Source organism: Muntiacus reevesi, chromosome 3, assembly GCF_963930625.1.
Source record: "Muntiacus reevesi chromosome 3, mMunRee1.1, whole genome shotgun sequence".
Taxonomy (NCBI): domain Eukaryota; kingdom Metazoa; phylum Chordata; class Mammalia; order Artiodactyla; family Cervidae; genus Muntiacus; species Muntiacus reevesi.
Window position 1 is genome coordinate 19,179,943 of NC_089251.1, and position 143,661 is coordinate 19,323,603.

At 47.0% G+C, this 143,661-nt stretch overlaps 2 protein-coding genes and 1 non-coding gene across 3 annotated transcripts; 1 reads left to right on the forward strand and 2 right to left on the reverse strand.

Moving 5' to 3' along the window:
• The first annotated feature begins 18,969 nt into the window (after window positions 1–18,969).
• ATP6V1C2 (ATPase H+ transporting V1 subunit C2) lies at window positions 18,970–75,649 on the forward strand. Its single transcript, XM_065928591.1, has 14 exons — window positions 18,970–19,313; window positions 20,336–20,490; window positions 23,011–23,078; window positions 47,689–47,774; window positions 55,635–55,729; window positions 62,238–62,329; window positions 63,402–63,500; window positions 64,074–64,142; window positions 66,297–66,389; window positions 66,506–66,599; window positions 69,063–69,200; window positions 70,036–70,133; window positions 74,871–75,003; window positions 75,262–75,649. Exons 2-14 carry the CDS (start codon window positions 20,362–20,364, stop codon window positions 75,349–75,351), a joined length of 1,284 nt encoding a protein of 427 aa, XP_065784663.1. The 5' UTR covers window positions 18,970–19,313; window positions 20,336–20,361; the 3' UTR covers window positions 75,352–75,649.
• Window positions 31,418–31,490, reverse strand: TRNAM-CAU (transfer RNA methionine (anticodon CAU)). Its single transcript has one exon. It is a non-coding gene; the product is annotated as a tRNA-Met (tRNA).
• Window positions 75,650–76,021: 372 nt separating the features above from the next.
• PDIA6 (protein disulfide isomerase family A member 6) lies at window positions 76,022–98,624 on the reverse strand. Its single transcript, XM_065928592.1, has 13 exons — window positions 98,489–98,624; window positions 93,420–93,561; window positions 89,997–90,054; window positions 89,423–89,549; window positions 87,017–87,123; window positions 84,734–84,864; window positions 84,214–84,328; window positions 83,232–83,372; window positions 82,416–82,500; window positions 82,219–82,291; window positions 77,962–78,120; window positions 77,126–77,222; window positions 76,022–76,496 (listed from the first exon to the last, which is right to left on the reverse strand). Exons 1-13 carry the CDS (start codon window positions 98,505–98,507, stop codon window positions 76,428–76,430), a joined length of 1,323 nt encoding a protein of 440 aa, XP_065784664.1. The 5' UTR covers window positions 98,508–98,624; the 3' UTR covers window positions 76,022–76,427.
• Between the last annotated feature and the right edge of the window lie 45,037 nt (window positions 98,625–143,661).

The following is a 143,661-nucleotide window of genomic DNA, read 5'->3' on the forward strand; positions in this document are numbered from 1 at the left end:
TCCAAATTTGCTGGCATATTGAGTGCAGCACTTTCACAGCATCATCTTTTAGAGTTTGAAATAGCTCAACTGGAATTCCATCACTTCCACTAGCTTTGTTCATGGTGATGCTTCCTAAGGTCCACTTGACTTAACATTCCAGGATGTCTGGTTCTAGGTGAGTGATCACACCGTAGTGTGATCTGGGTCGTGAAGATCGTTTTTGTATAGTTCTTTTGAGTGTTCTCTTAATATCTTCTGCTTCTGTTAGGTCCATACCATTTCTGTCCTTTATTGAACCCATCTTTGCATGAAATGTTCCCTCAATATCTCTAATTTTCTTGAAGAGATCTCTAGTTTTTCCCATTCTCTTATTTTTCCTCTATTTCTTTGCCTTGATCACTGAGAAAGGCTTTCTTATCTCTCCTTGCTGTTCTTTGTAACTCTGCATTCAAATGAGTATATCTTTCCTTCTCTTCTTTGCTTTTCGCTTCTCTTCTTTTCACAGCTATTTGTAAGGCCTCCTCAGACAGCCTTTTTGCTTTTTCACATTTTGTGTGTGGGGGGGTGGGGGTGGTCTTGATCCCTGTCTCCTGTACAATGTCACGAACCTCCGTCCATAGTTCATCAGGGACTCTGTCTATCAGATCTAGTCCCTTAAATCTATTTCTCACTTCCACTGTGTAATCATAAGGGATTGATTTAGGTCATACCTGAACATTCTAGTGGTTTTCCCCACTTTCTTCAATTTAAGTCTGAATTTGGCAATAAGGAGTTCATCATCTGAGCCACAGTCAGCTCCTGGTCTTGTTTTTGCTGACTATATAGAGCTTCTCCATCTTTGGCTGCGAAGAATATAATCAGTCTGATTTCGGTGTTGGCCATCTGGTGATGTCCCTGTGTAGAGTCTTCTCTTGTGTTGTTGGAAGAGGGTGTTTGCTATGACTAGTGTGTTCTCTTGGCAAAACTCTAGCCTTTGCCCTGCTTCATTCTGTACTCCAAGGCCAAATTTGTCTGTTACTCCAGGTGTTTCTTGACTTCCTACTTTTGCATTCCAGTCCCCTATAATGAAAAGGATATCTTTTTTGGGTGTTCTCAAATGTCTTGTAGGTCTTCATAGAAATGTTTAACTCCAGCTTCTTCAGCGTGACTGGTCAGGGCATAGACTTGGATTACCGTGATATTGAATGGTTTGTCTTGGAAACAAACAGAGATCATTCTCTCGTTTTTGAGATTGCATCCAAATACTGTGTTTCGGACTCTTTTGTTGACTATGATGGCTACTCCATTTCTTCTAAGGGATTCCTGCCCACAGTAGTAGATAAAATGGTCATCTAAGTTAAATTCACCTAAAATTACTTCAGAGTAAAAGTTTTTTGTTTGCTTGCCTGCTAGTCTTTTAAGAATCGGCCGATATTGAGAGTCCTCCTGCTAGGTCCGTAGAACTTCACCGTTTCTTCTGGAGCCCGCTTCCTCGTTTTCTCTCCATGAGCATTACAGGAGGCTTGTGTATAGATTTCCCAACTATCCACCAGGACCAGAACTCTTTTTTTAAAAAAATCATTTTTATTGATTTATTGATTTGTGGCTGGGCTGGGTCTTTGCTGCTGTGTGAGCTTTTCTCTAGTTGCGTTGAGCAGGGGCGAGTCTCTAGTTGTGGTGTGCAGGCTTTTTTTTCTTCATTGATTCTTCTTGTGGAACACAGGCTCTAGGGTGCAAGGGCTTCAGTAGTTGCAACCCACGAGCTTAGTTGCTCCAAGGTGTGCAGGATCTTCCCCATCAGGGGTTGAACCCGAGTCTCCCACACTGGCAGGTGGATTCTTTACCACTGGGCTACCAGGGAGGCCCAAGAACCAGAACTCTTAAAGCCTCTCACCCCTGGCCTCCCTGCTGTCACTCCTGCCCGGACTCTTAGCCCTGAGAACAACCTTTTAGAAACACCACATCAGATGATTCCCTTCTTCGTAGAACCCAGTGCACTCACATTTAAATCCCAGCTTCTCCCTGATGCCGATGTGATCCCCCACCGCCTGTCTTCAGCCTACCTCTTTCTCCCCAATGACTTGGCCACATTATTTACTTGCTTTTCTGACCTCAGGGTTTTTGCACTTGCTGTTCTCTCTGTCCAGAATGCTCTGACCTTAGCATTTTGCCACTTTGCACCATCTGGATCTCATTTGAAATGTCCCTTCCCACTCCCGGATACCTTCTCTGACCCCCAGCAGTCCCACCCCCACCTGGCTGCCTCCATCACATTTATGTGCTTTGTTGTCTCTTGTATATATTACCTGGAATGACTTTGGCTCTCAGACACTGATGAAAGTTTTTTTATCCCCTGATTCCTCCATGCTCAGTAGCATGGAAGCCCGTTGAGAACAGGAAACTTATCCATCTAACTGCTATACATATATGTAATTACACGCAACACTGAGAATAGAACAAATATAAATTTGTTGAATGAAAGAGGAAGATGTTATTCTAAGTGACTCCCAAAGATAACGCTCTTTCAGGCTCTTGCTGATAGCATGGTCTTCTTCCTGCCTGTCAGACCCCGTTTCAGAATACTGAAGTTCCTAGTGGCTGGCCACACCTTGCCCAGCCCAGGGTGCCAAGCCCACCTATTTCCCTGTTTCTCTAAATCATCTGTCAGGCTTGCCCATAACCTGCACAGGAATTTTCCATACCTTAAAAATATCATCAACAACTGGATTGGTTTTCTGTTGCTAATAGCAAATTGGGATTCCCTGGTGGCTCAGACGGTAAAGCGTCTGCCTGCAATGCCGGAGATGCTGGGTTCAATCCCTGGGTCTGGAAAATCCCCTGGAGAAGGAAATGGCAACCCGCCCAAGTATTCTTGCCTGGGAAATCTCACGAACAGAGGAACCTGGTGGGCTATAGTCCATGGGGTCACAAAGAGTCGGACACGACTGAGTGATTTCACTTTCACTTAATAGCAAATTACCACAAACGTAGTGGCTTAAAGTGAAGTGAAAGTCGCTCAGTCATGTCTGACTTTTTGCGACTCCATGGACTGTAGCCTGCCAGGCTCCTTTCCTTTGTCCATGGAATTCTCTAGGCCAGAAGACTGGAGTGGTAGCCATTCCCTTCTCCAGGGGATGTAGTGGCTTAAAACAGTATCAATATTGACCCACAGCTCTGCATGCCAGAAGACTAGTATGGCATGGCTGGTTCTCTGGCAGAAACCATGGTGTCATCCAGTCTGGCTGGTCTGGAGGCTCTGGGGAGAAAGCGGCTTCCCAGATCATTCTTTCTTTTGGCAGAATTCAGTGTTCTGTAGTTGTAGAACTGAAATCCCTTATTATTTCCTTGCTGGCTGTTAGCCAGGGGCCACTCCTAGCTCCCAGAAGCTGATCACAAGTTCTTCCCCTGTGACCGCCACCCCCCTCTCCCGCCACGAGCAACTCACAGAATAGATGCTTGTAGTCTTTCAAGCCAGCCAGAGTAGGTCTCAGACTTCCCCTCTGCATCCAACAGAGAAGGACTCCTGTGAGTGGGTGAGCCCTATCTTAAGATCAATTGATTAGTAACTTTAATTACATCTGCAAAACCTTTTTGCCATGTGATATGACATAATATCATATTTACAGAGGAGGGAATTATGCAAAGGTGAAGGACATTGGGTCATCTGGGAATTCTGCCTAACCATGTGCAGCTTGTATGGTTGTCACCATCACCATCATCGTCATCACAATCGGCATGGACAGGTTGTCTTGCCCACCCAGAGAAGAAGAGAATCCCTCCTGAGTTTCAGCAAGGATTTGAGAAACTAAATTAAGTACACATGTATTCTGCTATTGGATTGAAATGCCTTTAGGACTTACCTATAAATTTTTGTATACTTTTAATACTTTGCTCTTGATCATGTGTCCTGTAACCATAGTCACTCATATACTCATTCAGCAAATTTCTACTGAGGGATGTCCCTGGTGGTCCAGTGGTTAAGAATCCACCCGCCAGTGCAAGGGACAGGAGTTTGATGCCTGGTCTGGGAAGATTCCACATGGTGCAGGGCAAGTAAAGCCCTGCATGCTACCACAACCACTGAAACCTGCATGCTATAGAGCTCGAGCTCCTCACTCGCCACAACTAGAGGAGACCCACGCACAGCAGTGAAGACCCAGTGCAGCCAAAAAAACATGTAGCTGTTGAGTTACTACTATGTGTTCAGGCATTTGTCAGTATGTCTGCTTCAGGTGGTTGGGTTCTAGAAGGCAGATTGGAAGTGACATTGCACCTATGCAGATGCTTTGCAGATGACATTATTATATGAAAATAAGATACTACCATGTAAGTCTTTCTCTGTGGGCTGCATTGGCACACAGATTCCAGAGTCAATATTATGAGATAACGTTCAAGTTTTCTGGAATGCACACACAGTTTGCACATTGGTGCTGCCCTGCATTTTCACATGGCCTTGTGTTATGCTTTTTGTCCATTTTATATAGCTTGGGCAAGAAAGGGAGAGGAATAGACTTAATATTTTTGCTGTTAAAAAGATTTCCTTTTTAATTATGTTAAATCCACAGATGGACGATGGTGGATTATAGAATGTTTGATCATGGAAATCTGTTCCTTAGGTAAACACATAAACACTCCATGTCTGTTGAATAAATAAATGAACAACTAAATTTAAAAAGTCAAAGTTACATGTTATTAAGAAAACAACTTTCATACATGTTATCGATATAAATTTATTATTGTTTCTGCTAGTTTTTAAATTTTTTGTTTTCATTAGTATTATGTATATGGGCATTTAGCTATCTTAAATCTGAATGAGTTATTATCTACATTATGGACAAACTTAAGTTGAACTTTAGGTTAAGTAAGGCTGTGTTTTGTTTTATTGTCTGCTCTAGGTAGTGGTGGTAGGGGGTAATATAAGTTATCTTATTTCCACAAGATAATATAATCCAACCCTGAAATCTCCCCTCTGATTCTTTCCCTCTTTTTTTCCTCCCTTTATGTTCCATTCATTAGCCGTTTACTGGACCTATTTCCAGACCTCATGCGTATTAGAGATAAAAGATGCGTAGAGCAGAGTCCATGCTGAAAAGGAGTCCAGAGCAGGAGAAATTAAGCCAGGGGAGGTAGCTGCAAGTCAGACTAGAAGACTTCTTATACTTGACCGTGAAGACTCTCGGTAGGACCTGAGAACAAACCAGGTCACAGCAAGCACCCCACATCTTGCCCCAGACTGTGGGATGCTACCTCGCTGCACATTTCCCCCTTCAATCACACACTTACATTTTGTGTAAATAACACCAAATACACATGGGCATGCATTTCCAGTCTATTTAAAGGAGTTTTTTTGGAAAGTTTGATGTATTTGTTGTTGTTTAGTCACTAAGTCATGTCCATCTCTTTTGTAATCCCACAGACTGTAGCCAGCCAGGCTCCTCTGTCCATGGGATTTTTCAGGCAAGAATATTGGAGTCTGTTGCCATTTCCTTCTCCAGGGCATTTTCCCAACCCAGGGATTGAACGCGCCTCCTACATTGGCAGGTGGATTCATTACCACCAAGCCACCTGGAAAACCTGAGTTTCATGTGTAGAATCCTTTGGCTAAGAACAGATGTTTACTGAGAATGAGCACAGGCTGATTATACTACCCCAAAACTGGTGACTTCTGTGCTTGAAGGTTTATCACCATCCCCACCTTTGCAATGGGATCACTGGCTGACGAAACCACAAGCAAATTCATTTCATCTTGAAATACCCTGATCACAGCAGGCCTCATTGAATGTAATTATTTGTTGACTCAGTTGTCAGAATTAAGCAGCTAGACTATAATACTAGTCAATGTTTTCTGTTCTAAGAGCATTCAAAGTGATCCGGTTATAACAAAGGAACAAAAGCCACTGGTTTTGGAAAAAAGCAACTCACTTCACAGATGACCTGCCCGAGCTCTTCAGAGCCCTAGGGCTTCCTGCTCCATCAAAACAGAGACAGTGACAAGCAAGGGATGTGCAAAGGCCCAGTACAGTCATGAAGAGCCTCGTGCTCACAAGAGCCTCACTCACACCTGGTTTGCAACTCTGCTGTTGCATCTTGAAATTCTTAGCAATTTTTGAGCAAGAGACCCTGCATTATGGCCCAGTCCCATGTACTGGGCATGATGGGTGCATCAAAAAGGGGGCCCCAACTCATTCAGGGGGTGGGGAGACTTTCAGGAAAAGGAAGGGGCAGTGGATATTGGGAAATGCAGCCGAGAAGGTGCAGAAGAGCCAGATAGTGAACTGGTATATGTCAAGTTAAGGCAACTGGAAATTCCCCCTGAGTTAGTGGGTGTCAAACTAGATGGGTGGGGTCAGATTTGCAAAAGCAGCCTCTCAGGCTGATCTGTGAGTTACATTTGCTGGGTCCTGCTGGTAAGCAGTGATTGCCATTATCTGAGTGAGGAATGAGGAAGGCCTGCACATGGTACCACTAAGGACAATGAGAAAAATCAGCAGACCTTCATGATTGTCGTTAAGGCTAAGGGAGAGGGCAAGGTTAAGGGTGCCTCCCAGTTTCAGGGTCAGGCATGATGGTAGATAACACAAGAGCAGGTCGTGGTGGTGGGGAAGAGGGTGGAAGTTTGTGGAGATAAATAAATAAATGAGAAGATGTTCCTTCTCACCACACTCATCTATAGATTCAATGCAAAACATCAGCAGGCTTTTTTTTTTTTTTTTTTTTTTGGTAGAAATTAACAAGCTAATTCTGAAATGAGTAGCAGTGCAAAAATTATTTTCAAAACACTTTTAAAAAACCACAAAGTTAGAGACTATTTAAAGGCCTACAATAAAGTCACTATAATGAAGATGGTGTGCTTCTGAAGGAAGAATCAATAAATATATCATGGAAAAGAAGAGTCCAGAAACAAATCCCAATTTATATTGTCATCTGATTTTCATTCCCACCCAAAGTTTGTAGTTTTTATTAGGTTTCATTCTTGGTGTTCATTCTTGGTATTCTATGGGTTTGGACAAAAGTGTACAATGACATGTATTCATTGTAATAGCATTGGGTTGGCTCAAATTTTCATTTCAGTTTTCCCATTAGATGTTACAAAAATATTATCTGATACAAACTAGTTTCACTATCTTAAAAATCTTCTGTATTCTATATACTCATCCCTCTCCACTACAGTTGAATTTTTAAGAGTTATGAAGAACAAGTAGTTCCTGTGGAAGTGGATGAAATATCTCTGGGAAAGTGTATGGATAAGGCTTCTTAATCTGGAATCCAAGAGTCTAGGTGGGCCTGCAAACCCCTTGATGATATCATATGAAAAGAAATCCTATATACATGTAATATACACATTTTTTTCTGGGAGGAGAGATCAACAGAGAATCAAAGGGTTCTGTGAGCCCTCAAAAGCCATGAACCTCCAGTGTAGCTCAAGAGAGCAGTGGGTAATGAATGGAAACAATAAAAATAAAGGGAGGTCAGAGAAAAGACAGGCAGGAAGGAGCCTGAGTGACCACATAAGGTGATGGACTCATGCAAGTCCCAACAAGGGGTGATTCCAGAGGAGAGTGTTAAACGATTTGTGGTGCGAGAGAAGACTCTTGAGGGCCCCTTGGGCAGCAAGGAGATCAAACCAGTCAATCCTAAAGGAAATCAACCCTGAATGTTTGTTGGGAGGACTGAGGCTAAAGCTGAAGCTCCAGTTCTTCGGCCACCTGATGCAAAGAAGAACTGACTCACCGGAAAAGATCCTGATGTTGGGAAAGATTGAAAGCAGGAGGAAAAGGGGGCGGCAGAGGGTGAGACAGTTGGATGGCACCCCTGACTCAATGAACATGAGTTTGAGCAAATTGGGGAGATGGTGAAGGATAAGGGAGCCTGGGGTGCGGTAGTCCATGGGATCACAAAGAGTCGGATATGACTTGGCGACTGAATAACAACCTAGATCGGGGAGCACTAATAAACATGACCACACCTGTTCCCTGGGATGAAAAATGGGAGGAGGATTGTTTTCGAGGAAGTGGTGAAGACAGAGCCAGGTGGGGGCGGCCTGAGGAGGGAACAGCGCCCACCTACACACGCTCAGCTGGGAGATCCCTCCCACCAGCTGCGGCTCTTCCTGTCTCCATCCCTCACGAATCTGGGCCACTCTATAAACTTTCAAGGCCCTGTCACTTCTCCAGGGAGGACCCTATTTGAAGTGGGTTTTCCCAGCTAATCTCAGTCTCATTCCCCCTTTTTATCTTCTTTGTAAGAACTTTAAAAAAAAAACTGTGAATTTCTTATTCTTATTTACCTGCTTACTTGCATCTGACCTGCCTTGCACACTAGAATGGAAGCTGCCCGAGCCCGGGGCCTTGTGTCCCCTGTGGTTACCCTAGCCCTGAGCACAGGCCTGTACACACAGCAGGTCCTCCGCAGGCAGGGGAACGCGGGTGTGCCTGGCGGTTGGGATGTGAACACACTGCCGGACATTTAGAATGAAGGAGAGAGAACTGAGGGGGCAGTGGAATGGGGCTCAGACCAAGGAAGGAGGTTTAAAGATAGATGATGATTAAGGGAATTCCCTGGTGGTCCAGAGGTTAGGACTCAACACTTTCACCGTGGTGACCCAGATTCAATCCCCAGTCAGGGAACTAAGATCCTACAAGCTGCAAGGCACAGCCAACAATTTAAACAATCATACAGAAAGAAAGAAGCCTGAGTTTGCACGCTGAGGGGAAGGATCGTAGAATGACGGTGTGCTGGATGATGAAAGACAGCTAGGAGATAACTGATAGAGGAGATGGGGGAGGCTTTGGTGATGAGCCAGGGAGGGGGTGCCAGCCTCAAAGAGGGGGACCTGTCACATCCTCTAAACAAGAAGAACAAGGCAGCAATGGGGTGAAGGACTACATAAGATGGTAAATCCATAGACTGGCAGAATTAGAAGCAACATGACATCTGAGGGTATCACTTTCCTGGGGACTAGGGGGTGAGGTCATCTTCAGAATGAAGGCTGCAAAGCCTCCAGGAGAGACTCCAGCTGAGCAGCGAGGCAGACCCGGCTGAGTCACCACGATGGTCTTGGGTCAATTTACCATGTCTCCCACAAGCAGGGAGGTCTATGAGAGCAGGACTGGACCTAGCTTTCACCACTTAGCCCATGGCACCTTGAACAGTTCTGGCCTGCGGTCAGTGTTCAGTGCATATCTGTTGAAAGCATGGATGGGTGAGTGACAGAGGGAAGAGACAACGGGGCAAGGAGGCCATGTGCGGAGCCGGGCAGCATGGGGGCACCTCTCGGGCATGGCTGGGCTGCCCGGGGGGCGGGGGGAGACTGAGCACCAAGAGTTTTGCTGAAATGAGGTGAGGTGGATTCATGGGAAGAGTAGGATGCAAGAGCATCAGTGGTGCTGATGAGAAGAAGGCAGTTCAGATCGTTTGCCTGGCATGAAAAGAAGCCACATTGGGAGGAGGTGACCGAGCAGGGGAAAGCAGAGGTGTATATGTGTGTGTGTGTGTGTGTGTGTGTGTGGGCACGCTGAGGGCAGTGCAGTGGGAGCTGGGTATGAGAGTGGGATACTGGTATTTAAGCTTTCCAAGGTGGGGCAGTTTCAGGTGATGACAAGGCGCAGGGTGCGGCCACAGGAGTGGGCAGCTGAAAAGACAAATGGAAGGTCCTTGGAGTAGAGAAGCTTGGAGGCTGGGGATGGACACTGTCCATGGGGACAGTCAAGCCACCCCACTCGAGCTGGAGAGAACCACTGTACCAAAGTCAGATGCTTGAGTCCTCATGGAGGAGGGGGGGGAGGGGCTAGATGATGACATTTCACTCATCCATCTTCATTTATTCATTCAGGAAATAGTCACTGTCGATTTGCTTTGCCTTCACAGGCAGCCAGGCAGACAGGGGTCTTTCCCTGACCTACTCCGCCATCTCCAAGGACCACGCAGGTCTCCGCTTTCCCCGTCCCTTCCTGGGAGGGGGAAAGGGCGGTGCTCTGCTGCAGTCTCGGCCTCAGGGGCTTCTCCACGGACACAGAGGCCTCTGGTCTGGCCACATCGGTTTCCCCCCCCAGATATCCTCGAGGTGGGGGCTCAGCACGAAGGAGGCAGGTTGACACGCAGCCAGTGTGTTTGTCCTGGAAGATGTCTCCAAGTTGCCTCCAGGTTCTGGGATCAGGGGGAGGACCTGGAGCACGCTGGGAGGTCGGGAGTGAGGAGACCAAGGCACAGAGAAACAGCAAGTGCCCAAGGTGGGGTGAGATGGGCTGGCTGAAGACATGAGGGTCCCCAAGGGCCTCCCAAACTCAAGACACATGGCTCAGGGTCATCCCCCAACCCAGACCCACGGCACTCTCCCAAGGGATTTCAGCACCTAGTCTCACTAACATCTGGGAAGTCCCACTTTGTCTGTCGCTTCATCAATCTGGTTGACTCTTCAGCAGGTTTCCAAAACGCAGAGACTCGCGGAAAATTCATGCTGCTCCTCACGGCGGTTGCGTGTTGGGGACCCTCGTTCCTCTGTGACGTTCTTATTCAAAACTCCCTAGGAGCGCAGTGCTCACTTTCCAAATGGATACCATCCCGGTGTCAGTGTCACCAGATAAACCTAATGGAGAGAGAAGATGGTCAAAGGGACCTTTACAACCTCCCTTTAAAAACTGCCAGGCAGGAGCCTCCTTTGTAGAGCCAGGAAACCGCCTGTGCTGTCCTCCCCACAGGCCCGGCCAAGGGGCGTGGACTCTCCCCTCGGCTGGCTGCAGGCTCTCAGTGGAATGCCAGGACGAGGAGGACAGGACCGGCCACTTCCTCCATCACTGTCACCTGTGCTCCCGCCTGCTGGCCAGGCGCAGGTCTCCAGGATCAGTTCAGGAAGAAGAGCCCACAGCGCTAGTCTTGGTGACTCAGATATAGGGTCTGGACGCACTAGATCATCTCCAGAGCTAGCTGCAGACTGAAGGCCAGAGAGGGGATGGGGGCACCTGGGCCGGGGCGCTCCCACTCCAGCCATGAACCCAGCAACTTGCTCCCCAAAATGTTGGCTGCACAACGCTGAGATCAAAGCAGAGTTCAGGCACTCTGGGAATCTGACGTACTTGACCTCTGAGATTATTAAGCACAGCATGCTTCTCAGAACCTCAGGTTCAGCAATGTTTATCAGATGCTGACCAAGCCAAGGTTCACAGCTATGAATATTTATTGATCAAACTATTAGCTATCTGATGATATGTTTGTTGTGTCACAGGATGTAACAAGGTGATTATGAGAATTCACTTATTACATAGACCTTTACTGGCAGCCGTCCTTATGAAGGTGGAGATGCGGACAAGAGTGAAGGCTGCTGATCCAGCCCAGCAATGAGGACAGACAGATGGACTGCAGGCTCTTGGGCCACGGCTCTGAAAACCCTGAGAGAGGAATGGGTGGGAATCCAAACAAGGATTTAGAAAGGTTTCACCGGCAGGTCACGCTTGAGTGGCCTTGTTTGTTTTTCGGTTAACTTTTTGGTAAATGGTATTTGTGGTTGCTTTCTATATTTTAACAGCTTTCTTGACAAATATTTCACATACCATACAATTCACACATTAAATTACAATTCTTTTTTTTACACAGTTGTGCAATCATCGCCACACTCAACCTCACTTTTGCATCATCCCTCAGAGAAACTCTTAGCAGCCACTTTCCGTTTTCCTCTAACTCTTCCCCACCCCCTTGTTTTCCCCCAAACCCTAGACAACTACTCATCTGCTTTCTGCCTCAATGAACTGGCCTATTTTGGATATTTCACCTAAAGTGAATCATGACAATTTATGATCTTCAGTGACTGGCTTCAGTGTTGTCAAGGTTCGTTCATATTGAAGCAAGTGTCAGCGCCCCACTGCTTTCTGTTTATTTTCTGACTGGCTGTCAGTTCCCTGACCTGGGACTGAAGCCTGGCCACAACAATGCAAGCCCAGAATCCTAACCCCTAGGCCACCAGGGAACTCCCCACCCCTGCTCATTTTCATTGCCAAATAATATTTCATTGTGTGGATATGCCACATTTTATTTACCTGTTCATCAGTCAATAGACATTTGAATTGTTTTGGGGTATTATGACTAATGCTGTTGTTCACATCTGTGTCCAAGTTTTTGTGTGTATGTAGTTTGAATTTCTTCATTATGTACCTGGGAGTGAGGTTTTTGGGTCATCTGGTAACTGTGTTTAACATTTAAGAAACTACCAAACTGTTTTCCAAGGTGGCTGAGCCATTTTTTATTGCCACCAACAGTGTATGAGGGTCCCACGTCATCTTATATCCTCATCAGCACTCGTTTTCCTTTTTTAAGTTCTAGCTCTCTTGGTGAGTGTGACGCGGCATCACATAGTGGGCCCAACTTGGGTCCATGGTCATAAACTTACAGTAGAATTGCAAGGGGGGGGAAACTCTCATCAATCCTGTCTGGGTCTCTGGCTGGGCCTAAGAATTAAACTGACACAGAACAAATTAACAGGAGAAAAGCATACAATTTTTTTTTTAAACACCAAAGCAGGAAGCTTTTACATCTTTCAGACAAGCTCACAATGAATTTGTGACAAATGGACAAGACAAAGGGGCTTATATGAGGGGTAGTAAATAGTGAAGAAGTAACCTTGGAAGATAAGGGTTAGTTTAACAAGGATGTTGGTACAGATCTTAGTCGCCAACTCCCTCCCCAACCCCCCCCACACTGCCCATCTTTAGTGATAAGAAAATTTTTCTTCCCCCTGGATCAAGAAGGACACTTTCATAAGGGAGCTTTATCTCCTGCTTTCAGGAAAAAGAACAAAATCAGTGTCCTTCTTTCCCCTGATATTTCTTAATTGCCTTTCATTCAAAGTAATCAATATACCAAAGTGGCCTGTTTGGGGGTGAAATATTCTAGTCTCTGCCTCTATCTGCATGTCTTCTTCCCCATGTGTCTCTGTGTCTTCTCTTATGATAAATCCAGTATGATGTCATCCCAGTATCCTTAACTAATTATATCTTCAAAGACCCTTTTCCTAAATAATGTCCATCCCATAGACAGAAGAGTTGACAGCTACAGTCCATGGGGTCACAAAGAGTTGGACATGACTGAGCAAGCACAAAACTTCTGCATCTGAGATTCAGGTGGATGTGAATTTCTGTTGGGGAGAATACTATTCCATCTGCTACAGGAGATGACAGTAAAGATGATAATGATCTAGAGGAATCAAAAGAAAGAAGACAAGTAGGCAGATTCAAGATATATTTTAATTAATTTATTTTAAAAAATTTTATTTGAGTATAGTTGGTTTGCAATGTTGCATTGGTTTCAGGTGTAGAGCAAAGTGAATCAGTTATATTAATACATAACCCACTCTTTTTTTTTTTAAGATTCTTTTCCCATATAGGACATTACAGAGGACTGAGGACTGAATAGAGTTCCCTGTGCTATAGAGTAGAACATTTAAAGTGTGCTTTGGATTGGCTATTAGGAAGCTACTGAAATGAAGGACTAAAGAACAGAATGGAACACAAGAAAACATTCATTTCATGTTTTTCAAAGATTGTAATAAAGCTAGGAAAGTCCTTTTGGGTTGCAACAGATATTTACTATTTCCATATCTAAACATTTGAATGTTTGCTGTATGCCAGGCCATGTTTGGGCTTCCCTCATGGCTCAAATGGTTAGGAACCTGCCTGCAATGCCTAAGAACCAGGTTCAATCCCTGGGTCAGGAAGATCCCCTGGAGAAGGGAATGGCAAACCACTCCAGTATTCTTGCCTGGAGAATCCCATGGACAGAGGAGCCTGGTGGGCTACAGTCCATGGAGTCACAAAGAGTCGGACACGACTGAGTGACTAACACACACACACACAGAGGCCATTTTTATTTCCACTTTTATTGTACTTCTGGTGGCTCAATGGTGAAGAATCCACCTGCCAGTGCAGGAGATAAAGGAGACGTGGGTTCCACCCCTGGATTGGGAAGATCCCCTGGAGAAGAGAACGGCAACCCACTCCAGTAGTCTTGCTTGGAAAATTCCATGAACAGAGGAGCCTGGTGGGCTACAGTCCAGTTGGTTGCCAAGAACAGGGCATGACTGAGCGACGAAGCACGTACACGTCAAAAACAACAACAGGCCCTTGGTGTCCCCGTGTTATAGGTGAGGAAATCTGACTACAGGAGCTTGTACTTGGAAAGGGCACAGCTGATCCATGCCAGAACTGGAGACTTGAGGTCAGATCCTCTCAAGTCCAAGGCAGAGCTTGAAACGCTGGTGGGTTCTCTTTGCTGGAGCCGGGAGACTCCTCCTTAAGCGCTGGCTGCTCCTTCCTTCCTCCTGGGTTAACTGCATCAAAGACATGTGAGACGTGACTGAATGCATGAATGACAGACAGGTCACGTGTTTACAACTGGGCAGACTCAGTATCTTCCAAAAGAACCCAGGAGGGGGGGGAAAGGAACTTGGAAATGAGAAACAAAAGAAGACAAAGAGGCCAAGGAGAGAAGGGCTTTTTAAGGTGGCTGATACTCAGAGCACACCTTGACTGGCGACTGGTAGGGCCAGTGGCTGAGCCCTGTTGTTTAATCTTCAGAAAAAAGTTACAAAACAGGAACGATTATTATCCCCACTTTACAGCCCCCTGAGCCCAAGTAACTGTGCAAGTTCACTTGGCTGATGAGTGAAAGAGTCAGGAATTGAACACATAGTGGGTTAGAAGCTGCTTCTGTGGACTGGAGGAGTCGTTTAGATATTGTCGTGTAACACTCAGAAGAATGAAGTTCAAATCCCAGGCCTACCATTGACTGTACTCTCAGTCGACTCACTCAATCTCCCTGGGCTTGTTTCCTCATCTGTGAAATGAGGATCATGGCACTTCTTGAATGTTTATATCTCATTTTTATGCATGTTGCCACATCCTGCTCCGCGTTTTGTTTTCATGGCTTCCTGAGTCGGGACAGCTCGAAATTCTGTTTACCATGCTTGTTTTGCTCTACCACGGGTCTGAAAACTGATTTATTTTTGCAAACTCCATGGAGGCTGGAAGATACTGGAAAAAAAAAAACTTGTTAAATGAAATGAACACTTATCTCTGTGTACTTGAGTAAAGGAGTCATGAGAATTCTTCGGCCTTATTTTCTTCAAGAAAAAAAATGAACACCATCAGGACGCTGTCCTTAAAATCACAAGGGTATTGGCTGGATGACAAAATGTAGATCAAAGTACTCTGAGTCCCTGGAGAAAGATGTCGGGCAAAAACAAGGGATTATTATAATATGCCAAACGTAATGGCAAATAATATGCCAAACGTAAACCCCTAGAGACCTAAGAAAGCAGAGGGAGTGAGAGGTGAAGGGAACGTTTACTGAGCACAGCTGGTTCTCGGGGCTCCGACTTTGGTGCTTCGAATAGTGTTTTCTTTCATCCTCACAGCAGTCCTGAAAGGTGAGCATAATTGCCCTCCTTTTTAAACATAGGAACCCTGTAGCTCAGCGAGGTTAAGCAGTTTATCAGATTATCTGATTCCAAAACCTAATCTCTTCCTACAACCCCATGCTGACACTCCAGGGACAATTCAGCTTGCATTTTTCTCCTCTAGAGACCTGTCCCTTCAGAAAAACTTCCCTGGGTCCTTCTCAGCAAAGTCTAAAAAAATCCACCCAAGCCGATTGCAGGTGGCATCATGCATCTTTGAAAAGAGTTGTCTCCATGCAGTAAGGAAGAGGGCACAGTGTGGGAGAGGCCAGTGGACAACAGACCAAAAACACCAGCCTTGTCCTTCTGGTTCCCAAACCTGATGGGACTGTTTCCTTCTGCACGATTTAGCTGGCTCAGTGCACAGCCAGTGACAGCTGCAGAAATATTTCTGGAATATTTAGCCAAAGTCAAGTTCATAATACGCTAGAGATGATTCAAGGCTGATGGCATTTCCTCCCTGGCCTTTTTTTTCCTGGGAAGAGATAGCACTCTTTAACCTGGGTTGTAACCTGGGTTCTTCCAGAATTAAAAACCTGGGGGTATTTTATAAATGTTGGTCAAGGCACTTCAACTTAGAGCAGCTTTTAGAGACTTTGGGAGTGGGAGGTGGAGAATTTGAACATGGGTGTTAAATGCTGCTTCAGGCTAATATATGGAAGGAAACCACTTTTGTTCTATTGATGTATGGGATGGGAATGCTGTTTTGTATTCTCCTAATATTCTAAAGGGGGCTTCCCTTGTGGCTCAGCTAGTAAAGAATCTGCCTGCAATGTGGGAGACCTGGGTTTGATCCCTGGGTTGGGAAGATCCCCTGGAGAAGGGAAAGGCAACCCACTCCATTATTCTGACCTGGAGAATTCCATGGACTATATAGTCCATGGGGTCGCAAAGAGTCGGACACGACTGAGCAACTTTCACTTCACAATATCCTAAAGGATCAGGCTCTACAACTTTTGGTTGATGTCTCTCTCTTTCTGTTAAAGAGTGATCTCACTTTATAGGGAAACAGGAGAATAATACCTCTATTCAAAATGGATAAGTATATATAGTGTCTTGAAAACTGCAAATCAAAAAGCCCTGGGGCAAGACAGTTGTTTCTGTCTCTCTCAGTCTCTCTCTCTTTTTTTTCTTTAAGATGTAAGTTATTTTAAAAAAATGTAAGTTCAGCAAGATCTCTTTATTTGTCTTTGAAATCAAATGTATCTGACTCAAGTTCTGGTGTGGTAAATTAGTGATAACATAGACTGATAAATTTATTTTTATCTCTAAAAGCAATCCATAGCAGGATGCCAAACTTTATGTATAACATATAATCTCGTCATGTCCTAAAGCCCATATTTGTATATATGAATATACATTAAAAAAAAATAACAGAGGCAATTTGAGTGTTAACAGTGGTTATTTTTAAATTGTGGAAATATAGCCTTTGAGCTCTAGAGCCTGTACTCTGCAACAAGAGAAGCCACGGCAATGAGAAGCCCAAGCACCACAACCAAGGATAGCCCCCACTCGCTGTAACTAGAGAAAACCTTCACAGCAACGAAGACCCAGCACAGCCAACAATAACTAAATAATTAAGTGGTTTTTTTAAAAAAAAGATGTGAAAGACCAGAAAGATTGCAGATTCTGAGTAAGATGAGCAAGACTACAGTCCTTATTTTTTTCTTAATCAGATGTCCTAGAGTTAATTCGTGTCAGACTTTTCTTTCACCAAAAAAGAGGAAATCAGATTTATAAAAAGAAACGGATTCACAAGCAAAGTTGGGGACACTTCTAAACACGTTGCCCGATCTCTAAGAAGCCAGGTCTCTGAACAAGGAAGGATGGGAAAACCTGGACTGAGGTGGAAAGCACAGATTCTCACAGTGAGGACCCAGGCCTGCCTGCAGGCTTTCTGGGAGCAGTCAGAAGGACGTGGGATTTGGATCAGAGGCCTGAGTTCCACTCACAGCATTGCCACTTATCAGTCATGTGACACCAGCAATTCCAGCGACATCTGTGGGCATTGATGCTGTTCATAAAAGAGGTCTGCTCCCAACTCTGTGTGTTAGTTGTTCAGTCACGGCCAACTCTTTGCAACGTCATGGACTGAAGCCCACCAGTCTCCTCTGTCCATGGGATTCTCCAGGCAAGAATACTGGAGTGGATTGCCATTCCCTTCTCCAGGGGATTTTTCTGACCCAGCAACCGAATCCAAGTCTTTTGCATTGCAAGCAGATTCTTTACTATCTGAGCCACCAGGGAAGCCTGACTCTAGGGATCTGTCTTCCTTGGCTGGAAGGAATGGCATTCCAGATAAAGTCCAAAATACGAGACCCCACGTCAATGTCCAACCAAGCCACTCCTTCCTTGGAATTGCCACTTAACCATCCTGCACACACTGGGTTTCCTCACCCTTGGTTTCAGGTGTCCTCCCTCGGGAGGGAGTGTCGCAAGGACTGACTAATGCGCTCGCGTGTCCCAATCACGATGATACAGTGGACAGCTGCAGGGAGTTCCGACCTGCCATTCCCAGCTCCACAATAGGATTGCAGGGCCATCCTGCCGTGACCTTAAAAGTCACCTTTCCGTCCTGCATCTGGGGTTCTTACGCTTTAGGCTTCTTTCCAGAGGTCTGAGAGCATTCCCTGTAGCAGGTGGCCAGTCTGGCTAACTTCATGCGGCAAGGGGGAGTCCACGCTCAGGGACGCAACTGAAACTTCTTCAACATCCTCTCCCTCCTAAAAAATAATTTAGAGATTTTAATCTTTCCCAGAAATCACTGAAAATATCATCCACGAAGAAGGATGCACTAAAGTTTCCTCCTAGCCTCCAGAGAAAATGAATTCTTAGAGGTGTGTGTGTGTGTGTGTGTGTTTTCCTTTTCTTTAAACACTCACACGTTAATTTCTGGGGGGTTCCCTCTCTTGTTTTCAAACAGCACGGATTGTGAGCTCAAGCCGCGGTGCTACGCGGTAGTTTTATTGATAAATTCCTTCTATAGTCACTGCGATTACAAAGGCGGTCAAGTCCGGTGGGCGCGCCCTGAGGTGGAGAGTTTCCTTGGCAACCGAGGGCAAGCTCACGCCCACGTCCAGAGGAAGACTGTTCCTCTGCGCAGGTGAGTGTTCCAAAACATAAATGAACCTGTCGTGGCGCTTTCCACAGGTCAGTTCTGTCTGTTGGTGATCCCCCTTGAGACCCGGGCCCCGGTTGCTGTCCAGGGATGGAGTAGAAGGTGGAGAGACGCGAGGAGGGCAGGTGTCCGGGTTCCCAGCGCCTTCCTTGTTTCTCTCGGTCGTCCGCTCTGCTCCGTCGCGAGGTTGGGACCCCTGTCTGATGCTCTTCAGAATCCCTCCGGTCCCCAGTCCAAGCCGATCAGGGTTCGGGGATCTGGCCAAGACGCGAAGGGAACGGATCCGCCGCCCCCTCGCGCGGCACGGTGGCCCCAGCTGCCCCGCGCCCCCGACCCCGGCGGCGGCGGGAGGCGGGCTGCCCGGTATGCAAATGTCCGGCGGGGCGGGAGCCGCCTCCCGCTCGGATAAAAGCTCGGGGCGGGGCGCGGCGCAGAAGCCGCTGCCTCCCGGGAGCCGGCCGAGCGCTCTGGCCCACGCGCCCGCCCGCTGCCTCCCCGCGCGGCCCGCGGGCTCCCGGTAAGGACGCGCGGCGGCTCGGGGACCCGAGGCGGCGAGGGCAGAGGGCGCGCGTCGCGACCCGGGGGACCAGAGAGAACTGCCCGCGTCCCCTTGGTCCCCGCTCCTCCTCGACCCACGCGCGCCCTCCACGAGCTTTCTCCGTGGGAACCCGGGAGCCGGCTCCTCTGCTGCGCCCTCCCAGGGGCCGGGGCAGGTGGCATCTCCTCGGGGCCAGTTTGTCCCCAGGCCATCAGCGATCGAAAGCGAAAGGAACTGCGTTCTGTGTGCGCGAGGTTAGGAGGGGTGAAGATTGTCCCGGAGTGGAGGGAGACGGGGGTCGACGAGAACGATGGGACTTGCACGATGGGACTCTGGCTATTATTATCCTGGGGTTTTTCGTGACCATCCGGGGAGCTGCTTTGGGAGGCGATGGGAGGGAAGAATAAGTGGAGGGGAGAAAGGTGTGGGTGTGTACACGTTTGAATGAACAGAACGAATCGACTTTAGACGCTGGACAGAAACTTCCAACCAGACTCAGCATGTTACCCACCTCTGCAGAGTAGACACCTAGTCTTGTGGGAAAATGACTTTAATAGTCCCCTCTCTTTCCCTCCCCCGCCCCAACTTTAGTTTACAGAAAGAGGTTTTTCTGAAGTCTTTTTTTTTTTTTTTTTTTTCGTTTTTATTTGGCTGCACTGGGGCTTAGATGCAGCATGTGGGATCTAGTTCACCAAGTCCCTGCCCTCCCCAACCCTGCACTGGGAGCGTGAATCTTAGCCATTGGACCACCAGAGAAGTCCCTTGAAGTCTTTTAAAATTAGCATCAATCTGAAGGTTGGTTGGTTAAGATATGGGTTTGGCCAGGCTGCCCTTTGTGGAAGTGCCTCCTCTCTGGTTCCTGCATCCCGGCACACACACAGTCCCAGGAGAGGGAGAAAAATAGTCCAGGAGGTGCCCACACCCAGGCTACTGTCCCCTGCTTTGTGATATCCCGTGTGGGTCTTTCTCTGGAATAGGAGAGACAGAAATCTCAGTCCTCCTCCTCCTCCCCTCAAAACCAGTCAGAATCACCCGAGGGAAGGAGGATATTTGGGAGTCTTTGTGAAGACCCGAGGGCTTTCTAGGTGGAGATAAGCCTGGGGCACATGGCTGTCCTTGGAGCCATAGAGTCTGAACTGGAAGGTCAGAGAAGGAATGGGGAGTGGGAAAAGCGGGGAAGATTAATTTTGAGGGAAGGGAGTGGTGAAGAGGTAGAGATATTTGACACTTGTTTCCTCCTGTTTCTGTTTGTGTGTGTTGCTGTGGTTCTGGTTAGTAGCTGGATCAAAGAAGACTGGAAACATGTCGGAGTTTTGGTTAATTTCTGCCCCGGGAGATAAGGAAAATTTACAAGCCCTGGAGAGGATGAACACAGTTACCTCCAAGTCCAACCTGTCTTATAACACCAAATTCACAATTCCTGACTTCAAGGTACAATTTCCTGGGGAGGAGGAAGGAGGTCATGGGCTGGGGTGGGTGTCTTCTGGAAAGCCAAGGAGAAAAAATATGTCAAAGGCACCAACGCTGGGGTTCAGCCTGGGTGTGAGGCTGGACAAGGGGTTCCAGATGGGACTGGCCTAGGTGGGGGCTTCACGAATAGTCCCAAATGAACTGTGGTAACTGTGGACACAGAGCCACGGACAGAATGAGCAGGAGACAAGGGTGTGGCTAGCAGTGTCTTCAAAAGGTGGAAAGGGTGTCTTACACACTTGGGTCCTCAGGAGTTGTTCTCAGATCCTTTCTGTCTTCAACATCTAAGAAAACCAACATGGTTGAAATGTGCAAGCTTGGAGATGTTCATCCTTGATTGTGTTCTTGGGCTGGGAGCAGGATGGGCAATCCAGCATCCCTCTGGTTCTGGTGGAGAGAGAAGGAAGGAGGTTTGCTGATAGCTACGTAGATGGCGGAAAGAGATTTTAAGATGAAACAGACACAACAGAGGAGCAAGATACGTGAAATCTTTAAAAAAATTTTGGTAATCCTTTAAAAATTTATTTATTTGGCTACGTTGTGGGATCTTTAGCAAACTCTTCAGTTCAGTTCAGTCGCTCAGTCTTGTCCGACTCTTTGCAAACCCCATGGACTGCAGCACGCCAGGCCTCCCTGTCCATCATCAACTCCCAGAGTTTACTCAGACTCATGTCCATTGAGTCGGTGATGCCATCCAACGATCTCATCCTCTGTTGCCCCCTTCTCCTCCCGCCTTCAGTCTTTCCCAGCGTCAGAGTCTTTTTCAAATGAGCAAACTCTTAGTTGTGGCAAATGGGATCTTAGTTCCATGATTAAGGACTGAACCCAGGCTCGCTGCACTGGGAGCGTGGAGTCTTAGCCACTGGACTACCAGGGAAGTCCCTGTAGTCTTCTTAACTTCAAAAAGAGTAGACTGTTTGCCATCTTTCCTCTAGGAGAAGAAGCGTAAGGCAGTCTTTCTGCCCTACAAATATCTCTTGGGGTGTGGAGTGCATGTGTGCTAACAGTCAGTCCTGTCCGACTCTTTGCAACCCCATGAACTGTAGCCTACCAGGCAAGAATACTGGAGTGGGTTGCCATGCCCTCCTCCAGGGGATCTTCCCAACCCAGGGATCACACCTGCATCTCTTATGTCTCCTGCATGGGCAGGTGGGTTCTTTACCACTAGCGCCACCTGGGAAGCCCCAGGTTCTGGAGGCATGTTGCTAAGTGCCCAGAGGCAGTTCTTCTAGTGAATTGCTATATAATCCTCTTTTAAACCTCAGTTTGCCTCTCTGGCAAAAGAGCTGCATCATTGTTGATGAGGCTACTGCATTTGCCAGAGTTTATGGACTGGGACACTGGAGGCCTGTACACCACAACCTTAAGTGCATCGTCACCACTCCCACTTTATAGATCAGGACGGGCTGTGAGGAAGGAGACTGGGGCTGTGGAACTGGTAAGCACTGGCTTCTGAGCCCATTTCTTGCTGATTTTTCTAGCCTGCCGTTGTTTGTCCATGGTCACATATGTGAAGCTTAGTAAATGAAGCATCCACTCATTGCTTACTTACTACATGTGAGGTATTGTATTAGCCCAAGGGTACAAAGATTTAAAAAAGACATGACTTCTGCCTAAAGTTACTTAAAATCAAGTCCTCTGAAAAGGAATAACACTTCTAGGAATATCCAGGGTTCATGGTTTGCTAATTACTTCTCAATGTCTGATGGGTGGTTGATGATGTGAGAATGAACTTTTTCCTTCTGATTCTGTGAGTAGGCAATATGATTTTGAACACGGTAGCAATTTTCACATGAAGAAACAGGTCGTCATAAATAACCTATCCTGAAAATAAAAGGACTTTCCTAAATGAGAGCTGGAGGAAAAGCTGGGCTTGCCCCAGAAAGGTCATTGTTAATAACAGCAGAGAGAGCCAGACAGAAGGCTTGGCTGTACTAACTTGGAGGAGAAAGGCTTTCAGAAATGGTAACTTCCTCGATTGGCTTTTTGTCACATCTTTTCCTCAGCTCTGAGGATTAATCCCCTGAAGAGCAAACTGTCCTTCTCTTTTTCTGTCGTTTCTTTTTAAATTTTATCCCACTCAGTTATGTGGGATCTTAGATCCTCAACCAGGGTTCAAACCTGCGCCCCCAGCATTGGAAGTGTGGAATCTTAAGCACTGGACTGCTAGGGGAGCCCCCTAGACTGCCATTCTTAGAGGAAAGTGAGCTGAGGCCAGACCAAGACACATAATCACTCCTGCCTGTGGCTGATATGACAGTTTATCCTCTTGGCCAAAAAATAAAATAATAGTAATAACAATAATATTTCCAAATCCACTGGTTTCTCTTGAGAGCCCTTCTCGGTTTCCAGTCTGACCGTTGACCAAGGAAAACTAAGTCAAGGTGGAAGTTAGAGAATCCCTGCCCTGGAGTTGAAAGGGCACTCTCCCACCCCCCTGCTACAAAGTCTGAGCCCCTAACTTCTCTCCCCTCTTTCTAGGTGGGGACCTTGGATTCCCTTGTCGGCCTGTCTGATGAGCTGGCGAAGCTCGATATCTTTGCTGAAAGGTAAAATATTTCTTATTTACTACATACAAGTGAAAATGCGCCAGTGTTGTCAGAAGACACAGTGCTTTTGCTTTGGCTGGCCCCGGACGTCACAGGAAGAGCCGGGTGGGTCTTCGTGAGGGTGCAGGAGACCTTGAGGAGATTTGCTTGCTCAGGCAGCATGTTTTTTTAGGGGGCTGCCCTTCAGAGGACTTATGGAATAAGGTGCTGAAACACTTAGAAAAATATGATGCAGCTTACCCCCGCCAAAAGCTTTTCATTTTTTTTTTTTTTTTTGGTTTGGTTTTGTTTTTGTGGGAACATACCACATGCACATCATTAAAAATTCAAATTACAAAGAAAGGCTATCCAGTAAAATCTGCTTTCTTCTCACCTGTTTTCCAGTTTCCTGTCCCCTTGTTTTCCCTCTTTTAAGGCAAAGTTATTATAATTTTTAGGAAAGCCTTCCAGAGACAGTCTGTACCTGTACCAATAAATATTAGCATATTCTTAAAAATAATTTTATACAGATGATAGCATATATCTTGCACCTTGTTTCTCTGCCCTGAAACCCATTTCTTAGAGATAGTTTCAAGTCAGCCCATAATTATAAAAAACCGGCTGTGTTACCTTGACTAAATGTAACCTAATTTATTTGAATTTTCCTATTGATGGACATTTAAGTTTTCTAGTGTTTTGCTATTACAAACAATGCTGTAATGACTGTCCTTTTTTGTATTTCTTTGTGCCCATGTAGGAGTGGGATAATTATTTTAGAGCCTTAAAATCATTTATTTTAAAAAATTATTACAAATCTGGTACATAATCATTGGGAAATATTTATAGATCATTATTGTTGTTAATTCACTAAGTGACATCCAACTCTTTTCGACCCCATGGACTGTAGCCCACCAGGCTTCTCTGTCCATGGGATTCACACATTTTACATGCTTTTCCCTTCATATGTTATACTTTGGATCTCACCATTATTAATCCACTGTAATGTTATACCATATGGATTTGCCATAATTTATCTTTCAGGTAGATTTTAAATATTAATACTACCTTGTCTTGGTGTAGATGGAACTCTGTGGTTTAACAACTGTTTGCACTTGGTTCTAAGAAAAGTACAGATGAAATAGGTGACAAAAGAGTCTTCAGGGGCCAGGGCATGCACCTACCACTCTGCATGTCCAGGGGAGACTAGGTTTTGGCTGCTTGATCCTCTGTAGAGGGTTTCCTTTTTTTTTTTTTTGGCTTGTGCTGGGTCTTCATTGCTGCGTGGGCTTTTCTCTACTTGCAGCTAGTTGGGTTTATTCTCTCGTTGCAGTGCAAGGCCTTCTCATTGCAGTGGCTTCTCTTGTTTCGGAGCACAGGCTTCTTCAGTATTTGGAGCGGGTAGGCTCGGTACTTGTGACACAGGGGCTTAGTTGCTCCCAGGCATGTGGGATCTTCCCGACCCAGGGATCGAACCCATGCCTCCAGCATTGGCAGGCGGATTCTTTACCACTGAACCACCCACGGTTGCCTGTTTTCAGGGACTGTGGACATCTGCTTTTATTACCTTCTCAGGGGAATGGTGATTTGGATGCTGTGGACTTTTCTGATTCATTTTTTTTTTTTTTTTTTTTTTTTTTTTTTTTTTTTTTTTTTTTTTTTAAAATAATTTTATTTACTTATTTTTTGCTATGTTGGGTCCTCATTGCTCAGGCTTTTCTCTAGCTGTGGTGAGTGGGGGCTACTGTCTAGGCTTCTCATTTTAGTGGGTTTTCAGGCTGCGAAGCACGCACGGGCTTAGTTGCTCCATGGCATGTGGGATCTTCCCGGGCCAGGGATCGAACTAGTGTCTCCTCATTGGCAGGCAGGTTCTTTACCACTGAGCCACCAGGGAAGCCCTGATTCATTTTAATGGAAATTATAGATCTAGGATTTCTAGTGATCATACTAGAGGTTTCTGATCTGCAGCTTGGTGCCATGAGCTAGAAATTACATTTTCTGTGTTCTACTTGCTGTTCAGCCACCCATCACCTAAGAATAAAAAGAAGTCCTTTGTTAGTAACATCTTGCTCTGTGTGGGATGTTGGACTAACCACATAAAGGCAGTCCTAATCATCAAGTAGTTTGTAGCTCACAGTCCTCGAGAAAGAAAACCTTCACCTTCCTCATCTGTAAAATGGGATAGTAGTGATCATCTCTGTGCTTTCAGGGAAGAGTGAAGGGGAGTCAAATCATGTTGAATCAAGAATGATCAAATCCCAGGACATGTTCTAAGAATCACTGACATCCAAGAATCAAGTGGGTTGGTCTCTTAATATCAGCTCCTTTCCAAGGCTGCTCCACCCCATGGGGTGGTGGGTCTAACAGATATCGAGGAGCCTAGCCCACTATCCTGGACTGGTGATGCCTTTTCTTGGCAGCCCTGACAAACAGCAGGATGCTATGCAGTGAAGGTGCAGCAGCATTGGCCTAAGAAGAGTAAATTGTCAAAAAAAAAAAGAAGTGTGAATTGTTCCTAGGCCTGCCGTAGAAATGATAACTAGTCAATATTTTAATTTTTCTGGACCTATCTTTGCTACCAGTTTTCTTCCTTAAAAAGGTACATGTCCTTAACCTCTTCCTTATTCACCAGAGCCCTTTCTATCTCATAAAATTCTGTGATCTTAGATGATTATCGCTTCTACTTTCCTTTTTTGTTTGTTTTTTGGTTTGGTTTTTTTCAGTAGTCCTGTGCCTATTGGTTACACAAATTACTTGTGTTTAAGAAAATAATGAGCAAGGCAGATTAAGGCTGTAACTGTGAAACAGAACCTGAATGAATTAAAGAGTTTTTTTTTAATATATAAACAGAGTGAGTTATGGCAGAATGAAAATCACTGTGCCTTGTATTTTTTTCTTTGTGGGTGCGTATTCCCAAGAGCCTTCCTATCAGGAGAAGAAAAGTGGTGTGGACTGAACACCCTGAAATTCTTATTTTTAGTATTCATCCGGTCTAGAGGTCAGATAACTTTTGTTTGGGGATTAATGCTGGAGCTTGGGGTAAAATAATGGGAAACATTGATAAAATACAGAGATCAGCTTCAGTTAGAAGGACGCAAGTGTTATTAGATAAATAAAGACTAGCCGGGAATGTAACCCAGGCAGCATGAACCCGTCAGCACTGCTTCTGGTTAGGAGAGCAGAGAAGGATCTGGAGCTTTCAAGGTGTATTGTTTCCACCTCCTTTTATTATTTATTTACCTGGGGCACTAGAGTGTTTTTCCGTGTAGCTGGAAGGCAGTTTTGCTTGCTTACTGGAGCCTTCCTTTTATTTTTGATTGATTGCCCCATACCATCTTTGGTAATTTACCCTGTGTTTACATTTTGATTCACAAAGATTTGAGAAACCAAATGATTTTTCCTTGAAAAGAGCCCTCCCTCCCTCCCCCTCCTTTTTTCTTTTCCTTCTATGTTTGAGTTCTCAGTATCTTAGCCTGTTTTGTGGTGCTGGTTAAAATATTACATTTCACTGGCACTTGGGCTGTCAGACACACCTCGTGAGTTTCTTGGTGCTTTGATGACTGTCACCTGTCCCTGAGAGCATTACCTGGCCTGTGGAGTCGCTGGTGGATTTTCTTTAACCACGTGGTTCTGTGAAGCTAACTGCGGGCTGGCTGATAAAAGATTCCATATCCAAGTGTGGATGTCTGTTTAGTGATGCGGGTCTCAGAGAGTCAGCTCTTCAAAGGGCACTCTAGAGACAAGCAAAATATGTTACCCAAGCTTCTCTTCTCTGCCCCTGCAAGAATATCAGGTCAAGATTATCTGCATTGACGAAGCTTAGATTCACTGGACAAATATCAGCTGAATGCCTGTTTATGCTTTCTGGAGTCCTCAGGGCTTGGTCGTCCTGCTGCATGTGAGCCGACTTCCTGCTCCCTGGAATGCCTAGCCTTCCCCATATCCTACTCTCCCTGTTATTGCCTGTTTCCCCGCTTTCAGCTCCCCCAGACTCTTCTCCCAACCTCAGCCCCCACCTTCAGACTCTACTAGTATTGGGCTGGCCAAAAAATTCATTTGGGTTTTTCTGTAAGACAGTACAGAAAAACCTGAATGAGCTTCTTGGCCAACCCAATGCCACTGAGCACACCTGTCCCCTCCTTCGTAACACCTTCCATGGTGTCCTTGTATATTTTCTTATGGCATCATTGGAAGACTCTCTTCCCAGCTAAACTGTAAGCTCCTGAAAACCAGCTGTATGAATGAACAGAAGAAAGAATCCTGGAATATTAGAGCTGACCAGGTCTTTAGAGATCTAATCTAACTCTTTCATATTCCAGATGAGGAAACATGCCCAGACAGAAGCTTCTGGAAAGAACTGGGTGGACTGGGGGAGTAGAGGGGAATAGACCTTTGATCCAAATTCAACAATTCGCCCATTAGTGGTCAGTCTGTTGATCTCTGCCTTGTTGTTGTTTAGTCACTAAGTCGTGTCCAACTCCTTGCGACTCCAAGAACTGTAACCTGCCAGGCTGCTCTGTCCATGGAATTTTTCAGGCAAGAATACTGGAGTGGGTTGCCATTTCCTTCTCTAGGGGATCTTCCCAGTCCAGGGATTGAACCCCCATCTCTTAGGTCTCCTGCATTGATAGGCAGGTTCTTTACCACTAGCGCCACCTGGGAAGCCCAGAGCTGAAGGCAGTGCTTCTCAAACAGACGCATGAGTCCCCTGGGGATCTTGACAAAATGCAGAGTCCAACTCAGCATGTCTGGGCTGAGCCTGGGATTCTGCATTTTTTCGCAACTCCCCAGTGATACGGGTACTGCCGGAGACCGCCCTTGGTGCAACACGGTCGAACAGGGGCTCTCAGAGTGTCGTGTGGGTCAGAATCATATGAAAGATTTGTTAAAACATGGATTTCTGGGCTCCCCTTCCAGAATTTCTGATTCAGTAGCTGTGATGCGGGACCTCAGAATCTGCATTTCTGCAAGTTCTCAGATAAGCTGATGCTTCTGGTCTCAGTGCTAAGACTGAGAACTGCTTCTTTAAATGGTGACGGGATGATCCGTTTCTGGAAAGTTTAAAATATGTCACTCTGAGGTATTGGGGCTTGCTGCACTTTTAGGAGTAGTTCTGTTCCTCCAAATTTCCAGGATTCTAGAGTTTCCTCTTTGGGAGAAGTGTATCAATTTTGGTAATTTTCATTTTCCTCAAAAATAATCCACATTGTTGACTTTTCCAAGTTATTTGCGTAGAATCAGCTATTTTTGTTTTGTGATTATCTCTGCTGATTTCTCTTTATCTCTCTCTGTTTTTTGGTGTTTTTGTTTGATAAGGCATATCTCACTCTTTAAGAGAAGCAGCTTTTTTTCCTCAATTTTTTAAAATCAATCTTACACTCTTACAATTTCTAATTTTCACATTTCTGCATTTATCTTCATTCTTTTCTCTTCTTTGTTTGGGTTTGTTTTCTTGCTCTTTTCTGCAAACATAACTAACTGGGTTATGTGCTGCATTCATTTATGTTCTTTTTGTTTCATTCTGTGATGTTTAAAGCAAAGGATTTTTCTCGGCCTATTACATAGCTGTTGGCTTGTGGAATTTTCATTATCGATTTTTTTCTGTGTTCTTCAAGTTTTTTGACCTTTATAAAATTTCTAGACTGTCGAGTTTTTTTTGTTGTTTCTGTTTTCGTTTTGTACTTTTGTTGCTTTGTTGTTAGAGAATAAAAAAAAGAGATAAGTGCTATTTCTATCTTCGGACATTTGACGTTTTCTTTGCTGCTTCTTCTACGTGTTATATGGGGGCCTATATGGATGCCTTATACGGATATTGTCTCTAGTTTTCCTTGTATAGAGTTGCTATATATCTGTTGGTGCAACAGCATCAATGATTTCCATATCTGCTGTGTCCATGTTTCTAATCTTGATGCACTTGGCTACTCTTATTGTTGAATCACAAAGGTCTGTGATGGTTATGACTCCCTGTGATGTTCTCTGGTGCTTCTGTTACACTGTTCTGGTCTTGAGTCCCCAGAGAAGTGTCTCGGGATGCTGGTGGTTGTTCGTTGCTAGGCACCACGCTTTGTTTACCTGTTGTTTGCCAGGCACTGTGTTAGGTACCTTCCATTTCCCTGGTGGCTCAGTGGTAAAGGATCTGCCTACCAATGCAGGCGATGCAGGTTCCCTTGCTGGGATGAGAAGATGCCTTGAAGAAGGCAATGACAACCCACTCCAGTGTTCCTGCCTGGAGAATCCCATGGACAGAGGAGCCTGGTGTCCATGGGGTCGCGAGAGTCAGACATGACTTAGCAACTAAACCATCACCGCCATTTCTCTGTTTCCTCTTGAGATCCTCACCATGTTCTAGATGAGAACCCTGATGTTCTCAGAGTTAAGCCGCTTAGCTGATGAGCATCGGGCCTTCACCCGGTCAATCTGCTTCTCTCTGTTCGGGGCAGATGGCGGTTAACTTCTTCCTTTCCTGCCCTGGCTCCGTCCCCTCCATCAGGCCCTGCTGGGACAGTCGCTGATTTGACAGCCCCGCAGCCAGCTCCCAGCAGCTCTCACCAAACCAGAAGTCACCTGCAGGGATGGAGGGTTGTTGATTTCTGTGCAGGATGCGAGCACCAGCCTCAAGCAACACTGTGAAACTCACAGAGTGACTGTCTGGAGGGGAAATTTAGCATCAGGCCCTTTCATTTTAGATCTGGGCCAGCTCCTGGGAACCACGACGCACTGTTCTCCAGACCTCAGCCTGGCCCTGTCCACATTACACTCTTAACGAGACTTGTTTTCAGGGGCTTCAAGGGCAGCTTTAAATGGCTCTTTTCTGGGCACTGGCTTCATGTCATTCTCGATGGGCAGCTTATATGTATTCTTTCTCCTCTTCTGTGGTCTCTCCCACCTCAGTAAAAGGCTCCTGGGATCCAGGCACCTGTGTTCAAGCAAATAGTCTGGGCATCTCGTTTCTGACCATCCCCTTGAGACCCCAGTGAGGACTGAGCCCCATGGCCTATACCTCCCAAGCCTGTCCGGTATCCATCCACTCCTCTGCCTTCCTCCAGTTTACCTTCAACCCCTTCTGTATTTTTGCAACAAGCCCTTGATATGTCTCCTGCTCGCTTTTCATCACTGCCCACACAGCAGCCCCAGTTATCTTTTTTAAAAAACAGTATCATGTGACTTTTTTGCTGGAAGACCCCTCATGGTCACTGGCTCACTGGCCCAATCACCTTCCATGATGCTGGCTCCATCTGGGTCTTGCATAACCTGTTCCCCCAGCCTACAAGGCCCCCACTTGCTGCCCCACATTGAAGGTGGGGGCCCCCTGTCCTCATCCCATCTCAGTTAGAATGTCAGCTCCTCCAGAGGCCGAGTCCCTGTAGGTCCTTTATTTTAATTCTCTGCCTTCCACATGTGCATGCATGCTGTCGCTTCCGTCATGCCTGACTCTGTGCAACCCCATGGACTGTAGCCCACTAGGCTCCTCTGTCTGTGGGATTCTGTAGGCAAGAATACTGGAGCGGGTTGCTGTTTCCTTCTCCAGGGGATCTTCCCGATCTGGGGACCAAACGGGCATCTCTTACATCTCCTGCATTGGTAAACAGGTTCTTTGCCACTAGCGCCACCTGGGAAACACTTATTTGTGTGTCTAATGGAATATCTGCCCTAAGGAAACAGGGGCAGTATTTCTGTGTGCATCTCCTAAAGCGGAGCCTGGCGCAGAGCTGGTGCTGAATCAATATTTACTGGGTACACGTCCATCTCACAGTAGTGGGCCATCTCTTCTAGCACTTGTTCTATCCCCTGGGGAACCTAAAAAATTCATGGGTCCTGGGGCACCTCCTCCAGGGATGCTGATTGGATTTGTCTGGGTTAGGGCCTAGGAATCTGCATTTTAAGGAGGTGCTCAGTGTGATCCTGAGTCAGGTGGGCTTCTGACTTTGAGGACTTATGTCATCAATAGCATTTATATGGCTATTAACCCATTGGATCCTAACGTACTTCTAGGAAGTATTAAGGCCAGGGATTCTAAATTTATATTTAAAAGATAAAATATCTTTTAATATAAATATAGATATTTATATTTAAAACAATCTTTATAACAAGATTGTTTTTGTTTTCTGAACAGGTAATACATTCACATGTATCAAAGGCAAAACAATATAAAAGGTTTTACATGAGAAGTTTCCCTTACACCTTACCCATCCAACTCCTCCCCAACCCCTGCTTAGGAAGCCACTTGTATGAATTGCTTGGATACATTTTTAAAAAATATTTATTTATTTATTTGGCTGTACTAGGTCTTAATTGTAGCATGTGGGATCTTCAGTCTTCATTGCAGCATACAGGATTTTTTAGTTGCAGCATGTGGGATCTATTTCCCTGACCGGGGCTTGAACCGGGGCCTCCTGCATTATGAGTGCAGAGTCTTAGCCACTGGACCACCAGGGAAATCCCTTGGATACATTTTTGATGCTTCTTTATGCAAGTAGAGGCAAATTCCAGCAAATATTTTTATTTCTTCCCTTTTCAAATACAATGGAGAAGGAAATGACAACCCACTTCAGTATTCTTTTTTTTTTCATTTATTTTTATTAGTTGGAGGCTAATTACTTTACAACATTGTAGTGGTTTTTACCATACATTGACATGAATCAGCCATGAATTTACATGTGTTCCCCATCCTGAACCCCCCTCTCACCTCCCTCTCCATCCCATCCCTCTGGGTCTTCCCAGTGCACCAGCCCCGAGCACATGTCTCATGCATCCAACCTGGACTGGTGATCTGTTTCACACTTGATAATATACATGTTTCGATGCTGTTCTCTCAGATCATCCCACCCTTGCCTTCTCCCATAGAGTCCAAAAGTCTGTTCTATACATCTGTGTCTCTTTTTCTGTCTTGCATATAGGGTTATCGTTACCATCTTTCTAAATTCCATATATAGGCATTAGTATACTGTATTGGTGTTTATCTTTCTGGTTTACTTCACTCTGTATAATGGGCTCCAGTTTTATCCATCTCAGAACAGATTCAAATGTATTCTTTTTAATGGCTGAGTAATATTGCATTGTGTATATATACCATAACTTTCTTATCCATTCGTCTGCTGATGGGCATCTAGGTTGCTCCCATGTCCTGGCTATTATAAACAGCGCTGCGATGAACATTGGGGTACACGTGTCTCTTTCAGTTCTGGTTTCCTCGGTGTGTATGCCCAGGAGTGGGATTGCTGGATCATATGGCAGTTCTATTGCCAGTTTTTTAAGGAATCTCCACACTGTTCTCCATAGTGGCTGTACTAGTTTGCATTCCCACCAACAGTGTAAGAGGGTTCCCTTTTCTCCATACCCTCTCCAGCATTTATTGCTTGTAGACTTTTGGATAGCAGCCATTCTGACTAGTGTGTAATGATACTTCATTGTGGTTTTGATTTGCATTCCACTCCAGTATTCTTGCCTGGAGAATCCCATGGACAGAGGAACCTGGTGGGCCTCTGGGGCCCATGGGGTCGCACAGAGTCAGACATGACTGAGTGACTAACACAGTTTCAAATATAAAGTCATAATCCACATGTTTAGCATCTTGGATCTTTTTCACTTAACAGTGTATCCTGGGAGAGATTTCTCCATCAGTGTATAGAGAGCTTTCTTGGTTTTAAGCTACCATGCATTCCATGTGGGGGAGGTTTATTGGTCAGTCCTAGAGGTGGACACTTGGCTTATTCACTTTTATGGAGAAGGGGGCCTGTTACCAACAGTGCTGCAGGGTGTAATCTTGCTCCTACATCATTCCTTTGCGCATACAATTATGCGTGTGTATCTCCAGGATGAATTCTCGGAAGTAAATTGCTGGGTCCTGGGTCAGGTGGCTCTGTAATTTTAATGGATGTTATCAGATTTCTCTGACCATTTTGAATTTCCACTAGCAGTGGAATTAAAAGAGTCCCCCATTTTCCTAAAATCTTTTAATCAAGTGCGCTGTCAAATTTTAGGATCTTTATGAACCTGGTAGGTAAGAAATGCTGCTTCAATGTAGTGTGGGCTTTTTTTTTTTTTTAAGTGGCTTTATTTAGACATTAATGATGTGCAATAAATGGCAGGTTTTTAAGCTTTACAGTTTGAATAATGAGTTTTGACGTATATACACCAGTGAAGCCATCACCACAGTCAAGGTAATGAACATATTTGTTACCCTTAGAAGTTCTTTGCATTGCCTCCTTCAACACTAATCTGCTTTCTATCACTGTAAGAGTGCACGCATATTTTATAACTTGTGGAATAATACGGTGAGTTTTCTTTTTTTGGTTTAGTTTTTCCATTCTGCCTCATTATTTGAGATTTTTCTGTGCTGTGGTATGTATATTAATCTTTCTTTCTTTCTTTTCCTTTTTTTTTTTTTTTACTGCTGAGTAGTATTCCATTTATTCACCCATTGGAAGATTTCCAGTTTTGGACTGTTTAAGTTGTGAATACCATGTATTATGCACTATTTTTGTATTGACAAATTTTCATTTCTTTTGGGTAAATACCTACCCCTTGAGGCAGCTAGGATCCTGGTACCCAAACTGTGACCCTTAAACCTTTGCATCGCTTCCTGACCCTGAGGGATGGGTATGGCTTGGAGGAGGGCCAGATCAGATCATGGAGTCCCAGGGCGTGGCCCCTTGCCATGGACTAAGCTTGAAATAATGGCTGCATTGAATACTATTTTGTATAAATAAGGAATACTGATTTTTATTTTAATTTTTTTTTTACCATGCCATGACTTGCAGAATCTTAGTTCCCCAACCAGGGATCGAACCCATTCCCCCTTATGTGGAAGTGTGGAGGGAGTCCTCATCACTGTACCACCAGGGAATTCTTGAGAATATTGATTTTTTTTTAAAAGAATGCTCATTCTTTGCAAAGGTCACATTCTGGGAGGTGAGGTGAAGGAGTAAAGAGACCATCTGCATCCTAGGTGGGACATGAGTGAAGCAGGAAAGACAGGGAGCCCTGTGGCTCTGAGCAGCGCTGGACTGATGTCCTGCTTCATATCCTCAGGCACTTGTCCAACCGGGCGGCCAGGATCTGCTGGTCATCTGTGTGTTTTCTCGGAGCCCCTGTATTTTGCAGCAGCTGATGATAGCGGGAGTAATAAAGTTGCAGAGATCTCTTTGCTTAGTGGCGACCAGAGCACTTGTGCATTGTGATCATTTATATGGAGAAGGTGGGTTCCTGGTGTCAACCCAGTGAGGGCAGTAGCTGTGGTCTGTTTGCTCACTACTGTTTCCCATAACACTGCCTGGTGCATAGCGGACGCAGTATGTTCTTTTGCTGAGTGCAGGAAGCAGCCAGTTTTGGGTGGAGGTGTTCGCCAATGCTGATTGTACTTGTTAGGGGTGCCTTGCCTTGAGGAGGGGGCACTTGGGCTGTTAGAAAGGGTGAGTAGCATCCAAGTGGCTCCAGAAGGCTGGCCCGGGAAGGGCAAGGGAGGGGAGGAGGATGGAGAAAAAGGAGGCCAGACGGGGTGGGGTGTTTCTTGTAAACTCTGCTAAGGAGTTTCAATGTCAATATGTGAACTTCTTGGGAAACCACTGATAGAGTTTAAGCAATACAATGGCATGCAAAGATGTGTATTTTTAGAGATCCCCCTGGCTGCCGTGGGAGGGATGGACAGCTGGAGGCTGGGTTGGGAGAGGCGAGGAAAGCCCAGAGTGGGGTGCTGGAGGAAATCTGGACAAAGACGGCATGGCCTGCCTAGGACAGCGGCCTAGGGCCGGGCCTGGGCTGATTTCCGGTAGCTAAAATATAGTGGTGATGGGAAAGAAGAGGGTAGAGCCAAGGAATTCTGGGGAAGTTGACGATATCCAGCATAAGGGGCCAAACCAGTTCTTGACATTCTCCAGGCTGGGTCTCTACCCTGGAAGCCAAGAAGAAGGCTGAGACTTTTTTTTTAATTGATGTATAATGCACACACTGTTACATTCACTCCCTTACTGTGTAAAATGCATTCGTCTCTAGTGTGTTTACAAGGTAGTCCAGCCATTGCATGCATACTCAGTCTCTTCAGTCGTGTCCCACTCTGCGACCCCATGGACTGTAGCCTACCAGGCTCCTCTGTCCATGGGAATTCTCCAGACAAGCATACCGGAGTGGGTTGCCATGCCCTCCTTAGGGGACTTTCCCAACCCAGGGATTGAACCATGCATCTCCTGCATTGCAGGTGCATTCTTTACCCACTGAGTCACCTGAATGAGAAGCGAAGTCCAGCCATTGCCACCATCACATTCCAGGATGTTGTCTCAAAGAAAACCCAGTACCCATTGCAGTCCCCTCCCAGGGAGGATCAAGCTGTCCTAGAGGCCTTGTTTCTATCCTGGTCAGTTCCCAAGGAGCTGTGCGATCTTAGGCAAGTCCCCACCACACCTTGGTCCCTAAAGGCACTTCCACCTGTGACTCCATGCAGTGATTCTGAGTGGGCAGATTATGTTATGGTCATACTTCCGTGACTCTAATGTTAAGGATTTTTAATGGGGGAGGAGGGCTTGTTTCATTTTATTTTTTTTTGGTAATCAAGCACAGATGATTCTAGTATAATTACCACCCTAATTAACCTCTTGGCATAAATCTCTGTCTTCATTTTTGGTTACCTCCTAAAGTTGCACTTCCGAAAGTGGAATTACTGGTTCAGGGGATGGAGACATGTTTAAAGTTGTTTGTATGTATTGCTAAATTGTTTTCCAGAGAGGTCGCAAGAACAGGTTGTTTCATCAGACCCTTGTCAATTGAGTGCCTTTAGAAAACTTTGTTCATTTCCCTGGCAAAATGAAAATGATGTGGGATTGTTTGACTATGGATTTATTGGATCACCAGCTTGAGTAAGCACACTTACAGGTGGTTCTGAGTCTTCTATCCTCCCATTTGTGATCTGCCAGTTCTGGCTGTCACCCTGGCATTTCCTGGGAGGGCTGTGGGTTGCACCATTCTGGTGACACTCTTCACTTGTGAGTCCTGGGATCCCTGCAGTTGGGCACGGCGACCGGGCTGCTTGATGGGTCACTTTTTAAAATAGTTTGGTTTACTTGTTTTTGGCTGTACTGGGTTTTTGTTGCTGTGTGGGCTTTTCTCTAGTTGCTGAGAGTGGGGGCTGTTTGTTGCAGCGTGGGCTTCTCATTGCAGTGGCTTCTCTTGTGGAGCACAGGCTCTGGAGTGCTTGGGCTCAGTCATGACTCCTGGGCTCTAGGACACAGTTCAGTAGCGCTCTGGCTTAGTTGCTCCACAACATGTGGGATCTTCCCAGACCAGAGATCGAACTCGAGTCTCCTTCATCTCTTGCGTTGGCCAGCAGATTCTTTAGCGCTGAGCCACTCGGGAAATCCTTGGTGGGTTGACTTGTAGCAAACTCTCCGAACTCAGACATCGTCAGGCCCCTCTGCCTATAGATGTCAGACGAGTGTATTCTCCTCGGTTCTGTCTTGTCTCAACAAAAATTTGAAGCGACATACGTTAGAGCCCTCACCATGTCATAGCTCTCGGACAGACTGTGTTATAGCTCTCAGGCCTCAAACAGACCGTGTTATAGCTCTTAGATAGATCCGTGTTACAGGTACGTGTTACAGCTCAATTTTATTTAGAAAATAGTAGGAAAATCCATCCTCGAGGCATGAGGGCAGGCCGACCCAAAGATGTGCGAGGAGAGGGTGACCCCTGGCCCTTTGGCTCCTCTTTTTATATGTTGTTTCCTCCCTCCTGGGCCTGCCCTATATAAATTGGGCTAGCCAGGAGTGCTGTTTGTTCTTCCTGAGGTCCTCACTCCGGTCCTGGACCTTCCTTTGTTCTATTTTCCAGGCTTTTCCCTTCTTTGTCTTTTAGCCACCGCCATTCTGGACTCCTGTTTCCTATTCTAACTGCCTAACAGTCTCTTGCATTGGCCGGTAGATTCTTTAGCACTGAGCCACTAGAGAAGCCCTTGGTGGGTTGACTACTTGTAGCAAACTCTCCAGAACTTACACATCATCAGCTAAGTATTAGTTAAGTATTAGCAGAACTACCCAGTTACTCCTATAAGACCTCAGAGCATTTTAGCACCAATTCAGAACAAGGAGCCTTCCCCCTCCATGTTCTACTAGAGGGCAAATTTCCTCCAAGGGTAGGTTAGCTTTTTGAAGAGGACTAAGAATTTCTTGATGGCTCAGACGGTAAAGAATCTGCCTGTAATACAGGAGACCCAGGTTTGATCCCTGGGTCAGGAAGAGCATCTGGAGAAGCAAATGGCTACCCATTCCAGTATTCTTGCCTGGAGAATTCCATGGACAGAGGATCCTGGTGGGCTAAAGTCCATGAGGTCGCAAAGAGTCGGACTGAGTGACTAACACACACACACACACACACACACACACAGAATGTCTATGCTGTGATGTGGGAGAATCAAGGTGCCCAAAGCTAGAGCCTATTCTGGTTTGAGTGATGGGGGAGGGGATGGGTGACTCTGCTGAGTGGAATTGCTCTAAAGATGGGAATATCCATCCATTATTTTAACTGAGTTTCTGTGAAGCAAGGACAGGATCCACGGTAAGCCATAAATGGGGCCAGAGTCCCCAGAGCAGGGACCTCCCAGAGGCCTCACGGGGGATCTTTTGTTTCTAAAAACAAAGTCACTGAATTGCTCGGCTCACATTTTCCTGATGACTTTGCTGCGGGGCATGTCCCTTGACGAGGAGGAAGCAGAGAGACAAAGGAGGGGGGTGAGGTGCCCTGGGGGGGCCCCTGAGTCAGCAGCAGGGCAGACCCTGAGTGGGAGCTTCTAGGCCTCTCTCCCCAGGGCCTCAGTCTGGCTGCAGGCAGTCGCTCTGTGTGTGGGGAGGTTTGGGGTGTGGGTCCCCCACAGAGGGTCCTGACAGCCCCTGGTGTGCTGCCAACAGCTGGTGTGGAGGAGGGAGACTTGCTTTAGAGGCAGGGTGCAGGGTTGGTACGGCCACCAGTGAAGGGACCAGGGTGGGGGGGCTGGAAGCAGACAGGGGGCCGGGTAGTTTTGGCCTCCCTGAGCCTGTTTGCTCAGCTCCTGGGGTCTTCCCCTCCTTCGTCCTGTGGAGCGAAGTCACTGAATTGGCATGTCACTTGGCAGGTCAGTCTGCCATGTGTCCTCTGAGTGGGCTTTAGTTTGGGACTTCAACCTATGTGGCTGGGATGCAAACCCAGCCAAAACCCACGGCACCTGGTTTCAGGACCTAATCAAGCTCAGATCCTTGATGTCTCATTGCAGAAAGAATTCAGTGAGAGAGAAAGTGATAGGCACGAAGTGGGTTTAATTCAGATTCAGAGAGAAGCACACTCCACATACAGAGTGTGTGGGCCATCTCAGGGGGTGAGTCAGTTCAGTCGCTCAGTTGTGTCCATCTCTTTGCAACCCCACGGACTGCAGCACGCCAGGCTCCCCTGTCCATCACCAGCTCCCAGAGCTTGCTCAGACTCACGTCCTTCGAGTCGGTGATGCCATCCAACCATCTCATCCTCTGTCGTCCCCTTCTCCTCCTGCCTTCACTCTTTCCCAGCATCAGGGTCTTTTCAAATGAGTCAGTTCTTTGTATCAGGTGGCCAAAGTATTGGAGTTTCAGCTTCAGCATCAGTCCTTCCAATGAATATTCAGGACCGGTTTCCTTTAGGATGGACTGGTTGGATCTCCTCGCTGTCCAAGGGGCTCTCAAGTGTCTTCTCCAATACCACAGTTCAAAAGCATCAATTCTTTGGTGCTAGCTTTCTTTATAGTTCAACTCTCACATCCATACATGACTACTGGAAAAACCTTGATTGTGTCAAGGTCTAATTAAAGTCAACTTGTCTGCCATATTGGACCCATTCATTTCTAATCAGTTTACATTGTGTCCTTGGGCTAGGTCATTCTTTCAGAAAGTTGTGCCCTGTCCCCTTCTCTCCTGTTACATGAGGACCCAGGATAGCTCACTAGATGGAGCCACTGTTTTCCTTTGCTTCAGAGGCCATGGAAATGCCCTCTGCCCTCCCTTCACCCGTTGGCCCTCTCCTCCCAGGAATGGGGTAATTTCTGAAAACTAGACCAGTCCTAGTCTGCACTGCCCGAATTATCCAGAAAACCCTGGAGTTGGGGGGATACCCTCTCTTTCACGTCCCTGTAGACCTGTGCTCCTTAGCTCGGAACCTGATAGCCACGCTCTCCCTTCAAGGGAACCGGGTATAGGAGACCCGGTCCCTCCTACAGAGCAGGGGCAAGGCAGGTAGGTGCAGATGGCCCAGCCGAGCACCTGGATGGAAGCGTGGCCGCAGGGATGCTCTGCTGTACATGGTCTGTACTGGAGATGCCATTTAGGAAGCATCTCATCTGGGCTTGAGCCCCGGGGGGCAGGGGATGGGCTCGGGTGTGTGGGGGTCAGTGGTCTCCTCCACTTCTGTCTAGTGGGGCCAGCCTTCTCCCACCCACAGCCCCATGCCTGGAAGAGCCCTGGGACCCTGCATGCCGGTCAGTCAGATGAGCTCCAGGTTGCAGGAGGGTTAGTTGGTGGACATAGAAATCTCAGAACACCTGCCTGGCGGTGCTCCCAGCTCTTGAGCCACCATCCACCTGAAGGGGCAGCGGGAACTCTGGGTGTCCTTGGAGCCCAGAAATCAGCAGTGCTAGGGGTGCCCCAGAGTGTTTGCAGAGAGGGAGGGCAGGACGTGTCCGTTACACACCTGGCCAGGTGTCCGGATTCTGCCTGCTCATCTCCTGAAGACGCCCTCCCTTCTCTGTTCCCTCCCTGCCCAGCCTCACACCTGGAGGGAGAGGGGCTTGCAATAACACAACGTGGGGAGGTTGCAACAGGGGTGCCCACCTCTTTATCTGCACCTCTGCGATCAGAAGCATCATTCAAAGCAGATTCTTCACTATTTGGAGGACAGTGTCCTTTGCCCACCCTGGCTCCCCCAAACTGTGTGCGAGTAACACACAGCTGCCTGCCTGGGGCTAGGGGTTCCGAGGGCTTGCTGCCATTGTGCTAAGAGCTGGTAGTGACCAAGATTAACTGCAGTTTTATGGTTCAAGCTTCCCCCTGGAAGTTGCTGGCCTTCAGTAGATTCCAGAGTTCCGAAATGGCTACATCAGACAGACTCGGCTAGTGTCCTTGTTGTTTAGGTGGGGAGACAGTTTCCTGGTGCTTGCGACACCTCTGTATACCTAGAATTCTCACCTATTTATAGCCATATTAATCATTTTTTAAATAGTTCAGTGACATTAAGTACATTCACATTGTTGTAAAACCGTCATCACCACTTCAGAAGTCTTGCAAAACTGAAACTCTGCTAATCCATTATATACTAACTCCTTATTCCTTCCTCCTCTAAGCTCCTGGAAACCATTATTTTACTTACTGCTTCTATGAATTTGATGCTAGGTACCTCATGGCAACCCACTGCAGTATTCTTGCCTGGAGAATCCCATGGACGGAGGAACCTGGTGGGCTACAGTCCATGGGGTCGCAAAGAGTCGGACACGACTGAGCGACTTCAATTCACTCACTTTCACCTCATATAAGCGGAATCATGTCCTCGCAAAGAGTCGGACATGACTTATTGACTAAACCACAACAGCGATATTCCATTATATGAGTAATACTATATTTTATTTATCTATGCATCCATTGATGAGCACTTGGATTGCTTTTTTTGGCAATTGTAAACAATGCTGCTATGTTTGTTTATTTTTATTTATTTTTCTTTTGTTTTCTACTTACAGAAGTAATATGCATCTTAATCAATTCAAGCATGACATTACAGAAATACATTTAAAGGGAAAGTCCCTGTTTTTGTACACCTGAAAAAGAAGAGAAAGAAAGAAAGAAAGTAAGTTTAGTTATTCAGTCATTTTTGACTGTTTGCGACCCCATGGACTGTAGCCTGCCAGGCTCCTCTGTCCGTGGGATTTTCCAGGCAAGAATACTAGAGTGGGTTGCCATTTCTTTTTCCAGAGGATCTTCCCCACCTAGGGATTGAACCTGGGTCTCCCACACTGTGGGCAGACACTTTACCTACTTGAAGGGAACCAGTATTAGCAGTTTCTCATTAACAGAATCATGCGTGCCAGGATTCTCATTTACGTATATACTGACATATAATTTTCAAAAGTGGAATTAGGTACTGTACATGCTTAAATATTGTTTAATGTTTTATTCTGAGCTAATTTCCAAGTTCCAGAAAAATTGCAAGACTATTCAAAGAATTTCCCTTTACCACATTTACTTTATCTTCTCTCACTTGCTTTTTCTGAAGTCTCCTGGCCGATATAATGTCCCCTTACTTCTAAATACTTTAATGTATATTTTCTAAAAACAAGGACTGCCACTAACACTGTCCCTTAGTACAATGATCAAGATCAGGAATGCAATATTATTGTAATTTACTGATTTAGTTGGATATCACCAATAGAAAATCTCTTATTTTCCTTAGATAATGGTAAACAGGAAGTTGTCTCCCTGTTTTTCACAACTAATTGTCATGTTTCGTTCACCTTGTTTAAGCTGGAATGGTTATTCAGACTCTGACTTTTACATTGAGTTTCTTTGACAAGTACAAGTCCGTTATTTTGTGAAATGCTTCTTAATTTGAACTCATCTGATGTTTCCTCATGATGAGATACAGATTATGCACTTTTTGCAGGAATACCCCGTAAGTGAAGTTGTGTTATTCTCAGTACGTCATATCAAGAGACACATGCTATTCATCTTCCCATTACTGGTGATTTGAACAGATAGTATCTGTTGTAAATTTTCTTTTTTTTTTAAGGTTGAAGTTTAATTTAAAACACTATGTTCATTTCAGGTGTACTGAAATGAAAAGTGATTTGTACTGAAACCAAAAGTGATTTGGTTTACTTTCCATTATATGTTATTACAAGGTATTTAATATAGTTCCCTATGCTATATATTAGGTCCTTGTCGCTTATCTATTTTATACATAGAGGGGTGTGTATCTTAATCCCAAACTCCTAATTTATCCCTCCCCAACTCCCTCCTCCCTTTTGGTAAGCATAGGTTTGTTTTCTGTGTCTGTAAGTTGGTTTCTGTTTTGTGAAGAAGTTCATTTGTATCACTTTTTAAAAAAGGTTCCACATATAAGTGATATTGTATCATATTTGTCTTTCTCTGTCTCCACTTAATATGATAATCTCTAGATCCATCCATGTTGCTGCAAATGGCATTATTTCATTCTTTTTTTATGGCTGAGTAATATTCCATTATATATATGGACGATATCTTTATCTATTCATCTCTTTTTTTTTCATTTATTTTTATTAGTTGGAGGGTTTATCTATTCATCTTTTGATGGACATTTAGGTTGCTTCCATGTCTTGGCTATTGTAAATAGTGCAAACACTGGGGTGCGTGTCTATGTTGAGTTAGAGTTTTCTCCAGATATATGCCCAGGAGTGGGATTTCAGGATCGTATGGTAACTATAATTTTGGTTTTTTATTCTATTTTATTTTCTGCCTGTACTGGGGTCTTCACTGCTGTGTGCAGCTTTCTCTAGTTGCAGCAAGTGGGGCTCCTCTCTAGTTGCAGTGCACAAGCTTCTCAATGTGGTGGCTTCTCCTATTGTAGAACATGGGCTCTAGAGCATATGGGCTTCAGTAGTTTTGGTTCACAGTCTTTATTTATTTACTTGGCTGTGATAGGTCTTAGCTGCAGCATGTAGGGTCTTAAGTTGTGGCATGAAAACTCTTGTAGAATTTAGTTCCCTGACCAGGGATTGAACCACGGCCCACCACACTGGAAGCAGGGAGTTCTCGTCACTGGACCACCAGGGAGGTCCTTTGTAGACATAACGATGGCCATGCTGACCGGTGTGAGATGATACATCATCGTAGTTTTGATTTGCATTTTGCTAATAGTTAGTGATATTGGGCATCTTTTCATGCTCACATGCTTCTCATGTGCCTGTTGGCGATCAAAACAATTTTTTAATCAGGTAAAATGTGCATAGAGTTAAACGTGCACATCTTAAATTAACTGGTTGATGAATTTTTTTGGGTACGTCAGTGTAACCAACACCCCAATCAAGTTATATGCCATTTGCAGTTTGTTTTTTTAATTAAAATATGATTCATACATCTTCCCTTATGGGTTAGTATAAGTTTTTGCCCAGTATTTTAGAGGAAGGAGCCAGAGCTTAGTTTAGCCAGACTACCACTGAAGAGCATGGCTTTAGAGTCATGTAGATTTAGGATCAATTTCTGCTCTGACACATAGCTCAGTATAAGGTGACTTTTAGCTCTCTAAGTATTAATTTTTGCATCTTTAAAATGGGAATGTTACCTAGCTCAAAACAGTGTCTCAAGAATTGAGTCCTTGAAACACCTAAGAGCCGTTATAAATCATTTTTTTAAAATGAAGAAGCCACTAGAAAAACCAACAAAAGATATGAACACTCTGTTAACAAAGAAAATAGTCATTTGTAGAGTCAATAAACCTATCAAAAGCTGTCCAGCCTCACAGACATCAGACAGATGCAAGTCAGTCAAACAGATGCAGAGCAACAATGAGATAGAATTTTTCAGCTCTCAGATTGGCAGGGATTAAAAAGGTACATAATCTGTCATATTGGCAAGGGTTTAAGAGGTAGGCCCTTGACAGTGCATTGGCTCTGTATACTTGAAGGATAATTTGGCCTTATCTGTTAACACTGTTAAGTGCTCACACCCTTTATCCCAGTAGTTATTTTTTTGCCATTTATTTTGCATATATTCAGTTGCTAAGTCATGTCTGACTCTTTGCAACCCCATGGACTGCAGCACACCAGGCTTCCCTGTCCATCACTATCTCCTGGAATTTGCCCAAACTCATGTCCATTGTGTAGATGAGGCCATCCAACCATCTCATTCTCTGTTGTCCCCTTCTCCTCCTGCCCTCCATCTTTCCCAGCATCAGGGTCTTTTCCAGTGAGTCGACTCTTCACATCAGGTGGCCAAAGGATTGGAGCTTTATCTTCCACATCAGTCCTTCCAATGAATCTTCAGGACTGATTTCCTTCAGGATAGACTGGTTGGATCTCTTTGCTGTCCAAGGGACTCTTAAGAGTCTTCTCCAACACCACAGTGCAAAAGCATCAATATGTCGGTGCTCAGGCTTCTTTATGGTCCAGCTCTCACATCCGTACATGACTACTGGAAAAACCATAGCTTTATCTATACAGACTTTTGTCAGCAGAGAAATGTCTTTGCTTATGTGCCTGTACAAATGGGCAAAATATATGTTTTGCTGCAAAATCCATCAAAGCATAAGCAACCCAAATGTTCAATAGAGCAAATTAGTTATGACTCACGTTTGCAATGAGATGCTATGCAGTTAATGAAGGGAATGAGGAAGCTCTAACATGACATGTAAAGTTTTCACAATAAATTGTATAATGAAAAAAAAAATTTTAAACAGCATCTAGCCTCTCAGATTCCTTTCCATGGGAAAAGTGTTCTGATTTAGCAATACTGCAATTCACTGATGCCTGTGGTTAATGATCACAGCTAAGTCAGGGACATTTTTGTTAGGTGCAACAAGCAATTTTTCCAGCAGTTAAGCTTCGTCGGACCATGCTATTCTGAAATGTTCCATGGTGGTGTACACGCCTGGGGGCAGGTGTGCCACCATACTTGATATGGTTAAAAACTTCTTAGAGGCTAGAATTGGAAATAGCAAATAGTCATTAACAGAATGGCAAGTGGGTTCTCCTTTTAGGTCTACTGAGAAGGAGGCCTGTATATTAATTAGGTGCTCTGACATTCATTTATTCATTCAACAAACATTTCTTGAACAGCGGCTATGCATCAAACTTTGCCCTTGGGGCTGGAGTTACAACCCTTATGTAAGGACATTACTCAAAGTACAACCGAGGATATAATAATAAAAGAGAGCAACCTGCATTGTCACTATAATAATGATAAAGAGGAACCCTTGACAGCATCAGAAAGAAGTTCTCTGAGAGCAGGGGCTGTATTGTTCACAGCCTCTGCATTCACAGCACTCTAGTCCGTGCTTGGCACACAGCTGGTTAATATCTAGAATTTGCTAAATGAATGAGTGAATGAACAAATGAATTGATAGAATCAGGGTTCTAACAAATAGCAGAAGAGGGACTTCCCTGGTGGTACAGTGGATAAGAATCCACTTGCTAATACAAGGGACACAGATTTGATCCCTGGTCTGGGAAGAGTCCACGTGCTGCGGAGCAATGAAGCCTGTGCACCAGGACTTCTGAACCTGTGTGCCTACAGCCCGGGCTCCACAAGAGAAGCGATTGCAATGAGAAGCCTGCACCCTGCCACGAGGAGTAGCCCCCGTCTCGCCGCAACTGGAGAAAGCCCGCACGCAGCCACCAAGACCCGCTGCAACCAAAAATAAATACATTAAAAAAAAATAACATAAGACACACTCTGATTTTGAGGAAAGATTATTCATGAAGGGGCATGTGAGGTGTGAGGACTGTTGGAGAAACACATGGAATGGTACAGAAACCCAGGTAGAAGGACGGATGTTGTCACACCTGTAGGCTGTAGGAGGCGAGAGGAGTTGGGTTACTGGAACTGGGAGGGAACCGGATTCACATCCCCCCGTCTCCTATTGAGTCTCCTGGGGAGTCAGAGGGCAGGGAGCCTGAGTGTCTCCATCAGGCTGCACATCTGAAGGTATTTATCACACACTCCCGGGGGCCTGGTTCTTTACATGCACTGCTCCAAACTCTGTGAGAGGGCGGGTATCCTCGCTATGTTGCTGAGGAAATGGGATGAGATTCACTCGGTCCCTTGCCCCAGCTATCATTAGGAGGAGGCAGAACTACTATCCTAAAAAGTGGCAACATCTGTGGAGATTTATTTATTTATTTAAAACAATCATTTATTTGGCTGTGTCAGGTTTTAGTTGCAGCACTTGGACTCTCTAGTTGTGGCATGAAAGGCTCAGTAGTTGTGGCACTCAGGCTTAGTTACTCCATGGCATGTGGGATCTTAGTTCCCCAACCAGGGATCGAACCTGCAACCCCTGCATTGCAAGGCAGATTCATAACCACTGGACCACCAGGGAAATCCCTGTGGAGATTTAAAACCCAGATGGCCCAGAGCTGTGGTGCCCGCAGACAGACTGGATAGCTGGGAGGCAAATTATTAATACTAGTCTGGGCCACAGTCTCCCCATCTGGAAGAAGGAATGGTACCCATCTTCGAGAATTCTTGTGATGATTCAATAACAGTGATATAGAAATTGGCGTGTGGTCAACAAAAGAAAATGTTGACCTGCGGAGCGTGTGAAACATGGTATTGGGTGGGAGAGTGTGGTTGTTCATTTTTGGTTAATTACTTTATACTTGTATTCATCAGTTTTTTGGTCCCAAACAGATAGTAATTAGATACGAAAGCAAGTTGCTTTCCCCACTACTATGTTCTTTTTTTCCCTCCCTCCCCTCTCTCTCTTCCTTTCGGTGTCTTCTGCCTCAGTTTTGTGTGTTGGACCCTAGGCCCCATGGCCAGTGCCTGCCACAGCCCGGGAGTCCGTCCTCCACTTGGAATTCAGGGACCTCTTCCTCCTCCCTGCCAACAGCCACTCCCTCCTGGGAGCCAGGAGAGAGGGCCCAAGGCAAAGATGTGGATCGTCGGAGACTTTGATGTGATTGGCCTGCTTCCTCCTACAATTCTAACTGATGGACTTCCAGGAGCGGACACTCTTTGCCATTTATTCTATTAATATTTATAACAATTCCTCAAAATGGATATCATCCCATTTTACAAAGAAGGGAACTATGGCTCACAGAGATTAAATAAATTTGGCCAATAATCATACATGTGGCAGAGCCACAGAAAATGTGAATGCCTCTGAATCTCCTACTTTCTTATCCTTTCTTAAACTTTCTGGAGCCTTCAGTGTGTTTTCTGAAGACTGAAAGAGCTTTAATTTTCTAATTACAAAAGTAATTTGTTGTTGTTTAATTGCTAAGTCGTGTATGATTCTTTTCTGACCCTATGGATTACAGCCCACCATGCTCCTCTGTCCATGGATTTTTCCAGGCAAGAATACTGGAGTGGGTTGCCATTTTCTTCTCAAGGAGATCTTCCTGACCCAGGGATCAAACCTACCTCTCCTGCATTAGCTGGCAGGTTCTTTACTACTGAGCCACCAGGGAAGCCCTATAAAAGCAATGCTGGATTATAATAGAAAATATGTAAAGTAGGAAGGACATTTTCACGTGACTGCAGCCATGCTGTCTGTATAAGTTTGCAGTTTCTTTTTCATGTAACATTATAATACATGCCTTGTTCCACAGTCTTAGAAATTCTTTGTAAACCTTATTTTCAGTGGCTGCTAATAATCCCTTAGCTGGGTATACTATCATTTACTTAAACAATCGTCTATTGTCAGGCCATTCGGTGGTTTCCAGTTCCTAGCTGTCAGCAACATTGCTGCAAAGAGCATCTTTTTATTCAGGAAGCTTTTTCTGTTTGTCCTATTTCCTTAAGATGGTTTCTCAGAAGTGGAAATACTGGTTCGATTACCAGTTCGAGTTTTATGTCTCTTCGTTCATATTGCCAAGTTGTTTCCCAAAGGGTGGCCCCAGCAGAGTGAGAGAGCCTTCTGCGGGTAGTTTTCTACTCTTAACTGGCTGTGCATTCCTTCCCAAAAGTCTCATAAGGAGAATGGCCCAGAGCGTGGTGGAAGTGATGGAAGACGCCAAGGGGAAGGTCCAGGAGAACCTTCTGGCCAACGGAGGTAGGTCCCTGAAGCGCGCTTATGGTGGTCCTCCCCCAGCTCATTCTAGCCCTTTCGTGGTCCCAGCTGTGGCCACACAGGAGGGCTGAAATGACACGGCGCCGCGGAGGCGCCAAACTGACAGGCCGGGCAGAGGCTGTGCATGCCACTTAGAGCACAGTGGCACCGCTGTTTGGAAGACTCCAATCCCCCTTATAATCCTGTCTCATTTCTAAAGCACCTGGCGTTTCTTACCTGCAGCTGAACTCCTCAGTGAAATTTGAGATGAAAATGGCTTCAGTGGGGTTTAGGGGTTAGTTGGCTCACCCACCTTCTCTGTCAGCCTCCCTTCTATCCCCACACCCTAACCGATTTAATCCTATCCCCAGAGGAGGCTGGAATGCCTCAAACTGAATTCTTCAGCTGTGCCCAGTAATTAGATGAAGGTTAGGCCAAAAACACTTTGTGTAGCGGGTTTGCATTTGGAATTTCTGTCTCCTACGCTGATAGGATAAGCCTGTAGATTCCAAGGATGTTTTGGTCCATGTATTAGGGTACAGACAATTTGAATGCCCTTAAAATGTGCAAGACAAAAACTCTGAGGCTTTGGGAAACTTAGAATTAGGTGTTTCGATATCTGTAGAGATAATTAAACCCGTGGCTCTATGCACTAGTATACTGAAAATGAAAGCATATATTCTATATTAATATGTCATTTAGTACATATCATTAATATTATACATTATTATACATATATAATATTATGCAATATCACAATTTTATACATTATTACACATATATAATATTTAAAAGATATAGATATTATGAATTTATTACATATATATTCATGTCTTTTCCTCCTGGAACCTCTTTTTTTTTTTTGGGTGCCACACGGCGTGCAGGATCTTAGTTCCCCAATTAGGAATTGAACCTGTGCCCCCTACACTGGAAGGGCAGAGTCCCATCCACTGGACCATTAGGGAGCTCCCATCTGGGAACCTTGGAAACTGTTACATTTGCTTGATTAAATTGATAAAGGGAAATGCTCGTATTCCCAAATCAGAACTTAGTTTTGTATGTTACTGCAGTCTAATGACTCCACCCTCTTACGTTGCAGGTTTGAAAGAAAAAATGAAGTGTTTAAAGAGTAGGTTGTGTGTCGTTTGCTGTGTGTGTGACGCCTGCGTGCCCCTGGGAAGGGGGAATCTCAGTCTGGTTGTAGGGATACAGTGACCAGGTGACGACGGATTTCTCGAGTGACAGCCTCGTGGCTTGGTCACAGTGTCCATGTAACACAGACAGCAACTGCTTCTTCCCTTCCCCCTCTTCCTTGCGTCTCCCCTGCCTCCTGCAGCAGCACCGCATGCCTCCTGGAGTTCAGTATCGACTTTGGCATCTCCTTGCTTGTGGTTTGCTTCTAGCCTTGATGGCCGTCCCCAGCGTCATCCTGCCTGCGGGGGCTGGCTGTGGGGTGGACCCTGATATCCTTAAATGCCAGGCTTAGCTTTGTGTGGCCTCGATGGGGGTCTCTCATATACTCTTCGAGCCTCTCCTAGGAGAGCCTCTGTGCTCAAACAGGCCATTTCTGGTTTCCCCATTAGGAGGTGTCATTTGCATTGGTTTTTCTCCAACCTGCTTAGACTGGTGGAATTAAAGCCAGCAAATCCCATTATGTAGGACAAATACAAATCTTGGCAGACCAGAAGTCACCAAAATGCCTTCCCAAATGCAATCTGTTAATTACACTGAGATTCCTCGCCTGTGTGCTAATCAAAAAAATTGTTTTGTTGAGTTGATGAACTGCTCTTATTTCCCAGCAGGTAACTCAGAGGGCCTTAGATGGAAATGCTGACTTAGGACTACTTTTCTATCTAAAAAACCTGGTCTTGAGAATTCGAGAACTGACTCATTTGAAAAGACCCTGATTCTGGGAAAGATCGAAAGCAGGAGAAGGGGATGGCAGAGGATGAGATGGTTGGATGGCATCACCAGCTCAATGGACATGAGTTTGAGTAAACTCTGGGAGTTGGTGATGAACAGGGAGGCCTGGTGTGCTGCAGTCCATGGGGTCGCAAAGAGTAGGACACGACTAAGTGACTGAACTGAATTGAGGATTCGAGAATTTGAGCTCATTTGACAATAATGCTCAAAATGCTTACATTCTATTCAAAATTCACGTCAGTTAAAATTAGGTGCCATTATCACATCGTATCCATCCCCAGTTTCCTCTCAGGAGGAGAGAATTCAGCGATATTTGTTTCCATCTGTTTCATCCAAACCTAGAGCTTCCAAAGCTGGTCCAGTACCTGTGCAAACAAAAGTCAAGGACCCTCGGGCAGCCTTCATGGCCTGCTCTTGAACATTCATCATGCACAGCAGCGCAGTAAAGTCTCTGAAAAGTACTGCAGTCAAGAAACCTTTGAGACAGTTTGGCTCAGGCTTTCCTGATAGTCTGTCTGCAATGCAGGAGACCCAGGGTGGAGCCCTGGGTCAGAAAGATCGCCTGGAAAAGGGAATGGCAACCCACTCCGGTATTCTTGCCTGGAGAATCCCATGGATAGAGGAGCCTCGTGGGATACAGTCCATGAAGTGGCAAAGAATCAGACACAACTGAGTGACTAACACTTTCAGCTTTCTTGATATTATTGGGATGGACGAGGAGCTATTTTTCTTCTAGAGAGCACCCAGGGAGCTAGTGATAGAATTAACTACAGGAACTCAGGGTTTCACCAGCAGGTGGGATTTTAATCTCTGAGGTTACCCCCCAGGTCTTCTGGGCTATATTTCCTGGAGGGCCAGGGGCCCCGGCCTTGGAACAGTCAGGCTTGGCTCTTTGTGACCTTGGCAGGTCACCTCCCTGGGTCTTAGTTTTCTCGCCTCTATGGACTTAATCCCTTTACGGTTCTCTGCTTTGCCTGGGCACCTTTTGTTTCCATCTATTCTTTGCTTCTTGCTGCGTTTGAAGCACGAAGGACACAGGCGTGTGTGATTGCAGCAGAGCTAAGCAAACATGCCCTGGTCTGGCTGGGGCCCTGGAAGGTTCAGGGTCGGAACCACCTGATCGTCTGTCTGGCTGTCTGGCCTCCGTTGGTGTGGTCACTGGTCCTTTGTTCTGCTGCTGCCAGGAAGGCTTTGTTTGGGTTCTTGAATGACACCACTGTTGCTCAAGGGCAGCTGTCTGCGTGTTTTGAGTGTTTTGAGTGTTTTGATTCGAAGTGAGCCTGCCTGGGTCATGGTCTGACCTCACAGGCCTTCGATGCAAGCACACACTGCTTCCTGGAGACCAGGCTTCCGGGATTTCAGCCCGGGGACAGGAGGGGAGGGGAACCTGTCTTTATAAGCAAGCAGAGAGGAGGCTGTGGCTTGGGAGCACCCAGAGGGTCCTGGGGCTGCCGCTTCCTAAGACTGAGGACCATCCTCGGACCACATTCTCACCAAAGGCGATGTGCAAGGGGCAAGGTCCTCGTCTACGTGATCCGGGCGAGGCGCAGTGTCTGGAACTGGTGGTCCTGGCTGGGGAGAGGGGAAGTCAGAGGAGGAAGTCACAGTCACAACCTGGAGGTCTCTGGAACCTTCTGCAGGGAGCTTGTCACAGTCTCCTTATCTCACCTCCTCCTTCATCAGACACTCACGCTCAGCCATTGAGCGCCAGGCACTGTCTGTTCTGGGCATCTGGAGATGATCACCCTCCAGGAGCTCGCAATCTGGGGATCAGACCTGCAGCGCCTCATGTACTGTCATGGAAACCAAGGGCTTGGGAGCCTTCACGAGGAAAGGGGCTGAGTCGTAGAGGAATTATAGGCATTCTAGTGGAAAGGAGGATGCATTCATTCTGTTTGATCTGAGTGCTGGAAAACCTGGAGTTAGTAAAAAAAATGCATGGAGACAAGAGCTTGTCTGAAAGGTACCTCTCCTAAGCAACCTGGCTACTGTTAGGACAGTAATCAGGGTTATTAGGAAGATTCTCGTATGAAGCGCTTGCCCCTTGCTGTACACTGTCACGGAGCTCTGGGGACACAGAGACAGTCAGCTGCCCTCAAGGAGTCTGAAAGAGCAGGGGAGTCAACCATGGTTGTGTCGCGTCATTAGTGTGAAGGCGTTGGCCAGCGTCCACAGGCTCTGGCCGGCAAGGGGAGGGAGGGTTGGGCAGGTTTTCAGGAGTTGGTCTCCATCCTGATGTTTAGGACAAGGGCAGCTGTGAGAGGGAGAGTGAGCAGCTGGGGGTGGCTTGGCTTGGGTGGTGTGGTGTGCCCACGGGGTCTGGAGGGGGCAGTGGTGGGGATTGCCAGAGCACACATCTTCCTGGCATCGGCCTGGGGGGGGATGTTCCCTGGTCTGTTGCTGGGGGAGGTGTTGGCGGCGCCTACCAGGCAGCGAGCGACCAGCCTGGGAGCTGTGTGACCGTCATGCCTGTCCCGTGCCTGGCCCACAGTAGGGTCCAGTAGCAGCGTCAGGGGTGACCACTGACACGGAACACGTACTTTGTGACCTTCGGTTCTGCCACTGACCATGCCCCTGTCATCATCCAGACCTTAATTCAGCTCCTCACAGGCCTGGATCCTCCCTGCAAAGTCCCCTCCCTGCCCTAGTGTGGCAGTCCCCCAATCCATATTAATACCAAATTAGTACCAAAATCCTGTATGAGTCAGCTCAGGCTACCATATCAAAATACCCAGACTGGAGCTTAAACCGTGGACATTTATCTCTGGAGGCTGGAAATTCTGGGTCAGGGTGATGGCAGGTTTGGTTCCTGGTGAGAACCTCCCTCCTTCGCTGTGTGTTCACACGTCCCTTCCTTGGTGGGAGGACACACGACAGGATGGGGCGGGGGTGGAAGCGGCCCTCTGGTGTCTCCTTCTAAGGGTGCTTAGTTCATTGGGTCAGGACCTCGCCTTTGGTGCCTCTGGGGTAGTCTCGTCAATCTCAATGCCTTTGGAATCTGAAAGAAGTGAAAGTCGCTCAGTCCTGTCCGCCTCTTTGCGACCCCATGGACTATAGAGTCCCTGGAATTCTCCAGGCCAGTATTCTCCAGTATTGTACTGGAGTGGGTAGCCTTTCCCTTCTCCAGAGGGTCTTCCCAACCCAGGGATTGAATCAAGGTCCCCTGCACTGCAGGCGGATTCTTTACCAGCTGAGCCACAAGGGAAGCCCTTGGAATCTGAAGAACCTCTCTTAAATCGTGAGACCAGATGTATCGGCGTGTGGTTCTCAGGAAGGGACCAACCCATGACAGCTTCTCTGTGTCCCCCCCACCCCCCGCCGCCCCCACCACTGCCTCACCTGCCCAGGGGCGGGGCAGAGAAGGAGCACCCCCCACCGCCAGCTCCACGTTCCTCGTCTCCTTTTCTGGTGGAGGTTACATGACTTACTCTGTGCCAGAGTTTCCTTATCTCTAAGCTGGAGATAATGATAAGACCAAATGGGGTTGAAAAGTAAATTAATTGAAGTACTGGGTTGGCCAAAAAGTTCGTTGAAGCTTTTCGGTATCCTCTTATGGAAAAACTCAAATGAGCTTTCCGGCCAATCCAATATTTCATGCATCCAGGCCTAGGTGAAGCACCAACCAGGGTCAGCTGGCTGTGAAGGTCGTCACCAGCATCGTCATCCTTATGTTGAGTGAGTGAGTGAAGTCGCTCAGTCATGTCCGACTCTTTGTGACCCCAAGGACTGTAGCCAAACAGGCTCCTCCATCCATGGGATTTTCCAGGCAAGAGTACTGGAGTGGGTTGCCATTTCCTTCTCTAGGGGATCTTCACGACCCAGGGATCGAATCCAGGTCTCCCGCATTGTAGGCAGATGTTTTTACCATCTGAGCCACCAGGGAAGCCATCCTTATGTTAAGACCCATCTAACAGCTCTGCCCGCAGACCTCTTCCCTCCACAGAGGCCCACTTCATTTCCATCTGCTCTGTGAGGACTTGTCGACCCCAAGTGTCCGACTCAAGCTCATCTTGAGCTGAGCCCGTCTCCTCTCGCTTCTGCTCTAGCCCAGGCTGCCACCTACTGACTGCCTGGCTGAGTGCATGTCCCCTTCTTCCATGCAACCAGCCAACCTGTAAACCCAAGTGACCCCCCCAGGCCCCGTTTTGCCCTGGGGTCACTGTCCCTGCATCCTGTTAAGCTGACCTCCTGCCTCTACTCGCAGGACTTGGGTCCCCAAGCTTTTCCTTCTCTCCTGCAAACCTGAGACTTCTCAGGACACGGGTGTGCTCGCCGGGCTACGCGGCCCCTGGAGACTTGCGTCCAGACCTGCTTTGCTGAGCTTTCAGCTCTGCTGCTGGGGTCGGAGGGATGCGTGTCCAACTCCCGGCACACACGAGGGGCTCAGTAAACGGGCCTGGAGCCTTGATCACCACAGGAGAAGGTGCCAGACGTGACCTGACCCTACTCCGTCCACATCCCCGGCCCATCAGTGTGACCCAGGGATTCCCCATGCCCAGAAAGTGACGTAGGCCAGTCCACCTGGTCGACACCCAGCCCCCTCCTTCACTGGCCACGTGGCAAGCTCTCTGGCCCCCTTAGGACCTGCATGAATACAGGGTCTCCTCAAAGCCCTCTGAGGCCCCCACCCCCCAGGGCAGGAGGCAGGTGCTGGCTCTCCCCTCCTCCCATAGTCCTGCCCTCCTCACGTCACACATCTCACTGGGGTATCAGGTTAGATCAGTGTCCCCAGGAGACCGAGGGTGAGTGGGCCGTGGCCTGCTGACCCCAGCACGGTAGCGAGCTGGCCTTCGGGCATGGTGACTGAATGTCGAGGGACGGTGACCGGTCCCTTTTCATCCGCGTGAGGGTAGACTGGGAAAGGCTCGCATCCACATGATCTGGGCTGAGAATCCAGGTCCTTCTTGCTGGCTTTGAGGAACTCGGGGGCCCCCTTAGCACATCATACACTGAAGGGGTGACCGACTGGGGTGTAACCTGCAGCTGGCCCCCAGGTAGCACCGTAGAGGAGTGCGGGCCCTCACCTGAGCAGAGTGGGCCCTCGAGAGACTCCCCCTCTGAGCCCCCACTTCTCAGGTAAGGAGACTGAGGTGCAAACAGGTTGGTTACTAACATGTTTCCGTGCCCCACCGCCCCCAGCACTGACCTCCAAACCCCTTCCTCTGCCCTCAGCTCGTTAGAGACAATCACAAACACCCTGGGCATGCAAGGTTTAGTTTGCTTCTGAAGAAAGTTAGGGAAAGCAGGAAATTTGTTGAAAACACACTGGTTCTTCTGACTGTTGACTTTATACAAATGAGATACCCTGACAAAAGCATGTCTGTGCCAAGTGGTGAAAGCCACATACGCGAACGCTAGTATTTTGCTAACGTTGAAAATGCCTTTGTTTAAGCAGACGTATGTGGCGCTGGCCTGTCTAGTGCTGGGCATGGGAGGCAGGAAGATTGCTCATCTGCTGGGCGACTGGCACCCATGACAGGCTGTGTGGTTTGCAGGGGGTGGCTTGAGGCTCTCTGGCATGCCTTTGGGGTACTTCAAGCCAATAACTCAGCAGCAGGCATGGCCGAACCTACTGAAAAGGGCGGGGAATTCTCCCAGTGTCTTGAGTTTCTCCTGACTTGGGGTCCATCTCCTGGGAAGGCAGGGCCTCTCGCGCAGGGCTCTGGGGTAGCTGTCTGGGTTTGATTTTGGACACAGGAGCCCACCCTTACAGCATCCTGGGGACTGTGGTGGGCTTTTCTGAGGGGCTTAGGAGCTGCCTGCAGGCCTGGCTGGTGGCTGGCCCGGCCTCTGCTCTCCCAGAGAGGAGGGAGCCCCGAATCTGTCCTTCAGTTTCTCTGATTCCTTGGTTTAAGTGGGGACATTGGCCCGGGCATGGCACCTGGGTCTCAGGAGAGACGGGAAGCCCACTGTCTGCTGAGATGTGTCTGTCTTTTGCAGTTGACCTAACGTCCTTTGTGACCCACTTCGAATGGGACATGGCCAAATATCCTGCAAAGCAGCCGCTGGTGAGCGTGGTGGACACTCTGGCAAAGGTACAAGGAGGGTCTTCTCTCCAGCCGGGTTACCCTTCTGTGACCCTGACCGTCTGGGGACATCGGGGTGGAATCTACATGGCCTTTGGACCCCGGCAAAGCAGGGAGGCACTTCCCAGGATGCCAGAGGCGGGAGGCGGGATGGGGTTCAGTGCACCCTGGAAACAGGTTGATGACCACCTGCCCCCCATACCTCTTCCAGAGTTACTTTCTCAGTCACATCTGACTCTTTGCAACCCCATGGACTGTTGCCCACCAGGCTTCTCTGTCCATGGGATTCTCCAGGCAAGAATAGTGGAGTGGGTTGCCATTCGCTTCTCCAGGGGATCTTCCCAACCGAGGGATCGAATCTGGGTATCCTGCATTGCAGACAGTTTCTTTACCATCTCAACCACCAGAGAAGCCATATATATCTCTTCCAAGGTGAAAGTCTCTCAGTCATGTCCGACTCTTTGCAACGCCATGGACTATACAGTCCATGGAACTCTCCAGGCCAGAATACCTCTTCCAAACCTACCACTCGACAGGGTGGCTTCATCTTACCGGACACTCCCCTCCAGGGGCACTCTGAGCCCCCAGTGTTCTGACCCCAGACCCTGGAGTCCGTTCACTGCGCCCCCCTTTGAAAGATGCTGATGGAGAAGTCAGCCCCTTCCTGACACGCCTACCACCAGGGTGATTGTTGACTTAACAAAAATTATCAGCTTCAGTGGAAAACTGGGCTTAGGAGCCCAAACTCCTGCAAGGCATCGCCCAGCGTGCCACCCCTGATGATACCGGGGAGCCGGTAAGCCCTGGCTTCATGATTCAGCCCTCTCAGTGAGCCTTTGTCTCTAACTTCTGCTCCATGAATGAAAGTATCAAGGTGGAGCCCTCTGGGGGCATCAAGGGTGTCTCCCGACGTGTTGACTCCTGTCGCCTCCCTGAGGGGGGGCACTGATGAATATTCTGAGATTTAGCCCGATGGTTTATGACCGCTGTCCCACCTCCCTCCATGACACACAGAGCCCCTCATATGTCTCCTGAGGCCCACTAGGTGTGGCTGGGTGGGTCTGGTGTAGGAGATGGGTCTCAGGATCCACCCCTCTATGGGTCTGCTGCTGGCAGGCTGTGCTCCAGCCGGTGTCTCTGGGAACGAGGGTGGGGCTTGAAGTCTCTGGAATCTGGGTGCGGCTTATTGGGCACCCCTTACATCACAGAGGCCCCAGCCCATCCTGGGACAGTTGAGCAGTGATTCTAAAAGGCCCTTCAAGGAGGAGCTCTGAGGGCACCTGTGCCAGATATGGCATCCTGGGGGACATTGTGTACCTCCACCCCCAAGCTGGAAGCACGCGCTGGTGTTCAGGGCTGGTCACTCCCTGCCCTGCTGCTGCTGAGGCCAGGCCGAGCCAGGCAGCATGGCCAGAGCTGTGCTCGTCGTCAACTGGGGATGACGCTTGCTGGCATGGCTGTCCCAGGGACACAGGCAGTGATGAGGGCTCCCGGAGCACATCGGGGCATCAGCTGATTGGGGAGCAGTTGTAGAGGACAGAACCTGGCCTCTCTCTCTCTTCCCTGGGGGGCCCAGAGAGTGACCATTGCAGAAAAGCAGGGTGGGGAGGCAAGCCCTGGTTTGAAAGCACTTGCTGTATGCCTGGAACTTTTCCTTCCCACACACCCTCGTGGGCAAGATTCACCTTCCCTGATTTCAGGTGGGGAGGTTGGCTGAGAGGTGGTGTGGCATCCCCTGGGCCCTGCAGGGGCTGAAGTAGTGCCCTGGGAGGGGGATGAAGGTCTCAGGTGTGTGCCTGGCACCGTTTCCCGAGGCAGCCCTGAGATGACTCCACTGACAGGGTCAGCTCCTTGAGGCAGGCCGGGCAGAGGGTCTGGCTATCAGCTTCCTCACCCTGTGTCTGTCCCAGGAGTACTGGAGTGATGCCCTCGGCACTGACTCAGGCCTGTTCCCCCAATGGGAAATGCAAATCAGTTAATTAGAGATACCCTGGTCAGAGAAACGCCCTTCTAAAATGACCAGTGTCTTCTGGGTGTCCAAGCAGGTCTCCCCACCCGGGAGGTGCCCCATGCTGACACGGGCAGGGCTGGGCCCCCAACCCTCCCGACAGCTGGAAACTGAGCCCACCTGCCTGCATTAATGAAAAGGAGCAAGGATGGGGGCCCAGCCCGTGCCTGCGTCCATCTCTGTGGGCTGGGTCACACTGAAGTTCTTAAAAGGCCTCAATCTTTATCGGCCTATAGTAAATAGCAAAGTTTCTTTCTTTGCTGTATGCGTGTCCACAGTGGTTAATGGGGGCCTGCTCCTTGTCCACTCACTCAGGGCGCTGGCCCCCGGTACCTCCACCCCCTGAAGCATCCCTATGCAGGGAGGTACATGGGGTCTCAAGGCTCTGCCTGGCACACATGCCTTCGGTGGTGGGAGTGCACGCCAGCCAGAGGCCAGAAGGAGCAAGGCTGGGAGTGTTTGGTCCTGGACACATTCTCGAAGCACCGCCAAGTGCCCACCACTCTGTCCAGAATTGCAGAGTTGACCCAGATGCAGGCCCACCCTCGAGGGACTCAGTCTGCTGGAGAAAGGACTCAGCTTCCTGGGTAACCGGCTCCGTGGCACTGAGCTCAGAGAGGTTCAGCTGACACCAGGTCATACAGCCAGAGAAGGTGGGCACCTGAGGCCAGGTACCCGGGGAACTGGGTCTTGGCCTCGGTGATCTCATTTCCCTGCCCATCGAGGAGGGGAACTTGGATGCGCTCTTGAAACTCCCAGAACAAGGGACATGTCCCTATGGTCAGACTGGTGACCTCTCTCCAAACTGAGAAGAGCCTTCTTCCCTGTGCAGAGCATGAAGGGGCTACCCGGGGCACAGCTGAGCCTGGAGACCTGGGCGCTGGTCAGGGCTCGGCCACTGTGGGTGCTTAGAGGGGCCAGGATGAGGGTCAGACAGAATTGACCTCCAACAGAACCTGAGGGACACAAGCCTCTTATCCTTCTCCATCAGAGGGCAGAAAGAATGACTGCCACAATCACAGAAAACTAACCAAACTGATCACATAGATCACAGCCGTGTCTAACTCAATGAAACTATGAGCCATGCTGTGTAGGGCCACCCAAGACGGACGGGTCATGGTGGAGAATTCTGACAAAACATGGCCCACTGGAGAAGGGAATGGCAAACCACTTCAGTATTCTTGCCTGGAGAACCCCATGAATAGTATGAAAAGGCAAAAAGATAGGACACTGAAAGATGAACTCCCCAGGTCAGTAGGTGCCCAATATGTTACTGGAGATCAGTGAGAAATAACTCCAGAAAGAATGAAGAAACGGACCCAAAGCAAAAACAACAACCCGTTGTGGATGTGACTGGTGATATAAGTAAGGTCCAATCCTATAAAGAACAATATTGCATAGGAACCTGGAATATTAGGTCCAGGAATCAAGGTATTTGAAAGTGGTCAAATAGGAGATGGCAAGAGTGAACATCGACATTTTAGGAATCTGAACTAAAATGGACTGGAATGGGTGAATTTAACTCAGATGACCATTATATCTACTATTGTGGGCAGGAATCCCTTAGAAGAAATAGAGTAGCCCTCATAGTCAACAAAAGAGTCCAAAATGCAGTACTTGGGTGCAATCTCAAAAATGACAGAATGATCTCTGTTCATTTTCAAGGCAAACCATTCAATATCACAGTAATCCAAGTTTATGCCCCAACTACCAATGCCGAAGAAGCTGAAGTTGAATGGTTCTATGAAGGCATACAAGACCTTCTAGAACTAACACAGAAAAAAAGATGTCCTTTTCATCAAAGGGGACTGGAATGCAAAAGTAGTAAGTCAAGAGATACCTGGAGTAACAGGCAAATTTGGCCTTGGAGTACAGGATGAAGCAGGGCAAATGCTAATAGAGTTTTGCCAAGAGAACGCACTGGTCATAACAAACACCCTCTTCCAACAACACAAGAGATGACTCTACACATGGATATCACCAGATGGTCGACACCGAAATCAGATTGATTATATTTTTTGCAGCCGAAGATGGAGAGGCGCTATACAGTCAGCAAAAACAAGATCGGGAGCTGACTGTAGTTCAGATCATGAACTCCTTATTGAAATTCAAACTTGAATTGAAGAAAGTAGGGAAAACCACTAGACCATTCAGGTATGACCTAAATCAAATCTTATAGTTATACAGTGGAAGTGACAAATAGATTCAAGGGATTAGATCTGATAGAGTGGCTGAAGAACTATGGATGGAAGTTCATGACATTGTACATGAGGTGGTGATTAAAATCATCTCCGAGAAAAAGAAATGCAAAGAGGCAAAATGGTTGTCTGAGGAGGCCTTACAAATAGTTGAGAAAAGAAGAGAAGCTAAAGGCAAAGGAGAAAAGGAAAGATATAGCCATCTGAATTCAGAGGTCCAAAGAATAGCAAGGAGAGATAAGAAAGGCTTCCTAAGTGATCAATGCAAAGAAATAGAGGAAAACAATAGGATGGAAAAGACTAGAGATCTCTTCAAGAAAATTAGAGATACCAAGGGGACATTTCAGGCAAAGATGGGCACGATAAAGAACAGAAACGGTATAGACCTAACAGAAGCAGAAGATACTAAGAAGAGGTGGCAAGAATACTCAGAAGAATGATACAAAAAAGATCTTCATGACCCAGATAACCACGAAGCTGTGATCACTCACCCAGAGCCAGACATCCTGGAATGTGAAGTCAAGTGGGCCTTAAGAAGCATCACTACGAACAAAGCTAGTGGCGGTGTTAGAATTCCAGTTGAGCTATTTCAAATCCTAAAAGATGATGCTGTGAAAGTGCTATACTCAGTATGCCAGCAAATTTGGAAAACTCAGCAGTGGCCACAGGACTAGAAAAGGTCAGTTTTCATTCTAATCCCTAAGAAAGGCAATGCCAAAGAATGTTCAAACTACTGCATAATTGCACTCATCTCACATGCTAGCAAAGTGATGCTCAAAATTCTCCAAGCTAGGCTTCAACAGTATGTGAACTGAGAACTTCCAGATGTTCCAGATGGATTTAGAAAAGGCAGAGGAACCAGAGGTCAAATTGCCAACATCCATTGGATCATCAAAAAAACAAGAGAGTTCCAGAAAAACGTATACCTCTTCTTCATTGACTACATCAAAGCCTTTGACTGTGTGGATCACAAGAAACTGGAAACTTCTGAAAGAGATTGGAATACCAGACCACCTTACCTGCCTCCTGAGAAACCTGTCAAGAAGCAATGGTTGAAACTGGACATGAAACAACAGACTGGTTCCACATTGGGAAAGGAGTTCATCAAGGCTGTATATTGTCACCCTGCTTATTTAACTTATATGCAGAGTACATCATGCGAAATGCCAGGCTGGATGAAGCACAAGCTGGAATCAAGATTGCCGGGAGAAATATCAAATCACCTCAGATGTGCAGATGACACCACCCTTACGGCAGAAAGCAAACAAGAACTAAAGAGTCTCTTGATGAAAGTGAAAGAGGAGAGTGAAAAAGCTGGCTTAAAACTCAACATTCAGAAAACTAAGATCATGGCATCCAGTCCCATCACTTCATGGCAAATAGATCAGGAAGTAATGGAAACGGTGACAGACTTTATTTTCTTGGGCTCCAAAATCACTGCAGATATTGACTGCAGCTATGAAATTAAAAGATGCTTGCTCCTTGGAAGAAAAGCTATGACCAACGTAGATAGCATAATAAAAAGCAGAAACATTACTTTGCTGACAAAGATCCATCTCATCAAGGCTGTGGTTTTTCTAGTAGTCATGTATAGATGTGAGAGTTGGACCTTAAAGAAAGCTGAGTGCTGAAGAATTGATGCTTTTGAACTATGGTGTTGGAGAAGACTCTTGAGAGTCCCTTGGACTGCAAGGAGATCCAACCAGTCCATCCTAAAGGAAATCGGTCCTGAATATTCATTGGAAGGACTGATGCTGAAGCTGAAACTCCAATACTTTGGCCACCTGATGCAAAGAACTGACTCATTTGAAAAGACCCTGATGTTGGGAAAGATTGAAGTCAGGAGAAGGGGACGACAGAGGATGAGATGGTTGGATAGCATCACCAACTTGATCGACATGAGTTTGAGTAAGGTCCAGGAGTTGATGATGGACAGGGAAGCCTGGCTTGCTGCAGTCCATGGGATGGCAGAGAGTCGGACACAACTGAGCAACTGAACTGAGAGCCTGAGGGCATGTGGAGTGGGGACGGGGGCTTGTGAGAGTATGAGATGGGCTTGAGATGAGAACAAGACTCCACTCACTGAGTGATCCTAGAAAAGCCATTTGTAGCTCAAGCCTCCTGTCTGCAACGTGGGGCTCTCTGTAGGGCCGGGATGCTGGCAGTCTGCAAAAGCAGAAGGGAGAAAAATGTAAGCCTTCCAGCAAATGGGCAGGGTACAGTGTTTTTCCTTAACTGCCCCAGGAGCAATTTGCAGTGATTTTGAGAAGTTCGACCAACTTTTAAAATTCTCTTTTGCTTTTCCAACTAGCAACTGGCACAGATCGAGACAGACCTGAAGTCCCGAACAGCTGCCTACAACACTCTGAAGACAAACCTAGAGAATCTGGAGAAGAAATCTATGTGAGTATTCGGGCTCCGAGATCCTGGTGGCCTCAGGGCCTGGCTGAGTTGGGGTCCAAGCGAGGCTTATACATGCACATTTGAAATCATTGCCTGAGCCAGGGTCTGTGTCTGTCTATGTCTGAGCGGTCAGGCCAGAGGCACTGCTGCATGTTCACAAGCTATGTGCTGGGTGGGGAGGTCAGCAGTGGCAGTGGTTGATCCTTTGAGCACATACATTGAGTGAAGGAGATGAGGGCGAAGTGGATCAGTGTTTACCTCCCTCTTCTGTTCATTCTTTCGAGCAATGGGTGTTTTTTTGGCCACACCTTGCATCTTGTGGGATCTTAGTTCCCTGGCCAGGGACTGAACCCAGGCCACAACACTGAAAGTGCAGAGTCCTAACCACTGGAACCACCAGTTTGAGCAAACTCTAAGAGATAGTGAAGGACAGGGAAGCTTGGAGCGCTTCAGTTCATGGGGTCACAAACAGTCGGACACGACTGAGCAACTGAACAACTATGCATTGATACTACAGAGAATCTCAAGAACTATAATTTTGGCCCGATTGCGGGTACAACACCCTTGGTCCCTGTTCTAGAAAATACCATGACCTCAATAAGACTAGGCTCCACTGGACACACATGCAAAGCTGTTTCAGGTGGATGTCTCCCGGCTGCTGGACCGACAAGGCTTGTAATGTGAAACGGAGCCCTCGCCGGGGCTGTGTTTGCCCAGCACAGCCCAGGTTGCATCTTGAGCCAGCCACTGTGTGGCCGCTTGTGTAACTTAAGCTGCCTGCCACCAGCGATCCCCTCCCAACAGCCGGTGGCTTGTGCCAGGGCAGCGCAGGCAGCCAAAGTGTTGAATTCAGCTCGGGCAACTGGTGATAGCACCTGGGGTCCTGCCAGTTACTGCAGTTCTGGCCGCCCAGACACAAAGCTGTGGGACACTTGGCCCAGGGTCCTCGCCCCTCCCTGGGGAGTGTCCCAGGCCTTCCTGTCCCCTGCTGCCCTAGGTGTTATGGGTGTGCCCAGGAGTGCCTCCATGTGCCTTTCTGCTGACCCCACCTCTTTGTCCCCCGCGAACCCAGGGGAAACCTCTTCACTCGGACCCTGAGCGACATTGTGAGCAAAGAAGACTTCGTGCTGGATTCCGAGTACCTGATCACACTGTTGGTCATTGTCCCCAAGTAAGCGGGCCAGGGGGAGAGGGGAGTTGGGGGTTTCAGGCTGGGTTGGCGATCACAGAGGAAATCGTCCTGCTCAGTGGAGAGGAAGGGAGAGCCCACCACGGCCAGATCCCGGGGCCCTAAATGGCAGCTGCGGAGTTGGTTTCAGGAGCAGGTGATAGAGCTTGTGGCAGTCACAGTGACAGGCGTGGCCATTTCTCAGACATCCATCCGCTGTTGTCAGATGCCATACACAGGAGGCATCTCACAGCCTGGGGGCTGTTACTGTTCCCTTATCCTGAGACCAGAGAGCTCAGCTGGCCTGCCCAAGGTCACACAGGCCTGGGATTAGAGCTCCCAGCCGGAGTCTCCACCGAGTCCTTCCCATGGGCCCCTTCCTGCTGCCTGGGGCCTCCTGGGGAGGTGAGCATTCCAATGCCCATGGCAGGGCCTCGGGGGATGTTTGGGGCGCTGTCTGGCCTCAGCCCTGCTCCCCCTCGTCCCTCAGGGAAAAGGGCACGCAGTTTCCTAGACATTCAGGACACCTCACAACCTTTTCTGCAAAAATCATTGAACGATTCCATACTCTTGCAGACCAAGTTACGTACAATGGCAAAAAACCTACGAATCCCTCTCGGACATGGTCGTCCCACGGTCAACCAAGTAAGTGAGGCCTCAGGTCCTGGGTTTGTGGGGCCATGTATGGGCACTCTGAGACACCCAGCCACCAAACATACCCCAGAGGTGCAAGGGCCCCCAGCCATCCACACACGTGCGTTCACGGCCACACACTCAGCCACAGGCCAGACTCCCTCCATCTTTCAGAAGTCTGCTCCCTTGCTGTCTCCTCCAGGAAGCCCTCCCTGACTACCTTCTGGCCCTCAGCACTTGCAAGGCCTGTGCAGCACTCTGTTCCGCAAGCTCATCTTGGCCTGGATTCTTCCCCACCTGAGTGTCAAGCAAGGGCCTGGCCGTGATGGCCGCAAGAGCACGAGCAGGGAAGCAAGTCTTGGCATGTGGCCTGCTGGGGTCAGAGTAGGAGCAGCCAGTGAGGGCTGGAAAAGTGACTTAGAAGGGATGGAGGAACATATTTGACCCATGAGTGCCACCCAGTGGGGAAAACCAACGATTTAGCGCTGCAGGCAGGAGCAAGCATAGCTCTCACTGTACGATGTGAAGTGGAGAGAAGGTTGTAGAAGGGGACACACAGCACGGAGGCATTTATTATTTAAGATCTCCAAATGGACAGAACCAGACGGTATGTGACTTGAGAGGTGCAGGTGCACGGATCACAGGGTATTTGAGGATGAGAAATGCCGAACAGCACAGCGATGACCTGGGGTGGGCAGCAGGATGCGGTTGGGAGGGCACATGGGTCTTCAATTGTATGAAAATTATTCTATGTCTTAAGCTTGATGGGGGACAGGGATCCATGGATATTTGTCATTCTCTCTACCTTTCCCTGTGTCTGAAATAGCTTGTCATTTGAAATGATTTGACAGTGAGTCTTGTGGCTCAGACGGTAAAGAATTCAACTGTAGTGCAGGAGACCCGGGTTCGATCCCTGCATTGGAAAGATCCCCTGGAGAAGGGAATGGCAACCCACTCCAGTACTGTTGCCTGGAGAATCCCATGGCCAGAGAAGCCTGGCGGGCTGCAGTTCATGGGGTCGCAAAGAGTCGGATAAGACTGAGCAACTAACACACACACACACACTTGGGCGCACACAGAGCTCAGCGTGGGGGCAGCCCTGCTCACTCCCATCCCAGCCCAGAGGCCTCTTGCCTGGCACCTGCTGCAGGGCTGGCTCGCCCTGGGTCACAGGCTCTCGAGCGATAGCAATCAAGAACTAAACTGAAGGGTGCAGGGAACAGGACAGTCACAGCCTGAGGTCACAAGGGGAGGCTGGAGGAATGAGCCGGGGGCAGCATACCCGCAGGAGGTGGAGGAGGGGGTGCAGGCAGGCAGAGGAACTGCCCTCAAAGCTGGCCTGCTGAGCTGGAATGTTCACTTTTCTCCAGGGCTGGCTTTCCGTGGCCACATGAAGGGAGAGGCTGCTACTGGAGGTGGCTTGGCTTCGCAGATTAGAACCCCCAGGCCCTTCATTGTCAGGGGGTACCTGTGAGCCTGCTGAGATGACTGTGGAAAGGTTCCTGGAACCTGGGTCAGCCGTGATGGGTGGCTTGGAGAAGCAGGAAAGGTGACCCGAAACCCTGCCCAGGCCCATGGTCCGGTCATGTGGTCAGCAGGATGCCAAGGCCCTTAGAGCGGGGGTCCCAGTGACCACAGCATTCCTACGTCAGGGTGTGCCAGGGAGGCCGTGTCTAATTAGAACAGTGTGACACTGGACTTGAAATGCCCATTGTGGGATGGTTTTTACCAATGGGAACTCCACCCTGCTTCATTGCACCGTGGCATTCGAGAGCTGGGCACTTGCTATGCATGCCAGGTGATTGAGATCCATGATCAGCTGGCTCTTGGCCGGTTCATGTCCGGACCACCAGTCCAGATCTGCGCAAGAATCCAGCGTTTTCCTCCAGGGCCTGTGTTCAGATCAGCCGCAGGCCCCTACAGCGCTAGCCTGGAGGGTGAGTGAAAAGAGCCTGAGTTAGGCTGCTGACAACACTCTGCCTGGAGTTAGGACACAGGAAGGGCTGTCCTTCGTCCGGTGCCCTTGCTCCTTCCAGGGCCGCTGCTCCTGGACCACCGGGCTCCCCCTGGCAGCCACCTACCGCCCCCAGGGTGACGATGGACTCTTTCCGGGCCAGCTCAGGGGCCTGGTGGTGCATCCAGTGAACAAGACCTTCTCTCCAACAGGTTGATCGCTGAGGACAAGGAGGGCGGCCTCTTCACTGTGACTCTATTTCGAAAAGTGATCGATGATTTCAAAACCAAAGCCAAAGAGAAAAAGTAAGGGCCAGCCTTGGTGGGTTTTCCCTGAGTTTGGTTTGTCTGCCCTTAGAGGGGGTGATTTCTGGCCCGATTGGAAGCTTCTTAGCCACAGCCACTTGTTTGCTTGTTTTAAGGTTCACTGTACGAGAATTTTACTATGATGAAAAAGAAATTAAAAGGGAAAGGGAAGAGATGACCCGATTGCTGTCGGATAAGAAGCAACAATATGTGAGTATGTGATACTGGCCGGGAGGGTCCTCAGGAAGGTTCTGGGTGGTCCCCACCCCACCACAACGCCACCTACCTCCCACCCCTGCAGCAGAGGCCTGGAGCAGAAGGGCCCTGCCCAGTCCCCACCCCACAGTACCCTTCATCACCCTCCCCCCGGTGCACACCCCCAGGGATGTGTCCTGAGGGGCTGCTGGAGCAGGTCTGGGGGACAGTGACAAGCAGGGTAATCCGGAGGTGGCACGTGAGCCCTGCAGCAGGAGATCTCACCGAGCCAGGCCCTGCCCTCTGGGACGGGCTCCGTCCTGGGGATGAGAAAGTGAGGCTCTGAGAGGCCCCGGAGGGCGGGCGAGGCTGTTGGCACTTCAGGCAGCAGCGCTTGTGCCAAGAGCGGCCACCAGCTTGCAGAGTGCAACCAGCAGTCACCCAAAGCCCTGGCCCGCGTGACCTCCAGGAGGGACGTGACCAGTCACCAGCACCTGTATTTACCTCCCCCAGGCTTTTAGCAGAGTGGGTGCTTCTCCCAGAAACTTCCGACTGCTGCCACTCAGAACCTTCTCCTGTGTGAGGGCAGCTGAGCTCAAGGGGGTAGAAAAACAGGTTTTCATTGTTGATGTGTGAGCGGTGCGGCCGTGACTCTAAAATGGGCGCATTCGGGACACGGCCACCCCCAGCTCGGAGCAAGTCTGAGCCCCGTGGGATGTTTTCAGGTCCCCTCCCCCACCGGCCCCACCAAGGAGGGTTCTCAGAGAAGCTTCCAGTTCGGCCCCTAGTGTCGAGAGGAGGGAGGAGGGGTAGGTCCAGTGTGTAAACACGAGGCTACGTATGTGTTTGGGTGACGTGCGAGTGCCTCCCATGGGCCGTGTGTTTGCCCAGGGCCTCCTGCGGTCTCAGGCTGGGCCTTCTGCCTGTCCCACCTGACCTCTCTAGTCAGTGACCTTTGCGGAGGGACAGCAGACACACGGCCTCCAAGTGAGAACCAGGCTCAGAGCCCCCCAGAATGGGGCCCCCCGATGCCCACCGGATCAAGCCATCCTTTGAGGAGGAAATGGAAGCTGATGGCATAGAAGTACCTGTGGGGGATTTCAGCCCCTCTCCCCTGGAGGCGGGCATAGCTGCCTGCTCCGGTATTCTTGCCTGGAGAATCCCGTGGACTGAGGAGCCTGGGGGGCTACCATACATAGGGTCACACAGAGTCAGACACGACTGAAGCGACTTAGCACACACGCCCCTCGAGGAGAAAGGCACGAACACATACAACGAGGGAATGCACGCTTCTTACATCTATAATCTGTCGGGCTCCGGCCAAGGCTCCAGGGCTTGGCGCCCCTTCCCGAGGCTAAGGACTGAGCTGGAGCCCTAAGCCCCTTGTCTCAGACCCCACTAACTGGTGGAAAGGATGATCACCAGCAGGAGCTGAGGTTCAAAGGGTGTTGTCCTTTATCCCAGCTCACCCGAAACCAAAATAACCCAAGGACGTTCGAGCCCTCTCTCTAGCTGAGGCCTTTGCCTGCTTGCTTCAGTCCTGGCCCCAGTCCCCCATGGCGTCTCTGGAGGGGGCTTGATGGTAGCACCTTTCACGGGTGTCCAGGGCCTTTGGCACCCATCTCCAAGCTGGCACAGACCCCCTGGAGATCACAGTGATACACCCGAACCTGACGCCTACACCTCCGTCTCAGGTTGCTCACTGGCGCTTTTTCACGTGGTGTAGACTTCTGCACCCCTGGCTGCCCCGGGGAGCCCTGCCCAGTCTCCCTGGATGGGGAACCGGAGCCCCGAAGCCCCGGAGCCACACTGAAACATTTAGTTCCTTGTGACGCTCTTGCGGTGCGCCCGCGAGCAGGGTCAGCTGGGGTCAGCTCTACCCCAGCTTAAAAATCTCTTCCTGCCTTTAACCTTCATTGAGGTGGGACCAGCGTCCTGCGTCCCTGTCATTAACTTGTTAACTGGAGGGGCCGGGCTGGGTCCCGGGTTTTAGCCCCCTTTGAGAGTACAGCCCGGGATTTTCCTGGGCTTTGCCCCCTGTTTGCACAGGAAGATGTTAAAGGATGCTTGACTCATTTTCTGCCTGCAACATGCCTAAGTGCACTCCAGTTGCCAAGGAGGCAATTGTGGGCTGGCCTTGGGGGAGACACCCTGACGGAGCCCACACAGTCCGGCACGTGGAGCTGGTCGGTGCCAATGTGGGAAAGCTCCTGGCCAGGCCGAGGGAGGGGCTGTGAACTCTGCCCCTGGAATACAGAATCCCGGGTCTCTAACGCCCTCTGCCACCCCCCCATCCCATCCCACCCCCAGGGGGCCAAGGGCATCATAACTCCCTCCAGTCCAATCAACACGCAAGTCCACGGGTGGTGGGCCGGCATTCCTGAGTCGCCAAACACGTGCTTTTCAAGCCGTGAGAATGATTTCTGTTTTGTGATGCCTGTTTGCTGAAAGATTAATAAATCATTTCTGTGCCCTTAGCAAACTTCCTGTGTTGCTCTTAAAAAGGGATCATCCACCTTCCCGGACCACAAGGTTAAGGTAACCCCGCTAGGGAACCCCGATAGGCCCGCTGCGGGGCAGAGCGACAGAGAGAGAGAGAGTGAGGGCGAGGGTGAGGTAAGCAACCCCCCCGGGAGCCCTGGGGTTCCCCGGCTCGCATGTCCTCGCCCGCCCACGCAGGCACCTTTGGGAGAAAACAAATCCTCACCTTTCCTGTTACCTACTGTGGCTTTCGATGTCTTAAATTCAAGGACCCCCAGAATCACGCTTCCTCCTGATCCGCAGGGCCTCTTGGGAGCTGCCCTCCCCTCCCCCAGCAGTGATGGGTGCTTGCTGGCCAGGGTGCCTTGGTTCTGGCTGGAGGTGGCTGGAGCTGGTGATGGGGCACATCCTGGCTGGGGGCGGGGGGGTGGTGGTGGTCGGGCATCTCAGCTGTCTTCCCTGGGTGCCCCGGCTGAACTCACTCCTGACCTCTGCGGACATCCGCGGAGGACAGTCATGCCAGCATTAGTGATCGCTGATGTGGCTGAGGGACTGTGACCACGTGAAGTGGGGCCGTGAGGAGACCCCTGGAAGCGGTGGCTGGTGGATGATGCCAGGACCTGGCAGACGGGGGACTCCTTGTCAGCGCAGTGTCAGATGGAGAAGTCTGCTAGCTGCCTGCCTAGAGCCCTGGGTCAGGGACCACCCAGCCCCCTGCAGCTTGGTCGGCGGTGGCCCCGTGCGTGTGCCAGGTGGGCTGGCCCACCGAGCCACCCCGGCACCAGGTGTCCCCTGGAGAATACGCACCCGGGCCTGGCCCTGGGCCTTGTCCGACCGGCCTGCTGCTTCTGCGGGCCGCTGGGCATTTCTTCTCGGCTCGGGGCTCGCTCTGTCAAAATCTACGTCCCTCTGCTGGCCGGGCGTCGGGTGGAGTGGCTGGGAGGGGTCACCGCTCTCCTGTCCTTTGCAGGGCCCGCTGCTGCGATGGCTCAAGGTCAACTTCAGCGAAGCCTTTATTGCCTGGATCCACATCAAGGCGCTGAGAGTGTTTGTGGAGTCTGTGCTCAGGTGTGTGGACGTGATGCTGGGGCCACCTAGCCTCTGCCACCCTCCTTCCAACCATGACCCCCCCCCCCCCCCCCCCGCCAGCCTCTGGGACATGCCCTGGCCCTCCTACCCTCTTCAGCAATTCTTGGCTCTTGGCAACAGGCTTAGGGATTCCTGACTCGAACAAACCGTCCCGCAGTCCTGAGGCCCCTGCTCTCCGGTGCTCTGTGTCTTTCCTGCCAGGCTGGTGTCTTGCTCCCCCAACCCACTCTGTGCAGCCCTCCACGGCCCAGTGGCTCCTGCAAGAAACAGCAGCACTGTCTCCATCCTTGACTTTTGAGGCCTAGTCCTAAAAGCAGCACAAAATATAAAACCCAAACGAACCAACCACAACAAAACTTACTTTACCTCCTTTTTAACAAACGCAAAATAGGTTCACTGTTTTGTGGAAAACTTGGCAATTACAGGTAAGCACAAAGAATGAAGAAAAATCACCTGTAACTTTAACACCAAGAGGAAACACTGCTAACTCACTAGTGTTTCTAGCATCCTTCAGGCTTTTTGAGGTTGTTTTTTTTAAATTTGCAGATACGCATGATTTTTATAAAATGTTTACAAAAATGGAGTCAAGCAGGAAATATTTATTGAAGCCCATTTGAACATCTCCTGTGTCCTGAACTATTGCAGGGGGTTCTTGGCAGCACTGCATGTAGGTGACTGCACCCCCATTCCCAAAGCTCGGCCTGCTCTGACCTGCAGGTCCAGTGGCCCCTTGGCCCCTCTGGGGTGGTCTTCCTGGGCCCCTTTCCTGCCTATACCGAAGGCATCCTCAGGACCCCATCCCACACCTGCCTGGTGGAGTGCCCGGCTCTCTCTTCTTTGCTCAGGCTTCCTAGGTGCCCCCTGCTATTCATTTCCCCAGAGGCTTCCCCTGGACTTCTGGCTCATCTTTCCTCCCAGTCCTTTCCTCCTGATCCTTGTATCTGCCAATGGCCTCAGGTTCCTCCCCAAACTTCAAGGCCTCCTTGGACGCCTCCCTCCCCTCATCCTTACGTCCTTCCCCCTCCCTCCACATCACGGCACCCCGACAAGCCTCCATCCTGCCTTGACCCTCACTCTCTCTCTCTTTCACCGTCTCCTTCCCAGCTATTGCCAAAGGCTCTTTCTTGGTCCTCTGCCTCCAGCTCATCCTTCATGTGGCTGCCAATGTGGTTTTGTCCGAACACAAGCTAGGTCTGACGTGGCTCCGCGTCTTCTCTCAGACATCTCAGACCTCTGTCCTGGCAAGCATCGTGACAAGGGGCTGAAGGGCAGACTCAAGATCCCCAGAGTGTTCCAGCCATCAACTGGCCCCAGTCTGTCCCTGCTCACCTTGAAAATCATTGGCCCTCAGGCTCAGCACAGCTAAGCCTGCCATCCTTAATGGAGGCCCATTTTGCTCAAGAGCGAGGTCCAGATGGTCCACAGAGGTCCCGCATATCATGTTTAAGCTCAATAAAATGGAGTATATGCAAAAACAATTCTATTCAAAACTATCAATGTATGGCATTTTAAAAACATACTTTTATTTCTCCTGAATAGTTGCAACACATCACTGCTGTTAAAAAAAAAAATTCAAGTTCAGAAATAGGTACTGTGGAAAGTAAGTTCCTATCAGTTCCACCAGCCACGGATTATCCCAGTTAATGGTTTTAAGACTCTTCTTTCCCAAGTTGGTTCATTTATACTTGATGTTCTGCAACTTGGTTTTTTCATCGGCTTATAGTCTCATCACTATGCATAGAGATACTCCATCTTTTTTCATGATTTTTTCATATTCCATCATATGGAGAGAGCCTAAGCTAAGAAAACAGATGTTAGAGCAACTTGATTAGAGCGGATGACTACAGTTCACTTGTTACCTTGTTCCTCTGACCCCTCATCGGCCTTTGCCCTCAGTCGGCCCTTGCTGCTCTGTCTCTCCTCAGAGTTGGTTCTGTCCTTTTTCCCTACACTGGGAGCTGGAGGGGAGGGCCAGGGTGACTTGCCTCTCTGCCTGTCACCCACCCCGGAGTCAGGCAGAGAGTAGGCGCTCTATGTTTGTGGGCTAAATCTCATCAAAGAGAAGTGGACCAGCCCTCAGTGGAGGAAGTGCTGGTTCATTGGCAGGCACTTAAATCACTCAGGATGAAAATGGAAAACAGGCCATGGGTGAGTGGTGGGACCGTGATGAGACTGGAGAAGCCAGCAAGGTAGCTGGGTAATTAATTAGTCTGGATCTTGGGAGAGGACTTGGTGGAGAATGGATGTTAGGGAATCACCAGTAACAGTTGATGTGTTTGGATGAGCTCACCTATGGAGGGTCATTTAGAGGGTACACCAAAGGGGAGCCCAGCCTCTAAGGAGTTGGGGCAGAGAAAGCCCATGGGGATGTCAGAGGCCAGAGGAAGGAGAGATGGGTGAGTCACGAAGCAGACGGTTAAGGCTTGACGTGTTTCTGGAATGGGACCACTGGATGTGAGCAACTAGTGACTGAAGGATGCTCCAGTGATATAGGACCCTGGATGCTCTCATAGGTGGGATGAGAGCTGGGGAATTTTTAAAAAGGGCATGATGGTGGCATGTGAGCAGGTGGGTGTGGTGACTACGACCTTCTTAGTACAGAGGGCGTAGGTGGGGGGCCCCCACTAGGGGGCCTCGAGGGGACAGAGACTCCTGTACTGAGTGGTCCAGAAGTGAGCAGCCTGGGGGCGGCTGAAGGAGAAAGGAGTGGGAGAGCTGACTCCCTGTTCCTGGAAGGCCTGTTCTGAGCAGAATGGAGGTTTTCGAACTGACCAGGAGGAACAGCTAGCAGGGAGAGGACTGGAAGGGTCTGGGAAGAAGGTGGAAGCCCTAAAACTAAAAGGGGAGCGGGATGAGAAAGGGGCCCAGAGCGTGGAGGCTGGGCGAGGGGCAAGGGGCATTCCTGTGGCCAGTGTCTAGCTAGGGGTGTCTGTTATTCACCAGACGCAGGGGTAGCATGGTGAACAAGGAGCTCACGGGCTGGTCAGGGGAGCAGAGCTCAGCAGATGACCTCTTGGTTCAGGGGAAGGGTAAGCAGCCTCCCAGACCAACCTGGTGATGAACGTGGTAGGGTGACCGGTCGGAGGGTGGCAGAGTGATGGTCTGGCTACTGCGTCTGTGAGTTGGAATGCTGTCTCCAGACACACGTGTGCCTTGGGCTCTGGATCAGTGACTGTCGCCCTTTGAGAACTCTAAAGTCTGGTGCTTGGACTTCCTTGCGGTGGGCAGGGACATCTGTGCTGGTAAGGTCGTGGGTGTGCAATGGGGTCTCCATCCAGGACACTGGGAGTCGGGTGGGACGTTCAGGAGGGAAGGCAGGGTGAGAGTCACCGCTCATTCAAGCGACAGGGGCTCTCCAGGAAGCACTGTGACCTTCTGCTCATTGTCCTCTGGGTAGCCGGAACTTTGATGAGAAGAGACGTGAGCAAAGAAGGAATGAGGGTGTCTGCTGGGCCATCCTCTCACCCGCCATCTAGCTTAGGGGCTCCTGACATTCCCTGCCAGCATCAGCGGCCCCTGTGGCCCTCCTCACCTCTCAGCTCCGGTGGGGCCCCGCTCGCTCAGTGTCCAAAGGCCACGGGGCCAAGGTGGGTCTTCTGCTTGGTTACAGTGAAGCAATTACAAATGGCCCTTTCATTTTACTTTTCTGTAGACCCACTAGGAGACCTCAGGACTTGAGTGAACGCTTTGCACCATTAACAGCCAGAAATGAGGACCAGGAAAGTCAGGGGCTAATTTACGGGCCTTGACTGAAATAAAAACGAAGTAATACTAACAGGTTAGGCAGTAAAAGGGCATCTCAAGCTTTCACATGCCTGACTCGGGCATGAAGCATGGATGATTAAATATTGAATATCCAAGCATTTGCTCACTGGTAGTATATATATATATTTTAAAACACTGACCCATTACAAAATGCATGCATAATTATATAGTACTCGGTGTAGACATTTTACTTTTGGTTGCACTGGGTCTTCGTTGCTTGTGCAGGCTTCCTGTAATGGTGGAGAGCAGGGCTACTCTCCAGTTGCAGATCACGGGCTCTAGACCCAGGGCTTCTGCAGTTGTGGCGCTCAGCCCCTTGGCTGCTCTATGGCACGTGGGATGTTCCTGGACCAGGGATGGAATCCATGTACCCTCCACTGACAGGCGGATTCTTATCCACTGGACCACCAGGGAATTTCCAATGTAAATACTTTGTTGAGATTAACACAATAGGAAAAGCTGCCAGCAAGTGGTTTTTACATGTACTCTGGCATCCAAAGTCCATTTAAAATCCTTTGTCCACCCAAAACTCAGCAAAAGGAATGAACAATCTTGATAAACCAGATCTGTGTGTGCTGGTCTTTCAGTGGAGAAAAGCCAAGCCGCTAAGCTGCATTTAGACAGAGGGTTTGGAGTTACAATATTTAAGTTGGAGGGCCTCCTTTCAACTTGAACCCGTACCACTTGACAATCACACATACCCAAGGGACCCCTTGGCTCTTTAGTCAAAAATGGTCATCATCAGAAGCTGTTGAGCGTGTTCTACAGATTTTTCTGTGCAGAAAGATCTAATAATTAGCCTCATTCCTGACCCTTGACATTCTGCTCAACTGAGTTTTCTTCTCCTAAGCTGTGTGTTGGTTGATTTTTCACCCTTACTAGAATTTACTGTCAGGTTCATATTACCCATATTGGCAGTAACTCCGTTACACACTTGGTCTGCCTCAACAGGTATGGACTGCCAGTGAACTTCCAGGCGGTTCTCCTCCAGCCTCATAAGAAGTCATGCACCAAACGTTTACGAGAGGTTCTGAACTCCGTCTTCAGGCATCTGGATGAAGTTGCAGCTGCAAGTATATTGGATGTAGGTATATCATCCAGAGAAAGCTGCCTTTTACAGTAAGGTCAGCCTCTCCACATGGAGCTACTCCCCCAAAACAGTACCTGCCGCACTATTAGAAAAATCTACACTTCACAAATGTGAAAGGTTAACAAGAGATTGTGTGCGTGAGTTAGGGGTGGACTGTGGCAGGCAGAAATTGTGGTCAATGCCTAGAGAGCTTTCCTCACACAGAAACATAAAACGAGATGAGCTTATGCATTAATGTGACATCTTTTGCAGGCATCCGTGGAGATCCCTGGACTCCAACTCAGCAACCAAGACTACTTTCCTTATGTCTACTTCCACATCGACCTTAGTCTTCTCGATTAGAAAGATGAGCTGGTGCCGCTAAACTTGATATTCGTGCAAACTACTACAGATGCTTCTTTCCTCTAGCCAGAGAACAATTTTAAGTATCCTACAGAATTTAGATTTTTAGAGAAATTGCTCACAAAGATTAGTGACAGTTGTATTTATTTTTTGTAAGTTACAATAAAGAAATGTTCTCAGTCCTTTGAATTGTCTCTTCCCTTATATTCTAACGTAATTCAAAAGTTGAGTTTTCTGAAGGTCTTACATGAATGGTGACTTTCTATCAATTGGTAACCTGCTGCTGTATTTCATGTCTTAACGGGACACGCTGTGAAGGTTTAATAATAACATATCAAAAACCTTGGGCTAAGTGTATAACCAGTTCTTTTCCCTAGTAGTTGCTGGTGATGGCCCAAAGGCAAAAGACTGGGCATGGAGGGCAGTTCCCACTTGACGATCCACACTCTTTTTCATCCTTCTATATAAACTCGCTTTACCTTTCACATTTACAACTGGACCCCGGCCTTGTGGGTCACAGGTAAGACCTGTGTGACAGTAGGCATCCAGACGGTGTCACATGAGCCACAGGTTACAGGGAGGACAAAGGTCAAGGTCGTCCCTTCACAATATTAATGTACGGGCTGAATACCGCACTCTGAATTTACCATGTGGACACTGATTTCATACATTTATTGGCATTGTCCAAAATATTGTTTTATTCTTTAATGGAAAAAAGCTATTAATATTCAAATGAAAAGGATCACATTAAAAAACTTGTATGTAAGAAACAGCCTCCAAGAACATCCAAGCAGCAAGTCAGAGGGAGGGGAAAATGCTTCAACAGCCCATCAGTTTTCTTCAAAATATTACTTGACAGGATACAACTCATTTCACTGGCTACGACAATTCATAGAATTTTTCATTGTTTTCTTGAGACGCAAAAGTTCACTGTTGCAGTGTTTTCAAATGACCAGTCAAGGGTTACTTCTTGGTTAAAAAGGCCACTGGTAGGTTCCTCAGACTGGAAAGGATGTTCCTTCACTGCAGGAAAATCTGCTCCCAAGAAAAGAAAGCTGAAGTCTTTGCGGAGCCTCTCACAACTCATCCTTCTCCAGGTCATCCAGCTCCACGTCACTCAGGTCAATGTCGTCTTCCACGGGAAGCTGTGGGACAGAAAACCACAGTCAGGCCCTGCAGGGTCTACACAGAGCCATAGGCAGGGCAACCCTGAAGTCTGATGTCTCACTTCACACGGTCAGGCCCCGCAGGGTCTATGCAGAACCACAGGGTCCCTGAAGTCTGAGGTCTCACTTCACAGAGCAGTACACTTCTAGCGGTGCTCTGAGCACAACAGCTTCTGCTCCCCCAGCTCCTGCTTTTAACCCTGCCTATCAATACAGAGCAAAAACTAACAGCGATTCAACCTGTCCTTTGAGGAGGATGGGCAGAAATGTACTGGAATATATTTAATTTCAAAGCCTGAATTTTGCACTTCTCTCAAAGTTACTGAATTCCAGGTTAAATGTTCACTTGAGGGCTAGGAGGAAAGCAACCTCAGTGAATTTCTCTGGCTGCCTTGCTCACGAACATCCAGTGCTGCACCTGATGGCAGGGAGGATGGGATGAAGGGCCTACAGGCCCGAGAAACTGACACTTCAGGGCTAGGCTCACATCAAGGTTCAGGTCTAAGGGAGAGGTCTTGGGTCACAAGCAGCGAAGATGGGTCGGGAACGTCAGAGACAGGACTGAAGCCCGGGGTCCTGCTCATGGTTCAGTTGCCCTCAGGACTCACCTCGCCGTCCTTGCCATCCCAAGGCTCCCTGGTGCTGATGGCAGGGAAAGCCCCACCGCCTACAGGGGCCGTAGATCCACGCCCAAAAGACAGCTCCCTGAGGGGAAGATGAGAAGATGTGTGTTAACAACGGACGGTTGGCGCCAGTGAAGAAACAACTCTTTGCTCCTGAGAAGTACTTCACGAACTATCTTTTCCATCAGGGACAACAAGGTCACTGTGTAACAAAAGAATGGAATTCCTGAGGAAGGTTTTGGCAGCAGATAAAGCCAGTTACTACCAGTAATTTGAAAAACAGCGCAAACATATCTTGCCAAAAAACAAGTTAAGTAAGTAAAAAATGATCAAAGTAGATCTAGAACATAGGCTAGACCAACAATAATACTTGATTAACAAAATTCCACACTAGCTTTAGAGCCCAAGAAGGTTTCTCAGTGCAGCCACTCTCCAAGTTCTGGGCCAGGGAGTCCCTTTCCCGCCTTCCCTGAACTGCTGTGTGGGCAGAACAGAGGGTTTCCGCACAGGCAGGCAGACCCTGCGTGTACCAGACGCACGCAGGCTGCTACCCCAGGATGGCTCAATGCCAAGTGCACAGGATGGCAGAGGGGCCCGAGAGGAGAAAAGTGGTAGGATCACTTGCTAAGTAAAACACTTCCATTGCACAGGAAGATGACTCCAAAGCTCTAAATTATGAATATTTATTCTCCGAAATGTGAAATAGAAAATTACTCAACTTATTGCATACTCTAGAATAATCTAGTTTGGAACCACTACCACAAAAGAACCAAGTAAACATTTTGACAAAACAAAAATAACTCAAAGAAGGAAGAAGTTACCTGAGAAACTCATTAATGCCTTGCTCACTGAACGATCCCTTTAGGAGAGCAAATTTCATCTTGCGTGCGTTAATAGCTGCCATAGCAGGGTATCCAAACCCGCCGATCCCCAGCGCATTCTCTAGCTCAGACTGGGCTCCAGCTTCTGTCCACAGCCACCTAGAAAAGCAAATTGATTTTTAGGGTAAAGATCCCTTTTGAATTAATTAGAACCCGATTAGTAGACATTAATTAAAGAACAAAAGATTACACATCAAATCATTTACGGAATGAGATGGGTATAGAAAAAAATAAAAAACTAAAGATGAATTTTTTAAATAACATGTTCCAGATGTGCTTCTAAGTAACCTCGGTTCCTCTCCTGTTTCCTACACCCTAGCCCTAAATGAACTGGTCTACCTACAGGACTGTTTCTCCTCCCAGTCCCCAAAATACTGTTCAATAAACCTGATGAATTTTCTCTGTTATCTGAAATCCTATCAGTATCATTTGGGGTTATTAATGTTCTTCGGGCATGTAAAAACATTTTTTTTTTAAAAAGTTAAGGCTATGTCATAATTCACACATGTAAAAAATGCTCAACCAGACTTCCTGGGTAGCACAGTAGATAAGAATCTGCCTGACAACACAGGGGACACAGATTCAATCCTGGTACGGGAAGACACCACATGCCGTGGAGCAACTAAGCCCGTTGTCACAACTACTGAGTCTCCAGGCTGCACCCACTGAAGCCCACGTCCCTAGGGCTCAGGCTCCCCAACAAGAAAGTCACTGCAATGAGAAGGCTGCGCACTATCAGCCCCCTCTACTCATACGTGGATGAAGAGCAAGGAACCTGGGCACACGGCCTCCTGCATGCACACGCTAAACTAACAGAGGCAGTGCAAGGCCTGTGTGAGACCTGTACCCACAGCGGAGACGGAGTACATAGAGCAGAAAGATTGAACAGTGGAAACAAGAGACAAGCTTTGTTCTGAACATTTGCCAATGTCCAGCCCATGCTCAGAAGAGGGTAAAGAAACATGCCTCTATTTCTGTCTTTATCTAGCCTTTAAGGCTGTGATAGAATTCAGCTCTGTTACTAATTGTTTTTGCTTACTAGCTGAGGACTCCAGCCACCATTAGGACATAATTCCTATAAGAAAAAGTGTACTGTGGTATAAATAAGATACTTGCATTGATTTGCTTCTTCCTAGGTGGTAATTATTTTTATATATTAAAAAAACACCGGAAGATGAGCCCCTCAGGTCAGCAGGAGTCCAATATGCTACCAGGGATGAGTGGAGAAATAGCTCCAGAAGGAATGAAGAGACTGGGCCAAAGTGGAAACAATGCTCAGCTGTGGATGTGTCTGGTGGTGAAAGTAAAGTCTGATGCTATAAAGAACAATACTGCATAGGCACCTGCAGTGTTAGGTCCATGAATCAAGGTAAACTGGATGCGGTCAAGCAGGATATGGCAAGACAGAACATCAAACATCTTAGGAATCAGTGAACTAAAACGGACTGGAATGGGTGAATTTAATTCAGATAACCATTATATCTACTATTATAGGCAAGGATCCCTTAGAAGAAATGGAGTAGCCCTCATAGTCAACAAGAGAGTTCAAAATGCAGTACTTGGATGTAATCTCAAACAGAACAGAATGATGTCGGTTCATTTCCAAGGCAAATCATTCAACATCACAGTAATCTAAAACTATGCCCTAACCACTAATGCCAAAGAAGCTGAAGTGGACCAGTTCTACAAAGACCTACAAAACCTTCTAGAACTAACACCCAAAAAAGATGTCCTTTTCATCACAGGGGATTGGAATGCAAAAGTAGGAAGTCAAGAGATATCTGGAGTAACAGGCAAGTCTGGCCTTGAAGTACAAACTGAAGCAGGGCAAAGGCTAACAGTTTTGTCAGGAGAACACACTGGTCATGGCAAACACCCCATTCCAACAACACAAGAGACAACTCTACACATGGACATCACCAGATAGTCAATATCGAAATCAGACTGATCATCTTCTTTGCAGCCAAAGATGGAGAAGCTCTACATAGTCAGCAAAAACAAGACCGGAGGGGACTGGCTCAGATTATGAGCTCCTTATTACAAAATTCAGACTTAAATTGAAGTAGGGAAAACCACCAGGCCATTCGGCTATGATCTAAATCAAATCACTTATGATTATACAGTGGAGATGAAGAAGAGATTCAAGAGATTAGATGTGGTAGACAGAGTGCCTGAAGAATTATGGATGGAGGTACTGTATAATACTGTACAGAAGGCAATGACCAAGACCATCCCTAAGAAAAAGAAATGCAAGAAGGCTAAGAGATTGTCTCAGGAGACTTTACAAATAGCTGAGAAAAGAAGCAAAGCGAAAGACAAGGAAGAAAGGGAAAGACAACCCAACTGAATACAGAGTTCCAGAGACTAGCAAGGGGGAGATAAGTGAACACTGCAAAGAAATACAGGAAAACAATAGAATGGGAAAGACTAGAGATCTCTTGAAGAAAACTGAAGATACCAAGGGAACATTTCATACAAGGATGGGCTCAATAAAGGACAGAAACAGCAAGGACCTAACAGAATGAAGACAATGTGGCAAGAGTACACAGAAGAACTATACAAAACTTTAATGACCTGGATAACCACAAGGGTTTGGTCACTCATCTAGAGCCAGACATCCTGAAGTCAAGTGGGCCTTAGGAAGCATCACTATGAACAAAGCTAGTGGAGAAGATGGAATTCCAGCTAAGCTATTGCAAATCCTAAAAGATGATGCTGTGAAAGTGATGCACTTAATATGCCAGCAAATTTGGAAAACTCAGCAGTGGCCACAGGACTGGAAAAGGTCAGTTTTCATTCCAAACCCCAAAAAAGGCAATGACAATGTTCAAATCATCATACAACTGTGCTCGTTTCACATGCCAGCAACATCATGTTCAAAATCCTTCAAAGGCAGACTTCGGCAGTACATAAACCGAGAACTTCCAGATGTACAAGCTGGATTTAGAAAAGGCAGAAGAATCAGAGATCAAATTGCCAACACCTGCTGGATCATAGAAAAAGCAAGGGACTTCTGGAAAAAAATCTACTTCTGCTTCATTGACTATGCTAAATAAAGCCTTTGTGTGGATCACAACAAACTGTGGAAAATTCTTAAAGAGATGGGAATACCAGATTACCTTACCTGCCTCCTGAGAAACTTGTATGCAGGTAAGAAGCAACAGTGAGGACAAGACATGGAACAAAGGACTGGTTCAAAATTAGGAAAGGAGTACATCAAGGCTATATATTGTCATCCTGCTTCTTTAACTTAAATACAGAGTATATCATGTGAAATGCTGGCTAGATGAATCCCAAGATGGACTCAAGATTGCAAGGAGAAGTATCAACATTAGACAAGCAGATATCTAAGATACCACTCTTAATGGCAGAAAGTGAAGAGGAACCAAAGAGCCTCTTGATGAGGGTAAAAGAGAAGAGGGAAAATGCTACCTTGAAACTCAATATTCAAAAAACCAAGATCATGGCATCTGGTCCCATCACTTCAAAGTGGAAACAGTGACAGATTTTATCTTCTTGGGCTCCAAAATCAGTGTGAAATGTGACTTCAGCCATGAAATTAAAGGACGCTTGCTCTTTGGAAGGAAAACTATGACAAACTTAGACAACGTATTAAAAAAAAAAAGAGATACCACTTCACTGACAAAGGTCCATATTATCAAAGCTATGTTTTTTCCCAATAGTCATGCAGATGTGAGAGCTGGACTAAAAGAAGGCCGAGTGCCAAAGAACTGATACTTTCAAACTGTGGTGCTTGGACAGCAAGGAGATCAAACCAGCCAATCCTAGAGGAAATCAACCCTGAATACTCATTGGAAGGACTGATGCTGAAGCTGAAGCTCCAATACCCTGGCCACCTAATGTGAAGAGCTGACTCACTGAAAAGAACCTGATGGTGGGAAAGACTGAAAGCAGGGGGAGAAGGGGATGACAGAGGATGAGATGGTTGGATGGCATCACTGACTCGATGGCCATGAGTTTGAGCAAACTCTGGGAGATGGCAGAAGGACAGGGAAGACTGGCGTACTGCAGTCCATGGGATCAGAGTTGGATGCGACTTAGCAACTGACAACAATAACAACAAAAAACACACCAAAGTGAGCAGAGGAACACAGACTATAGGAAACACTGAGGGAGACACTTTCAAGCAGCACTAGTCTCCTTCCCAAACGACCCTGAGACAGTTCCTTAACTCACCCCCACATTTTCTTCTTGTATTTGTCCGCCAACTTCAGAAGAACTTCCAAGTAAGAATTTCTGCCTGCAGCTCCTGATTTAAACAGACAAAGATTTCACAGGTAAAAAGAAAGGAGTTGGTAAAGTAATTCCATCTATTAAGTGTTCTCAGAGCAGGCAGCACAGAACTAATGGAGAACAAGCCCCCATTGCCATACCCGTGTCAAGAATGTGGGGCAGCACGGCCACGACACAGAGCTGATGCTCCTCACACGTCTTCTTGGCAATGTCCTCGTTGATAATCTGCGGGGCCCAGAACACAAGGGGTGTTGGAAGGCCATGTGACACAGAACCCATAGGTCCGCTTGAACAGAGACTGGGTTTCGTCATGCTTATTTTAGAAGAGCAAAGTAATTCAAGAGCTAGATAAGGTTCTTCCCAAATAATACTTCCTGTATGCACTATAGAAACATGAACGAGCATTCCGTTTTTATCTCTTAGCCATCTATCTGCAGTGGGGGTGAGCCATTTGTATGCAAACATGGTCTCTGAAATCAGGATGCCTGGGCACAGCCTTGCTCTGACATTTAGTTGTTTAGACAGGTAAGAAAGACATTAACATGTATTATATATTCTCATGGATTTGAGGCTTTCTTTGCCTCTTCCCATATGTAAAATGGAGATAAAAACGGTATCCACCTCCAAGTGTTCATATGAGAATTAAATGAGAAAAATCTACATAAAGGAACAGTGCTCATCACATGGCCAGATGCTCAATAAATGCTAGCTATTATTTTGAGAATTCTAAGGTACCTTTTGCTTGCAGTGCAATTACTTTCGTACTGAAAGTTATGAAAGGCTGCAATTTATAAGGCAAATTTTCCCCATCTGAAAGTACAAAAACATTCTAAAGAGAACAATTTAAAAAAGAGAAAGAGCTAACTGGCAAAGACAGAAAATGTCTTTATTGCTTCAATGTTGTCTTTCATCAGACTGGAAAAGCTGTCCTTACTACAGGTGATGAAGAGGTTTACCTCAAGCAGCTCAGGAGGTGGGGCGTTATCAGAAAACAGATCGAGGGCCCGGGAAACAATGTCGGATCTCGTGCGTCCCCCATCGTAATCCACAGGAGACTCGCCTTTCTGAAATATCTTGATTGTAGGGAATCCCCTAATCTATTAAAAATTAAAATTTTGTTGTTGTTTGTTGCTAAGTCATGTCTGATTCTTTGCAACCCCCATGGACTGTAGCCTACTGGGCTCCTCTGTGGTATTTCCCAGGCAAAACTAGAGTAGATTGTCACTTCCTCCTCCAGGAGATCTTCCCAACCCAGGGATCAAACCCACATCTCCTGCATTGGCAGGTGAATTCTTTACCACTGAGCTACCAGGGAAGCCCTCAAAATAAAATATCAGAGTAGAAATCAAATTAATATTTAATAATAAATAAGATGATCTTTATGGCTAAAACTACTTTATAGGTAATTTAACGTAACAAAAACACTCCTTAGCCTGCATTAGTGTCTAAGGGGCAGCATGCAGAGGTCTGTCAGTCAGGGGATATTAACAGTCTCACTGCCAGGCTTAGTCAAATCTTATTCAAACGCTGGATATACATCAATACAGTAATATATGTGCTCGAGAACAAAGGGACCAACTTCAAAAGCTGTATTCAATTTTAATGAAGCTAAGGTACCTTTTGCTTATAGTGCAATTACTTTTTTTGTACTGAAAGTTATGAAAAGCTGGAATTTATAAGACAAGTTTTCCCCATCTGAAAGGACAAAAGTACTGAGTAACCTGCGAAAGACTGGGCTCACAATAAGCCCACAGGCAGTGCAATGCTGAAAGCAAAACCAAGAAACCTCAACAATCTTAAGTCCCAGATTTACTAGTTAAGATAGTGAATGAGTTCATTTCTCCATTACAAAACGGCTTAACTCCCCTCCCACCTCCTAGGGAGGCCAGGAGTACGCGATGGAGTGACAGTTGAAAGCAGTCTCCCAAGCACACTCACCCCGTATCGGCTGGCGAGAACCTGGTTTACGGTGGCATCCACAGCTGCGAGTTTCACTTTGCCTTTCGTTTGCTCTTTTACCTCTGTAGCGGCCGCGGCCCATTCTGGCTCTAGGCTACAGAAAACACCCTGCACTTTAAAAGGGTATGCCAACTCTAGGCACACATACTTTTAACTGCTGCGCACATTTCCATCCAGTCCAGTAAAATCACACTTGGGAAACACTCCGTGTGCAGCTTTATGAAAACTATGACGCCCCATCCTCCCACATTCACTCCCCCATCCTTCATCCATCATGCCCCTCCCAAAGCTGGATGCCAGCTCCCTGCTCATCTCTGAAAACATGACAGAAGAAACATTCCGCACAAATGGCTGAGGTTTCACATTCACTTAGAGCCAGAACTTTGGGGGAGAACATATTGGGGATCACCTATGACCTGATTCAGCTCTTCAGAAGTGAGCCAGGTGAACAGACTAAACGCACTGTGACTTTAAAAAGTACCTGGTACAAAGCACTTACTTTTTGCAGTGTCCACACCAGGGAGCATAAAACTCAACCATCCAAACATCTTCACTGTCAAGGACATTCTTGTCAAAGCTGTCGTCCGTCAGCTCAATCACGTCCTTCTTACTTGAACTGTCACCTCTGCCCTGTCATTTGTGACATTAAACCATAGGTTACAACTTGGCCAAAAAGAACACTATCACCATTCTAAATATACATATAGCAATAATCAATTCTACATCTTAACAAAGTTTTGAATTCTTTCAGGTGAAAACTATTTTACTCAGATAGGGAACATTCCTTAGTATTATTATTCTTTTTACTTGGCAAACAGTATTTACTTTCAAAGAATTACCAGTACAGTCAATATCACATGTAACATAAATCTGAACTCTACTTTTGCTACCTTCATTAAGAGAAACTCCAGTGTGGCTCACAGAACCACCTTACTAACACTTCTCATTCAGAACCATGCTGGTTCATTCTAGATACCTATAGTTCAGATAAAGTCCCTACTACTTGAGAAAACTAAAAACAACAGTTAACCCTTTCATCTTTTCAAAGCATTTTAATACTAAACCTGCAAAGCAGTCAGAATTGACATAATGCTTTCTGTTGCCTGGGCCAAAAGCCATCAGTGTTGGAAAGGCAAGCTGTGCTCATTAAACGTCTTAAGTGTGAGATAAAAGGCACGAAATCTCTGGTAAGCGAAGTCTGCATAAAGAAGCTACTCTTACTGGTCTAGGAGTGAAGGGCCGTTTTATTATGTGTGCAGGCAGACCTTGGAGATACTGTTGGTTTGGTTCCAAACTGCGGTAAAGCAAGCATCGCAATAAAGCAACTCATGAATTTCTTGGGTTTCCTGGTGCACATAAAAGTTATGTTTACACTATATTGTAGCCTATAATTTTTGTACTGTAGTCTATTCAGTGTGCAATAGCACTATGTCTAAAAGACAATAAATAACTCAATTCAAAAATGTTAGTGCTAAAAAATGCTAACCCTCATTTGGGTCTCTAGTGAGTCATAATTTCTTTGTAATAGCAGTATCAAAGATCACAGATCATAGATCACCATAATTAAAATAAAAAACTTTTTGAAATACTGCCAGAATTACCAAAATGTGAAAGGGTGAGCAAACACTATTGAAAAAATGGCACCAACAGACTTGCTTGATGCAGGGTCGCCACAAATCTTCACTTTGTAAAAAATACAAAGATTTGAGAAGTGCAATACAATGAGGTGAGCCTGCATATATCAGGAATTCAATGCCTTTTCACAAAAACCTAAGTACATCACGGTTAAAATTCACATTTCATACAAGGAGATCTAATATATCCATCTATAGAACAGGAATCTTCTTCCCTATCCAACTGTGTGTGTGCACGCATGCTCAGTTGTGTCTGACTCTTTCTGGCCCCATGGACTGTAGCCCAGCAGGCTCGATTCTCTGTCCACGGGATTTTCCAGGCAAGAATACTGGAGTGGAGTGGGTTGCCATTTCCCACTCCAGGATATCTTCCTGACTTAGGGACTGAACCAACATCTCTCGTGGCTCCTGCACTGGCAGGCATTCTTTACCACGAGCACCACCTGGGCTCTCTATCCAATTACGTATGAATAAAAATGTCCAGGGATTTCAGCCTGACTGCCACAGACACAGGCCAAGAGGCCATCCAAATTTCATCCGTGTTTGCCCTAAGTTGACCTGGACAAGAGTATATCTCCCTCTCACTACTTTGGAACTACAAACATCATGGAGGCCAGAGTTCAGCTTTAGCTCTTTCTCTCTCGCTGTCTCCCAAACTCTTTTACTTAGGCCCGGGGCCAAGGAAGCCACTTCGGGGCCTGGTTCTCGGCCTGCAGCTCAGCTGTGGCGGACGCCCCAGGACTGACTGGCTAGGAGCAGAGACCTCAGGGGGCCGCACGAGCAGCTCTGACTCCCTCTGTAGTCGCTTGACTCAACCTCCTCTTATTATTATTATTATTTTTTTAAACTCTACCAATTTAAAACACTTTTAAAAATACTTATCTTCTTTACAGTTTCCCTGGTGGCTCAGCTGGTAAAGAATCAGCCTGCAATGCGGGAGACCTGGGTTCGATCCTTGGGTTGGGAAGATCCCCTGGAGAACGGACCAGCTACCCACTCCAGTACTCTGGCCTGGAGAATTCCACGGAATAGTGCATGGGCTCACAAAGAGCTGACACGACTGAGCGACTTTCACTTTCATGCCGAGTTTACAATCAGGCTTCAAAATCATGACAGACGTTAAAAACTGACATTATACAGAACCTTACTTGTTTTCCAGAACTGTAGCCACTGCCCCGGCCGCCAAGGCGGTCTTTCACAAGCTGGCGCAGAGCACTGAGGGCAGCGTCCACGATGGCCTCGCCAGTTCTGCCACCTGCAGGGAGACAGAGCCAACAGGTGAAGAGCAGTGGGCGGCCTGGGTGTCTACATCTGATGAGAGCTAAAGACTGGAACAGATATGTCTGTCAGCTTCATCCGGTGTTCAAACAGACCTAACAACTCGAGTGTCTTTAAGACAGGACCAGTTTCTTCTAGGATGTATTTCCTGCTTAAACTTTACACTGGGAAAACTAATTCCTCTTCTTCAGTTTTAGGTTATTAGTGTTAACAAGGACATTCTGTTCACCCATAAATACCATCTACTATTGAGAACAGTTCACCGAAATGTCTACTGAATGTGTAACATGTACACAGATGAAAAAGGTTATCTAGTTAACAGAGTAGGATAAATTTCTAAACACAAAGTACCAAATGAGGGGAATGGAAAAAACTATTTAAATGAGATTAATGGACAGAAAAGACTGGACAAAGGAGGATATGAGGCATCTGAAGCTAAGAAACTGGAAAGCAACCCACTTCCTTCTACCTTGTTTAAAACACAGTTATTCTGGGCTTGAGGTTCTGTAGCTGAACTTGCTCTTAATTTCAAGCCCTGTATTTAAAACAGTGACAAAAGCCTTGGGGAGTTTACCAAAAGCTATGTGCTCAAGAACAAGTCAGGAGACTCCTGATTTACTCAGAAGAAAATGTACAATATATGCCTTGAGATTATCAGAGTTCAAAGGCAAAACTAACAAAATCTTTTCAGAAAGTTTTTTCTTTCTTCTTTATTAGAGTTTTCTAATCAAACTGCCCAGGAAGAGATAAAACCTTCTGAGAACACTTCAGACCTGACATTAGAAAGAAAAGACAGCACAGCAGTACTCAGAGTGTGCTCAGATCATCGTCTACTACATCCTGGCTGAGGTGTAGTGACCAAGCATGTCACTTCCTAAGATAGGCAGGCAGGCAGACCTCAACACAAAAACAGCCTTCTGCTCCTTATCTACTGCAGACACCCCGCTTTCTGAGTCGGTGCCCCTCCCAACAATCTCTACCTGGAAGTACACCAAATCAAGAAACACACTAGGGAACAAGAGAGGGTTTTCTCATTCTAGACCAAAGGCGAGCAAATTCTTCCTGCAGAATATCCAACAGTCATTATTTTTGGCTTTGCAGGCCACACTGCTTGTAGTAACCACTTGACTCTGCTGTCTTTACTGTGGAAGTAGCCATAGACAACACCAGTGAAAAAGCATGACAGTGTTTTGAAAACTTATTTACAAAAATAAGCAGCAGACCAAATGCTAACCCCTGCTCTAAACATTCAATTTTCACAAATTAGCAAAATTAAAAAATTATATTCCAAAGCAGAAAAGCAGGTGTTTACTAAGAAAAACAAAACTTTGTTTTATGGAACTTTAGAGCTATCTTCAATATGATACCTATTTTGTGACATCTTAAATAACAGGCAACTCTATAAAAGAACAGCTGACTAAAGTAACATTTAGTCTTGAGAGTCTGGAGCCAGAGTCCTCTCCAGCTGCTTCAGTAACTCACAGCAGATACAACTCCCTCATCTATAAAAAGGAGAACATGCAGGACTTCTTCATTATTAACAGTTTAAAAGACTAAATGATAGCTTTAATAATTCAAATACTATATATGTTTACAAGACTTAAAGATTCATGGGCAAAACACTCCACAGTAATATCAACAGTTCAAACTGACTTTCCAATTACAGGACTTTCTTTTCCCACTCTTATGCTCGAACTCCTAACAGTGACGGGATGAGCAATCAGAGCAAGAAAACACTTGCAGATCTTTAAAAATACTATATAATTATAGAAACTTATTAAAGAGTAAGTAATGAGTAAAGTATCTTGTAAAAGTATCTTGTTATTTAGTTGCTAAGTTGTAGTCTACTCTTTGGGACCCCGTGGACTGTAGTCCATGAGGTTCCTCTGTCCACAGGATTCCCCAGACAAGAATACTGGGGTGGGTTGTCGTTTCCTTCTCCAGGTAAAATATTGAATAACTAGTGTTTTTTTAAAAAAGCTAATGAGAAAAAGGAAAGCACAAAACATCACTACTCTATCATTGCTAAGGCCATGTGGTCTAAGCTAGCATAAACAATAATAATAAAAAAACCTTTCACCTGTTTGACATGTTTAATCTCTGAACAACTCAGAAGATGTAGGAATCACAGATCAGGAAATTCAGGCACAAGGCAGGTGAGAAACTTTCAGGCAGCAAGGCCAACAGGTTACAGAATCCCAAGTTCTCTATCTGGTCCTACCCACTCACATTAGAATTCCAACCAAGGGCATGAAGTAATTAGGAAAAGTTCTTACCCTGATAATCTTCTGGTTTGTTTTTGTTGGATCCAAAAATCTTAATGGTAGGAAATCCCTGAACACCATACTGACCCCCCAGGGACTGATGTTTGTCCGCGTCAACTGCACCAACTTTGACAACATCCTGTGGAAACAAAGAGGGAATACCTGTATTTCTTTCAACCAGAACAGACTCCACAAGAACCCATCATCTGATGATGCAAACTCAGAGACAAGATAATAAAGGGCAGGGTTCCATTTGCCAACAGAATTGATGACAGCTGTAGCCTGGGAAATCAATCCTAAATGGAGGGCTGGGGGAAGTCAGCCTGTGAGAAAACTCAGCAGCTCCCAGAAATAGCCCGACTAAGCACAATTATGCCACTTCACTGGGAAATAGAATTAACGAAAATAGACAAGAGAAAAATTAGAATGTACAGTATCCCCTTGTTCCCTACATAATCTTGGAAGCAGAACAAGAGTACTGGGCTTCAACATGCAAACTGACCGCCTATTATACATTAAGCCCATTTGTTTAAACTTATTTCAACATACACAGGTGAACATGAACATGAACATCCCAGAAACTCACTTTCAAGGCAGTTGCTGCTTTCTTCCATTCTGGTGTTAACCTCTGGCAGTGGCCACACCTTGCAGGGGATGAAAACACAAGGAAACAGTCAGTCTTTGATTCCACTTCGAGGAACACTCCCCAGAGGTCTCCTGAGTGCCATGGACTGGGGGTAGGGGCTTGCAGGGAGAACAGCACTAAAAAAAGACATGATCGGCGACCAGAAGGAGCTCACTGTTGTGATTTCACTACGATCCTTTTTTTTTAAAATCATAATAAAAACCTTCCAAATTACTGCTGAGTTAAATTGTATTTAAACAGTTTAAACAAATATTATCATTTGTAACTCCATCCCTGAGGGGGAACATCAGTGTTTACCTTGCTGAGTGTGCCTCAAGTGTGGTCTGAGTTCTATGCCAAGCAAAATGCAGATTCTGAGGCCCCCAAGGAATCAGAGTTCCCAGAGAATGGGTTCAGGAACCTGTCTTTAATAAGTCCCACTAGTGATTCTTCAATCTGTTAAGGTTTGATAGCCCCGATATAGTCCAGAACTTTCCTTTCATAGATGAGATGACTGTTTTAGAGCCTGGATCTGTGAGGCCTGCGTCTTAATGTTCTGTAGCTCCCACGGCAGCTTGTGGAGTTAAAATGCACATGGAATCTCAAGTAAGGCTAAGGAGTGAAAAGCTCTGACACCCCAAGGTGGTGATAAAAGAACTAGGGGAGTGAGACAGAGACACACAATACAAGGAAAACTATTCTTCATCTTTTAGGTACTAGTACTTGGAAAAAAATTACTGTGACATGTAGCACACAGACAAGTGCTTTAAAAAATTATATATTCAGAAACCTATTATGTGTTTATCATCATCCAGGTTATAGGCAGCTATATTATTTTCATCACTGTATAATAATACCCATGTATGAAGACAGCATAGGTAGTTTAACTACAGGTGACTTTTTCCTTTTTTAAAGGAAGTCAGTTTTCTTCTACTCAGGTCTCTGAGCACCTAATGAGCCAATGGCACGTGCCAGCAGCATGAAGCACCTTCTTCACACAGGATTCCATCTCACCAGCACAGCCACCCTGCAGGCAGGCCTTGTGGTCATCTTCATTCTACAGGTGATGAAACAGAGCCCGAGAAGCTAAGAAACCCTTCCAGGGTCACCCAGTGACGGAGCTGCCCGACAGGTCTTCCTGACTGCAGATCCCACGCTCTTAGTCAGTATGTAACATCACCTTCCATGGGGGCCTAAGCATAATCCAATCGTTTAGAAGTCAAGATCTTTCAGCAAAGTGCCCTGAAATGCTGATTCTACCCACTACCGACACAGTATATTTTGCTATTCAGGTAAGTTACTTTGAAATCTAGGAGTCAAAATTTTATAGGACTTTGTGCCTCTTTAATTTCAATTTATTCTAATGAAGGAAGAACTTAAATCAGAGATTGTTAGAGTACATACATCCTGTAATTTCAATGTTAAACAATGTAAAGACAGATCAAAATGCCACAAATATAGCAGCACACCTATAACTCAGGGGTTTTTCACTGGGGTCCACGGATCCCCAGAGGGCTAGTGGACAAAACTTAAGGGCTCTGTAAGCTTTGATGGGGGGGGGGGGGGGGTGGAATCCTCTATTTTCATTAACCTATAATTAAAATTTAGGATTTCTTTCAATTACAAACAGTAAAAACATATCATAGTGGGTTAGTACTTGTGACTCTGTCAAAAATAAAAATCACAGCTATTTTCTCACCACCACTATAGTTGGTGCAAGTATCTTTCAACATCATTTACGTTCATCACTATTTCAGAATTATGATAGCTAGCTGTTAAAATCTGCTGCTGGACCTTGGTATTTATAGTCCCTGTAAATGAGGACTACAAAACCATATCAAGATTTAATGTTTTTCCATTATTTCAGGTTTCCTTTGTGATCCCATAGCTTTTATTCTATGCATGTAAAACCTTTATTCTAAGGAGGAACTCATAGTCTTCGCCAAGCTGCCAAAGTTCAAACACACTGAGAGGTTAAAAGCACACTCTCTAATGAGACATTCTCTCATCCAGGACACTATGAAGCACAATTTTGCCAGTTAACAATAATAATTAACTACTTGATCCAGAATCTTCTCAAGCATGCTGACTGGTTTTGGTTTGAAATGAAGTATATTTTCATATACTGCAGCTCCCCCAAAACAAGGTAAATTACTAATGCCATAAAGGACAAAAAACATCAAACTTGTAAAAGCTGCATACAAAGGCATTCAACAATATTAAGCCTGTACAACTGCCATTTGTACCTTTATTAAAATGAATGAACGAACTTATAAAGAATTCTTATTTGGATAACAAAGAAAAAACAAAAGGAATTTTAAAAAAGGCATTAAGATGAACAGAATTTTCATAATGTGGTAACAAACTTTTAAAGTAAAGGACTTTACCATGATTTGCTACACTGAACTGGTACTCCGTTTCTAAAACTGTTTTCTTTTTCCAAAGAAAACACTGAAAGGCAATAAAGGAAAACCTTTCATCAGGCATTCCCTAAAAAGTGCCTGCTCAAGGACAATCTGTTAAGAGTTCCACTCACTACCCGCCCTGACTCTCAGAGGACCACTCTGGACCTCAAGTCAGCACACAGCTCACCTGCAGATACTGCTGGTGGTGCTCCATCTCCTCTCAGACACTTGTCACCTGCAGTTTGTAGCAGTGACAGTCTCACGCCTATTCTGCATCAACTGCATTGATCTGTTTCTACATGTCTATTTGTTGGGGCTTTGGTTTTGTTTTCATTAAGTATTTTAACAATATAAACGATCAATGCAATACTGTGTATTTTGATTGTGTAGATGACCCTTGAATAATGAGAGTTACAGATGCTGCTGACCCACTCGCTGCAGTCAAAAATCCACATATAACTTTATAGTCAGCCCTTGTATCCACAGACTCAACCACAGTGAACTGTGTAACAATGGAGTACAAATTTGCTGGGGGAAAAAAAGCCCACATTTAACTGACTTGCGCAGTTGGAACCTGTGCTGCTCAAGGGTCAACTGGATGAAACCGTGCACTGTTCATTTCAAAGGGAACTACATCTTCACTGCAGAAGGTTTCTTTTTTCCCCTGGAAGTGTGTCTTCCTAAAATTCCTTCTTTCTTGCAACTATTAGCTACTTCCAGCATTTTTTTCGTAACTGACTCAAACTCTGCACTCTTTAATAGTCAGTCAACCCTTTCCCTCTTATGTCTGTTACTTTTTACCATTATGAGATTTCTTTTCATTATTACCTGGATGTGTCCTCTACCTCTTTTAAACAATCAGTAAATTAGGTAAACAAGATGGCTAAATAAAATCACATTTTTATTATACATAGTATAGTATTTTTCCTAATTTTATAAAGTACCATAAATAACCGACAACTATTTTATAATTACTTACCATGGAGCATAGAATTCTACAAGCCACAAACTGTCACTCTGAATAACTTCTCGGTTGAAGTTTGAGGGGGTTAATTCAATTACATCATCACTAGACGAATACAGACCATTAACTGTTATAAAGAGGGTACAGCTCATCAGACCTGGAATGACAAGAAAGATACCATCAACAGCAGGGTTCATGCTCTGACTGGAAAAGTCCTTTTCAACTAACCAAGGCAGTTCATAGAGGACAGCCTGGGTCAGCTCTCTCCTAACCCCCTCCCTCCACTCCCCCACTTTCAGCCTGGCTACTGTTGGAGCCCCTGGGATTTTACTCTCTCTGGGACAGTGCTGAACAAGAAGGGAGCAGACGGCCCACACCCTCATCTCTTGAGCTGTGTTGGGAACAGATTTAAATACTATTCTTAGTGCTTTCGCTATGCTAACACCTTCATTCTGTACAACCACACTCTATGAGGCAGGACTATTACTGCCATCTTCTGGGCAAGGGTGCTGAAAAACTGGGACGTTCCACTCAACTCTGAAACCCTGGATAATCCACCCACTATTTCTTGCATTATTCAGATGCATTATTAGCATGCTATCTTTATTAAAGCTTTTTGATGGGAAAAAGAATTATTTGACTCTTTGACTAGACTGTGACTCCCTTAAGGACAATGATTTTTTAAGTATCTTTCGTGCTACTAACATTATCCATGGCACATCACCAGGCACTCAAAGCGCTGCTGGGTGAGCTCTGAATGTTCACGTGAACAACTGACAAAGGGAGGGCAGAGAGTCTACTGCATTATTAACAGTTTAGCCACCTTGCGGACCAAATTTCTTTCTCTGGCTACTCATATGCCACCTAGGTCACAATTTCATATGCTTACTTTGTAGACAGGATTTAGATTTCATGTGGAGCTTTTAAAATAACCCAATGGTAAACTTCTTTGAGGAGTGTATACTGATGTCAATTGTTCTATTGCTCAATCCTCCACCTTACACCTACTAAGGCATTCTGAACTTTCAGATCACTTTCAAATACATTGGATCCACTTGATTTTTCACAGCACTACTAACTAGAACGTGGGAATCATCCTAATTTTGGAAACAAGGGCAGATAGGGATCAAATGGCCCATCTACAGTCACACCTAAAACTGGTGGAGCATATCTGACTCCTATTTTCAAGCTCTATCAATTAAACCATGTTGTCTTTTCAGTACTCAAGATAAAAAAGGTTCAGTACGCCATGGGAATGAGTAACAATTACACTGTTTTGAGAACACTGCATCTGAATTACATATATGACTAGCATGGTAAGAACTTCACCGTGAACTCTACCACACGGTAGGAACTTCACTGTGAACTCTACTAACAGTGATGTGATGCCACTAAAGGTTATCATGCAATAGGTATGATCAGATTTGCTTTCTATAGAGTCTTCTGGCTGCAATGTGAAGAGGGGAAGGAGAATTATCAGGAGAGTGGTTTCACATAAACCGAGGGCAAGATGAAATGAACTACAGTAACAAAGGCTACCAGGAGGTCAAGTAGCCAAGACTGAAAACTGCCTACTGGATATATATTGACAGAGAGGTCCCCAGGGCCCTTGGCGGTCGTGGTAGAGAAGTGAAAGTAAGCAGCAGTCAGGCTGCACAAGGGTGGAAACAGCAGGAGGGAACAAGCTGGTGAAAATAATACAGTATCTCTTTAAACAGGTTTCTTATAAAGAGGAGGAGACACTAAGTCAATGTGGGATACAAGGAAGGTTTCAAGAATGGGAGTAATTTTGGCATGAAGGGAAGAAATATGTGGAGCAGCAGAGGCTACTACAGGGAATAATGGAACAAAATGCCTGAATTACAAGGAGGGGAGTAAACCCAGAGTCAGAGAGAGGGGTATCTTGCCACAGGATGAACTCCTCTTCCATTTCAAGAGGTGGGGAACCGTGAGTGTGGACGGAGGTGAAGCCAACCAAAGAGAAGCTCCCTTTATAAATGCAGGCCAACACAGCAGCCACTAGCCACACGGGGCTCCCCAAAGGGAGGCGTGCTGGAGGTGTAAAAAGCATACTGAATTGCAAAGACTTGATAGAGGAAAAGAGCAAATTATCTCATTAGTACTTTTGATACTGATTTCCTCTTGAGATAATTTAGATATACTGGATAAATAAATATATATTAAAATTAACCTCACCTACTTCTTTTTGTCTTTTAAATGTGGCTACCAGAAAATTTTAAGTTACCACATAAATTAAGCATTGTATTTCTATTGGGTGGTGCTGCTTCATAATCTTTGCTGCAGAAAAGATTAGAGTTGGACACATTCACTAAAGCAAGTAAATCAAGAACCTAAGTAGAGACCATCCTAATTGTCAGTAAGCTTGAGAATAAAACTGGTCTTGGAAAATCTTCTATGGATTTTTAAAATATATTTATCTTCTTTAAAGAAAAAAATCTGTATGAATTGTTATTTATTCAATACATTGAGCTCCTTGCAAAATTTTCAAAAATAAGAAAAAAAAAAAAAACTATCAACAGTCCTGCTAGAATGAATTATTAACATTTTGGTAGATATTGTAACTGACATCTTTCTACACCATACAGAGGTTTAAAATTTTATATAAATATCCTCTTATTATACATTCCCTTTTGTAACTTTTTTCACTCGAAATAAGTGACATTTTCTACATAAATAGCCCCCATGTAACCATTTTTAATGGCTGTATCATGTTCCTAATCCACTACTGACATAATTTGATGGTGTCCATATTTTTTGTTTTCTATTAAGAGGCCAATGCTAAAAATTCTATTTAGTCTCAAATAAATTTGATTATTTCCTTAAGAAAAAAATCTTACAAGGGGGATGGGGTATGGCTACCATTTTTATATATGTACCTGTTCAACTAGCCTCCAAAAATTGACATCTCAACTAAGAATAACACTTAAAAGACATTACGAACCGTTAACTCATTTACTCTACATGGTATGTATCATCATGCCCATTTTCAGCCCAGGAAATGGAAACACAGAAAAGGTAACTTGCTTAAGGCCACATAACTAAAGAGTAACTAGGTACCCATCCCCAAATTTTAACCAAAGGACTGAACCCTGCAGGAGTAAACCCCAGAAGGGGTGTTCTACAGACTGTGCAGGGGAATCAGGTTCTTTCTCTTCTGTCAATCGGGAAGAGCAAGGCACTCTCCTCTTCATGCTGTTCCAAGCAGGTTGGAGTCTTTACAGGATGCTTTAATGACTATTTCACTCATTAAACAGTAATTTTTGTTCAACTGTTCATCTCAGGAATGTGGTATGAAGATGGGCATGCCTAATGACACTCAGTACAACATAAACTTCAGCTATTTTCCCTCTAGTAATGCTGCTGGACATTTCTAACTTTCTATAAAGTGGCCTGGATCTCACAAAAGCACCCCCTCCCCCACCAATATAATGGCTATCAATGGAAATGTCTTGATAAAGGTTCAAGAACTAAATTCTTTAAGAGGCAGTAAGACCTAGTAGGGTCAGAAGGAAATCAAACATGCTACTCCAAAAGCATTAAAAGGTGCACAAAATCCAACAGTAATAACAGCAATCAGTAACTAGCCCCTACAAAAACCCTCAGCCCACTTAAAATGATAAGAGTAGGTCAATGTTGATCCATAATGATCTGTTTCTAATATCCACATGGTCATTCCACTCACTGATAACCAGCACCAATGGGAAACTGGAACATCCAAGTGTCTAGAAGCTTTGTGAGCAGATGGTTTTGCCATCTGTGGCCTCCCATTACTCTTCAACAATAGTTAAGGATGCTATAAATCTACATCAGTAACCTCTCTGTACCTCACCTGCTAGCAAGAGTACATGGTCCCAAAAAAGTCATCTAGAAACCGACAGGGCGCCCCAAAAGGCTGACTACCTTAAAATAGACCCTTTCAGAGCCCTGCCTGAATTCACTTGCAGGCAACTAAACAGAGACTAAGTTTTTCACTCCTCATCTATTCTCTCTACAGTAATAGGGCAAATATTTCTATCTTGCTTTCTCTCTTTAGGTGTATATATATACACAAACTCCTTAATCCCGAGAACAATGCTAGGGAGTATAAGCCCAGAGTGGTTAAGTAACTAGCTCCCAGTCACCCAGCTAGTAGATTCGGGGAACTGAGGCTGGGACCCAAACCTTGCTCTCTGGACCAGCGTGCTCAGGTACCCACTGTTACAGCGCCTTGACTGGGACCAAGAGGGCCAAGGGAAGGAAGGGGATCCTCCATCTCACTACTGAAGTCGCTAAGACATTTAAATCTGGGTTCGATTTAGTTTTGAAAAGTTCAATCACATCTAAAGCGCTCTTGCATCGTGAAACCCGCTTTAAGAAGGTACTGCTGCCTTTGAAGGAAACTTCTGATCGATTTCAGGACTGGGTTTTGATATTTCAGGTTTTTCACAAGTGGGAATTCCATAAGGCAGGCGGTGAGGGCAAGCTGCAGTATGAGGAGCCCGTGACTTTCCCCGAACACTCGAGGCCCAGAACAAGGTCTCCCTTCCAGGTGCCCCCTCCCTGCAATCCCAATATCCAGCCACGGTCAGGGACGAGCCATAGTCGGTCTCAGGGAGCTCGATCGCAGCTCCCGGCCTTCGCTCACACCCGCCCGCCCCTTCACAAGAGCCCGGCGTCCGGCACTCGGCCCCCGGCTCGGGGCTGTCCTCAGAGCCCCGGGTTCGAGCCCAGCCTCGGGGCTCCCTCGCGCACACTCTCCACTTCCCACCTCCGCCCAGGAGGGATGCGGTCGCCCCCGGCCAAGGGCTCCCTCACTTTCCCGCGCGCCCCACACGTCTGCTGGAGAGCCAGCGCGGGGGGAGGGGGGAAGCTCCGGTTAAGGACAGTCTCAGCTCGCGGAGCTCCCCCACCGCCCCCGGGGCTGCCTCTGCGGCATCCTCCGCGAGGACCCGGCCCGGGACCCTCGTAGCCAGCGTGGGGCCTGGGCAAGGCCAGGCGCCCGCTTGCTCCCCGGGTCGCGGGCCTTTCAAGCTGTTCCCCTCACCTCATCCCCCGGCCTCCCGGACGAGGAGGCCCAAGCCTACCTAGCACCAAGCGAGCCATGCTGAGCGCCCGCGCCGCCACACACTGTAGCCGCCGCCTCACCGCCGCACCGCGCCGCACCCCCACCGCCCCTCGTACCGCCCTCGGCTAGCGAGGTAAGCGCGGGGCGGGGCGACAGGGGCGGGGCGGCAGGGGTGGGCCGGAAGACGCTCGCCAAGCCGTGGCCGCGGCTTATTGGTCCCGGCCGACTTCGCTTATTTGCATAGCCAATGAGAGGCGGCCGGGTAGAGGTTACCGGTTTGGGTTTTTTGCGGGGGCGGGGCGACGGGCGGAAGGAGGGACTAGCTGGGGGGCGGGGCAGACCAGCCTGTCCGCCCCGCCCCCCACCCTTGTCCCTCACGTACCCACAGCCCTGCTTTTCCGTACTTGTCTGGGAGTAAAGTACTTAGTGTTGTCTCTCTCTCTCGGCTCCTTACGGTTCTTTTTCCCACTCGCTTCTACCCAGTCCCTTTCCTTCCTTCATCCATTGCTTCCCTCCACCCCCCTAATCCTCCACCCGTCACCCTCTTTGTCCCCAGGGAGGAAAAGTTTCTTTGGGCCCTCAACGCATCTAGGAGCTTATTAAAAACGACATATTAATTTTTTTCACTCGTTGTGCCTGAACAAGTTTTCAGTTATAAAGAAAACACTTGCTAAGCACACACTGTCTAGAACATAATTCAACAAGTATTCATTTTGTTGAATTACTTTAACAGTTCCCACGACCAGGGCACAAGACTGCTGTTTTTCACAGACTTGCCATCAGTTCTCTGTGGAAACCCTGTGGGGGTGAAGCCCCACGACTCCTCATTTGCAGGGTTTACTTCCTCCTCCTGGGAGGGACGCTAGCAATGAGTTTACATGGTCATGTGTTTTGTAAAATTTGCAAAAGTGAAATATTTTAAGCCTTACAGGTTAAGATCTCTGCATCTTTCCACTCTGATTTCCTCTCTTAGGTTTAGCGCACACTCAAGCATTTTGGTTTTGTATTACTAATGTATTATCACCATGGTTTATTTCTCTGTAGTGCTTAGTGCATGAAACGGCTCTGATTTTGACCAAAGCATTTATGGGATCTGGGAGTAGTGGAGGCTGGTAGGGCCTCCTGGAGGAAGTGGCACTGTAGCTGAGTCTGGAAGGAGAAAAGTCTATCAAGGCACAGAGAGCAAAAGGAGTGATGAGGACACAGAGTGGTGAACAGACGCCATGAAGAGGAAGCTGGCAGCAAAAGCCAGATGAAGGGGTGGTGCTAGGGGCTGTTTGACATAGTTAGGCTTTAAGATCACATGTAGACTGAGCCATGTAGATTCCCGAATTTGGATTCTGTAAGATCTCTTTGGGTTTATTGATGCTTTTGTAAAATCTAGGATTTGGCGTGTTGGGGTAAATTTTAGGGAAAACTCTGAAATCCCAGTGGCTTCTACCATAATGGTTTCTTTCTTACTCTTATTGGGGAGCAGCTTTTCCTGTGGTGATTCAGGGACTCTGGGTCCTCACACCCTACAAAGACACTGTACTTTAAAACATGTGCTTTCAATAAGGGAAATACTGCCCCAGGGGGCAAAATTGGATCTTGGCACAGAATAATGAGAAAATCTTAGATATTACCAGGGCCACAGTACAGAAACAGAAATTTCATGGGAGAGAAGAGATTAGGAGAAGCAACATCTAAAAGTTCTCCTTAGGGGTTATTGTTGTTCAGTAGCTAAGTTGTGAGGACCCTTTGTGACCCCATGGACTGCAGCACACCAGAGGGGGTGATGAAGAAAAACCAAGTAAAGAAACAGTGCTCTAGAACAGGGCTGTCCAACAGAAATATAATGTCAACCATGACCACACACGAAATTTAAAAAATTTTAGGAGCCATGTTGAAAAGGTAAAAGAAGAGATTAATTGTAATAATACAGTTTAACCCTAAATATTCCAAATTTTATCATTTTAACATGTAATCATGAAAAAATGATTGATGAGCTATTGACATTTTTTTCATACTAAATATTTGAAACCCAGTGTATATTTTATGTTTGAGTGTGCATGCTCAGTCGCTTCAGTCATGTCCAACTCTTTGCGACCCCATGGACTGTAGTCCACCAAGCTCCTTTGTCCATGGGATTCTCCAGGCAAGAATACTGGAGTGGGTTACCATGTCCTCCTCCAGGGGATCTTCCCCACTCAGGGGCTGAACTGGCATCTCCTGTGTCTCCTGCATTGCAGGTAGATTCTTATGCACTGAACCACCTGGGAAGCCCATATTTTATGCTTACAGCACATCTAAAGTTAGGGTGTCTGGATGATGTGTCAATCCCATGTCAGGAGGTGAGTCCTCATGGTGTAGAGCTCAGGAATTAAAAAGAAGAACTATCCTCTCTACACCAAAACTCCCAGTGTACAATGTTGGGACAGGACAGGAGAATCATAATAAATGGTCACTTTCAGAAAGGAAAGTGGTAGGAGATACAGAGAGGTCCCTGGTTTAGGGCCATTTTGAAATTCTGATGGGTGGACACTGGAAAAAGGCTTTGGTTACAGGTGCAAACAAAGGAAAAATTCACTGTTCACTCACTCATTCACTCAACAGATATTTACTGAATATCCCCTTATTTCCAGTGCATTGGTAGGTCCTGGGGGTACTAACATAATGAAGAGCTGTTCCTTGGCCAAAGGAGCTCACAGTCCAAAGTGGAAGGCAGGTCAATGAAAAGTTACAGTGAAAGTACATACAGAGAGTTCTCTGGGGTCATGATATGAGCCATCGGTCTGCTCTGCTTGAAAGAGTCCGATGTGGAAGAGGGTTCCTGGCATGGCAAGGAGATGTTCCAGGCAAGGGCAGATTCATGACCAAAAGCACAGAAGTGGAGAAGTACGTGGTGCGTAGAGAAACCTGACCGGCCCTCCATAGCAGGTCGACTGGGACCAGTCTCAACAGTGACACTTTTATCAAAACCATGAGTTTAAAGAACAGAAGATTAAAGCATTTTACATAACTAAATTTCTTGAATTCTAAAACTTTGGGCTGACATCTGTAGGACTCTTTAGGTGCTCAGCAGTTAAGGATGGAGCTTTCCAGCATTGGGTGGCTGAGATTGGAGACAGTTTCAAAAACTCTTGCTGACCTTGACTGGAAGCCAAGTTGATCAAACACCAGCTCTGGGCCATTGTTTCCAGAAAAGACAAAAAGGGCAGCCATCATATCTTCTGAAGTACAGCAGGTTCTTCTTCTTGTTCTGTCCTCAAAGGCTTGATCTCCAACCAGAAAAGAATAAAACAAATGATTTAAGTAACAAGAGAGGACTGTCCAGAAATCCTCATTTTTTTAAATAGAATAATGAGCAGAGTTAGTGACTCAAATTCCCATCATGCTTCATATAGTTAATAATAACTATAATAATAAATAATAGATGATAACTTTGCATGTGTTGCTTCAGAATTTTTTTAAGTGGGGCTGGGGATATTGATGAACAAACTGGACACTTCTTTTTCATTTCATTTTCTATGATTTCCAGCCCCTAATGCTCAGCTACCGTGATTGCAGCTTGTCTGCCCTTTTCCATCAACCCCAAGTTTCTGCAGCAATCTTTCTACCCTGGAAGGAAAAGAGAGGAAGGCTGTGGGGCTAGATGAGAATTTGTACCTCTCACACAGGTTACATTTGCTCAGAAGTGAGTGATACGAAAGCCCCAAGGAAGAAACTGGAATATCATCTCACCTCTTCTTGTTTGACACTCATGTGTGTGTTAGTTGCTCAGTTATGTCCAACTCTTTGAGACCCAATGGACTGTAGCCCACCAGGCTCTTCTGTCCATGGGATTCTCCAGGCAAGAATACTGGGGTGGGTTGTCATGCCCTTCTCCAGGGGCCTCTGACATTGTTGTTGTTGTTCAGTTGCTCACTTGTGTCTGACGCTTTGTGACCCTATGGACTGCAGCATGCCAGGCTTCCCTCCTTCACCATCTCCCAGAGTTTGCTCAGACTCATGTCCATTGAGTCGGTAATGCCATCCAATCATGTCATTCTCTCCTGTCCCCTTCACCTCCTGCCTTCAATCGTTCCCAGCATCGGGGTCTTTACTAATGTGTTGGCTTTTCACATCAGGTGGGCAAAGGATTGGAGCTTCAGCTTCAGTGTCAGCCCTTCCAATGAACAGCCAGGACTGATCTCCTTTAGGATGGACTGGTTTGATCACCTTGTAGTTCAAGGGACTCTTAAGAGTCTTCTCCAACACCACAGTTCAAAAGCATCAATTCTTTGGTACTCAGCCATCTTTATGGTCCAACTCTTACATATGTATATGACTACTAGAAAAATCATAGCTTTTACTAGACAGACCTTTGTTGACAAAGTAGAGTCTCTGTTTTTTAATATGCTGTCTAGGTTTGTCATAGCTTTTCTTCCAAGGAGCAAGTGTTATTCCATGTCTGGTTCTAACTGTTGCTTCTTGACTGGCATACAGATTTCTCAGGAGCAGGTTATGTGGTCTGGTATTCCCATTGCTTTAAGAATTTTCCAGTTTGTTGTGATCCACACAGTCAAAGGCTTTTAGCATAGTCAATGAAGCAGAAGTAGATGTTCTTCTGGAATTCTCTGCTTTTTTTATAATCCAACAGATGCTGGCAATTTGATCTCTGACTCAACCACACACAGGTTCTTAAATCTTCTGTTTTTAAGTCCTCACATTTGTAGAACCAAAGCAGGACCCATGAGTTTAACTAGTGGGGACTGAATTAGTTTTCTAGGGCTGTCCTAACAAAGTACCATAGGCTGAATGGTTTAAATAACAGGAATTGATTTTCTCACAGTTCTGGAGGCTGGAAGGTCAAGATCAAGATGCGGCAGGATCAGTTTATCCTGAGGACTCTCTCCTTAGCTTGTAGACGGCCGCCTCCTCTCTGTGTCCTCCAGTGGCCTTTCCTCCGTGTCTCTCTCCCTTCCATTAGGCCACCAGTCCTATTGGCTTAGGACCTCATCCTTATGACTTCATTTCATCTTACTTACCTTCTTAAAGGCTCCATCTCCAAATACAGTCCCATTGGAGCACAGGGCTTCCACCTATGAATTTGAGGGACACAATTCAGTTGGTAACAGTGATGGGTCATTATCCCATAGGGAAGAACATCCCGGGGAGGGTAAGGGAAACATGTGGCAGAAAATTTACATAAAGTCCACATAGATTCTCACCCAGCTTCTGCAGTTCCAATATCCAGTAAGGAGCCCTGGCTCAGAGCCTTCTGCTCTGGTCACAGGCTCACTGAGGAGCGGGGCTCGCCTAGTCCTTGCTCATCCTCACTTGGTCCAGCTGCTGGCTGACCGCATGTCATGCCCAGTGTCTTCTTCAGATGTATGCGCCATTTTCATTTTACTATTAGGATAATTCGCATTCCTTGATAATAGGGCTATCATGCAGGGAGCGTACGCCCTGCAGCAGATGCTGTGTGACTGCTTTACTTGGACTGTCTCACCCTGGACTGGTAGCCATCCTGGGATGAAGTCACAGCTGTGTCCCTGTGTTCCGTGGAGCAGACTAAAGTTGGGAGGTGGAGTACTGCGCCTGAGGGCCCGCAGGTGGTGAGAGGAGCAGGAGATCCCGCCAAGCTGGTCTGCCTCCAGGCCACGCACTCCACTCCATGCTGTCCTGGGGCTCTGGACGATCTCAGGAGCATCTCATTGCTTGGGCCTGGCCCCCATGGCCCTCCAAGCCTTTCTCTCTGGAGGCCCCAGCCTCATCCCTGGTCGCCCCAGTTGTCCACTCTACTTACAGCCCCCAAAATTCTCATGTAGTCCTGATGCTGTATACGCTTCAGGAACAGAGAGCACGTGGATCATAGAGGGCCATCTTTCTTAAAAGAGCCAGACTCACCACAACTGCTGCCCAGACACATGGAGCCAAGAGAGGCTGGTGCCAGCCTGCACCTGGAAGGTGACAAATGCCATCATCCTTTCTCTGTGGAAGCTGTGATGGCTGCAGGTGCTCCCAGGGGGGCAAAGAAGGGCATGCCCTTTGTTGGCCCATTAATGTCCCCTTTTTTAAAAAAAAATTCCCCCACCCTCACTTATGGAATCTAATCTACAGTCAGGTGTTTAATTAAGTTGTGCTATGTCTTGAACAGCCTTCCCCTATTGTTCAGCTGGTAAAGAATCCACCTGCAATGCAGAAGACACAAGTCACAGGAGATGCTAGTTCCATCCCTGGGTTGGGAAGATCCCCTGGAGGAGGAGAATGGCAACACACTCCAGTATTCTTGCCTGGGAAATTCCATAGACAGAGGAGCCTGGTAGGCCACAGTCCAAAGAGTCTCAAAGAGTTGGACTCAATTAAGCATGCACGTATCTTAAACCTCTTTTAATCTGGAATATTCCCATGATGTTTCTTTGCCTTTTACAACATTGGCGTTTCAAAAAATATACAGTCCCTCTGACTCACTTGATGTTGATAAAACCATCCCCATTTGGACTTATCTGTTGTTTTCTTGTGATTAGATTCAAACTGCATTCCTGGCAGGATGACTGCGTTAGTGACTGATTCTTCTCTGTGAATTCTTCGTCTTGTCCCATTCATTTCGCTCCCCAAGATCATAAGGATTGAGATTTTTACATCACAGATTATATCATTGACTTGGGGAGGATACTGAGTTATAATTTCGATCTTTCAAATTCAGTATTGAATTTCAGTCTTTTATTTATGGGAGCAGCGGTGGATGTGACCAACAAAGGGAGGGCTGTCACGTGATCTGTCCAAGGACACTTCTGGGCAAGAGCTTCTGGGCATCACAGGCTTTCAAGAAATGTGCTCATTCGATTTGGTTAGTGGCAGATCAAAGATGAGAACCTGAGCTCCTCGAGTCTCAGCTTCATCCTTTTTCCCTTGTAGCTTGCTGCCTATTCTTAGACTTCATTGCCTTTTCAGGCCTTCATGCCAGAAGTTCCCTGCTGATATTCCTGAGGGTAAAACTCACATGTGCAAACACACATCTGGCAACTCCAGGCTGCTGAACCTCACTGTGCCTTTCCCTCCCATGCAGGAAGCCCATGGGGTTTCTCTTGGGTGATAGTGATGCTGTTGGAAGGCTAACCTTGTTACTGTCTACAGCAAATAGTAAATGGTGTGCAGACATGAGTACTTTGTTATTAGCAACAAGTTGCTTTCTGTACCCTTAGCATTGATGGTAATACTGTCATGACATAGTGGATAGAGTCATGGGCCAAATGGTCTCCAGATACTAAATCTGACATCCTAGTTGTCCTTCTGGATTGGAGTAAAGAACTCTCCTTAAGTACCAATGTGGGGCTTCCCTGGTGGTCCAGGGGTTAAGAATCCACCTTGCAATGCAAGGGACACTGGTTTGATCCCTGGTCCAGGAACATCCCACATGCCACGGAGCAACTAAGCCCGGGCACCAAACTACTGAAGCCTGAGTGCCTCAGAGCCCATGCTCAGCAACAATGATAGTGGTAGTGGCTCAGTTGTGTCTGACTCTTTGTGACCGTACAGACTGTAGCCTGCCAGGCTCCTCTGTCCATGGGATTCTCCAGGTAAGAATACTGGAGTGGATTGCCATTCCCTTCTCCAGAGAATCTTCCCAACCCAGGGGTCAAACCCAAGTCTCCTACATTGCAGGCAGATTCTTTACCATTTGAGCAACAGGGAAGACCGCAACAAGAGAAGCCACACCATTGGTCCACACACCGCAACAGAGAATAGACCCCACTCTCGGCAACCAGAGAAAACTTGTGCACAGCAACAAAGACCCACAGCTAAAATAAATCTTAAAAAAGAAAAATACCAGTGCGGTGACTCTTGCTTTAGAGTTACTCTTGGTAAACACTGCTATTGAGCACCAAACCCTGTACCATTCTCCCCTCATCGTAATAGAATTCTAGCCGGTTACATGGCTGCCCATGGCTTCTCTGGTGGCTCAGATGGTAAAGAATCTGCCTGCAATGCAGGAGACTCGGGTTTGATCCCTGAGTCCAGAAGATCCTATGGAGAAGGATGGCAACCCACTCCAATATTCTTGCCTGGAGAATTCCATGGACAGAGGAGCCTGACAGGCTACAGTCCATGGGATCACAAAGAGTCTGACACGACTGAGCACCTAACACTAACATGTGGCTGCCCAGCGTCCTGTCCTGCCCAGCTGCCTTGTACCTGACCAAGTCCTTGCCAATGGAGTGAGAGAGCAGGTCACTTAGCCTGGGACTCCCTTCTCTCTTCTTACCTGCTACTTAGATGTGAGGCACCCCCACTTCCACCATGCGGACCACCTCAGTACCCTTGGGAGTGTGGGACAGTGATTGGAAGGAATCTGAGTCCAGAATGACTGTGAGGCTCAGTGCTGCTACTGTGAAAATGACAAAGTGAAGTCCCTCAGTCGTATCTGAACCTTTTATGACCCCATGGACTGTTACCTATCAGGCATCTCCTTCCATGGGATTTTCCAGGCGAGAGTACTGGAGTGGGTTGCCATTTCCTTCTCCAGGGGATCTTCCCGACCCAGGGATCCAACCCAGGTCTCCCACATTGCAAGCAGACGCTTTACCCTCTGAGCCACCAGGGACAAAAAAGATCCTATAGTTCTAAGCTATTGCTTTTTGAAATTGAGTTGTCCAACAGCTTAGCTTTGCCTTGACTAACACAGGGCTTAACATTGTCATGGTGGAGATTTTGGCTGATGTATGAATGAGAGGACCGGGGCAGACTGCTCCAGGAGGGCATGAAGGTCTCCCTAGGGATGCTCCTCTGAGTTTCTCATTTATTCTGAGGCTCAGAACACAGCAGAGTAGGGTCTTGTTCTCAGTTAGGATAAGTGAAGAGATTTTTTTTAAATTGTAGTAAAATATACACAATATATATTTACCATTTTAACCATTTTTAGGTATATGATTCAATGGCATTAAGAATTCAATGGCATTCACATTGTTGTGCCATCACCACTATGTCCGGAACATCTTCCATCTTCCCAAAATGAAACTCTATACCCATTAAATAATAAACCCCATTCTGCTCTCCCCCGGCCCCTGGCACACACCCTCCTACTTTCTGTCTTATGAATCCATTAGTCTAGGTACCTCAAATAAGTGGAATCATAAAAACATTTGATCTTTTGTGTCTGGCTTATTTCACTTAACACAATGTTGCCCATCATTTACAGACTTGCTGAAATCTGCCAACTTTCCCCCATTTTCTCTCAGTTAAGTATCAATGCCCACCCCTCTTCTGCCCCCAACTCACCTCATCTTGCTTCCTCCATCCGTCTCTATCATTACCCTGTGAGAAATAAGAAGTGGAGGGTAAGATTTAGTCAGTCAACTGTCACTTGTCATGGAGTTGGACAGGGTACCTGCTGCAAGGCAAGCCCCCGATAAATGAGTGCTGAATAAATGAGTGATAACTGGGAAGCCAAAGGAGCAGCGAGAAGAGAAAGAGGGGTCAGTGAAGGCCAGGTCCCAATGCTCCTGGGGGGAGGCGTCTGGCTGTGCGCTTGAGTGTCACCCCCTGCTCAGCATATCTGAACTGACCTTAAGAAAACATCCAGGAAGTGGAAGCCTGGCTCAAGGAGTCAGCAAGCATTTTCCCTCTGCAGCACTGTGGGTGTTTCTGTGGCTTTGAAGATCCTAGCCAAGGGCGATAATGAACGGCTTTCAGTGTGGTTCAGCAAACAAAGGCGACTGGGCACAGGCCCCTTATCTGGGTGTCTTTGCTAAGGAGGCCTTTCATAGACCAGCAGATAGCTCCACCCTCTACGCCTGTAATACATCAAACAGGAGGCTCAGACATGGACCCAGTGGCATTTGGTTCGTGATCTGGCCTGGCTTCTAGGCAAAGCTGAAACCAAAAAATACGGCGTCTACTTCAGAGGGTGAACCTTAGTTACAGATTTTGCTGTTCTAGCAAGACTCAGGAGAGCTTCCTGAGGACAGAGACAAGGGCTTCCCTTTCTGAATTGCCTCCCTGACCAGTCTCCCGCTGGAACTTGAATATCAGCTGTGGACCGTTTTTAATGCCTTGCGTCCTCCTGGGGCTTGTCTGAGGCTGATGTAAGAACACTCCGGGGTCTCAGGTTGGCTTGTGCTAATCTGGGCTGGAACTAGCAGGCGTTGTCCCGTCTCTCCACTCCTGGCTGATATCACTGAGGCTCTGTCTCTCGTCTTCTCTCGTGCTCAGGACATAGGAGGCTCCCCGCGCACCTAGACGGCAGTTGGGAGGAAAGGGAGTTGGCAGAAAGCCACGGTTATACTTGATCGCTGCTGGGGAGGTTGATGTTGAGCCTGACCCAGGCTTGCTCTGTTTTTCCCTCCGGTCTGATTCCTACAAGGACATCTGAGAACTAGGGGGCCAAACCTGCTCCTAGGAAACCCCTCCTTCCGGGAGGAGCACAAAGGCAAAATGACCTTCCGCCCTGGCTCTGCGGGGCTGGGCAGTGGTCCACCCCAGCACAGGCGGTTCCTGGGGGAAATTCGCAGGGAGAATTCCCTGCACGCTGCTGAGCCCGGGTCCCAAGATCAGTGAAGTGAGACTCCCTCCTCCGTGCTTGTGAACAGGACAACTGCGTTCAGATTCACGGGTTGGTGTGGCCTGGGGACATTTGATTGTATCACCTCCTGACAACCTGGCTCCACTGCAAGAATTCAGGTCATCGGAGGCAGAAACTGAGGGTTCACCCTGGACGCTTTCCTCCCCAATCCTGGGCCTGGGTCCCCAGGCCATTTCCATTACTGCGCTGACCTCAGCAGGTCTCAGAATTCCCTGTAGCTAACTATACAGGTGCCTTCTGGGCCCCGTGGTACCCAGGGTGCTGTCCTGCAGAGACCTGCCCTGGGCAGCCCCTAGGACCGCTGGAATGTCCACGTTTCACATCCCTGCTCCCTTTCCTGGTTCAGCAGTTTGGCAGCGTCCTGCCTCTTCAAGTTCTCACCCCCGCACCTCCCCTGACTGATACTACTCGTAACTCTGCCAAGAGCTGTAACACCAAGGTTGTTGACTTTTTGCTCTCCAAACAAAAGGTCCTGTGATTGCCAAGATCTGCCCTCATTAGCAGGCGCAGGGGATGGTAAACTTTTTTTTCCCTCTTTCACAGAAAGCGTTAATCACTCAGTCGTGTCCGACTCTTTGTGACCCCATGGACTGTAGCCTGATTAAGTTCTTCTGTCCATGGAATTCTCCAGGCAAGAATACTGGAGTGGTTTGCCATTTGCTCCTCCAGGGGGATCTTCCCCACCCAGGTATTGAACCCGGGTGTCTCACATCGCGGGCGGATAGATTCTCTACCATCCGAGCCACCAGGAAGCACAGAATCAGTCACCAAATCCTGCCAAGTTTGGAAACTAAGCAGCATTTCTGCTCTCTATCCACACAGATTCAGGCTCAGCCCAGGTTCTCAGCCTGAACTATTACATGTACCTCCTTGCTTCACCTTCCTCTGGTTCTCTTCCATTCCATCCTTCCCCAGAACTTTCCAGAGCTTTTCAGAGACTTCCAGAGGTTGAGAGAGGCCCAGGACCCTTCCTTATTTCATTTTCGGAGTCACTAAACCCAGATACATGTTAAAGCAGGGTTATAAGATTATGATAAAATTTTGCATGTTTACTTTTAACAGAATTAATGCTTTAAATTTTTTAAATGTAATGCTATCTGGTTGTGTTAGTCACAAGATGGTTTTAGAATTTAAAAAAAATTAATACTATGTAGTACATCCCAAGTGGTGTGATCTGGTATTACTAATAGGATACAAGTCGAAAGTAGTTTCACAAACTTCTCATTTTTTTCTACCCTGCCGGTAAGTCCTTGTGGCTAAATATTGAATCTCATTTGCAGACAACCTCGAAAATCTAACTATGGATTTGTTTGAGAATTAGAGGCCAGGTGAAATGGTGGCACAAATCAAATGTCCTTGGCGGGTGGCTATACTGTCAAGTTCAAATGCCTTCACGGTCGCAGGCTTACCCGCACGCTTGGGTATAATTAGAAAGACCACCAGGTGGCGCCAGGCCCCCGTGCTGGAGAGCGCAGTTCATTTCCTCCTTCGCAGGCCCAGAAAAGACCCTGATGCTGGGAAAGATTGAAGGCAGGAAGAGAAGGGGAAACACAAGACGAGATGGTTGGATGGCATTAACGACTCAACGCACACGAGTCTGAGCAAGCTCCGGGAGTTGGTGATGGACAGGGAAGCCTGGCGTGCTGCAGTCCACGGGGTCGCAAAGAGTTGGACACGACTGGGTGGCTGAACAACAACAGGCCCGGAGAGCATATTCCAAAGGGACTGTAGGTTATTCCAGATTGTTTTCTGGAAGGAGTATCCATGAGCTCACTCTGAAGTCCCAAATCCAGCCCATAGAGACAAAGAAACGTTGAGAAAGATATCTAAATTCAGTTAAACGGAGAAAAAGAGTCCAAGTTAATATGCAGGAGGTAGCCTGAGCTGAAGTGACAGACTTCACAGCACAGATGAGAGCTCGAGTCCACTCCCCAGGGTGACCTCCGTCGGCTGACTGTTCAAGAGGCAAATGGACCGGCTGGTGCGGCCTCCTCCGGACCCAAGCCACTCAGAGCAGCTCTTCAGGAGACTATTCATTCCTCCCCCAGCGAACCTCTCAGCCTCTTCTCCTGGGCACTGAGAACTCTGTCCTGCATCGGCGCTAGCCAGACTCTGCCCACCCCTGAGCCGTGGTCCTTCCCACTTGTTAACTCTGAGGGCCCTTGGGGAAGTGTGGGGACCTCAGCTCTGCTTCAGGTCCCTGCTGAAACAATCCCACCACCACCCTCTTTCTTTCTGGATTCCTTTCACTTCCAGTTCACTTGGGTTAATTTCAGCTTAATACTTGGAGCCAGAGATGAATTTACCACAATAGGAAGAGTTTGGTGAGCTGGACAGAGAGGCTTTGAGTTGATTGGCCCTGTGATCCCTCTCCCTCACCCCCCACAAGCCTTCCCTTGACCCGTGTGGTTGAGGCCTCAGGCCTGCCCAATCCTAGGGGATTGTATTGTATTGATTGTATTGTATTGTATTGTATTGTTTATATTGTAGTCTATGTAAAGGGCGCACAAGCTGGAATCAAGATTCCCCGGAGAAGTATCAACAACCTCAGATATGCAGATGACACCACCCTTATGGCAGAAGGCAAAGAGGAACTAAAGAGCCTCTTGATGAGGTGAGAGAAGAGAGTGAAAGAGCTGGCTTAAAATTTAACATTTAAAAAACTAAGACCATGGCATCTAGTCCCATCACTTCATGGCCAATAAATGGGAAAAAATGGAAGCAGTGACAGATTTTATTTTCTCAGACACCAAAATCACTGCAGACGGCGACTGCAGCCACAAAATTAAAAGATGTTTGCTCCTTGGAGGAAAAACTATGACCAACCTAGAGAGCATATTAGAAAGCAGAGACATTACTTGGCCAACAAAGGTCTGTTTAGTCAAAACTATGGTTTTTCCAGTAGTCATGCACAGATGTGAGAGTTGGATCATAAAGGTGACTAAGCACTGAAAAATTGATGTTTTCAAACTGTGGTGTTGGAGAAGACTCTTGGGAGTTCCTTGGGTGGACAGCAAGAAGACCAAACCAGTCAATCCTAAAGGAAATCAACCCTGAATATTCATTGAAAGGACTGATGCTAAAGCTCCAATTCTTTGGCCACCTGATGTGAAGAGCTGACTTGTTGGAAAAAACCCTGATGCTGGGAAGGATTGAGGGGAGGAGGGGAATGGGGCGACAGAGGATGAGATGGTTGGATGGCATCACCGACTCAATGGACGTGAGTTTGAGCAAATTCCCGGAGATGCTGAAGGACAGGGAAGCCTGGATTGCCGCAGTCCCTGGAGTCGCAAAGAGTCGAACACAACTGGGTAACTGAACAACAACAACATCAGTGTAAAGGGCACCATCTCAACCTGTGGAAACCCCGGGCCTGGCTTTTCTGCCAGGACTCTCCCACCTCTGTAGGGTCACTCAGTGTGGTGAGAATACGCTGAAACCAGCTATGCTTCCTTCCTGGCTGAAAGCCTCTTCTGGCAGCATGGCTACAGCCTTTCACCTTCCAGCTGCAAATAAGATGTTTTATGTGACAGTTCTGTACACAGGGTGGAGATGAATCCCTGCCAGCCCTCCCTATAACCCCAGAGCCCATCGACGGGATGCATCACCAACGCTGATCCGGGTGCAGTAAGCAGCCTTCGGATCATCCCCAAGGCTGCAGCCCACCCCGCCCAGCCCGGTGGGCAGCCAGCTTTGCTGGAGGGGCGAACATCAGACCCAGTCTGGTCCAGGCTGGATCCCGCCTGAGGAGTTTCAGGGTCCTTCTGCCGCTCACTGTCTCCCCCCTCCTTTTCCCTGCACCACACAGCTGCCACCACCTTGTCCTTCTTTGGGATTCCTGGGAGCGGGATGTCCAGGGAGAAGTTTCTCAGGGCTTCTTTGCTGTTATTTCTCCCAGTTTGCACAGGCCCCACCACATTGGGGGTTTGCAATCAGCGCTACAGTTGGGTAGTAAATGTCACAGAAAAGGACAGTGGCCCCGGGACTCAACGAGCCCTTCGAAGATTCACCTCCTGCCTTCTGTCAAGTAAGCGGTGACTGCAGTCTGCTGGGGACTTTCCTGAGCCCCTTCTCAGATATTTCCCAAATGCCCGTGTCCTTGGCACAGGCCCGTCATTCTCCCAGTGACAAGAGTTTGGAGCTGCTGCAGGATAGGGCAGGGACTCAGGACCACGAGCATCCCCTGGGCAAAGTGCCCCCACACAGCTGGCTCTCCACGATTAGAAGTAAATAAAGAGATCGAGGCTGGAAAGGTTAAACCATGTCCTCAGGGTAGTGAAATTTGCTTAGTCGTGTCCAACTCTTTGGACTCCATGGACTGTAGCCCTCCAGACTCCTCTGTCCATAGAATTCTCTTGGCAAGAATATTGGAGTGGGTTGACATTCCCTTCTCCAGGGGATCTTCCCAACCCAGAGATCGAACTTGGGTCTCCTGCATTGCAGACAGATTCTTTACCATCTGAGCCACCAGAGGATCTTCAGGGCTAGAAGTTTCAAAGTGTCTGGGAGTGGAACTCTGGGTACCAGGATCCTGGAGCAGGGCGGAGAATGGTTATCAGAAGCCTTGGGCACTTGTTGTAGAGAATTCTCCTTTCTCCCAGCCCTCACCAGTGCTTCTCTGTATTTCACTTATCTTTTGATGATGCTGTATAGACACGGAATTCTAAAATTAATTCCTCTTCCCTCTCCCAACCCCCAAACCTCTGAAGAAGATTTAAGCCCTGTATTATGAATTTTCTCAATACTGTTATGAAAGCCCAAGAGCTTGTATGGTAAGCACAAGGCAGGTCTGAAGAAAAATCTGCAATGCATTTTTATTTTTCTTTCTGGCGGCGGCAGCTGCGAGATCTCAAAAGGAGGCAGCAATTCTATTTCCATTCGGGCTCCACTTCTGAGCAGAGATTAAAAAGGTAGAAATCTCGAGCTGGATCAAGGGGACGCTGTTTCTGTGTGGGCCGTGGATGCTGCCTGCCGCAGCATGCTTTGAGAGGAGAAGACTCTCAGTGGAAGCAGAACATTCTGGAACCTTCTAGATTTGTGTTCTTCCTGCTCAAAGTCTCAGCTCCCTCCCGGGGGACCTGGGCACAGCCCCCCCGCCCCCGGCAGGTAACAGCCTGGGGTGCTGCCCTGGGCACGCCCTGGGCACCCACTGGCCCCTCCAGACTGGGGCTCTGAGGGGTGGGGTCTTGTTGAGCCTGAATCGCCCAGGTGCTCAGTGACCACGTGTTGATGGGATGAAGGAGTAGGGCTCTGTGGCCTCGGGGAGTCTGCTGGGTCCTTTTGTTATAAACACAGAGAGGTTGGCCCTTCCTTTCCCCTGGACACTGAGCACCCGGGGCCACAGTGGCCACTCGGAAAATGTTTGTTGGGTGAATGAATTTTAGAGTGTGTGTTTATGAAATTGGGTTTTCCTGGTGGCTCAGCTGGTGAAGAATCCACCTGCAGTGCAGGAGACCTGGGTTTGATCCCTGGATTGGGAAGAGCCCCTGGAGAAGGGAAAGGCTTCCTACTCCAGTATTCTGGCCTGGGGAATTCCATGGACTATATACAGTTGCAAAGAGTCAGACATAACTGAGCAATTTTATTTTATTTTTATGAAATTAGCTATACTTCTGTGTTTACTGGGGTTTCCCTGCTGGCTCAGTCAGTAAAGAATCTGCCTGCACAGTGGGAGACCCAGGTTTCATCCCTGGGTTGGGAGGATCCCCCGGAGAAGGAAACGGCAGCCCTCTCAAGTATTCTTGCCTGGAGAATGCCGTGGACAGAGGAGCCTGGTGGGCTACAGTCAGTCAGGTCCCAGAGACTCAGACCCGGCTTAGGGACTAACACTTTCACCCTCACTTTTGTGTTTACTGAGCACGTGTTCTGGGCCAGCGGCCACCTCACACTGTACTTGGATTATGTCCTGCAGGCCTCCCAACCAGTCTGTGAACCAAACGTCATCTTGCCTTTAGACGTGTGACGGCAGCAGAGGTTCAGGGTCACAGGGCGGGAAGCTGAGGGCGGCATATCCAAGTCCGTCAGTCTCCAGGGCCCAGGTTCCTGACCTTCCAGGACCGCAGGGAATCCACACGATTCCAAAGTTCCCACCACTGCTGTCTGGGCTTCATCCTGGGGCCGTTTCTTGCAGCCCCGCGCCCTCGGCTCTCTGGGTGCCCGAGGCTCAGGCCGGATGCCGGCGGCGGGAGGGGAGCCCGCGGCTGGTATCGTCCAGCAGGTGGCACTGCAGACGCGCCGGAGTCTGCACCGGGACCTCGGAGGCCGGGAGGCGGGCAGGGAGCCCGAGGTAGGACTCCTGCTGTATTTGAATCCCTTTCTGTGTGACGCGAAATCGAGTCAGTGTTTTCATGAAGCAAACATTTTGCTTCGGACTAAACAAAATTTGGTTCAGACCCATGAGGACACGGACTTCCCTGTAGTTCATACGGTAAAGAATCTGTGTGCAATGCAGGAGACCCAAGTTCGATCTCTGGGTTGGGAAGATCCCCTGGAGAAGGGGATGGCAACCCACTCCAGTATTCTTGCCTGGGATATCCCATGGACAGAGAAGCCTGGGAGGCTACAGTTCGTGGGGGCGCAAAGAGTCAGACACGACTGAGTGACTAACACTTCACTTCAGGAGGACACTGGTGCAGAGCACTGGCTTGGGGTCCCCACCCCCGAGTGTCTCCTTTCTTGGGGACCGCAGCCTCAGCCCTCAAGTCCAGTAAGGGCTTCAGCCACGCCTGCAAACTGTAAAGTGCGGTTCCAGGCGGAGATGATCCTGTGAAGCCAGGCGAGGGAAGTGTGTTACTTGATCCTTGGCCTGTTCCCCCCGACAGAACTGATTGGAGTTCTGCATGAGGTGGCGGTGGCCATTTGTCAGTATGGACCACGACAACAGTAGCTGAAATAAACTGCGGCTTCCTGCATTACCTGGTCGGGGTCTCACAATGAGCCAGGGTGACTTCGGGAAGCTGCATCTGAAATCTGGCCTTTGGACAGATGACTTTCCAGCTTATCAGCAATACTTGTTCTGAGGCCGGCCCTGCCATCTGGCACGCTGGGACCTGAGAACAGGAACTCACAAGCAGGTATTACAGGTTGAATTGTGTCCCCCGCCCCAAATTCATACACTGAAGCCCTAATCTCCAGTGCCTTAGAATGTGACTTTGTTAAGAAACAGAGTCATCGTAGATGTAATTATCTAAGATGAGTTCGTAAAAGAGCAGATGAGCCCCTAATTCAGTGTGACTGGTGTGCTGTTATCAAGGGGGACCCTCAGAAGGAACCAACCTTGCTAACACTTTGACCTTGGACTTCTAGCTCCAGAAGTGTGAGACCATCACCCTGTGCTGTTTAAGCCCCTCACTCTGTGATACTTTGTTACAGGGACCTCAGGAACTAGCACCCAGGGAGAGTCATCTGCTGGAATGTGTCCACCCTGGATGTGAGGAGACGCCCATCTCTGTTGGCCTCATTTTGCCTGCAGGGCTGGAGGAGAAAGACCTGTCTGTTTAAGAAACTTCCAATCTGACTGAGGCACCCAGATGGGAACTTAGCCTAGACTAGGAGATTCTTGACCCCAGTCCTTCTTGTGTGGGAGGATGGAGAAATTGTCTTCTTTTACTATAGAAGGAAATTGTGTGTGCGTGCGTACTTAGTTGCTTCAGTCGTGTCTGACTCTTTGCCACCCTATGGACTGTAGTCCACCAGGCTCTTCTGTCCATGGGATTCTCCAGGCAGGAATACTAAAGTGGGTTGCCATGCCCTCCTCCAGGGCATCTTCCCCACCCAGGGATCGAACCCGCATCTTCTGCATTGCAGGTGGATTCTTTACTGCTGAGCCACCAAGGAAGCCCCAGAAGGAACTTTAACTCCCTAAAACCCTAACTCTCATCTTAGAGGTAAAGGATGTTCAGGGTGAGCCCTGAATCCACCCCCTCCTCCTCCCCTTACCCCTCACCTACACCTCAGCATCATCTGGGGCCAAGCCCGGTTCCCCTTCCTGCCGGGTGTTTATGTCAGCAAAATCAACCACACTGAATTCAGGGACCACTCTGAACAGGACCAGTGGCTCTGCCCTGGGGAATGGATACCCTGGCCCAAGGGTCAGCTTTCTGTCCCACAAACCCGAATCCCTGCAGAGGGACTGGGGGAGGCACTGTGGGGCCTCTACGCTCACCAGTGTTTGGTCACCCTAAATCCCGGGGACCCAAATTAGAGCCTGAAAAGAAGGCACATCTGCCAGCTCAGCTGAAGACACTCCTCCATCTCCTGCCTTCAGGGAGGTAGAACTGCATCCTTTTTGGTACCCAAATACTGAGCTCTTCCCCAGCACCAAGAACTCATCGAACCATTACATTCACTGATACATCTCTTTGCTAAACTAAAACTACTTTGATCACTAATGGAATGGAAGCAGGGAGCCAACCCTCTTTTTCTGAGGGTACCTCCCAGGGAGCAGAGCTAAGCAGAGGCTCCTGAAGTTCAATCACAGATGGTCACACTGCTTTAAGGCTCTCTTTGTCCTGTAACTGCAGTTGTGGACACTGTCTCCACAGATCAGGACTGCAGCATTCTTGTCTAGACTAGAACTGAGGCTTTGGGGTTCCAAGGTTTTAAACAAAAAATTTTTAGGCTTTTTAAATAATGAAAACATAGTTCACATGACATACCATCCACCTTTTAGAAGTGTCCAAGTCAGTAGTTTTTCTTACATTCACAAGGTTCTATAACTATCACCGCTCTTTAACTCCAGAATGTTTTCTTAATACTGTGCCTTTTTTATTCCCATATAGTTCTATGGGGATTAGAAAAGAAAGAAGTGGCTTACTCCAAATAACAAGGAAGCCCTCAGTGTAGCAGGCAGGGCCCGGCAAACCCACCCAAGGCTCACCCACCATGCCACACCCCTCCACCCCCATACTAGCAAGCTGTGAGCACAGAGAAAGGATAACATATCTCTGAGGCTCCATTTCCCCATCTTTAAACATGATTAATGGTTAATAATGATATGTCCCTCTTACAACAAGGAAATCCTGCCTCTCCTAAACAGTAGATCCCAGACTCTACCTGGTTTGGGACTGAGAAGGAGAACCTTCTGGAGGCAGCCTGGTTTAGGACCTGGCTCTGTCCTTTGCCTCCCTTCTGTCACCCTTCTCCCATTTTCATGAGCTCTGCCATCAGCATGCTGCCCCCTCCCGCTGTGGTGGGTATAACTCCCTTCCCCTGGACGGGGGGACATTCTCATAAAGACTTTACTAAATATCCAAGGAGAGAGACAGGAAAAGGAGAACAGAGTACATATTCTGTATTTACGCCCTGCTTAGCTCCCCAAAGTGTTTGAGGCAGTGTGTAAAGATAATTCAATATGACAAGATTAAAAAAAAAGTGGGTTATCAGAGAGAAATAAAAAAACGGGGGGAGGAAAAAATAAGATGAAGCCATGGGGAGGTTGGGACAGAAAGCCCACATGGTTTAAGGAATGCTTTCAAATATAGATTCATTTAATCCTCACGGCAGCCTGGTGAGGAGGTTCTATTATTATCCCATCTTACAGGCGAGGAAGCCCAGGCCCAGGAAGGTTATGTAACTTGCCCAAGGACTCCCAGCTACTGCAGAGCGGGCAGGGGATCTGAAGCCTGGGAGGCCCAGGTGGGCAAGTTCCTGCAGTCCCTGCTGCCTCCTGAGTCCCCGCAGTGGGCAGAGCCCCTCCCTGAGCTGGAGCAGGACAAACAGCGAGTATCTTTCAGTTCAGTTCAGTTCCATTCGGACGCTCAGTTGTGTCCGACTCTTTGCGACCCCATGGACTCTAGCACGCCAGGCCTCCCTGTCCATAACCAACTCCCGGAGCTTACTAAAACTCATGTCCATTGAGTCGGTGATGCCATCCAACCATCTCATTCTCTGTCATCCCCTTCTCCTCCTGCCTTCAATCTTTCCCAGCATCAGGGTCTCTTCCAATGAGTCAGTTCTTCGAATCAGGTGACCAAAGTTTTGGAGCTTCAGCTTCAACATCAGTCCTTCCAATGAATATTCAGGACTGATCTCTTTTAGGATGGACTGGTTGGATCTCCTTGCAGTCCAAGGACTCTTAAAGTCTTCTCCAATGCCACAATGCAAAAACATCAATTCTACGTTCCTCAGTTTTCTTTGTAGTCCAACTCTCACATCTGTACATGACTACTGGAAAAATCTTTGACATCTTTGAAAATGTCTCAGAAATCTTGTGCGTTGTTTTATTTTATATTTCTTTATCTGTGCAATGGGATGTGTAAAATTAGACTTCTGTCTGAGTTTCCACTGAGGCCCTGAAGGATACTGAATGAAGGACAAGAGGTCTGGGGATGGTCTCTGCAGGGAGCCCAGACCTGCTATGCCGGCATGGGTGTCATCACCTCCAGGGCGCTGAAGGGGCAGAGACTGTACAGGGGCTTCTCTGGAGAGGTTAAGGCGACCATGTGGATAGACTGGCACGGGTCTCAGGAATGGAGGGGCCCAGGGCTGTCGTCTGATTCCCTCTAAAAAATTCTCGAGGTGAGAGGCGTGTTAGATAAGACGGTGGTTAGTGTTGAGAGCTCCACCTGTTTCGCTCACAGGTTCACTCCACAGATGTTTATGGAGGTCCCTGGGTAAGCATCTGAGTTCTGGGTGCCAGGGAGGCAGCTGAGAACAATACAGAGTGCTCTGATGACCTTGCATTCCAGAATGGGGTTGTGGAGAAGCAAAGGGCTGAGGGGTTTCTAATCAGACAGCTGGGTGGTCACCGGGCTGTGGCCGAGATCCCTCCCCTTCGCAGGCCCTAAAGATGATGAGCTGAGAGCGGCACCGACGGAGGCCCACTCCGTGCCAGGCACTTTGCATATCGGACCGCTCATCCTTGTGCTTGAGGTAGGTAGGGATTAGTAGACCCATTTCACAGAGGAAAAATAAAGGCCCAGAAAGGTCATGGGAAGGTGAGCACTGAGGTCCACATGGACGCTCTTTTGGCCGGAGCTGGCCTCTTTCCCCACACTTGAACGTGCTTCTTATGAGCTCCCAGAGTGGAGAGGACAGGAATGGACTCCCCTTGGGATCCATCTCTGCTGGGATCTGAGACACAAGCCAAGGCTCCCGCAAGAAAGCTCCCTGGGGAAACCTCACACTGAAGTCTGTTCTGGATGGACACCCCCCCTCCCCCCATGCTCCCTACTCCACCCCAGGAAGCAAGCTCTGAGCAGTTTGCTTTAATCATTTGTTGAGTTTTACCTTGTCAACGGTTCCCAGGAGTTTAAGCAAATGCTAATTTCATCAAGATTGTTCTCTTAATGATTATGTTGGTTTGTATTAGAAAACAGCTTAATTGTCAGTAAACATATCCCAGTTGGAACCCTGCAAGATGGTAGGTGATCTCTTTACAGGGTGTATTCCCTTCTAAGCAGGGTCTGCTGACCCAAACCAGATGGAAAATATGGACTATTTCCAGGAGGACACCTCCGACTGACCAGGGGGAAGGGTGTGGCCCAAGGACACAGAGATGACAAGTTGGGAAACAAAGCCGTAGCCACAACCCATTGTTCGTCTTCTGTGTCATCTTCTGCAGCTGCTCAGAAACCAGCCTCGGCGCTCAGAGAACCTTCCAGTTTCCAGTCCTGCTTCTGGACAGGCCTGTGTGGAGGTCCGGCTTGGCAGGATGGGGTTTATCCATGCTGGAAGTCACACAGGATCATTGAAGTTCACTAAAGCAGAATATGATCTCAGTCAGCTTCAAGACTGACCATATGGCATTTTCCAACACAAAAAGGAAGGGGAACAAAGATGCTGAATTTTAAGAAGAAAACTCACTAGATACAAGGCTTCTCTCAGGTTGTTGTTATTTATTAAAATCTTATTTTAAAAAAAATTACTGGGAGAGTAATAGCAATATCCTTCAGATTCTGATTCTAATGAACTCTAAAATGTCAGTAGTCATCAGATATTTATTGAGCACCTACTAAGTAACATTGAAAAAAAGGCCTGATGCTAGGGAAGATTGAAGGCAAAAGGAGAAGAAAGAGGCAGAGGATGAGATGGTTAGATAGCATCATTGACTCAATGGGCATGAATGTAAGTGACCTCCAGGAGATAGTGAAGGACAGGGAAGCCTGACTGCAAAGATGGGCGCAGTAAAGGACAGAAATGGTATGGACCGAGAGAAGCAGAAGATATTAAGAAGAGGTGGCAAGAATACACAAAAGAACTATATAAAAAAGATCTTCATGACCCAGATAACCATGATGGTGTGATCACTCACCTAGAGCCAGGCATCCTAGAATGCAAAGTCAAGTGGGCCTTAAGAAGCATCACTACGAACAAAACCAGTGGAGGTTCAAATTGTAAAAGATGATGCTGTGAAAGTGCTGCACTCAATATGCCAGCAAATCTGGAAAACTTAGCAGCGGCCACAGGACTGTAAATTCCAATCCCAAACAAAGGCAATGCCAAAGAATATTCAAACTACCACACAACTGCACTCATCTCACACACTAGCAAAATAATGCTAAAATTCTCCAAGCCAGGCTTCAACAGGATGTGAACCGTGAACTTCCAGATATTCAAGCTGGATTTAGAAAAGGCAGAGGAACCAGAGATCAAATTGCCAACATCTGTTGGATCATCGAAAAAGCAAGAGAGTTCCAGAAAAACATCTAATTCTGCTTTATTGACTATGCCAAAGCCTTTGACTGTGTGGATCGCAACAAACTGTGGAAAATTCCTCAAGAGATGGGAATACCAGACCACCTGACCTGCCTCTTGAGAAACCTATATGCAGGTCAAGAAGCAACAAATAAAACTGGACATGGAACAACAGACTGGTTCCACATTGGGAAAGGAGTATGTCAAGGCTGTATATTGTCACCCTGTTTATTTAACTTACATGCAGAGTACATCATGTGAAACCCTGGGCTGGATGAAGCACAAGCAGGAATCACGATTGCTGGGAGAAATATCAATAACCTCAGATACACAGATGACACCACCCTTATGGCAGGAAGTGAAGAAGAACTAAAGAGCCTCTTGATGAAAGTGAAAGAGGAGAGTGAAAAAGTTGGCTTAAAACTCAACATTCAGAAAACTAAGATCATGGCATCCAGTCCCATCTCTTCATGGCAAATAGATGGGAAACAATGGAAACAGTGAGAGACTTTAGTTTGGGGGGCTCCAAAATCAATCACTGCAGATGGTGACTGCAGCTGTGAAATTTAGACGCTTACTCCTTGGAAGAAAAGCTATGACCAACCTAGATAGCATATTAAAAAACAGAGACAATACCAACAAAGGTCCATCTAGTCAAAGCTGTGGTTTTTCAAGTAGTCAAGTATGGATATGAGAGTTGGACTCTAAAGAAAGCTGAGCACAGAAGAATTGATGCTTTTGAACTGTGGTGTTGGAGAAGACTCTTGAGAGTCCCTTGGACTGCAAGGGGATCCAATCAGTCCATCCTAAAGGAAATCAGCCCTGAATATTCATTGGAAGGACTGATGCTGAAGCTGAAACTCCAATACTTTGGCCACCTGATGCAAAAAACCGACTCATTTGAAAAGACCCTGATGCTGGGAAAGATTGAAAGCAGGAGGAGAAGGGGACGACAGAGGATGAGATGGTTGGATGGCATCACCAACTCAATGGACATGAGTTTGAGTAAGCTCTGGGAGTTGGTGATGGACAGGTAGGCCTGGCGTGCTGCAGTTCATGGGGTCGCAAAGAGTCAGACATGAGTGAGCGACTGAACTGAACTGAACTGGGAAGCCTGATGTGCTGCGTGCGGTTCACGGGGTCGCAGAGTCAGACAGGGCTTAGTGACTGAGCAACCGCAACACAGGAGAGTGCCCTCTGCTGACAGTGATGCAGCCGTGAGCCAAGGGAAGCTGAGGACCGCTGACAACACCAGAAGCTGAGACAGGTATGATGTGGCTGCCCCCTCAGAGATTCCAGGAGGAATGAGCCCTTGCATTTGGACGTCTGGTCTCCAGAACTGTGGTGTATACATTTCTGTTGTTTAAAGCCACTAGCTTGTTATGGCAATCCTAGGACACTAATACAGGTGGTTAACCACTAGTTAAGCTGAAGCTCCAATACTTTGACCACCTGATGCAAAGAACCAACTCATTGGGAAAGACCCTGATGCTGGGAAAGATTGAAGGTGAGAGGAGAAGGGGATGACAGAGGATGAGATGGTTGGACAGCATCACCAACGGGATGGACATGAATGTGAGTAAGCTCAGGGAGTTGGTGATGGACAGGGATGCCTGGCGTGCTGCAGTCCATGGGGTTGCAGAGTCAGACACAACTGAGCAACTGAATCAGACTGAGCCACTAGCAGGGCACAAGCTCCCCCTAAGACACACACAGCATTAGCAGGTGCAGAGAGCAGCTGCCCCGCCACCTCCACCCCGGGGCTGATGACAGGAAACAAGAAAGGGATGGGACTCAGACCTTTAGGAGAGGGAGTAGCCCCTGCAGAAACACAAAGTCTGCCGGCCTGGGTGCCAGAGTGGTCTCGGGGGCCAGGCTGTTGGGCTGTGAGAGCAGGCTGGAGCTAGTCCCCGGAAGGGAAAGCGGCGCGCTGGGTAGTGGTGAGGTTGCTGGAGACGTCAGTGCCACCAGGATTACTGGGCACCAGTCCTGTCGGTGGCTGTGCCCGGGGAGGGAAAATCCACACCTGGGAGCAGGTGAGAAGCCCTTTCCTCTGTGGCTTTGCTGTGTCCCTCCAGCGTCCTCTAGGGGCAGAGCTTCAGCTCGCACCTGCTGGCAAGGACAAAGGTTCCCAGGGTCCAGCTCTGGCATCCCAGAGGCAGGCAGACAGGGTGGATTTGGAGCTGAGAGATAATAAACTGATGACTGGTACCATTAGGAGCCAGAAAGATGGGGGTAAGAGTGTGCCTCCCGCACAGTTCTTCAAAATTCTGTAATGTTGCAAGACCGCATTTAATAAGTATTGTGGTAGGGATGTAATCTGTGTCCCCACCCCCACCCACCCCCACTGTCATCCGTCTTCTTAATCCACAGAGTTATCATCACCCCTGCTGCACAGGGAAGTAAGCAGAGTCTCAGAGAGGTTGAAGTCATCCCTGTGGATAAGAGGGATGATGAATCCCTCTGCCTCCTGCCTTCCTTCCTCTGTATCCTACTGTTTGCCTCATGAAATCCGAGTCCCTGCTGGGTTGGGCTCCCAGAACTCTGTGCTGCCCTCACTTTTTCCTTCTTTGACTGCTTGGCCCTCTGCTGACCATGTGGGTCCTGGCCATGGAAACCCTGCCTTCTGTACTCCCAGGGCCCAGATCTTTGACTGCTTGGCCGTCTGCTGACCACACAGGTCCTGGCCATGGAAACCCTGTCTTCTGTGCTCCCAGGCCCTGGGTATGCACTGGCCTCAGATGTCCCTTGCAGCCACGAGTAGTAGAACCCAGCCTTCATCAAATCTGGGAACGCCCGTGACCCCGTGCACACAGGCTGTGTAAAAGTCAAGCTCATCTCTAAGAGGGTACAACCCCATTCTCAATAAACAACCACCACTTAAAAATCCTTCTGCCTTCTAAAGATGGCGGGTTTTCTCCTTGGAAGAGAAAAACTCTGACGTCCTTGAGCACTTATTCCTGCCTAGAACCTTCTCCTTTGGCTCCTGGATAAGCAGGCTGCGGGGAATGTCTGGCACAAGTAGAGACAAACTTGCCTGATGTGGACAGGACCCAGCCATGTGCCAGCTGGGGGTCAGCTGTGCTGTCTTCCAGGCAGGAAGATGAATTCCCAGAGGGGATCAGAGTTCCAGGGGGAAAGCCTGCGAGCATGGGTGGCCAGCTCCAGGAACTTCTCTCTGAACCCTGCGTCAGGGGGCCTGGATCTCCTTAGGTGAGCTTTGAGAGTCCCTCCAGATCCAGTATCAGTTCATGTGTTACCAACAAGTATTGACCCTACTAAGTGCCAGGCACTGTGGTAAGGCCTTTCATTAATTCTTTCTGCCTTTTTTTTTTTTTTTTTTTTGACTTCACTATGCAGCCTATGGGATCTTAGTTCCCCTAACCATGGAGCTGGGCTTGAATTTGGTGCATTGCTTTTTCCTTTGATTTTAAATAGGACTCAGCTCTAGCCGTCAAGAATAGGAGAGAAAGCAGGAACATAAAAGCTTCGTGGTGCTGAGGCTCCGGGCTCTGAGTGGCTTTCAGGGTGGTGCAGTGACGGGAGGGGCTATCTGTGGCCGAGGGGCTGTCTGGGGCCGAGTGGCTGGCTGTCCCTGCCTGGGGGTGTCAGAGGCTTCTCTAACGGAGGGTGCAGCCTGAGCAAAGGGGGCTAAAAATAGCCTCTATGTGGGTGGGTAGGGGGAGCCATAGGTAGTTCAGTATTTTCTGGAGCTTAAAAAGCCACCAGGGGCCAGGTCGGGTGGGGCTGATGGGAGATGGGCCAGATGAGGAAGGCGTGCGGTTCCGGTTGTAGACGGAGGCTGGACCAGTGGAGTCAGGGTGTAATTTTTCATCCATCCAGGACACTTTTGAGAGTCAACAGGCGCTAAAAATCCCTTACAGGTGTGAACTGCTCTAGACAAGAGTGAACTGTGGCCGTCCCAGACACGGTGTCATAGAGAGCCCTGCAGAGTTTGAAGTGGGAGTGTGACGTGATCAGATTTGCACTTTGCAAAGGTTGCTGGCTGTAGCATGCAAGATGGGTTGAGTGTATTTTTATTTGGAGAGGTAAAAACATAGTCAGCTTGAAGAATTTTTGATGGTACAAAAAGCTTATGGGAACAACTCTCCCCTGGCCTTTATCCCTGAGTTCTCATCTCAAAAGCAATCGCTGGCCCTTTTCGGTGTTTATTCCAGACAGAATCTGAACATGTACCTGACTATATTTCCCCTTTTAGCTCTGCGGCAGTACATGAGGCACCACTGTTCTACTCCTTGCATTTTATTTCTACGCCTTGTGAGTTATCCTGCATCAGGACGTCTAGCGCTGCTAGGGTTTTTCTGTCAGCTCTAACGTGTTCCATGGGCCCGGCATGTTATATTCCAGACTTCCCCTGTGAATGTAAAGGCACTGCAGTTGTTTCCAATGTCCTGCTATTACAGACAAGACTGCAGTTAATAGGCTCATACATAGGAGATGTGCACGGAGAATGAATTCCCTGAAGTGGGATTGCGAAGTCAAAGGCCATTTGCATTTATGCTTTTGATAAATATTTTGCCAAATTGTCCGCCGTCGGAGGGCAATCATTCCACACACAAAGTCCTGTGCGGGAGGAGACTGATCACAACAGGAATGCACTGAGTCTCAGGTGACTGGACGAGGTGGGTTACCCAGTTGGAGCAAGGACAGTGACGAGGTGAATTTTGCAGCAGTCCTGGAGAGAGACGTGAGGGTCTGATAGAAGGCAGTCACGGTGGAGTGATGAGGAAGCAAAGATTTGGAGAAATACATGAAGTCAGCCTGCCAAGGTGACAGGTGACAGAGCCATGTTTTTTGACTGCATTGGGTCTTCACTGCTGCACTAGGGCTTTCTCTAGTTGCAGCAAGCAGGGGCCACTCTTTGTCTCAGTGTGAGGGCTTCTCGCTGCACTGGCTCCTCTTGCAGCGGAGCACAGGCTCTAGGCACACAGGCTTCAGCAATTGTGACCCTCAGGCTTTAGGGCTCAGGCTTAGTAATTGTGGCACATGGGCTTTAGTTGCTCTGCAGCCTGTGGGATCTTCCCGGACCAGGGATCAAACCGGTGTTCCTTGCATTACAAGGCGACTTCTTAACCACTGGACCTCTGGGAAAGCCCCAGAGAAGTGGGGTTTTATGTGTGTGTATGTGGAGTGGGGGATGACTTTCACTTCTCTATCTTGGGAGGCTGAGGAAGAAAGGCGAGTTTGTTTACTGAGGTGGTGGATGCCATCTCTTGAAAAGGTGAGGGAGGTGAAGGCTGAGACATCAGAAGGAAGGCAGACACCTGGGCCTGAGGCTAGGGAGGAGCCCTGGGTGAAGCCCCAGTAGACATGGGAGGGGAGGCCTGTGCTCCATGGGGCAGCCTGGACCAGGGCCCCTGGGGAGGTATCAGGCATCAGAAGGAAGAGGCTAGCTGAGGGCCTGGGCTGCAAACTGCCGGAGGACCTCCATCCCAGGCACCGACAGGTACCCGTGAGACGTGCCACCTGGATCTCCTCGCCTCACCTCATCCCGGCCCTGGCGGAGGAGCCTAGGGACCAGCCATCTTTAAGAGGCAGGCTGTGGGGCAGGGCAGGGGGAAGGGAGCAGAGAGGTACAAGGAATTTTCCGGAAGCCACAGAGACCAATGCCCAAGTCTGTGGGCGACAGGTCTGACAAGGGAAGGACTAGAAAGTGCCCACTAGAGAGAACGATTAGGAGGTCACGGGCGCCCTTAGCAGAGCCATTTCAATAAAAGGACAGAGGCTGGGAGTCTATGGAACAATAATAGAAAGTCAGGGTGTTTACTCATTGGTTGTAACCTAGCAACAGCGAGTTCTTAAATGGGGTAAATGTTCTAGAAAGTGAGGCTGAATTACCCAAGAACACGGTGTTCTAGAGTGTCTGCCTGGGTTTGGCAGCCAATTTCCTACTTACTTAGAGGTACGCAGGAGATGGGTAAAAATTACCCCAACTTTCCTGTAAATTTCTAGGTAGCGGATGACAGGTATTTATTATGCTAACAGAACTTAAGTGCTGTTAAGTTCAGGGCCAGCTCCCTGAATGCAAAGTGAACCTGAGAGGGGGCAGCATAAGAGTGGGGGTCCCAGCAAGGAGATGAGCTGTGAGCTGTCCTCGGCCACCTCCTCGGGAGTCAAACATCACAAAGTACCTTTAAGACCTCACTGCGGGCTGCTGGGCTGCCATCTATGGGGATGCACAGAGTCAGACACGGCTGAAGCGACTTAGCAGCAGTAGGCTCACAAGCTCCCTTGAGACACCGATGCTGTTCTCCTCTCCCTGCCCCCATGGATCCACCCGCATCAGTGGTGAGCACCTGGGGACAGTTTTCCCCAGGAAAAGCCGCTTTCTGACCAGCCGGCTCTATTTTATCATTTTGGCCACGGTCAATTTTCTTTTTTTCTTATAAAGTTACGAATAGTTATTTTGGAGTCTTAAAAGTACAAAGTGCAAAGGATAGTAACTCTTGCATTCCTGACACTCCAAAGGAACAGATATTTAACTTCAGACACTTTCGTTTGCTTGTTTTCTTTTTTTTTTTAAATTTTATTCTTTTAAAAAATATTTATTTATTTGGCTGTGTTGGGTCCTAGTTGTGTCCTGCTGGATCTTTCGTTGTGGTTCACAAGACTCTCTAGTTGTGGCCTATGGCTTCAAAAGTTGCAGCACATGGGGTTAGTTGCTTCAAGGCATGTGGGATCTTAGTTTCCCAACGGGGGATTGAACCCATATCCGCTGCACTGAAAGGCAGATTCTTAACCACCGAACCGCCAGGCAAGTCCCTCATTTGCTTGTTTTGTTGAAATAAAACACTGTAGGTAAAATTGGGAGCCCCTTGTTTCCCCCTCCAGTGCTGTCCCTTGCAGCTCCCCTGAGAGGTGACTGTTGTCACAGATTTAGACGCATCGGTGCCGTGATTTCATAATTTATCCTGCGTGCTTCCCTGAGCAACAGGCAGCATCACAGAATGTGTTTAGAAATCCTGCAATTCTACTGTTGACAATGTTTTGAACTTGCTTTTCTGCTCAACCTTCTGTACTTTTGAGATCTGTAAATGCAGATGCGCATGGGCCTGGTTGTATTTTATTTTACCTGGTAGAGTAAATATGTTAACTGATTGGGTGTCTCTATTTCTGCTCTTAGGAATCTTTGCCCTGATTTTGTGCCTGAAGGGGACAGGAAAGGAAACAGGCTATATACCAGGATATGTCATTGAATATGTACCCATTAACTCTCCTTCAGGCATTACCTTTCTGCTTTTTCACTGCCCTGATTTTTTTTTTTAATATTTTTGTTTCTAGAGCAGTTTTAGGTTCCAAGCAAAACTGAGAGGAAGGCACACAGATTCCCCCTGCCCCCACACGTGCACATCTTCCCACAATATCACAACCCACAGCAGAAGGTACATGTGTTACAAATGATGAGCATACATTAACATACATCATCACCCACAGTCCATAGTTGGTGCAGTTTATTCTTGCTGTTATGGGTTCTATGAATTTCAACAATGCATAAGGAAGGACATGTATCCAACATGTTAGCATCACACAACATAGATTTTCCTACCCTAAAAATCCTCTGTGCTCCTCCTATTCATCCTTCCCTGCCCCCTAACCCCTGGCAACCACTTATCTTTTCACTGTCTCCATAGTTTTGCCTTTTTCAGAATGTCTTATATGTAGTTGGAATCATACAATACATGACCTTTTCAGAGTGGCTTCTTTCACTTAGTAACATGCGTTTAACTTTCCACCGGGTCTATTTATGGCTTGACAGCTTATTTCTTTTTTGTACTGAATAGTATTCCATTGGCTGGATATAGCCCAGCTTGACCGTTAACCCGCTGAAGGGTATCAGTTGCTTTCAACTTTTGGCGATTATGAATAAAGCTGCTATAAACATCCGTGTGCAGGTTTTAGTGCGGAGATGTTTCCAACTCATTTGGGAAAATACCAAGGATCGTGATGGCTGGATTATATGATAAGAATATATTTAGTTTGTAAGAAATTGCCAAACTGTCATCCAATGCTCTGATTTTTAAACATAGCCACTTATCCTCTGGTTTATATTGTGGAAAGTTATCTCAGATTGTTTTTGGAAGGAGGCAAGGAAGAAACTGTAGAAGGAGATGGCAACCCACTCCAGTAATCTTGCCTGAAGAATCCCATGGATGGAGGAGCCTGGCAGGTACAGTCTATGGGGTTGCAAAGAGTCAGACAGGACTGAGTGACTTCACTTTCACTTTCAAGGAAGAAACACAAGCAGGCAAGCACCTAAACAGACTAGTTCCTGTCCGGGCTTGACAGGTGGGGACTCAGACTGCCGAGAGACGGGAACTAAAGAGAAGGTGAGCGTGCATCATGGACGGAAACTGGCTCCCGCGAGCGGTCTCCTAGAGGGTGTCTGTCTGTGCCCTGAGGATACTGAGAGCAAGCATGCTCTGAGTTACCCACTGTAGACAGGAGTGTTCCATCCATTGTCCATCAGCTGCTCTGTGCCCCCAAACCCCAGCCTCCACTTATACCATCAGCAGACTCAGGCAGCAGCCTGCTGGCCGGGAGGATGCCTTGCCTTACATAGTAAGGACACCCTGGGTTTGTCTGCTCCCTGGGACTATCCCAGACCTTCTGTCCCTGTTGCTTTCCAAGCCCTGAAAGTCAGCCCCCTGGGACAAGTCAAAGGGCTCCCGGAAAGTGGCTCTGCAGCATCCGCTGTTTCCAGGCCACCCGGATGTCCCCTCTCCCGGCAGCTTGCTCTCACAACACCCCGCTCTTTCTTGAGTCCCATCTCTACTTTTGCCCAAAGCCTTATTCTCAAATGACTATCCTAGGACATGGTCATGTTCCGCCCCGCAGGCCGCTATCCGGATATCCTTCTGTGCTGCTTGCTGCCACCCTAACTGTTCACTCGTCCCCTCCCCAGAGGGCACTCTCTTGGGCATCTCGCTGCTAGCTGACCAGGATCTCAAGGCAGAGGCCATAGCTGTCTCATTAGAAGGTGATGCATTCATCTAGAAAAATGGTGCCGATGAACCAATGTGCAGGGCAGGAACTGAGACACAGACGTAGAGAATGGGCTTGTGGACACAGCAAGGGGAAGAAGAGGGTGGGATGAATTAAGAGAAGAGCATGGATGTGTATATATTACAGTGTGTAAAACAGAGAGCTAGTGGGAAGTTGCTATATGGCACAAGAAGCACAGCTGGTGCTCTGTGATGACCTAGAAGGGTGGGATGGGAGGATGGGAGGGAGGTTCAGGAGGGAGGCGATACCTGGACACTTAGGGCTGGTTCACCTTGTACGGCAGAAACCAACACAGCATTGTAAAGTAGTTATCCTCCAATGGAAAACAAAACATTTTAAAAAAATACAAAAAGATAAAAAGAGAAAGTGATGCATTGAAATTATGGCAGAATATAAATATTCAGCCTGCTTTAATAGAAAACAAAACAAAACAAAATGATCTTTTCTGTGCTAGAAGGTGGTATGTAATTATCCCATGCCTTATAACATAATCAGGAAGTTAAGCTCTCTCTGTCTTGGAAGGAAGAGGAGCCAATATTTCAGTTGCTGTGGTCTTAAAAGACAGTGAAAAAGCAAGATTTTCTTAAAGGGGATGGGTGGCAGCGGTGGTGTGGTAAGGCTGGTGTGGAGGAGTGAAGGAGGTTGAGAGAGGTCTGGCCAGAGCTGGTGGCCAGAAGTGTTGGAGATGGACCCTCGGAGATGGACCCTCAGAGGTGGACCCTTGGAGCCCGGATGCTGGTCTCAGGAAGTAGCCCAGGAATGGAGAGGCAGATGGACCGGAGATGGACCCTCGGAGATGGACCTTCGGAGCCCGGATGCTGGTCTCAGGAAGTAGCCCAGGGATGGAGAGGCAGATGGACTGGAGATGGACCCTCGGAGATGGACCCTCGGAGCCCAGATGCTGGTCTCAGGAAGTAGCCCAGGGATGGAGAGGCAGATGGACCGGAGATGGACCTTGGAGATGGAACCTTGGAGATGGACCCTGGAGATGGACCCTTGGAGATGGACCCTCGGAGCCTGGATGCTGGTCTCAGGTAGTTGCCCAGGGATGGAGCGGCAGTGAGTCGGCCCAGTGCAGGCCCGGGTGAGGGGCCTTGTGTCTGGCCAGGTGCCTCTGCTGCCCACAGCCCTTCTACCTGGTCTTCAAGCCATGTCCCCCAGAGCTGCTCTAGGGGTGTGAAGCCAGGCTGGATCCATCTGATTACCTAGTCGGTCCCTTGTGAAACCCGAGGCATCCTGCCTCAGCCAGGGCACATGCATACATGCTAAATTGAGCAAGCCCAGGCGCCCTGATCTAGGGCACCGCCATGCCCTTCCACCACCCACGACATGTCCAAGCCCAGTGCTCTGCTGCTGGGCCTAGCTCATCCTCATGTGGGCAAACGGAGGCCTCAGCGGGCTCACCCCCTTGCTCAACTGGGGTCACGCCGCCAACCGCGTGCGCCTGGGATGTGAGCTAAGGTTTCTGATTCCCAGGGAAGTGTAAGGACCAGAGGTCAAGGGCAACTTCTTGGTCGTTCCTTAGGATGCTCTGGGCCTTTCCCTTAGCATCATTTTCATCCATGCTCTGGATGAAGCTGAATCTGGAGAACCAACACAAGAGATCTACAATTCTGCTTTAAGCAAGGAACTAAAAGCTACTTTTATTAAGTTGTGTGAAGATGTTTGAAATTGTAAGATTAATTAAAATATCGGGGGTCACTGTGAGACGGCTGTCGTCTTAGGTACATTATAGCCCTTACTGATTTAATCCTCGAAATCGCTTAATGAGACAGGTGTGGAGAGAGGACCGGAGTGTTGTGGGTTCCTTCCTTAAAGAGCGATGCCTCCGGACACATGTCTGTGGCTCAGGCTGCCAGGAAACGGTGTTTCTCTGGCACAGCGGTAACTATTTCCAAGCAGTCTTTCTCAGAAGCTGGAGACAATTGACATGTTCTGCACACAGTCAGGGAGCGTTTCTGACCCCGCTGGGAGAATTTCCTCCCGCTGTATTACTCTCTTGTTTGAGACTTTAGGGGAACAGAGTAAGACATAACCATGGAAACTAGCAGGCAATTAACTCCAGCCCCACTTGCTGATCTGGGTTAGAATGGCCCTGCTGGAAGCTCTTTTTGCACTTTCCTATCAGAGCCTGAGCAAGGCGGAAGTCTGCGCCCAGGCCCTGGCCGGTCAGCAAGTACAGTGGGAGAAACAACTGCCCTGGTCAGGAGCCCGGAGCACCAGTCCCTGCCCCACTGTCTGACCTGTGTGATCTTGGGAAAGTCACTCTCCACCAGCCCATCTGAGCTCCAACGTGGAAGTGGGATGACAGTTTATGGCTGCCCTGGATTCTCGTGAGAATCCTGAGTTAAAGTTTGTGCAGCATATTTTGTAAATAGCGTGTGTCAAGAGTTATTGCCCTTACTTTTTAAAAAAAGATTCTTTTTTGACAGGGACCATTTTTAAAGACTTTATTGAGTTTGTTACAATATTGCTTCAGTTTTGTTTTTTTGACCAAGAAACTTGTGGGACCTCAGCTTCCCAACCAGAGATTGAACCTGTGTCCCCTGCCATTGCAAGGCAGATTCTTAAGCACTGGACCACCTGGGAAGTCTCACCATTATAATAATTTTAGATGTATGGTTTGGGAACATTGCATGCATACTAAGTCACTTTAGTCGTCTATGACTCTTTGTGACCCCCACCATGAACTGTAGCCCACCAGGCTCCTCTGTCCATGGGTTCTCCAAGCAAGAATACTGGAGTGGGTTGCCATTCCCTTCTCCAGGGGACCTTCTCAACCCAGGGATCGAACCCTGGTCTCTTACATCTCCTGTATTGGCAAGCGTGTTCTTTATTACTAGCACCACTTGGGAAGCCCTAAGGGGCATTGAAAGAAAGTGAAAGTCGCTCAGTCGTCTTTGTTAGTTCCATATTCCTAATTTCCCCTCCTTTCCTTCCTTTTTAAGTCTGAATAATTTTCCATGGTATGTATATACCATGTTTTGTTTGTCCATTTATCTGTCAATGGACACTGTGATTGCTTCTGCCTTTTGGCTGCTGTGAACAATGTTGCTATGAATGTGGATGTACAAATATCTGTTCAAGTCCTGGATTTCCATTCTTTGGAGTTCAATCTCATTTGCTGAATCAGTTGGTGATTCTATGATTAACTTTTTGAGGAATTGCTATACCACTTTCCGTAGCAGCTGCCCCATTTTACATTTCCGTCACAAGGGTTCAAGTTATCCGTAACTTCCTAAACTTTTGTTATCCTCTGGCTTTCCCCCCTTCATCGTAGCCATCGTAACGAGCATGAAGCGGTCCCTCTTTGTGGTTTTAATTCACAGTTCCTTGATGACTAATAGTGTTGAGCCTCTTCTCATGTGCTTATTGGCCATCTGTGTATCTTCTATGGAGAAATGTCTTTGCCCAAGTTCTCTGCCCTTCCTCTTCTTTAAAAAATGTTTTCTTATTCTTACAGGTGCTTTTTACCAGTTCTTCCTTTATCTTAAGTCTGTTTATTATTGTGCTCTTTAACTTTTTTGTCCTCCTCTTTCAATCATTTTCCTTTGGGGGTACTGATGCTTATCTGACTATTTTTTATTTCAGGATGGTTTTCCTTCTCAGGGCTTCCCTGGTAGCTCAGTTGGTAAAGGATCCGCCTGCAGTGACGGAGACCTGGGCTCGATCCCTGGGTTGGGAAGATCCCCTAGAGAAGGGAATGGCTACCCACTCCAGTATTCCTGCCTGGAGAATTCCACGGACTGTATAGTCCTTCTCAGGAGTGTGGCTCCTGTGGCCTGTGGGTTTAGGACCCCACAGCAATGTCAAGGCCAGGTCTGCATCAATCGCACAGTCTAAAGGTAGGGGAGGGTTTGAACTGGAGAGATCAGGTTTTGCCACCCCAAAGTTGCCATGTTGACATAAGAATTATTTTGAGCTGAAAACATTTGAGTTCCTGAAATTCCTTATCTGCCTGAAAGAACTTGATTGTCATAAATCCCTTCCCGAGAGCAACTGGAATTTTTTTTCTTAGAGACTACCCCCAGCCAAACGTTGTCACAAACCATTGTATGTCCATCTAGTCCCCTGCAGGCCCATTTATCTTTCCAAAAAGTCATTTCCTTCTCCCAACATGTCCTTTTGCCCCATCCCTTTCCCCAGCTAAGTTAGATGTATAGACCCCAAAATTTTAACCCCACTTTGAATTACTCACTTCCATGTGTGTTCATGATATTAACACAGAAGCTAATACCCTTCCATTGATTTTCCTCTTTGTTAATCTGCCCGGTTCAAAGGCCCAGCCAGAGCGCCTAGGAGGAGAGAGGGAGACAGAATTCTCTCTCTCCTACAGAGCCCAGGGTGTTGAGGTCCAGGTCCCATGAGCTTCTCTCCCTGATGCCTTGGTCAGGGTTGTATCTGACTCTCAGTAGCTTTGGGAAGAGCCTGTCTCCCCAGATTCCTCACTTGGGAGTGATGCCTGAAGCTAGGGATCTGTCCTCTCCTGATTTTCTCCTGTCTTCACCTCAACAAAGGTCATGCAGGGTTCTGCTTCTCTCTCAGAGACCAGGAGCAGGGCCTGGCCTGATGGGCCCTCAGTGATTATTCCAAGGGTCACAGAACAGCAGCCAGAGCAGAAGGTAAAAGTGCCCCAACTATTGTACCAAGTGCAACCAAGTACCTCTCATTGCCAGCCCTGGGGACTTCCAGCACCCCAGTGCCAGCCCCACTCCCACCAGTAAGAACAGAAAATCTGCCCCCATCCCCGGCCTGGACCACACCTACTGCCTACCCTAGTATGACTCTGTGCTACGTCTCTGTCTTCATTAACTTTATTTTTTACCTTTTAATATTTATTTGGCTGCACTAGGTCTTAGTTTTGGCATGTGGGATCTTTTAGCTACGGCATGCAAACTCTTAGCTGCAGCATGTGGGATCTAGTTCCCTGACCAGGGATCCAACCCAGGGGCCCCTTGCATTGGGAGTGTGGAGTCTTAGCCACTGGACCCCCAGGGAAGTCCCTGTCTCCATTAACTTTATCTTTCCAGGGGTCTCCAGCCCACACAATTGCACGATTATTCTTAGAGAAATTTTTAGAAAGACTATCGATTTTTCAATGGAAAACATCAGGAGCCAGCTTGTGCCCTAAAATCCTTTGAATTCTTTGCCCCAGAATCCTCATCTCATTTCTACCACCTCTGGACTGTTGAGTCATGGTCCCTGCCTTATCCTAGTCAAGTTTTCCCCATTTGGAAGACTCGCTTTAAATCAGCTTCCAGTGCTCTGTAAGGTTTGATAATGTCCTCCCGCCTCTTGAGACACTGCCGACCATTGGAAGGTGATGTCCCTTTGCTGCAGTGGTCAGAAAACTCATGGTCATCTTCTCAGCATGTTTTGTGTGGAGGATGTTTGAGGGGCAGCTTTGACAGTGGGCATCACTTAAGTTGATCTTTGATTTTCTAAATCTTTTTGATCTCACTGTTCTTGTTGTTTGTTCCTCTGATCTTTCTCTAGCTCTGTAGATTCTCCAGGTTAATTTTAGGGGAGGGAGTGCCAGGCACTGACAGTTTGCCATCTGACATGACTTTCCTTCCTGCATCAAATCGCTTGCGTCAAAGGGAATTCACGTTGCTACTGGCAGATTTGTCCAGGACAGCGGGCCAGTGTCTGACATTGTACCCTGACAGTTTCTGGGCTTTTTTTAATCAAAATCCCCACTTCTGTTTTGCATTTTCCCATGTCTGACCCCAAAATCTAACTGATCCTGATTCGAATTTCAGTTTCAATCTGGAGGGAAATTTGTGACTCACGTAACTAAAACACGATGGTGATCCAATAATGGGTTAATAATGCCAGCTTATGGACATGAGAGTTGGACCATAAAGAAAGCTGAGCGACGAATAATTGATGCTTTTAAACTGTGGTGTTGGAGAAGAGTCTTGAGAGTCCCTTGGACTGCAAAGAAATCCAACCAGTCCATCCTAAAGGAGATCAGTCCTGAGTATTCACTGGAAGGACTGATGTTGAAGCTGAAACTCCAATACTTTGGCCACCTGATGCAAAGAGCTGACTCATTGGAAAAGACTTGTGCTGGGAAAGATTGAAGGCAGGAGGAGAAGGGGACGACAGAGGATGAGATGGTTGAATAGCATCACTGACTCAATGGACATGAATTTGGGTAAACTTCGGGAGTTGGAGATGGACAGGGAGGCCTGGCGTGCTGCAGTTCACGGGGTCGCAAAGAGTGGGACATGACTGAGCAACTGAACTGAACTAATGCCAGCTTAATTATTCCTTCTCTTTGTGACTATTTTAAAAATATGATGTCTGTAGGCAGTGAATAATTATATACTGGTAGATGTTTCAGAGGTTTAAAACTGTCTTATTTTCTAATTTTAGGTATCTGGTTAGTGTAATGGGCATTTTTATTCCTATGCAGTTAGAAAGTCAAGTATTTACAAAAATTAAATATGGTATCGAAGTCATGGCTGTTTCAGCTTATAGTTACTGACTATGATAGCACTGGGGCTTCCCTCGTAGCTCAGTTGGTAAAGAATCTGCCTGCAATGCAGGAGACCAGGGTTCAATTCCTGGGTCAGGAAGATCCCCTGGAGAAAGAAATGGCAACCCACTCCAGTATTCTTGCCTGGAGAATCCCATGGACAGAGGAGCCTGGCGGGCTACAGTTTGTGGGGTCACAAGAGTCGGACACGACTTAGTGACTAAACCACCACCACACGACCGCGCTGGCCATTCCACTCCTGCTCAGACTCCGTCTTAGCTCACTTGGACCTGACACTGGAGAAAAGACAAGGTCACACGTGGTATTTGGAGCCAGGCACTCCCAAGTTCAGGACCTGGCTGTGTCCCCCAGTAGGCTCGATACAAATCAAGGGTATGACCTTCCTGGTCCCGGGTTTCCTTGAATGTGATGAAATTATTTGTATCTGGTAAGGTTTTCAGCAGGAACTTTGCTGTTATTGTTTGGCTATTGCTGCTTTGGGAGATGAGATGATTCACTGGAGAGTGGGGACAAATATCAGCACTTCCATTTATATTTACTTTTCATCTGTTTGAACATTCTATTTTCAGTTTACTTGTTACAGTGTGCAGAATGTGGTGCGTGCGTGCTAAGTCACTTCAGTCATGCCTGACTCTTTGTGACTCTATAGACTGTAGACCCCTAGGCTCCTCTGTCCACGGGGAGTCTCTGGGCAAGAATACTAGAGTGGGTTACCATGCCCTCCTCCAGTGGATCTTCCTGACCCAGGGAATCTTTCTGACCCAGGGATCAAACCCAGCCCTTTTTTTTCCATTTATTTTTATTCGTTGGAGGCTAATTACTTTACAATATTGTAGTGGTTTCTGCCATACATTGACATGAATCAGCCATGGATTTACATGTGTTCCCCATCCCGATCCCCCCTCCCGTCTCCCTCTCCACCCCATCCCTCTGGGTCTCCCCAGTGCACCAGCCCTGAGCACTTGTCTCATGCATCCAACCTGGGCTGGTGATCTGTTTCACCCTTGATAGTATACTTGTTTCAATGCTGTTCTCTCTGAACATCTCACCCTCGCCTTCTCCCACAGAGTCCAAAAGTCTGTTCTGTACATCTGTGTCTCTTTTTCTGTTTTGCATATAGGGTTAGCGTTACCATCTTTTTAAATTCCATATATATGCGTTAGTATACTGTATTGGTCTTTATCTTTCTGGCTTACTTCACTCTGTATAATGGGCTCCAGTTTCGTCCATCTCATTAGAACTGATTCAAATGAATTCTTTTTAATGGCTGAGTACTATTCCATTGTGTATATGTACCACAGCTTCCTTATCCATTCATATGCTGATGGGCATCTAGGTTGCTTCCATGTCCTGGCTTTTGTAAACAGTGCTGCGATGAACTTTGGAAACCTGACCCTTTTATGTCTCCTGCATTGGCAGGCAGGTTCTTTACCACTCATGCCAGTGGGGAAGCTCCATATAATGCGGTGGTTTAGTCTTCTTCACTTCAGTTCATTTCAGTTGCTCAGTTGTGTCTGACTCTTTGCGACCCCATGAACCACAGTGCACCAGGCCTCCCTGTCCGTCACCAACACCCAGAGTTTACTCAAACCCATGTCCATTGAGTCAGTAATGCCATCCAACCATCTCATCCTCTATCATCCCCTTCTCCTCCTGCTCTCAATCTTTCCCAGCATGAGTCTTTTCCAATGAGTCAGCTCTTCGAATCAGGTGGCCAAAGTATTGGAGTTTCAGCTTCAGCATCAGTCCTTCCAGTGAACACTGAGGACTGATCTTTAGGATGGACTGCTTGGATCTCCTTGCAGTCCAAGGGACTCTCAAGAGTCTTCTCCAACACCACAGTTTAAAAGCATCAATTAAAAAAAAAAGTCTGTCCTGTACATCTGTGTCTCTTTTTCTGTTTTGCATATAGGTTTATCAGGGCTGGTGCACTGGGAAGACCCAGAGGGATCAGGTGGGAGAGGGAGGTGGGAGGGGGGATTGGGATGGGGAATACGTGTAAATCCATGGCTGATTCATGTCAATGTATGGCAAAAACTACTACAATATTGTAAAGTAATTAGCCTCCTACTAATAAAAATAAATGGAAAGAAAAAAAAAGCATCAACTCTTCTGCGCTCAGCTTTCTTTATAGTCCAACTCTCACATCCATACATGACTACTGGAAAAACCATAGCCTTGACTAGATGGACCTTTGTTGACAAAGTAATGTCTCTGCTTTTTAATATGCTGTGTAGGTTGGTCATAACTTTCCTTCCAAGGAGTAAACACCTTTTAATTTCATGGCTGCAGGCACCATCTGCAGTGATTTTGGAGCGCCCAAAAATAAAGTCAGCCACTGTTTCCACTGTCTCCCCATCTATTTGCCATGTACTTATCAGTTTATAAAAGATAAATGTGCATTTATTGAAGATGCATAGTCTAGATATTTTACTGATGGAACACACATTAAAAAAATTGGGCGATCACTGCTCTGGACTGTCTGATCTCTCTGGTCATCCTGTTTTGAGTTGCAAATTAGTACTCAGAAATCCTTTCTTATTGTCCCCATCAGCCCTTCAAGAGTGTGGGTGTCAGCAGTTGGGCGATCAGGAGGTTGAGCTTCTGGGTCTGAGGAGGTGAAAGCTGGTCCACTTTCCCGCACAAATGCGTAGCCCTACTGACCAGCCTGACACCCTCAGCGAGAGTTCCAACGTTATTTCAGGTCTCTGGTTCTAGTTCTGGCCGCACCTAGACCTGACTTAGCCACTTCTTGATCCTTTCCCTATAACCGATAGGGAAAGCAGATAAAAAATTCAGTTTGAATGTAGAAAGTTTGAAAAATACATTTAGAAAATTTGATGTAACATATATCAAGAAAGCTGCATCTAACAAATAGATGGTATTATATTCTTTTAGTCTTTTTAAAAAAGCTTTATACTATGGAAAATTTCTAAAATGTACAGCAGTGGAAAGAATAGCTTAACAAGTGCTCATGTGCATATCACCAGCTTCAACAACTTACCTACTCATGGCCAATCCTGTTTCATCCATCCCTATCCATTCTCCTATTTTGAATTATTAAAAAAAATTTTTTTTTAATCTTTTGGCCACATCTCTGGAATAGATGGGGAAACAATGGAAACAGTGACAGACTTTATTTTTGGGGGCTCCAAAATCACTGCAGATGGTGCCTGCAGCCATGAAATTAAAAGATGCTTGCTCCTTGGAAGAAAAGTTACAACCAACCTACACAGCATATTAAAAAGCAGGGACATTACTTTGCCAACAAAGGTCCATCTAGTCAAAGATATGGTTTTTCCAGTGGTCATGTATGGATGTGAGAGTTGGACTATAAAGAAACCTGAGCACTGAAGAATTGATGCTTTTGAACTGTGGTGTTGGAAAAGACTCTTGAGAGTCCCTTGGACAGCAAGGAGATGCAACCAGTGAATCCTAAAGGAAATCAGTCCTGAATATTCATTGGAAGGACTGATGTTGAAGCTGAAATTCCAATGCTTTGGCCTCCTGATGCGAAGAACTGATTCCCTGGTGGCTCAGATGGTAAAGCATCTGCCTGCAATGCAGGAGACCCTGGTTCAATCCCTGGGTTGGAAAGATCCCCCGGAGAAGGAAATGGCAACCCACTCCAGTACTCTTGCCTGGAAAATTCCATGGATGGAGAAGCCTGGTGGGCTACAGTCCGTGGCGTCACAAAGAGTCAGACACGACTGAGCGACTTCACTTTCTTTCTTTTCTTTTGATGGTGGGAAAGATTGAAGACAGGAGGAGAGGGGGACGACAGAGGATGCGATGGTTGGATGGTGTCACCGACTCTATGGACATGAGTTTGAGTAAGCTCCAGGAGTTGGTGATGGACAGGGAAGACTGGTGTGCTGCAGTCCATGGGGTCACAAAGAGTCTGACATGACTGAGTGACTGAACTGAACTGAACTGGCCATGAGGGATATTTCCCTGATCAGGGATTGAACCCATGTCCCCTACATTGAAAGTTGGAGTCTTAACCTCTGGACTGCTGGGAAAGTCCCTATTTTGTATTATTTTTGAAGCAAGTTCCAGACAGCTTACAATTTTATGCATAAGTACTTCAGTATGTATTGTTAAAACACATACTGACATTCTAAAAGTGAAATCATAATACCACTATCGTACCTAAAAACAAATGGTAACAGTGAATATTTTATGGTCAGGGTTCAAACTTCTCCAGTGCTCAGATACATAGTTTGTTCAAATCATATATTGTGGTTTGTTGACATGTCTCTTGGATCTCTTGGTATCTATAGGTACTTCTCCATGGTTTGTTATTTTCCATTGCAATTTATTTGATAAGGAAACTGGGTTGTTTGTTGTGGATTTTGCCTATTGCATGCCCATGGTGTTGTTTAACAGGTTCTGCTATACTTGTTCTCCTGTAAATAAACAATTGGGTCTAAAGACTTGATCAATTATAGACTGAATTTTTTTAGGCAAGGCTACTTCATAGGGTACTCTTGTGCTCTTCAGTTAAGAGGCGCATAATAACTGGTTCTTTATTTTGGAGAGATGTTAGCAGCTATTGACAATCATTACTGTATCCATTAATCCAACAGGCATTGTGAAATGGTGATAATCTAATTCTGTAATTCCCTCAGAGGACGAGATGGTTGGATGGCATCACCGACTCCATGGACATGAGTTTGAGCAAACTCCAGGAGACAATGAAGGACAGGGAAGCCTGGCATGCTGCAGTCTACGGGGTGGCAAAGAGTCAAATGACTGAGTGACTGAACAACAAATTCCCTTAACTATTAGCTGCTGCTGCTGCTGCTAAGTCACTTCAGTCATGTCCGACTCTGTGCGACCCCATAGATGGCAGCCTACTAGGCTCCTCTGTCCCTGGGATTCTCCAGGCAAGAACACTGGAGTGGGTTGCCATTTTCTTCTCCAATGCATGAAAGCAAAAAGTGAAAGTGAAGTCACTCAGTCGTGTCTGACTCTTAGCGACCCCATGGACTGCAGCCTAACAGGCTAGAATATAGATATAAAAATAACCTTGTCCTCATCAGTTCATGGATCACCCAGACATACAGTTTGTGTAGGAAAAGTCAAAGGACAATCAAATGCACTTCAACACTCTGTCTATTAAAAAGAATGTTAAAAATAGCACTTGGAGTCTAAATAATAATAAGTGCATATAAATAAATTTCAAAGTATGTAGTACCAAGATTGAGAAAAATGATACAATTTTTACTATGAAGCACTAAGAAAATGGAAACATATATCATGTTTTTTGATACCAAATAGTCAAAATCATGTAGATGTTATTGTTTTCTGAACTACACAGTCAGTTCTATGCTACTCAAAGCCCCAGACCTTTTGTGTGTTTGTACATGTGTGTGTGTGTGATCCCAAAGCTTACACAGACAAACAACTGGCCAAGTAAAACCAAAATCCTCCAGAAGAACAAAATGGGAAGTAGCCTCATGAGATGACAGTACTCAGTACAAAGTTGTAGTGATGAAGACAGTGTGACAGGCACATAGAAATAAACCAATGGAGCAAAATGTAGACTGGGAAATAGACCAGGAGTCAATTGCAACTTGATGTATGGCAAAATAGTGTGGATTCATGGGGGAAATGTACCTTTCTCTTTCTTTCCTTTTTTTGAGGGGTGGGGGGCATACTATGCTGCTCATGGGATCTTAGTTCCCCGATCAGAAATGGAATCCACATCCTCTGCAATGAAAGTGCAATGTCCTAATCACTGGGCCTCCAGGGAACTCCAGAAATGTACTTTTCATTAATGGTGCTGAGATAGAAATATTAACAGCCATGTAGAAAAAAAAGAAATAGGATCATTCCTCATACTATTTACAAAAGTCATTTCAGGCAGATTAAAGACCTAGCTTTAAAAGTCAAAATTATAAAATTTTAAGAAGATAATATGGTATTTATTTTTATGACTTGAAGTGAAGCTACAAGATACAAAAAGCATAGGTCATAAAGGTAAAGGCGGATAAATAGGAAAACATTAAAATTAATATTTTTTTTAAATTAAGGGGATTTGAAGAGAATTCATGAATCTGTCCATTTCTGGTGGGAATGTAAATTGGCACAAGTCCTTTGGAAAATAATTTGGCATCACCTAGCAAAGCTAAAGATGCCTGTACCTTAGGACATACTGGAGTCGTAGGCCCAGGTACTCATTCTAGAGGAAATCTTATCAAGAATGCTCATGACAACACTGTTCCTAATGGCATAAAATTGGAAACAACCTATGTGTTCATTGTCAGGAGAAGGGGTAAATGAGTTCCTGGTATATTGACAATGGAACGCCATAGAGCAACGGCAACAAATACCTTACAAATAAGTGCATCAAGAAGGACGAATCTCAGGAATTTATGGTGGATCCAAAAAAAAAAAAAAAAGGAAGTAGGAGAATGAGTTTATATCATCCTACTTATGTAAAGTTCAAAAATTGTACAACTATAAGTGGAAACAT

What these genes read in the sequence shown, in the direction of transcription:
- PDIA6 (XM_065928592.1), bottom strand. An exon ending in TGGTGTGGACACTGCAAAAA is followed by an intron (nt 84,329 to 84,733) that starts GTAAGTGCTTTG and finishes TGTTTTCTGTAG; the next exon opens with CCTAGAGCCAGAATGGGCCG. An exon ending in GGCATTAATGAGTTTCTCAG is followed by an intron (nt 77,223 to 77,961) that starts GTAACTTCTTCC and finishes TCTTCCCCTCAG; the next exon opens with GGAGCTGTCTTTTGGGCGTG.
- ATP6V1C2 (XM_065928591.1), top strand. Translation starts at nt 20,362, where the DNA reads ATGTCGGAGTTTTGGTTAATTTCTGCCCCGGGAGATAAGGAAAATTTA. An exon ending in AGAGTGAGGGCGAGGGTGAG is followed by an intron (nt 69,201 to 70,035) that starts GTAAGCAACCCC and finishes TGTCCTTTGCAG; the next exon opens with GGCCCGCTGCTGCGATGGCT. An exon ending in TTTGTGGAGTCTGTGCTCAG is followed by an intron (nt 70,134 to 74,870) that starts GTGTGTGGACGT and finishes CTGCCTCAACAG; the next exon opens with GTATGGACTGCCAGTGAACT.